This window comes from Salmo salar, chromosome ssa17 (assembly GCF_905237065.1).
Source record: "Salmo salar chromosome ssa17, Ssal_v3.1, whole genome shotgun sequence".
Taxonomy (NCBI): Eukaryota; Metazoa; Chordata; class Actinopteri; order Salmoniformes; family Salmonidae; genus Salmo; species Salmo salar.
This window is the reverse complement of record NC_059458.1, coordinates 50,951,910-51,073,805: the sequence shown is the minus strand read 5'-3', so window position 1 is coordinate 51,073,805 and position 121,896 is coordinate 50,951,910. Positions and strand designations below refer to the sequence as shown.

The window sequence follows — 121,896 nt, the reverse complement described above, 5'->3', positions numbered from 1 at the left end:
CTCCTGAAATACATACATGATAATACACAAACCACAACAGAAACTGGGGAACGTAACAGTCATACATTTGCAAATAGCTGAGATTGGATATTTCAGCGCCATGGACAGCAGCGAAATCGGAATAGCGAGATCTCTCATTCAGCACCACATGGCAGTAGACAGCGGCCATCTCATGTGAAGTTGGCACTGGGTAAATCCCACGTAATGGGAAATGAGGCCTAGGAGGCAAAAAGACTGAAGGAGAAGACTCCCACAGGAACCTTATGCTAAACTGGTCTGCCACATTAATTTCAAATGTTACATCTTTCGATCTGCAAATAAATTAAACTGACTTCTCAAACTACACTGTACAGCTTTAGTGTGTCTGTGCGTCATAGGTACAACTGTACAAAATTCCATTCTCAAATATCTGTTTGTGAGAAACAAAATGAAAAACAACTGTTCGACTATTACAATGCGCACTGTCATGCATTTTTACTATTACCAACAAGACAACGAAGTGATGGTCTTTACGCGCCATGGAGACATAACGGATACTTCCCCCACACCAAAAGTTCCCATGCTGAGCGATATTGTTTACTACACTATTATGCATATAATCCAAGTAATACGTTTATTGTCATTCATACTCTTATTTTTAACCGAGTAGCTTTGCAAAAGTGTACCTTTTCAGAGCTACAATTCAGAGCTCGGAAATATTGGAATAATGTGCTTAAGAGGACTCTGACACACCAGGCGCACAACAGGATAACACAACGACCACATTTTCAATTGACAATCATTGCTTTAAAGAGATGTGGTCAATAGATTTGTATAGGCATATATAAACAATTAATTTCACTTGTAAGCCAAGGTTGGATCAGTAGGTCTAAGCAACATGCACCTGGATACCCGCCTCATGAATCGGAATGGGCTCCAACATCCTCATGTACACATTATGACAAAATAAAGAGCTTAATCTTTCACGAAATAAAGACATAGAAGCATACCCATTTATACAGGTTCTACACATTCCATTTCTCCATAGCAATAGAATGTAAACATTCTATTTTGTGCCAAACACAGCCTACAACTCAATTCTAAGTGCAGCATATTGGACGACTCCACAGTCATTGATCATTCACGACTTTAAGTCATTCCTGTAAATCTCTAGAGCACCCGTATATCTATAACGCTGCATTTCTTCCCCATCTTACCATGGATAGGGTTTGGTGCATTCCGGAGTTCACTTATGGTCCCACAAAGGTAATCTTAAGATAAATTAATTTTAGCATACTGTAAATGCCTGTGCATAATGTGCATAACAAAGCATAATTATTTTCATTCTCTTCAAAGGAATTCTGTAGAAGCAGCCTTTATTTTCAGACTCTGCAGGCCTGCTGGGAGGAAGCATATTACAATAAACAGGTAAGATTCATCCCACAAAAACAAGCATTATTTCAAGACAGTTTAGAGAAGTTGGTCATAAAAGTTCTTAATATCACTTGCATATTGTGAGGTATGAGCAGTTGTGAAATGTTGCGAGAGGCCCTTCTGAAAGCACATGATATGGTATTTCGTGGCACGGTATCACACCTTACCTGATCTTGCAGAAGAAGCTCATGGTCCACTATCTGCTGCTCCAGAGTCAAGGCCAGATCCCGCCCCATGTCACCACGGAGCACATGAGCGACTGGCTGGTGTCTCAGGGCAAAAAATCCCTAAGGGAGAGGTGAGTACCACATCAGCACTCACCTTCACTGCCATTCCCTGCCAACACCAGCATTACTCCAGGAGGTGTGGGTAAAATAAACAACAGAAAAATCAGAACCCAGGAACGTTGAATTGCTCTGTGTTTTATTTGAAGGTTGTGGAAAGAAACCCTGGAGGAGGGGAACGACCTCGCCCGGCTGGTAAGAGAATGAGAGTTAGAGACATACTACAAGTCAGTGAGCTCTTTACTAGCCTTTCAACAACTAGTTAGTACAGCAGAATAGATCTGTTGTGAAATTACACTAATGGGACTTCCTGTTTCTTCATGTTTCCTACGGCAGGCCTGGGAAGTAAACACTTGCCTAAAAATGATAGACATAGAGCACGAGGCTGTCTGCAAGCTTCGCCGCTCCATCCACCCCACCTCGCCAGCTGACATGTGAGTTCCATGTACTGTCCTGCATATGACTTGATCCATTTATCTACACATCTGGAACTACGCAGAAACTGACTAAGACAGTGTTCTCTGTGAGCACATTGCATATCGTTTAGCTTTGTCTTCTCCTTTCTGTTGATTTCAGTGACCTTAAGGTCCACACCATCGTGGAGAGAGCTGTGAGGAGCATTCTGGGCAAGCTGTCCAATGAGCCCCAAAGCAACCTGCTCAGCCCATCCCAGGTGGTGGTGGAGGTGGTGCCCATGCTCCTCCTGGCCCTGTGGCTTCAGCCAGAGGAAGGCCATTCAGAGCACCCAATCCTAATAAGCGGGATGGCCGTGGGCATGGTGGAGAAGCTCTCCAGCATGTTAACGGCTCCTTCCCCTCACATCCCTTTCTCCCAGGCTGCTGCTTTTGAATCTGTGTGGTCAATCCGAAGGGAGAATCAGTCAGTCCTTCTCCACGGATGACCTCCAAAGCCCTTTTTATATGAGATCTGTCTGTGCCTTTGTGGCGGACGAGGTGTAGAGCTGCTTCCAGCCCCCTGCAGCCACCTTACCAGTCCCCCCTGTCCTTGCGGTGGCCGTCTCCACCACACTACCAGCTGACATCCAAGCAGGTGAGTAGCACTAATAGAGAGCACTCTGACAGATGCCTGTTGTGATGACATCTTGGTGCCTTGTAGTAGTAGAGCTCATCAGGATTGTTGTTGTCACCCCTAATCCAGAGGCAGACCCGGCTTCTTTCCACCTGGAGGTTGTGGACATCACCCTTAACACAGAGGCAGACCAGGCTTCTTCCCACCTAAAGGTTGTGGACATCACCCCTAACAGAGAGGCAGACCCGGCTTCTTCCCACCTGGAGGTTGTGGACATCACCCCTAACACAGAGGCAACACAGGCTTCTTTCCACCTGGAGGTTGTGGACATCACCCCTAACCCAGAGGCAGACCCGGCTTCTTCCCACCTGGAGGTTGTGGACATCACCCCTAATACAGAGGCAACACAGGCTTCTTCCCACCTGGAGGTTGTGGACATCATCCCTAACACAGAGGCAGACCCGGCTTCTTCCCACCTGGAGGTTGTGGACATCATCCCTAACCCAGAGGCAGACCAGGCGTCTTCCCACCTGGATTTTGTGGACATCACCCCTAACACAGACCTGGCTTCCTCCCACCTGGAGGTTGTGGACATCACCCCTAACACAGAGGCAGACCAGGCTTCTTCCCACCTGGAGGTTCAAGACATTATCCCTAACACAGAGGCAGACTCGGCTTCTTCCCACCTAAAGGTTGTGGACATCACCCCTAACACAGAGGCAGACCAGGCTTCTTCCCACCTGGAGGTTCAAGACATTATCCCTAACACAGAGGCAGATCTGGCTTCTTCCCACCTGGAGGTTGTGGACATCACCCCTAATGCAGAGGCAGAGCCCATCTCTTCCCTCCTGGAGGTTATGGATGTCACACCTGAAGAAAGGACTCTCACGATGGCCGTCTTCGCCACTCTGCCAGCTGACATCCAAGCAGGTGAGTAACACTTAGAGAGCACTCTGACAGGTGCCATTTGTCATGACATCTTAGTAGAACCTTTCAACTGGCAGTGTTTAGAACCTACGGTTTGCATTTGTTTACATTATGTCCCTCTTTTCTCCCTTTCCAGAGGATGATGCTGTGGTCATCCCGGATGTCACCCCACATGTCACCAAGGATGTGACCCTGGATGTTCCATGCAGAGCTAGGAAAGGGGCAGTCCGGCGATTTTTTTGCAGGCTTTGGAGGGCAGTGTGCTGCTGCGCCTGCCACAAGGAAGAGGAGGAACAATATTAATTATTCATCAGACCTTCAGAAATGGGATTGAACCACAGACCATTAAATTATTCGCAGTGCCCCTGTGACAACAATTTTGGACCCCTTGTGGCCCCCCTAAACGTGGAGTATGAAATAATTTTTACATAACAAATTTTTCCTATCGTTCTTTTTTTACATCCGTTCTTAGACAGTGCCACTGTCTAAGAACGGATGTAAAAAAAGAACGATAGCAAAAATTTGTTATGTAAAAATTATTTCATACATGGTCTTTTGCCTGCAATGTAGTGAAGAAAACGATATGACAACAATATCGTCTAATGTAACTGGCCCCTCTAACAGTACAACTGGCCCCAGCTTGGCCTCCCCAGTTGAAATGGTCTAGAACCGCCACTGCAAGGAAGATCACTCTGCAAGGACGGGATAGGACACATCACAACACTGCTGCTCATTCATATTCAAACACACCTCAGAGTACGCACACAAACATGGACACACGCACACATCTGCGCGCACCCCCCCCCCCACACACACAATTACCTGTACACATCAGAATCATACACTCTTCCCCCACATTTCTTGATCCCCCACCTCAAACATGTTGAGTCAATCAAAGCCCAGATGCCGGAATGGTGCTGGAATGCAGGTGCAGTAGGGCCTAGTATGTAATGGTGTGATACCATGTGATACCCCATATCCTGTGTGTTTTTTATTTTATTTATATTTTATTTAAACAGGGAGTCACATTGAGATTAAACATCTATTTTACAAGAGTGCCCTGTAAAAGTTGAAATCATATTGATTAACTATCAGAGAGAACCTTCTCTACATAGGAATTGCATACCATATTTTTTCTATACATCAAAATAATACTTTATTGCCAATCAGCAATTACTTACTTAGTCCTCTTCGTCCCGGGTGGGAGACAAGGCCCCAGTTAATGGTTGAAAATAACTTATTTCAGTGCCAATGAGTTACACTGAGTGTATAAAATATTATGAACACCAGCTCTTTCCATGACACATGTTGACCAGGTGAATCCAGGTGAAAGCTATAATCCCTTACGGATGTCACTTGTTAAATCCACTTCAATCAGTGTAGATAAAGAGAAGGAGACAGGTTTAAAAAAATATTGTAAGGCTTGAGACAATCGAGACATGGATTGTGTATGTGTGCCATTCAGAAGTTGAATGGGCAAGACTAAATATTTACGTGCCTTTCAACGGGGTATGGTAGTAGGTGCCAGGGGCACCAGTTTGTGTCAAGAACAGCAATGCTGCTGAGTTGTTTTAAGCTCAACAGTTTCCCGTGTGTATCAAGAATGGTCCACCACTCAAAAGACATACAGCCAACTTGACACAACTGTGGGAAGCATTGGAGTCAACATGGGCCAGCATCCCTGTGAATGTTGTGTGCACTCAGTACATTAATAGTATTTGTACCGTGTTCTTGCCGTATCCTGTAAAGCTGGAGCAGACTGTGGCAGGGGGAAGTGTTGGTGATGCCGTTGTCTGAACACACAAGGTCCCACTCCCCATTCAAGCGGGAGCAGTCTCTGTTACACTCTGACACCAGGCTGCCATCGTACACCAGGGGACCTGGGGGACAGAGAAAATGGCTGCAAATCATAATGATGTTTAAATAATTGTTGCTGAACTATCATTGACATAGGCACAGTGACAAAACAGCCAGGAATCCTGGCTCAGTAACAACCATACTGTATATTCCCACAAGAGGGAGCCCCGGCACAAGCCCATGTGTGTTTTGGTCTAACTCTCCCTCATATTCCACTGATCAAAACTTTTGTTTTTAAATGTAAATGACTGAACTCAATGATTGAATGAATGTATCAACCCACCAACCAACCAATCAGATGTAATAATTACACGTTGTAGGAACGTTGTAAAACTTAGTGCCAAACTGCAGAAGGAGGAGGTAGGCCATGAAGGAGGTGATACAGCTGGTTCATTGATAGTAGTTAGGTCGTTAGCTAGTTAACATTTCACACATATTGCCAGGGTCCAGTAAGTAACTACGTTAACGTTATAACTTGAGGAATGGCAAGAAGTCGTATACCAGTTAATACTATAGCGAGTTGGTTCGTTTACTAATGTTAGCTTATCCGATGTAACGTTCCTGTTAGCTAGTTGTCTGACTTCATTACCCAGCTAATTTTCACACCATAAACTCAATTATTTGATCAGCTAAGTTGGATAATGTTGCTCAACATTTCTCTGGCTAGCTAATGCGGAGAATTCGATCCAGCTAGCAAGATACTTAATAATGCTAACAATTCTTGTTCCACCACAATTGCTCCCTCACCTCAAACTTTCCAAATGCCATTGTTTTTCGGTTACAGCTCATGAAGTACGCTTCATCACCTTCTCACTCCAGTCTCCGTGGTCAGGCTGCTCACCTACCTCTTCGTTATCGTTCAGGGGACGCGCTGCTCTATCTGGCAAACTGCTTTTCCACTCTCTGCTGTCTTTCCAGAGCGTGCACGGATGCTGTAACTAGAAAGTTGGTTGTCTCTTCTCTCTTCAGTCGCATGCTGCATTCTGTTGTTATGTGAATGATTGACTGAGCCTTGGATACAGCCAGTATTGCTCCAAACACGCATCAGTCATTCGCTTCCTCCAAATACGGAGGTGGCTCTGGCTCTGGCCTTAGTCCCCATTCTAACCTGCCCACCCCCGCTGAAGGCTCAGGGCTGTAGACCACTGCTGAAGGCTCTGGGCTGAGGTGCATCGCTGGAGACCTCGGGCTGAGGTGCGTCGCCGGAGACCTCGGGCTGCGGGCCGTCGCCGGAGACCTCTGGCTGCAGGCCGTCGGCGGAGACCTCGGGCTGCGGGCCGTCTCTATCGGTTCCGGGCTGCGGGACGTCTCCGTCAGTTCCGGGCTGCGGGACGTCTCCGTCGGTTCCACACTGCGGGACATCGCCGGAAGCACTGGACGGGGAACTGTCGCGGGAAGCTCTGGACGGGGAACTGTCGCCGGAAGCTCTGGATGGGGAACTGTCACCGGAAGCTCTGGATGGGGAACTGTCGCAGGAAGCTCTGGACTGATGCGTGGAGCTGGCTTTGGAGGCGCCAGACTATTGACACGTTCCTCAGGGCTAGTGCGAGGAGCAGGAACAGGACGTACTGGCCTAGACAGGCGCACTAGAGACCTGATACGTGGGGCTGGCTTTGGGGGTGCCAGACTAGTGACACGCACCTCAGGGCTAGTGCGAGGAGCAGGAACAGGACGTACTGGACTGGGCAGGCGCACTAGAGACCTGATGCGTGGGGCTGGCTTTGGGGGCGCCAGACTAGTGACACACACAACAGGGCTAATGCGAGGAGCAGGAACAGGATACACTGGGTCTTGAAGACGCACTGGAGGTCTGGGATGCATAGCCTGCACAACCCGTCCTGGCTGAGTTGTCACTGTAGCCCTGCACGGGCGGATTGCTGGCACAGGGCGAACTGGGCTGTGCTGAGGAATGATGGCTGCCGTGCGTAGAGCAGGCGCAGGGTAGCCTGGGCCTAGGAAATGCACTGGTGGCCAGATATGCTGAGCAGGCATACTCCTTCCTGGCTGGATGCCCACTCTAGCACGGCACTTGCGGGGGGCTGGTATCGACTGCACCGGACTGTGCGTGCGGATGGGCGAGACCGTGCGCACTTCCGCATAGCACGGTGCTCTCCACGTCAAACGCTCCCCATAATAAGCACGAGGAGTTGGCTCAGGTCTATTGCCAGACTTACCCCAACTCCCCGTGTGCCCCCCCATTTTTTGGGGGGCTGCCTCCTCTCCTCCTAAAATGGAGGATATAATGCCTCATACCTCCGTCGTTCCCTCTTAGCTTCCTCCAGCTCCTCCTTCGGGCGCTGGTACTCCCCAGCCTGGCTCCAGGGTCCCTTACCATCGAGGATCTCCTCCCATGTCCATGACTCCAAGTAGCTCTCCTTCTGCTCCTTCCTCCGCTGCTTGGTCCTTCTTTGGTGGGTGGTTCTGTCACGGGCGTTGTAAGGAGTGGACCAAAATGCAGCGGGTATATTGATCATCTTCTTTACGTTAATAAAACCTGTTGGGGCTAGGGGGCAGTATTTGCACGGCCGGATAAAAAACGTACCCGATTTAAACTGGTTACTACTCTTACCCAGAAACGATAATATGCATATAATTAGTAGATTTGTATAGAAAACACTCTAAAGTTTCTAAAACTGTTTGAATGGTGTCTGTGAGTATAACAGAACTCATATGGCAGTCAAAACCCTGAGACAAATCCTAACAGGAAGTGGAAATCTGATTTGTGGAATCACTTTCAAGCCTTTGCCTATGAAACACACCGTGAGATTCATTTAGCACTTCCTAAGGCTTCCACTAGATGTCAACAGTCTTTACAAAGTGGTTTGAGTCTTCTCCTGTAAAAACTGACCGAACGAGAGGCCTGGAAAGTTTGTCATAGGGGGAGGGCCATTACTACTATGATGCGCGTGCCCGTGGGTACTCTTTCGTTCCGAAATGTTTTGTAAGACAATGCAATCGTCCGCCTTGAATATTATTGACGTTCTGATTGAAAAAGACCCTAAAGATTTATGTTATACAACGTTTGACATGTTTGAACGAACGTAAATACATTTTTTTTGCACATTCGTGACAAGTCCCGCGCGCTTCGTACATTTTGAGTAGCCTTCGGAACGTGCTAACAAGAAGGAGCTATTTGGACATAAATTATGAACTTCTTCGAACAAAACAACATTTGTTGTGGACCTGGGAATCCTGGAAGTGCCTTCTGATGAAGATAATCAAAGGTAAGGGAATATTTACAATAGTATATTTGATTTTAGATGGTTCCAAGATGGCGCTAGTCTGTATCACCTAGCCTATTTTTCTGAGCATAGTACCTCGTTTATTGCAAAGTGTGATTTCCCAGTAAAGTTATTTTGAAATCTGGCAATGCGGTTGCATTCACGAGATGTTAATATATAATTCTTTGAATGACAATATTATATTTTACCAATGTTTTCGAATATTAATTTTATAAATTGTAGCGCAGATTCACCGGCAGTTTTGGAGGCAAAATATTTTCTGAACATCACCGCCATTGTAAAATGCTGTTTTTGGATATAAATATGAACTTGATAGAACAAAAAATGCATGTATTGTCTAACATAATGTCCTAGGAGTGTCATCTGATGAAGATTGTCAAAGGTTAGTGCATAATTTTAGCTGGTTTTCTGCTTTTGGTGACGCCTGTCTTTGCATTGAAAATAGCTGTGTGTAATGTTTTGTCAATGTACTGTCCTAACATAATCTAACTTTATGCTTTTGCCGTAAAGCCTCTTTGAAATCGGACAACGTGGTTGGATTAAGGAGATGTTTATCTTTCAAATGGTGTAAAATAGTTGATTGTTTGAGAAATTGAAATTATTAGATTTTTGCTATCTTGTCAAGCAATCCCGTTACCGGGATGAGAACGGGAAGGGGTCCCATAGAGGTTAACGAGAGTCTTGTCTTTAAAATGGTGTTAAATCGTCATATGTTTGAGAAATTGAAGTTATAGCATTTTTGAGGTATTTGTATTTCGCGCCACGCGATTCCACTGGCTGTTGACTAGCCCAGGGAAGTTAAAGAGAAGACACTTAAACAAAACAAACGACGACAACAGTCCAGTAAGGTGCACAGACTATACTAGGAACAACCACCCACAAAAGTGAAAAATTAACACACTTAAATATGGCCTCCAATTAGAGACAACGACAACCAGCTACCTCTAATTGGAGGTCATTGAAAAAAAAACAACATAGAAATAGAAAACTAGAATAAACATATAAATAGAAAATATAGAACATAAATCAAAAACCCCGAAACATACAAAACAAACACCCCCTGCCACGCCCTGACCAAACTACAATAACAAATAACCCCTTTTACTGGTCAGGACGTGACAGTGAGACAAAACCGCGACTCGTCAGTGAAGAGCCCTTTTTGCCAGTCCTGTCTGTTCCAGCGACGGTGAGTTTGTGCCCATAGGCGACATTGTTGTCGGTGATGTCTGGTGAGGACCTGCCTTACAGGCATACAAGCCCTCATTCCAGCCTCTCTCAGCCTATTGCGGACAGTCTGAGCACTGATGGAGGGGTTGTGCGTACCTGGTGTAACATGGGCAGTTCTTGTTGCCATCTTGTACTTGTCCCGCAGATGTGATGTTCGGATGTACCGATCCTATACAGTTGTTGTTACACGTGGTCTGCCACTGCGAGGTCAATCAGCTGTCTGTCCTGTCTCCCTGTAGCGCTGTCTTAGGCGTCTCACAGTACGGACATTGAAATGTATTGCCCTGGCCACATCTGCAGTCCTCATGCCTCCTTGCAGCATGCCTAAGGCAAGTTCACACAGATGAACTTGCCTTAGTGTTTTTCAGAGTCAGTAGAAAGGCCTCTTTAGTGTCCTACGTTTTCATAACTGTGACCTTAATTGCCTAGAGTCTGTAAGCTGTTAATGTCTTAAGGACCGTTACACAGGTGCATGTTCATTAATTGTTTATGGTTCATTGATCAAGCATGGGAAACGGTGTTTAAACCCTTTACAATGAAGATCTGTGAAGTTATTTGGATTTTTATGAATTATCTTTGAAAGACAGGGTCCTGAAAAAAGGACATTTCTTTTTTTGCTGAGTTTATATTTTTGTACCCATCTACACACAATACCCCATTATGATGACGTCAAAACATGTTTGTAGGCATTTTTGCAAATGATCTGAAAATTAAATACAGAAATATCTAATTTACATAAGTATTCACACCCCTGAGTGAATACTTTGTAGAAGCCCCTTTGGCAGCGATTACAGCTGTGAGTCTTTCTGGCCAAGTCTCTAAGAGCTTTCCACACCTGGATTGTACAACATTTGCCCATTTATTATTTTCAAAATTCTTAACTCTTTCAAATTGATTGTTGATCATTGCTAGACAACCGTTTCCGAGTCTTGCCACTCAGGAACATTCACTGTCTTATTGGTAAGCAACTAGAGTGAAGATTTGGCTTTATGTTTTAGGTTTGTCCTTGAGTAATGTGTTTTATTGGATTTGCCTCAAACATAATAATTTGTATTCAGGACAAAAAAAGATTTGCTTTGCCACATTTTTTGCAGTATTACTTTAGTGCCTTGTTGCAACATTTTTATTCTGTACAAGCTTCCTTCTTTTCACTCTGTGTATTAGGTTAGTATTGTCGAGTAACTACAATGCTGTTGATCCATCCTAAGTTTTCTCCTACCACAGCATCCTCCTCAGTGTTGTCCTCTGGTAGGAAACTGCCCTGCTCCTGCTCCTCCTCTGGGGTGTCAGAGGAGTTCTTCGCCTGTATGTCCTCCTGTTTCTTTTTGCTGGGGCTCTTGCCCTGCTTAGCCAGAGTATTGGGGAGGAACCAAAATGGAATCCCAGCCAGGAGCATCAGGAAGCCAGATACCAGTAAGCTTAGCCACCAGGCCCCCACCCAGCGAGAGTCCTTGTGGTTGATGGAGATGCTCTCTGTGGGTAGGAGAGAGATACAGATGTGAGTGAATATGAGGGTAAACAGGGTCAGTTGATCAGCCGTTGCCTTAAAATAACTAACTGGGCTGCTGAATTCACATTCCATTATAATCTGAAATAGCAATAATATCAATATCAATGTTATCAAGTAATGCTCAAAATGTGATGAATCAGCAACATGGCTCAATTAGCTCTATAGAAATCCCTGGTAATCTTAGCTCTCTAAGGACCATCATTATCACACAGCAAATTCTCCAGTTGAATAAACACCGATTCTTACATTTAACACTGTTCCAGTGTCTATACGGGTCCACACTTTTCAGTGTTAAATTAACACTATGCTTAGTGTTAAGTCTTGTTTGTATATTTTCCAGTGTGCCTTTCGAGTAGGTACCACCCATGACTGTATTTGTTAGTGACAGAGACATGGCTGTTCATTGATTTTCAGTCTTGTGGCCATCACCAAGTGAGATCCAAAGCGAATATGTTTTCATTAAAATCTAATTCTATAAGACACTACAATAATGAGTGCACAAAACATTAAGAACACCTTCCTAATATTGAGAACTGCTGACTCCAAGGCTTCCTACAATTGTGTCAAGTTGGCTGGATGTCCTTTGGGTGGCCATTATTGATACACACGGGAAACTGTTCAGCGTGATAACCCAACAGCATTGCAGTTCTTGACACAAACTGGTGCGCCTGGTACCTACTATCATACCCTGTTCAAAGGCACTTACAACTTTTGTCTTGCCCATTCAACTTCTGAATGGCACAAATACACAATCCATGTCTCAATTGTCTTAAGGCTTAAAAGTAATTATTTAACCTGTCTCCTACCCTTCTTTTACACTGATTGAAGTGGATTTAACAAGTGCCATCAATATGGGATTCACCTGGATTCACCTGGTCAGTCTATACCATGGAAACAACAGTATGAAAATAATAATTTGTATACTCAGTGTATTTCATAAGGCCAAGTCTTACCCCAATACAGTGGCCTGAAACTCATGGTTTACAGGCCACTTCAGGTCTGCAAGTCACATTATGATGGCTTGCAAGTCATGTGTAATTCCTATTGGAATCCAGCCAGTATGAGAATATCCAACATTTGGAATTGTTATTCACTCAAAACCTGCATTCAGCAGGATTGCCAGGTTTCCGAAAACAAAAATATGACACTACCTAAAGCATCTAAACTTGAACAACCATTTCAGTAACAGGTGAAATAAGTCCAAGTAACAGATTGGATTAGTTTAGAACAATGCATGTTATTTATATTTGCATTGCATAAAGTTAATTAATCAATCAATGTACATTTAAAAAATATGGAAATTGAAACAAACAATTAAAAAAATCACACTGTAATAGAGCATGCTAGGAAATATGATAATGATGGGTGTGGTTTTGGTTCAACACTGGTTATTAACATCAACACTGGGGTTATTTTACACCACTGAGTGTTAATTCAACTCTTACCGAGTTAATTTAACTCCTGAATTAACATTAGAAATGTTATATTAGGAATCCAAGATGGCGTAGCAGTCAGACGTCTTTGTCTCTGTCTTGTCTCGTCCCATGTATGTATCTTTTTATATATTTTTCTTCGCATTCTTTTTAATATTTTTCCTAAACGTCAACTTCAAAATATTCTCCTGCAACCCGCCTCACCCAGTGTGGGGTGGATGTGTTTTTTTTCTAAAGTATTTCTATTTACCTCCGAACTGGAATACCTCAACTGAAGCTAGCTAGCTAACTAGTTACCAGCTATCAGCTATCAGTCAGCTAACCTTTAGCTCGGAAAGCTCTCGCCAGTTCGTACAACGCGTTTCAAACCATAGCGTACCGGACCTATTTTTCTCTCCATACCCCCGGATTCCTACTGCAAACTCTGAACCCTTTCATCTGGATCATGGCAGCTAGCTAACCGCAACCCGGGTTGACTACTCCTGGCTAACTTTTCCATCCTGGAGCAAGCACCAACTAGCCTGGGGCTAGCCCATGCCAGACCCATCTCCCGGCTTGGGCTCCTGGGCTACTCCTGAAGCCAACTCCTCGGCTACAATATTCGGACCCCTTCTACTGCCGGTACGGGGCACGGAACCCCGCCGATCCTTCACGACTGGAATACCGACATAATCTGACCGAGGATCCCAACAGGCCCCTCATGCGCGACGTCCCCTGAAGGCCCATTCTGCTAACCGCGGCCTGCTAGCTATCTATAGCATATTGGACTGCTAGCTGATCCATCGGCCAATTTCTTGGACCACTATACCCATTTTGCCAATTGGACTTGGACCCCTCTGCTACTTGGAACCCTACTAATTCCACGACTGGTCTATCGACGTCACCACACGAGGAGGCAAAAACATACTTTCCCCCATCGCGACGTCCCTCTAAGGCCCTTATGCTAGCTTGCTAGCCCCGGCCTGCTAACTGCTAGCTTGCTATCCCCGGCCTGCTAACTGTCTGAATTGCCGTGTCCCCAGCCAGTCCAACCACTCACTGGACCCATACAATTACTAGGCTACGCATGCCTCTCCCTAATATCAATATGCCTTGTCCATTACTGTCCTGGTTAGTGATTTCTGTCTTATTTCACTGTAGAGCCTATAGCCCTGCTCAATATGCCTTAACCAACCATGTTGTTCCACCTCCGACATATGCGATGACATCACCTGGTTTAAACGTCTCTAGAGACTATATCTCTCTCTTCATTACTCAATGCCTAGGTTTACCTCCAATGTACTCTCTTCCTACCATACCTTTGTCTATACATTATGCCTTGAATCTATGCTATTGTGCCCAGAAACCTGCTCACTTTACTCTCTGTTCCGAACGTGGTAGACGGCCAGTTCTTATAGCCTTTAGCCGTACCCTTATCCTACTTCTCCTCTGGTGATGTAGAGGTTAATCCAGGATCTGCAGTGCCTAGCTCCACTCCTACTCCCCAGGTGCTCTCATTTGTTGACTTCTGTAACCGTAAAAGCCTTGGTTTCATGCATGTTAACATTAGAAGCCTACTCCCTAAGTTTGCTTTATTCACTGCTTTAGCACATTCTGCCAACCCAGATGTCGTAGCCGTGTCTGAATCCTGGCTTAGGAAAACCACCAAAAACCCTGAAATTTCCATCCCTAACTATAACATTTTCCGCCAAGATAGAACTGCTAAAGGGGGCGGTGTTGCAATCTACTGCAGAGAGAGCCTGCAGAGTTCTATCTTACTATCCAGGGCTGTACCAAAATAATTCACCTTTCCAGAAACAAGTCTCTCACTGTTGCCGCTTGCTATAGACCACCCTCTGCCCCCAGCTGTGCCCTGGACACCATATGTGAATTGATTGCCCCCCATCTATCTTCTGAGCTCATGCTGCTAGGTGACCTAAACTGGGACATGCTTATTAACACCCTGGCCATCCTACAATCTAAGCTTGATGCCTTCAATCTCACACAAATGATCAATGAACCTACCAGGTACAACCCCAAATCCATAAACACAGGCACCCTCATATATATCATCCTAACTAACTGGCCCTCCAAATACACCTCTGCTGTTTTCAACCAAGATCTCAGCGATCACTGCCTCATTGCCTGAGTCCGTAATGGGTCTGGGGTCAAACGACTACCCCTCATCACTGCCAAACACTCCCTAAAACACTTCTGCGAACAGGCCTTTCTAATTGACCTGGCCGGGGTATCCTGGAAAGACATTGACCTCATCACATCAGTAGAGGATGCCTGGTTATTCTTTAAAAGTGCCTTCCTCACCATCTTAAATAAGCATGCTCCATTAAAAAAATGTAGAACTAGGAATAGATATTGGTTCACTCCAGACCTGTCTGCTCTTGACCAGCACAAAAACATCCTGTGGCGTTCTGCATTACATCACTTCTCTGTATACATAAATGATGTCACTCTCGCTGCTGGTGATTCTTTGATCCACCTCTACGCAGACGACACCATTCTGTATACCTCTGGCCCTTCGTTGGACACTGTGTTAACCTCTCTTGGGTAGGGGGCAATATTTTGACGTCCGGATGAAAAGCGTGCCCAAAGTAAACTGCCTGTTACTCAGGCCCAGAAGCTAGAATATGCATATAATTTGTAAATTTGGATAGAGGTTCTAAAACTCTACAGTTTCTAAAACTCTATTTACAATGGCTATCACTTTAATTATAAGGCCAAGTCCACCCAGATTGCAGTTCCTAGGGCTTCCACTAGATGTCAACAGTCTTTAGAAAGAGTTTCAGGCTGGTGTTTGGAAAAATTAGCCAGAAATTGTAGTATTTCTGGGTGGCTCCCATTTTGGCTGTAGTGTTTCCAAGCGGGTGGAAGAAAGCGAGTTCTTTGGTATTTCTCTCCGGTAAAGACAATAACGATTCTCCGTCTTAAATGTTATCATTTATTTACGTATTAGGGTACCTAAGGTTTGATTATAAACGTTGTTTGACTTGTTTGGAAAAGTTTATTAGTAACGTTTGGGATTCATTTTGTATGCATTTTAATGGAGGGAAACTGAGTGGATTATTGACTGAAGTGTGCCAGCTAAACTAAGTTTTTATGGATATAAAGAAGGACATTATCGAACAAAAGGGCCATTTGTGATGTAACTGGGACCTTTTGGAGTGCCAACAGAAGAAGATCAAAGGTAAGGCATTTTTTATATCGCTATTTCTGACTTTCGTGTCGCACCTGCCTGGTTGAAATATGTTTTTCATGTGTTTGTATGCAGGGCGCTGTCCTGAAATAATCACATGGTTTGCTTTCGCCGTAAAGTCTTTTTGAAATCTGACACCACGGCTGGATTAACAGAAGTTAAGCTTTATTTTGATGTATTACACTTGTGATTTTATGAAAGTTAAATATTTATAATACTGTAGTTTGACTTTCGCGCTCTGCAATTTCACCAGATGTTGGCCAGGTAGGACGCTACATAAGAAGTTAACTAACCTCCAGATGAGCTTCAATGCCATACAACTCTCCTTTCGTGGCCTCCAACTACTCTTAAATGCAAGTAAAACTAAATGCATGCTCTTCAACCGATCGCTGCCTGCACTGCCCGCCCGTCCAGCATCACTACTATGGACTGTTCTGACTTAGAATATGTGGACAACTACAAATACCTAGGTGTCTGGTTAGACTGTAAACTCTCCTTCCAGACATTTACATTTACATTTTAGTCATTTAGCAGACGCTCTTATCCAGAGCGACTTACAATAGTGAATGCATACATTTCATTTCATGCATTTTTTTTGTACTGGCCCCCCGTGGGAGGCCAGACTCACATTAAACATCTCAAATCCAAAATTAAATCTAGAATCGGCTTCCTATTTCACAACAAAGCATCCTTCACGCATGCTGCAAAACATACCCTCGTAAAACTGACCATCCTAAAGATCCTCGACTTCTGCGATGTCATTTACAAAATAGCCTCAAACACTCTACTCAACAAATTGGATGCAGTCTATCACAGTGACATCCGTTTTGTCACCAAAGCCACATATACTACCCACCACTGCGACCTGTGTGATCTCGTTGGCTGGCCCTCGCTTCATACTTGTCGCCAAACCCACTGGCTCCAGGTCATCTACAAGTCTCTGCTAGGTAAAGCCCCGCCTTATCTCAGCTCACTGGTCACCATAGCAGCACCCACCCGTAGCACGCGCTCCGGCAGGTATACCCCCAAAGCCAATTCTTCCTTTGGCTGCTTCTCCTTCCAGTTCTCTGCTGCCAATGACTTGAACGAACTGCAAAAATCTCTGAAGCTGGAGACTCTTACCTCCCTCACTAGCTTTAAGCACCAGCTGTCAGAGCAGCTCACAGATCACTGCACCTGTACATAGCTCATCTGTAAATAGCCCATCCAATCTTCCTCATCCCCATACTGTATTTATTTATCTTGCTCCTTTGCCCCCCAGTATTTCAACTTGCACATTCATCTTCTGCACATCCTACCATTCCAGTGTTTAATTGCTATATTGTAATTACTTTGCCACCATGGCCTATTTATTGCCTTACCTCTCTTATCCTACCATTTGCACATGCTGTATATAGATTTGTCTACTGCATTATTGATTGTGTGTTTGTTTATTCCATGTGTAACTCTGGGTTGTTGTATGTGTCGAACTGCTTTGCTTTATCTTGGCCAGGTTGCAGTTGCAAATGAGAACTTGTTCTCAACTAGCCTACCTGGTTAAATAAAGGTGAAATCAAAAATAAATAAAAATATAGAAAAATAAACAACAGCTAACCCTGCCCAATTTGCTGTGTGGATAAAAATATACTGTTCTAGATAGATAAGATAATTATTCTCTTAATGCAAACAGATTTAAATGTCTATGTTTAGAAATGACCTTCAGCACCCAACAAGTCCCAACCAATAAACCGAGATGACCAAACCGTTCTGCAAACAAACCACACAAACAACTACCCTCTGACACGATTTAGCAACATCATAGAAGTTCATCAACTTCAGATTCAACCAAAATAGATGGATTAATAACTTAGTAACTAATAAAATGAGGCAAATGCAACATGATTATTAGTAACACATATTCCGCCATAAATACATTATTGATGTGTACATATAAATACATACTAGCTCACAGAAAATAGACAATGTATGATTTGTTAATTCAAGGGTTGGTTACCTAAATCCACAGAGCCAATGTCCACATAGATCTTGGCACAGAAGGAGCCAAACATGAAGCCAAATACAGGCCCCAGGATGCCAACAGTCTGTAAACACTCTGAGACAGAGGAGACAGAGAGAGTTGATCAGATACAGTTCAAGCAGCAAGCAACAGAAAAGACAATAGATTTAACTGAAGTTAGGTAGTTTGGCCATATTCGTTTGCCATATGGTTTGCTGTAGCTGATACATCTAAATCAGCTACCGGAATTTGTAGGATGGCAGATTTTGATATGGAATGCCTGAAGAGGTTGTTTCTAACCAAGGTTTACACGATACAAGTGGTAGGTGTTGAGTGAAGTTTCCCCAAGATGCTGATCTTGGGTCAGTTTTCATTTCCCCACTAATGGTTAAGTTTAGGATTGAGGAGGGGAAGCTAATCCTAGACCTACGTCTAGGGGAAACTTCAACCGGGAGCGATGTGGTATGGAAGAGGTTGAAGAGATGCAATATGCTACAAAAAGAGGTTTACTATTCAATGTTGATATGGTACACCTGAAAAGTGTTTCACTAACCAAGGTAGGTGGCAGTGTTCTCCTTTCTGGCGTAGTCGTCCAGATAGGACACTCCTAAAGGCATGACAGGCGTCTCTCCAATCCCACGCAGCATGTTACCCAGGAATACATAGATCCACATGGACGAGCCTGCCTCCTTCTCACACGCTGTGGGAACACAAAACACGGTTTCTTAATCCTGGGGACCCAAAGGTGTGCATATTTTTGTTTTTGCCCTAGCAATAAGACACTTGATTCAACTAATCCACTCATCAATACATTGATTTAAATCAAGTGTGTTAGGGCTAGTACCAAAACAAAAAAGTACACAATTTTGGGTTCCTAGGACCAGTATTGAGAAAAAAAAAGGCTTATACAATTAGGATCAACTTTCTTGTCCTTAAGGGTAAAATGGTCTTGAATACACAGTGCTGCTTTATAAAAAATAACTTCTGGCAATTTTTTTACATTTTTTACTCCCTTTTGCTCTCCAATTTTGTGATATCCAATTGCGATCTTGTCTCATCGCTGCAACACCCCAACGGGCTCGGGAGAGGCGAAGGTTGAGTCATGCGTTCTCCGAAACATTACCTGCCAAACCACGCATCTTAATAAGACAGGACATCTATTGTAGTTCAAGACAATCCTAAAGAAACTAATTATACCCGGACAACAAGACTCTGACCCATTTCGAAAAGGTGTTGTCCTCCAGCCATGTGCTCATATCGCTTCAGTTATGGATTCATAACAGACAAAGTAACAGGTTATCGACCATCATAACAGTCAGTTCTAGGGAATAACTTGTGTACGCATCTATTGTTAATCTATTAAATAAACGTTAAATAAAAATAAAAATAAATTTATAAGTGAATGTGTGTGTCTAGTATGTATGGCTGAATAAATACAAACACTGTGTTTCAACCAAATATTTAGGTTGAAAACTGCTTTCTCATTTTACAGGTCTGACTGTTGGATGACACAGCAAAACATGTAACTCTTGTATCTGCCCCCCCCCTCCACCCCTCCTGCTTCATCACCTTTTTGCCTATTTGGCCTCCCTCCCCTTCAGTCCTTCAGGTCAGATATAGTTAAGAGTTTGTTTGCTCTTTTGTTAGTCAATCTGCCATTGGTGTTTTTTTCTAAAAGACTGAACCTGAGCTGTACAGAGAATAAACAATTAAAGAGCTGTCGGTAAATGTCTGGATCAGAGGCTGTCCATGGAATACGTTTACACAATCACTGTAATCCCATCTGCCATAGACAACAGCAGCAAATATAACAGCCAGGCTGTCATGTAAAAATCTTCCCAGCGTGAAATAGTTCACAATCGTTCTGATCTTGTTCTGATTGTGACGTCATGCTGTAAAATTCCTCAGCGTGAAAATGTTGCCAGTTCAATAATTGAACTCGTATCTCTTTATGTGGATGACTGAGCTCTTGAGGATTCCTCCCTCTCACACGTTCCCTCAAACTCGGGAAAACTATTCTGTGGGCAAGCGCATATGCTTCACACATCTGCCAATCATGTCACATCTGCTCCTGCTACGCTCTCTGGTGGTCATCCGGTGTCTCCTTGCCCTACAGTTAATTCCCTGCACTATCTCTCTCTCCCTCTCCCTCTGTTTAGTTGTGTGGTTGGAGACAGTTGTGCTGGAGTCAGAGCAGATCCCTACCAGCTGCAACTCATCCATAAATCAAGACCTCTACATATACCCATTCCTGCCACTTCCATTCTGCCAGATCATAATCTCTGCTCAGTCAGTTATCATTCTAGCCTTTTGTCTATTCTCAAGATCCTTTTGCTCTGCTGTGCTCGTTTTCCTGCCTTACACTATTTTTGTCCTCTCCTTGCAGTTAACGCTCTGTCTTTGGTTCCTGTTTCCTGTTCCACATCTCACCACCAACCACCTTGCTCTGGATATCACTCACCACCATTCCCTTGGATTCCCCTCAGGACCTGTTCCCCAGTTCTACTCAGCCAACTCCAACCTCACTCTACACTCCTGGTTTTTGCAACTCATCTGAGCTATCCCGATTCTGCACTCCCCATTTCTCTGTGTTAAATAAAACATTTTGTGCATTCATCCCGGCTTCCTCTTCTGAGTCCGCTCTTGGTTTCCCCCCTTCGCTCATCGTAACAAATCAATGGTGACAAGGAGTATTGACACTGACCAATCAGAAGCTTGTTGAGGCATGAGGTCAGCATATAAATACCCGGACTCGAGCACCAATGTGCTAAGGGTTGATGTGAGAAGATATTTTTTTGGCACTACTTTTTTGATTGACTGTGCATATAGTTGTTAGTTAGATAGCTAAATCAAGGGCAAGGGAGGGTGAGAGAGAAACATCCGCATGAACTCAGCCATCCACATAAAGAGACGCACATGCAATTATTGAACTGGGAACTATTTCACGCAGGGAAGATTTTTACATGACACAGGCGGCCTGTCAATACTTGACTTACTTAGTTGTCTTCATTCCTATGTGGAACATAAGGCTTCCACGAGAGAATGGCACTATTCCCTAGCTTCTGCCTGTCTGGCCAGTACTTCAATCAGGCTTATTTCATCTTATTGAACATTTATTTTTCTCTTTCCAGGATACATATTTTTTAAAAGAGACATCAGTTAAGTTCTCCTTGCAAGTTCTGTGTGGACCACAAAGTTCCAAATGTTTCTTTCCAAGTACATCTAATTTGACTGTTTCTCTTCATCATCTACGTCCTTACTACCCTGAAGATGAATTGAGGAATTAAAACACTGACCTTCAGTTTGGAGCAGCAAGGCTCCCGGGGCGCCTTAGTTTCAACACTCATGATGACCTCTGCAGTTGACACAGGTAAATGTAGAGTGAACCAGGAGACCTACAGGCAGACAGACGGCAAGATCTGGGGTTGACTACTGTGGTTATCAAAACCTTCCGGTAGAATCACATTTTCTTAGGTACACAAATGTCAGTGCAGCAACGCAGGTTAAGCATTACATAATCATTTTCTCCTCCTGTTGCTCTAGTCATTATACCAATTATTAATCAAATCAGTCAACATACTATGTACAACACACACTATCCAGCACAAGGAACAGTATGTTGATTAAAAAAATACAAATATACCAGTTTTTACCAGTGCAGCAGCAGAGGTCCCACGAGGAGATGGAGAGATGTGTTAGAGCAGCAGAGGATTTCACTGACAGGACTTTGGTTGAAGAGCAAACCTTTATCTTAAAGAGGCATTATAGCCCAGGTAGTTTGGATCCTGGATGTTGATTGGCTGAAACTCTAACATCCATTCTACAGTAATCAGTAACCCGCAGGCCACCACTCATGTGAACTCTTTGATCATGTCGACATGCAGGTCTTCCCCTAAAAAACATGAGTGTCCATGAGAGAGGTAGAACCCAATCATAGGAATCCTGGAGCAGAGTCCACAAGGTTCACGGAACACTATGGCACAGACGCAAAACAAATAGACATAAACACAAACATGCTCACACATTTACACACATTTACACACACACACACACACACACACACACACACACACACACACACACACACACACACACACACACACCACACACACACACACACACACACACACACACACACACACACACACACACACACACACACACACACACACACACACACACACACACACACACACACACACACACACACAACCGCTGAACTCATGGAGAGAATATCATATGAGAGACTCCGTGACACACTGTAATCCTCTCCTTGAGTCCTACTACTAAAAACAGTGTATTTTACAAGCAGGTCACGTAGAGTTAAAGTATCAATCTTCTACAGACTTGCAGTGATTAAGGTCCCTTTTCCTCCCTCATGAAACTCATGAATGCTTTTCTAAGGCAGGGTGTAACCATGCCTGTTCAAAGTCTTCCAGGTCTTTGTTGTAGAGTTTCAAACAATATCGCTCTCCCTCAACTGAGGATGGGACAGGAGGCTGTGGAACAATGGTTCTCAACCAGGGGAGCTAGAACACCTAGTGGGCCTTACAGAGATCTGACGGGTCTATGGAAAAGCATGGAAAAACATGAACTAACATGCCAACATGAATAGAAAAACATCAGCAACAAGAACATAATATTTTATGGAAGAGCACTGTTAGTTGTTTTAAGGTGAATATGTTATTGTTTATTATGAAGACAAAAGGGTTAGTGACATTGTGCCATTTAATTTCAGTGGGGTTTCCTCTTTAAAATGTTCTCAGAAAATATGGATATTATTCTTACAGGGGGTCTCCACATTTGAGGGGTGTCTCAGTAGGCCCCCCAGAGGAAAGGTTGAGAACAATCGAGGCTGTATCACCGCCTGGTACGGCAGCTGATCCGTCCATAACCGGAAGGCTCTCCAGAGGGTAGTGAGATCTGCACAACGCATCACCGGGTGCAAACTACCTGCCCTCCAGGACACCTACACCACCCGATGTCACAGGAAGGCCAAAAAGATCATCAAGGACAGCAACCACCCGAGCCAGTGCCTGCTCACCCCACTACCATCCAGAAGGCGAGGTCAGTACAGGTGCATCAAAGCTGGAACCGAGAGACTGAAAAACAGCTTCTATCTCAAGGCCATCAGTCTGTTAAACAGCCATCACTAACATTGAGTGGCTGTTGCCAACATACTGACTCAACTCAAGCCACTTTAATAATGGGAAAATTGATGTAATCAATTTATCACTTGCCACTTTATATTAGTTATATTAGATAATATTTACATAACCTACATTATTCATCTCATATGTATATACTGTACGCCATACCATCGACTGCATCTTGCCATCTTGATGTAATTAGATGTATCACTAGCCACTTTAAACAATGCCACTTTATATGTTTTCATAACCTACATTACTCATCTCATATGTATATACTGTACTCTATACCATCTACTGCATCTTGCCATCCTGATGTAATGTATCAATAGCCACCTTAAACAATGCTGCTTTATATGTTTTCATACCCTACAATACTCATCTCATATGTATATACTGTACTCCATACCATCTACTGCATCTTGCCTATGCCGTTCGGCCATCACTCATTTATATATTTTTATGTATATATTCATATTCATTCCTTTACACTTGTGTGTACAAGGTAGTTGTTGTGGAATTGGTAGATTACTTGTTAGATATTACTGCATGGTCGGAACTAGAAGCACAAGCATTTCGCTACACTTGCATTAACACCTGCTAACCATGTGTATGTGACAAATACATTTGATTTGATTTGAACCCCTGGCAGCCATAGAAACTGATCCTGATTGGTAGGTAATAGTGCACCTATACATCTCTGATAGGATTAGCAACTTTTGTTGAACTCAGCTAATCAATACTGATGTTAATGTATCAGATTATTCTTAATCAATACTGATGTTAATTCAATTCATGCAAATTCATCAATGAAAGTCAACTGATTTTGTTAAGTAAATGGTTATTGAATGTAGAAGCTTCAGTACTTTATTTTAAATAAATCAGAAAAATCAAAGTGGTTACAGTTTTTGAAATAAACATTTCAATAAAATAAGAAAATCACTTTCAAATTGGAGCTGCAGTCATTTATATTAAAAAGTGCTGGGTTGATCATTAGAAGATTTCCTATGTGAAATCTATGGAACACATACACAATCAACAATATGCTACATACAATTGTCCATTTCCTGCACTGGAACAGAGTATATGCAATATAGAAAAAGGCCTTCGACCGATGTGCACTAGGTGAAAAACCTATTACACTAAGGAAACCATTGTTCTGCACGTACCGTACAGTATACCCTCAACACACCGACCAAGACAGTATTATAAGAAGGTAGCAGAATCTAAAAAAAACATTGATTTGGCACATTGTCACCATCTTAATAACAGTTCAATATAGATTTTTTTGTTTGTGTGCATATACGTTCAGAACACAAGGCAATGTTTACTGCAATATACTGCAGTTATGGCACTCGCAGCTGGTAACATGTGCATACAGGTGTGGCATAACGGAGCCTCCAGTACAGGTCAGATTCACTGACTTCCTCTCATAACTCCTCACTCTGCAACACTCACACTTCTGTTCCAGTAGGAGAATACTGCGAGCAACAACCCATCTGAGGTTTAGAAAGAGGGAGGAGAGGAAGGAGAAGAGGACCAGACAAGACATTCAGATTGTAGTCATGTCACACACTCTTATCCAGAGAAACATACAATAAGTGCATTAATAATCTCTGACCAGTCTTACCTCGTCTCTGTCCCACACTGGCCTTGACACATGGGCAGCTGTAGTGTTGCTGTGCAGTTGTCTACAGTGATGTTCACACTAGAAACCCTGGTAGCACAAGTCTGGTTACCTGGGGTAGAGAGAACGGCAGTGTGTGAGTGGAACAAAATGCATCATCATCATCATCATCACAGTTTTTTCTCTGAACTAAAGGTTTCTATGTTGAAAACTTTAACAATTGTTTTAACAGAGGACTGACAAACAAAATACTAAAATAGTTTTTTTTTTAGAACTAACCCTTTAACACAGTTCAGAGTTACATTGTAAATAATCTTCCCTTGGAGCTATAAGCAGTAGATTCAGACTAGGAAATGTTCTATTGTTGTTGATTTTCTAGTCTCTCCTTGCAGTGGAAACATCCACAGTGAATAAGTGAACCACCTCAGTTCAACCACTAGATGTCCGACTCTCCATCTCTTCATGGTCAGTGTGACCAGATATGATAATTTACCTACAACACAGACTGGAGATAAGAGTTAGCTTACATGTGTAGCAGCAATGTTGTTCGTCCCATACTCTGTCCTCCTAGAAACAAAAAAGTTACATTGAAAAGAATGTCCTGTAGCTCCATACGTTGTGACAGCTGTTGACGTAAAAATGTCTTCATAAATACATTTGATTGATACAGAGAAAGAGCAGCAGGTACCTCTGAGCAGTTCTGATGGGGACACACCCTTCTCACTGTCTGAGTGCCCTCTCTGGTACAGCTATAGGACTCACAGGGCAGGGCAAGGTCTGTCCATCTGTCTCCCACCTAACCAAACAGGCACATAGACATCAGACAATGAAGAGCTGCCAATGTGTACAAAGGTCTTGTGTGTGTATATGTATACATTTTTTCTGGTACAGTAGCTATATAAAATTGGTGTTTCTAAACATCTGGATGCTTACTTTGTAGGTCCTTCTGTCATAGTTACATGTCTTCTCAACTGCAAAGGAAAGTGAGGTAATGTGAGCACTAGGAAGGTGAGTGTATTTAGAAACACCCTATACAAAAGACATGCATCATTATTATTCAGTATCAGATAGATCCATTATCTTACCACAGGTTTGTTTGCCACAGCAGCCGGTGACCAGGACTGAGTTCTGACTGCAGAGAGGTGGGGGGGAGGGGGGTTTAGGTTGACACTCCTCTGTCTTGGTTTGGTTGCTACACGTACACACCTGACAGTTGGATTGCCATGTCTCCCCAAGCTGTAAAACATAAGAACATTAATACTAAAAAGTACCAGTATATCAGCTCTGTAACAGAGCTGTAATCATGGAGCCATGAAAGCACATGATCTTCTCACCTGCTTGTGTTCTCCCAGTGGACCCTTGCAGTCTGGAAGACATGATGAACAGGTTTAACTTCATACACATAAAACATCAGTATAGTATGAATGGTTGGGGTCAATTCCAATCTAATTGTAATTCACTCATGAAGTGGAGAATTTATGTTGAATTTAATTCGAATGTCAACAATCTTCAAGTTCTTGAATTTATTTGCAATTAAACTGTTTGGACTGTTTGAATTGGAATTGAAAAACATAACATTTTTGGAAGTGAATTGGAATACAATATTATTATATTTCCCAGTAAATTAAATGAATGCACAAAGTATGACAAAATGACTGCAAGATTTATTTAAAATTAATTTCAACTTGTATTTCTAAATTACCAGTATAGCTAGGCTGTCTAAACAGTGACATGATCAGTCTGAAAGCCTGAAGGATTTGGAATTGTTGTGGATAATACTGAATTGGGAAATGAATTAATGTAATTTAACTTACATTGGAATTGAGAGGAATTAAAGTATCTCTGAGTTTAAAGTGACCTGGAATTAGAATTTAATTAAATGGAATTTACAGGGAGAGGGAATTTAATTAGAATTGAAATGGTGAAATTAACCCCAACCCTGATAGTATGTATTAATTGCACACCTGGAGGTCATTGCAGTGAATGTGTTCAGGCCAAATCCTGATTTGGGATGCTCATAGCACAGCATTTCCCAAACTTGGTCCTCGGGACCTCAAGGGGTGCACATTTTTTTTTATACCCTTAACACCATCAAAGCTTGATGATTAGTTGATTATTTGAATTAATTGTGTATTGCTAAGGCAAAAATCAAAATGTGCTCCCCTTGGGGTCTCGAGGACCGAGTTTGGGAAACCCTGTCTTAGCATAACTCAGATGTTCACAAGCTAAACTTCAACCTATACAAGTGGATTTCTCAAATTAGGATTTGGCCTTAGGCTCAAGAGAGAATCCCAAACTCCACTCACAGGGACACTCCGACACACAGATCTTCTTGTGCTCCTCAGCTCTGAACTGTCCTCTGAGACAGAAACATCCAGCCTTAACGTCCTCCAGTACTCTCCCTTGAACACGGACTCTGCAGAAAGAACGTGGAACGTGAACTTTTTAGACACTTTCTTATACATTAAGACACATAAAATGTCCCCTGTTAAATAATGTTAGGACACAGGGAGATGGATTCACTTACCCTCCGTGACAGTAGTCATCCAATTGACCTTGGCACTCTCTGTACACCATCCCTGTTGGGCACCCTACAGCTGAAAAAAAGAACGTTATTTAGTGAAATATTTTTTCGCTCTTCTTGTCCTTGTGTCTTAATGAATTTCCCCAGCATCAGCACACCATGATGGATGAATATTTTTTCTATATACACAAATACAACTACATTTCTTAATTTTCTTTATTCCTCAGTTGATTTTCCAAGCACCAACACACATTTCAGGAAGTTTGAGAAACAAAAAAAAAGGTAAATTACCACAGGTCCCATTGGTGAGTGTTCTCCAGTTCACACAGATGCCTGCTTTCTTACACTCCTCAACAGCCTGCTCCAGAGGAGAACAAGCCATGTCGTTCCTCCCACACGAATCAAACCTACAGTTCCTCTCAAGTTGGCTCAGATCCAACCGCCTACTGCAATCTGCAAAAACTCTGTAATGACACATACCAACAGACTGATCAACATACAGGAAAATAAACCTTCAATAGTTTTACAACACACTGCTTTTGGCACAACACAATCAGTTTGTATGTTGCATGGTTTTATCTCAATATAACGTTTTATCATAGCTGTCACAGCAACATTGAATGAAACGCAACAGATATTTGACCATTTGGGAGATCATCATGTGAAAGAAATCAAGTTGAATTGAATCATCCTACGGGTGATGGAGAAGGTCACAGAGGGGGCTGCCAGGACAGTTGGTGGTTGGAGGAGGGCCTGTATGATTGCAAGGGACGTCCCTGGGAGCAGCGCTACACTCAGGCTTCAGGGGGTCCTCATAGATCCAGTCATAGGCGGTCTTATCACAGCAGCTGTCAGCTTCAGACTCCCCACTTCTACGCACACAAGAGCTCCCACCGCACACACCTGCCAATGGCCAAAAATGTAAACGTAAGCTTGGAAACGCACACATGCATACACGCTCGCAAGCATGCACACAGTCAGGCATGCACGCACACACAGACACACTTCCTCGTCTAATACAAACCGCATTGTCCTTGGGTGTTATGCAGGAAATGCTCCATGGCCAAGGTGACAGTCACAGTGTTGGATGGTGTGAGAGAGATATGTGAGCGTATCTCAGGGATGTATACAGACACCATATAGCCGGTCGTCTCAAACCTGATACCATTCTCCTCATAGGGAGGCTCGACGCTCTTCTGGTTCAGAGTCGACTAGGACAGAGAGGAGCAGAATGGTTTGAGTGAGTGAGATCTCAGAAAGATCACTATCATGGCTATATATTCAAGAGTCAATCAATCAAATGTGCTGACTACTGGAATGAATTAACTAATAATTTAATGAATGGATGGACGGATGAATGAATCCTTAAACCAATCAATCAATCAATCAATCAATCAATCAATCAATCAATCAATCAATCAATCAAGTTGAAGACCGGCAGTACCTTCACCCTGTACTCATCCGGTACGATGCTGACAGTGGCCGTGTTGTTCTGGTACTGCAGGATGATGCCTTTGGCACAGGAGCCGTCCAACTCGGGAATACAGAAGTAGTTGTCCACGGCAACAGTCAGATGGTGACGCAGCGTTTTCTCCTTGACCAGGATGTATGTACAATTATCCAGGAAGTCAAAGGTCACACCCTGGAAGGAGATGTAGTGAGGGTCTCCATAGAGGTCACAACGACCTGGGGGACAGGGGGAATAAGAGTAGAGGGGCATAAGAGTAGAGGGGGAATAAGAGAGGAATTGACTTAAAATAAGTGCATTCCCATAAGGAAGACAAAACTACTACATAAAAAGAGCATCAGACTTTGCAGGAAGTAAAACCCTCTTCAAAAACAAGATACAAGGATAGACAAACTCTAGCACTTCACACAAAGGAACAGACAGGCAGCCAGACTCACAATCACACTTCCAGTAGTCACAGCATCCGTCTGAGACTCTGACCATCTGTCCCCTGGGGCACATGGTGGGGCGAACTGGATTCGGACAGGTGACCGAAGTCATCTCTATCTTCCCACCCTTACAAGTCTTATTGATGCAGTCTTCTGTCCACTTCTCTCCACACGCCCATATCTGGTTCCTCTTCAGGTCTCTACACTCACAAACTAGAAACAAGGTGAAGATTTGACTTAAACATAGTGGAACAATTTCTACATCTATTTGTAAGGTCAGCATTAGTGTAGATTTTAGAGATATCAACCAATATCAACAATCCAAATTGCCAAAAATATATTTAAATATGTGATAAGAGAATTATCTAATAAAGGTAAATGAATCAATAATCCATGATTAATTAGTAGTTATGTAGCATGGGTAATTAATAATGAAAGTACTGAACGTTAGTTCCATAAGGTCTAGTAGAGACCTGGAAGGGAGAGACATGTGTGTGTAGAGACCGAGAGTAGCCTACAAGGTTCTCCTAATCTCGGGGGAAAGGAACAGGCAGCGCTGGACAGTGATTAACAGTGGTGGGAAGTCAGGGGAGAGATACTGTTCACCTACTGTTTGTGTGTATGTGTGTGCGTAGGTTATCTACTTTTGGTGTGGAGGTGTGTGCATAAGCGGAGAAAGAGGATAAAATGAACTTCTTTGTTAATGTTGGGCAGAACGTTCTCTGAATAAACTGTACAGACCTTTTGCAGAAAGCTGAGTCCTTGCCTAATTATTAACCCACTGTCTTACAAACCTTGGGAATTAGTCAAGGCTTATTGATTGTTAATTATTATCATTAGGATAGAAAATTCCTATGACAATATGTTGGCCTACTTGTACGTGTTGTAGACTCTGTAGATATTGTTGTTGACATGGTTGTTGGACCCGCAGATGTTGTCGATTCAGAGGTAGTGGGAGATCGTGTAGAGAAGGTTGTTGGTTGACTTGTGTACAGGGTTGTAGCTTCAGTTGATGGTCCTTCAGATGTTGGTTTGCTTGTCGTTTCAGTAAAAGGAGTTGGTTTGGTTGTCATTTCAGTAAAAATAGTTGGTTTGGTTGTCATTTCAGTAAAAGGAGTTGGTTTGGTTGTCATTTCAGTAAAAATAGTTGGTTTGGTTGTCATTTCAGTAAAAGGAGTTGGTTTGGTTGTCATTTCAGTATAAATAGTTGGTTTGGTTGTCATTTCAGTAAAAGGAGTTGGTTTGGTTGTCATTTCAGTAAAAATAGTTGGTTCGGTTGTCATTTCAGTATGTGAAGTAGTTGGTTCGGTTGTAGATGTTGGTTCAACATATTTGGTTGTAGAATATGAGAATGTAGTTGTGGGTTGTGTAGATGTTAATTTAGTTGTAGTTTCAGTGTATGCTGTAGTTGCTTCTGCAGTAGTGGTTTGTCCGGCGGTAGTACTCAACACTAACCCAGCTGTACTAGGTTGAGTATTTCTAGGTCCTGTAACTATCGATGAGAAAAGTGTGGTTGTATATTCAGGTGTGGTTCTTGTTGTTGTGGGTTGTTTAGGTGTGGTTGTATATTCAGGTGTAGTAGTGGGTTGTTTAGGTGTGGTTGTATGTTCAGGTGTAGTAGTGGGTTGTTTAGGTGTGGTTGTATATTCAGGTGTAGTAGTGGGTTGTTTAGGTGTGGTTGTATGTTCAGGTGTAGTAGTGGGTTGTTTAGGTGTGGTTGTATATTCAGGTGTAGTAGTGGGTTGTTTAGGTGTGGTTGTATATTCAGGTGTAGTAGTGGGATGTTTAGGTGTGGTTGTATATTCAGGTGTAGTAGTGGGTTGTTTAGGTGTGGTTGTATATTCAGGTGTAGTAGTGGGTTGTTTAGGTGTGGTTGTATATTCAGGTGTAGTAGTGGGTTGTTTAGGTGTGGTTGTATATTCAGGTGTAGTAGTTGGTTGTTTAGGTGTGGTTGTATATTCAGGTGTAGTAGTGGGTTGTGTAGGTGTGGTTGTATATTCAGGTGTCATAGTCAGTATAGTTGTTGTAGGTTCAGGTGTAGTTCTCATTGTAGTTGATTGTGTAGCTGTGGTTGTAGGTGCAGATGTAGTAGTAGGTTGTGTAGGTGTGGTTGTAGATTCAGGTGTAGTAGTGGGTTGTGTAGGTGTGGTTGTATATTCAGGTGTAGTAGTGGGTTGTTTAGGTGTGGTTGTATATTCAGGTGTAGTAGTGGGTTGTTTAGGTGTGGTTGTATATTCAGGTGTAGTAGTAGGTTGTTTAGGTGTGGTTGTATATTCAGGTGTAGTAGTGGGTTGTTTAGGTGTGGTTGTATATTCAGGTGTAGTAGTGGGTTGTTTAGTTGTGGTTGTAGGTTCAGATGTAGTAGTGGGTTGTTTAGGTGTGGTTGTATATTCAGGTGTAGTAGTGGGTTTTTTAGGTGTGGTTGTAGATTCAGGTGTAGTAGTGGGTTGTTTAGGTGTGGTTGTATATTCAGGTGTAGTAGTGGGTTGTTTAGGTGTGGTTGTATGTTCAGGTGTAGTAGTGGGTTGTTTAGGTGTGGTTGTATATTCAGGTGTAGTAGTGGGTTGTTTAGGTGTGGTTGTATATTCAGGTGTAGTAGTGGGTTGTTTAGGTGTGGTTGTATATTCAGGTGTAGTAGTGGGTTGTTTAGTTGTGGTTGTATATTCAGGTGTAGTAGTGGGTTGTTTAGGTGTGGTTGTATATTCAGGTGTAGTAGTGGGTTGTTTAGGTGTGGTTGTATATTCAGGTGTAGTAGTGGGTTGTTTAGGTGTGGTTGTATATTCAGGTGTAGTAGTGGGTTGTGTAGGTGTGGTTGTAGGTTCAGATGTAGCAGTAGGTTGTTTAGGTGTGGTTGTATATTCAGGTGTCATAGTCAGTATAGTTGTAGGTTCAGGTGTAGTTCTCATTGTAGTTGATTGTGTAGTTGTGGTTGTAGGTTCAGATGTAGTAGTGGTTTGATCAGGACCTAAAGAGGCAAATCACATAAATGGATGTGTTAATACCAGATTTTTTATTTCACCTTTATTTTTTTAATTTTTATTTCACCTTTATTTAACCAGGTAGACAAGTTGAGAACAAGTTCTCATTTACAATTGCGACCTGGCCAAGATAAAGCAAAGCAGTTCGACACATACAACAACACAGAGTTACACATGGAGTAAAACAAACATACAGTCAATAATACAGTAGAAAAATAAGTCTATATACAATGTGAGCAATGAGGTCAGATAAGGGAGGTAAAGGCAAAAAAAGGCCATGGTGGCAAAGTAAATACAATATAGCAAGTAAAACACTGGAATGGTAGATTTGTAGTGGAAGAAAGTGCAAAGTAGAAATATAAATAATGGGGTGCAAAGGAGCTAAATAAATAAATAAATAAATACAGTAGGGAAAGAGGTAGTTGTTTGGGCTAAATTATAGATGGGCTATGTACAGGTGCAGTGATCTGTGAACTGCTCTGACAGCTGGTGCTTAAAACTAGTGAGGGAGATAAGTGTTTCCAGTTTCAGAGATTTTTGTAGTTCGTTCCGGGTCATTGGCAGCAGAGAACTGGAAGGAGAGACGGCCAAAGGAGGAATTGGCTTTGGGGGTGACCAGAGAGATATACCTGCTGGAGCGCGTGCTACAGGTGGGTGCTGCTATGGTGACCAGTGAGCGGAGACAAGGGGGGACTTTACCTAGCAGGGTCTTGTAGATGACCTGGAGCCAGTGGGTTTGGCGACGAGTATGAAGTGAGGGCCAGCCAACGAGAGCGTACAGGTCGCAGTGGTGGGTAGTATATGGGGCTTTGGTGACAAAACGGATGGCACTGCGATAGACTGCATCCAGTTTATTGAGTAGGGTATTGGAGGCTATTTTGTAAATGACATCGCCGAAGTCGAGGATCGGTAGGATGGTCAGTTTTACGAGGGTATGTTTGGCAGCATGAGTGAAGGATGCTTTGTTGCGAAATAGGAAGCCAATTCTAGATTTAACTTTGGATTGGAGATGTTTGATGTGAGTCTGGAAGGAGAGTTTACAGTCTAACAGACACCTAGGTATTTGTAGTTGTCCACATATTCTAAGTCAGAACCGTCCAGAGTAGTGATGCTGGACGGGCGGGCAGGTGCAGGCAGCGATCGGTTGAAGAGCATGCATTTAGTATTACTTGTATTTAAGAGCAGTTGGAGGCCACGGAAGGAGAGTTGTATGGCATTGAAGCTCGTCTGGAGAGTTGTTAACACAGTGTCCAAAGAAGGGCCAGAAGTATACAGAATGGTGTCGTCTGCGTAGAGATGGATCAGAGACTCACCAGCAGCAAGAGCGACATCATTGATGTGTACAGAGAAAAGAGATGGCCCAAGAATTGAACCCTCTGGCACCCCCATAGAGACTACCAGAGGCCCGGACAACAGGCCCTCAGATGTGACACACTGAACTCTGTCTGATAAGTAGTTGGTGAACCAGGCGAGGCAGTCATTTGAGAAACCAAGGCTGTTGAGTCTGTGGATAAGAATGCGGTGATTGACAGAGTTGAAAGCCTTGGCCAGGTCAATGAATACGGTAGCACAGTATTGTTTCTTATCGATGGCGGTTACGATATCGTTCAGGACCTTGAGCATGGCTGAGGTGCATCCATGACCAGCTCTGAAACCAGATTGCATAGCGGAGAAGGTGCGGTGGGATTCGAAATGGTCGGTAATCTGTTTGTTGACTTGGGTTTCGAAGACCTTAGAAAGGCAGGGTAGGATAGATATAGGTCTGTAGCAGTTTGGGTCAAGAGTGTCCCCCCCTTTGAAGAGGGGGATGACCGCAGCTGCTTTCCAATCTTTTGGAATCTCAGACGACACGAAAGAGAGGTTGAACAGGCTAGTAAAAGGGGTTGCAACAATTTCAGCAGATAATTTTAGAAAGAAAGGGTCCAGATTTAACCAGGTAGGCCAGTTGAGAACAAGTTCTCATTTACAACTGCAACCTGCATTCCTGATAATATAATACTTTAATATAAGTCAGTCACAATTGTGATCAAAGTCTTAACTGATTTACAAATATGTTAATGCTGTCATAACTTATATCCACTTACCACAGTTAATATGTCCCTGTTCACAAGTGCTGTAGACAGAGAACACAGTAAAAGATCAGTTACCATTCTCCTGTACGTTAAATTTATTTTCCCTTTGTCATTTCCTCACATAGGCCTACATGCACTGATATAGTGTAAATAGGTACTCACCATTTCTCAGTGGGTTTCCTGATAACTGTACCAGGTTTAACAATAGTCTCGTTGGAATAACAGGTGCAGTTGTCCAAAGTGGAGCATCTCCCTGTGTTCTCATCATAGTATGGAGCCTCTGCTGGGCATCTCGGGTAGCAGCCTGCACACAGAGACAATGGCAAAGTTAGCATTAAGGTCAACATCACTGTGAGGAGTAGATTCATCTCTCATGACAGATATAAACATATGGGTGAACTTAAACAGAATTATCTATTAGTGTACACAAGATTTGGTTCTGGGATCATAGCCTGGTGACAGGTCGGTTTGACAGCACAAACAGATCTGGGACCATGTTAGATGGATCATCCATTTCCATTAATTGAGTCAGTTCAGTTACCTTCCAGCTTGCCAGTGAAGAGGTTGTTTTTGCCACAGGTCTTGATCTGTCCACAGGGATCGTAGTGCCAGCTACTGTGGCCCTGCTCATTGTAGTAGTCGCAATATACCGCTGTATGGGTAGGTAGAGGAATAGTTAATTTAAACACTGTTTCAATAACACATACATATACAGTTGAAGTCGGAAGTTTACATACACCTTATCCAAATACATTTAAACTCAGTTTTTCACAATTCCTGACATTTAATCCTAGTAAAAATTCCCTATCTTAGGTCCTTTAGAATCACCACTTCATTTTAAGAATGTGAAATGTTAAAATAATAGTAGAGAGAAGGATTTATTTCAGCTTTTATTTCTTTCATCACATTCCCAGTGGGTCAGAAGTTTACATACACTCAGTTAGTATTTGGTAGCATTGCCTTTAAATTGTTTAACATGGGTCAAACGTTTTGGGTAGCCTTCCACAAGCTTCCCACAATAAGTTGGGTGAATTTTGGCCCATTCCTCCTGACAGAGCTGGTGTAACTGAATCAGGTTTGTAGGCCTCCTTGCTCGCACATGCTTTTTCAGTTCTGCCCACAAATTTTTTATTGGATTGAGGTCTGGGCTTTGTGATGGCCACTCCAACACTTTGACTTTGTTGTCCTTAAGCCATTTTGCCACAACTTTGGAAGTATGCTTGGGGTCATTGTCCATTTGAAAGACCCATTTGCGACCAAGCTTTAACTTCCTGACTGATGTCTCGAGATGTTGCTTTAATACATCTACATCATTTTCATTCCTCATGATGCCATCTATTTTGTGAAGTGCACCAGTCCCTCCTGAAGCAAAGCACCCCCACAACATGATGCTGCCACCACCGTACTCCACGTTTGGATGGTGTTCTTCGGCTTGCAAGCCTCCCCCTCTTTCCTCCAAACATAACGATGGTCATTATGGCCAAACAGTTCTATTTTTGTTTCATTAGACCAGAGGACATTTCTCCAAAAACTACAATCTGTGTCCCCATGTGCAGTTGCAAACCGTAGTCTGGCTTTTTTATGGCAGATTTGGAGAAGTTGCTTCTTCCTTGCTGAGCGGCCTTTCAGGTTATGTCGGTTGAAAAACGAGATTTAATGACTCCAACCTAAGTGTATGTAAACTTCTGACTTCAACTGTAAGTAGCATATAATTGAAAGACTATCCTGGGCAGGCTCATACATATTTCAGAAATAACAATAAAGTGTTAGCGTTACTTTTAAATGAAATGCTGAGGATAAAATTTGCATCAGTTGTGTTACTTACGGCACATGTCTGGCGTTCTCCAGCGGACACACACATCCTGGTCACTGCAGGCCTCAGCGTAGGCCTCCACGGCCGTACAGAAACCTAAGAACTTCCCCCCAAACTCACAGGAGCACGACTCCAACACACAGGCCTGGTAGTAGGGCTCTGGGTCCACCTGGAGAACAAAGCAGAACATCTTAACTGAATGTCTCCTTAACATGTTTGGGCTAGGGGGCAGAATTTTCACGGCCGGATAAAAAACGTACCCGAACTAAACTGGTTACTTCTCTTGCCCAGAAACGAGAATATGCATATGATTAGTAGATTTGGATAGAAAACACTCTAAAGTTTCTAAAACTGTTTGAATGGTGTCTGTGAGTATAACAGAACTCATATGTCAGGCAAAAACCTGAAAAGATTCCAAGTAGGAAGTGGCCTGTCTGCGATTTAGTAGTTCTCCTGTTGCTTGTCTATCGAAACTACAGTATCCGTGGGATTATGTTGCACTTTCTAAGGCTTCCATTGGCTCTCTAAAGCCGCCAGAAAGCGGATTGGGGCATCTCCTGTCTCTGGGCAAAGTATAGTAACTCAGTTTGTCAGTGGTCTGCCTGAGGACAAAGTGAATGGAAATGTGCGTTCACGAGACCTCGCCATTTTTTATTTTCCTCTTTGAATGAATACAGTATTGTCCGATTGGAATATTATCGCTATTTTACGAGAAAAAAAAAAAAAAAAAGATTTTAAACAGCGTTTGACATGCTTCTAAGTACGGTAATGGAACATTTAGATTTTTTTTGTCTCGAAATGTGCTCGCGCGTTACCCTTTGGATAGTGACCTGAACGCACGAACAAAACGGGGGTATTTGCACCTAACTATGGATTATTTGGAACAAAAACAACATTTGTTGTGGAAGTAGCAGTCCTGGGAGTGCATTCTGACGAAGAACAGCAAAGGTAATCCAATTTTTCTAATAGTAATTCTGAATTTAGGTTGCCTCGACCTTGGTGGGTGTCAAATTAGCTAGCCGTGATGGCTGAGCTATGTACTCAGAATATTGCAAAATGTGCTTTTGCCGAAAAGCTATTTTAAAATCTGACATAGCGATTTCATAAAGGAGTTCTGTATCTATAATTCTTAAAATAATTGTTATGTATTTTGTCAACGTTTATCATGAGTAATTTAGTAAATTCACCGGAGGTTTTGGGTAGGAATGCTAGTTCTGAACATCACATGCTAATGTAAAAAGCTGTTTTTTTATATAAATATGAACTTGATTGAACAAAACCTACATCTATTGTATAACATAATGTCCTAGGAGTGTCATCTGATGAAGATCATCAAAGGTTAGTGCTGCATTTAGCTGTGTTTTGGGTTTTTGTGACATATATGCTTGCTTGAAAAATGGCTATGTGGTTATTTGTGTCTATGTACTCTCCTAACATAATCTAATGTTTTGTTTTCGCTGTAATGCCTTTTTGAAATCGCACAATGTGGTTAGATTAACAAGAGTCTTATCTTTCAAATGGTGTAAAATAGTCGTATGTTTGAAATATTGAAATTATTGCATTTTTGAGGTATTTGTATTTTGCGCCACAAGATTCCACTGGCTGTTGAATAGAGTGGGACACTAACGTCCTACCTAGCCCATAGAAGTTAAATGTGTTACATAATAATATAATACATGAAATTTAGCAGATGCTTTTACTGGTACATAAACATTTAAAATATCTTATACGGGTGTTTGTGGGAATCAAACCCACTATCCTGGCATTGAAAGCACCATAATCTACCAACTGAGCTACAAACGACCGACATGTTTGGGGTGAACTATCCCTTTAAGCCTACCTTTAAGTGGAGGTGTGTGATGTTCGGGGTAAACTAACCTTTTAAGCGTACCTCTTTGGCAGTCCTTAATTAAAGGTGTTTAACGTTTGGGGTGAACTGTCCTTATAAGCGAACTGTACCTTCAAGTGGCAGTCCTTAAAGGTGTCTCCCCTGAGGATCATACAGCGTCTCTCGGCCCAGGCGGAGCAGTAGGAGTGGCGCTGGCACGGAAACACCTCATTGGTCACGTCAGAGCAGGGGGGTGTGGCCGTCTTCCAGCTGTTGCCAAAGGCGAGGGGGCTGGACACCACCGATGACCCGCTTATCTGAAGGTCGTTCATCTCATTGGAATCGAAGTTCCCGCAAAGTCCACACACTCGGTTCTGTGAAAGTACAGCTGATTAATTAGGTAATTAACTTAATAACAATCAAATTCATTGATGGGTTACTAACTTAGGCAAGACAGTTGTGCTAACTTAACCATAGCTTAATACTAAACAGTACTTAGTAGCTATGAAATGATATTTCAGCAGTTGAAATGATATTTCAGTAGTTGCAATGATCAACGAGCAATAGGGAAATCTTACAGGTTACATCTTTAATGTCTAGATAGAGAGGACTCACCCTCCATCGGTCGTCCAGTATGACGGTAAGTCTTGTGTGTTTGTCCCAGATGAGGGTTAGTCCTCTAGAAGGCACTGAGATCATGATGTAGAGGCCCACAGTGTGGGTGGAGTACAGAGGCTCCGCCTCCAGAGAAGCCCATCCCCCTTGGAGCCGTCTCATCACCTTCATTTCATTCAGAGTCAGAGTGACATTACCCTGAGAGAAAAGACAAACACCTCATTAATGAAGTTAATAACTCTCCATATTACAGTCCTATTACCACAGGTATTCAGTTGAAAATTACTTAATTTTCATGCAAACTTTCTGATACGTATTTACATTATTCAATACAATTAGTATCAACCTGGTGATCCCAAGTGGTGCTTAGTCCTACTTAACAAAACACATTCCAAACAAACTGAGGGGTAGTTCTATTTAATAATAATGGACATCAAAAGCATGGTGTGACAGAGGAGAGAAGTGAGCTAAGTGTATTACCAGCAGGTCTAACACGATGGTCCGGGAACAGGTCAGAGCCTCGTCACAGCACGGGACACTCTCCACTTTGACAGAAAACGACCCAGCTTCCCTACCACAGCCATCCTATGAGAGAAGGAAGAAAACAGCAGAATTGCAGAAGTTTTTTTTTAAGAAGCAGTACCATTAATTTCACAGCAGTATAGAATAGAAAACAAAACAAATATCCCTAACAAAATGAAGAACAATGCTTGACAACCCAATGAAAAGGTGATATCAGATTGCCTTCTCTGACTCACCTCCACTAATGTGTACTGACAATTCCCATCGTAGCGATACCATTTAGAGTCGAAGGTTTGATAGTGTCCGTTTCCATACACCAGGCATGTACCAGGGCATGGTTCATCTACACAGCTCCACTGGGCATGGTGGCAGGTGCTGGGAAGTGGATGGAGACAAACTTTTAGGGGACAATTCCGAACTTCCACTTCAGTATAATTTTTTGCTTAGTCATGTATTGATGTTAATAGTAAACTACGTGAAAAATCAACTTAAGTAGAGGTTAGGATTCAAATGATGGATTACATTTCAGACAGTAAGTATATAACACTATCTTTGCTTCAGCTCAGACAAACACTTCCTGATGTTTGTTAGATATAATACACTTCGTGGTGTGTTTGTTGGTTTGTTTGTCTTTAAAAATAGATACATCCCCAAGTCGTACTGTGATACATTCACTTATGCATGTATCTGTAATTAATACACACTTCAGCAGTTGCAAGGCAACAGTTGTGGCTCACTCACCATGTTCTACAGTTGGTCTTGACACTCTGTCCCGCTTTGAACACTCTGCCGCTGTACTGACAGGTGCAGTTGTCCACAGTGACACACATACCCCAATGGTCTTCCAACTGGCCCCCTGGACAGTAACAGCCACTTGTACAACTCTGAACAGCACTCTGGGAACAAAGAAGATGAGTGTCTCATTACAATTCAATGCTAATTGAATCAATGAACAGTTTTCAGTTCTACTTTTGGGCTAGCATGAAATATTAACTTTTTATAATTTTTTTAATATTAACTCTAATTCTGTGAACTTACTGTTGGTTTGCTCAGACTGGCACATGTTGTTTGAGCTGTGTCTATTGAAAATTGTGAGCAATGCACACAAACCTTCCCCTGGGTGCAACCTGAAACAGACAGTAGCATACAGTATTATATTTGAAGGCATATCAAACACAAAAATAGGGTAATATCATGTAAAAATTAGACCATCGAGAGGCTATTAAATAAAAATATATATATTTACCACAATCTTCAGAGCACAGCAATTCTCCATCCTCACATTTGCTGCAAAAGGGTATAAAAAGGTGGATGTAAGATGTTGGTGTATAGGCTGTCTGATCGTCATCAGTGATCAGGCCAACCACCGCTGTGTCGTCAGCAAACGTAATGATGGTGTTGGAATCCTGCGCGGCCACGCAGTTGTGGGTGAACAGGGAGTACAGGAGGGGACTAAGCATGTACCCCTGAGGGGCACCCATGCCGAGGGTCAGAGTGACGGATGTGTTGTTGCCTACCCTCAACACCTGGGGGTGGCCCATCAGGAAGTCCAGGATCCAGTCAGTTGCAGAGGGAGGTGTTCAGTCCCAGGGTCCTGAGCTTAGTGATGAGCTTGGAAGACACTATTGTGTAGTCAATGAACAGCATTCTTACGCAGGTGATCCTCTTTTCCAGGTGGGAGAGGGCAGTGTGGAGTGCAAGAGAGAGTTTGTCATCTGTGGATCTGTTGGGGCGGTATGCAAATTGGACTGGGTCCAGGGTGTCTGGGATGATGGTGTTGATGTGAGCCATGACCAGTCTTTCAAAGCATTTCATGTCTACAGATGTGAGTGCTACGGGGTGATAGTAATTTAGACAGGTTACATTGGCGTTCTTGGGCACAGGGACTATGGTGGTCTGCTTGAAACATGTAGAAATTACAGACTGTCAGGGAAAGGTTGAACATGTCAGTGAAGACATTTGCCAGCTGGTCAGCACATGCTGCCAACACCATGCTTCACTGTGGGGATGGTGTTCTCGGGGTGATGAGAGATGTTTGGTTAGCGCTAGACATAGTGTTTTCCTTGATGGCCGAAAAGCTAAATTTTAGTCTCATCTGACCAGAGTACCTTCTTCCATATGTTTGGGGAGTCTCCCACATGCCTTTTGGTGAACACCAAATGTGTTGCTTATATTTTTCTTTACAAATAAAGCCCAGCTCTGTGGAGTGTACGGCTTAAAGTGGTCCTATGGACAGGTCCTTCAGGGTTAACTTTGGTCTCTTTGTTGCCTCTCTGATTAATGCTCTCCTTGCCTGGTCCATGAGTTTTGGTGGGTGGCCCGCTCTTGGCAGAATTGTTGTGGTGCCATATTCTTTGCATTTTTTAATAACGGATTTAATGGTGCTCCGTGGGATGTTCAAAGTTTCAGATTTTTTTTTATAACTCATCCCTGATCTGTACTTCTCCACAACTTTGTTCATGGTATCACTTGCTTGGTGGTGCCTCTTGCTTAGTGGTGTTGCAGACTCTGGGGCCTTTCAAAACAGGTGTATATATACTGTGGCATACAGCAGATCAGCCACCAGTGGGAGACTCGTTGAGGTGGAGTATACATCACGAGGCGATAGCTCCATTTGCTGGACGTGCCAGGTCTCGACGGGCTCTCCGCCCAGGGCTAATTGGGGCTGATTGGGGAGTTGGTGAGTAATCAAGGGCTGATTGCTCACCAGCTGTAAAAGCCCCATAAAGCTGCCAGAAGGGCAGCACACAGGAGAGGACTGGAGGAAGTAAGGAGACTTCTGTGTTGTTGGAGACGGTGCCCGAGCTAAGACGAGGGAGTTTGAGTTTGTGTGCCAAACAGGATACAGCAAGACCTGGAGCCCAGAAGACGGTATCCCGGAGAGGGTCTCATGGGGGAGACCTATCCTTTTCTTTTGATTTTTATTTAATAAACACCCTTGAAACCAAGCTAATCATACTCTGTCCGTGTCTTGACCAAACCCCCTGGTCTGCCACAATACACAGAGATCATGTGACAGATCATGTGACACTTAGATTGCACACAAGTGGACTTTATTTAGAAAGGAGCAGCAGAGGGAATACATGGACTATAGTGAGAGATGGACTTGGGAGGAGATTCTGGACGGGGCAGGACCTTGGCACCAGGCTGGGGAATACTGTCGCCCAAGGGAAGAGATAGAGGAGGCCAAGGCGGAGAGGTGTCGATATGAGGCTATGTACGCGCTGGCGAGGAAGCCGGAGAGGCACCCCCAATATTTTTTTGGGGGGGGTCACACGGGTAGTTTGGCTAGGCAAAGGAAGTGCCATAAGCCAGCTACCCGTGATTATATGGAGGAGCGTATGGAGTGGAGGGCGTCGTGTTTTGCTGAGGTGAGCACAATCTCACCCATACGCACGCACAGTTTGGTGCGAGCTATTCCAGCCCCTCGCAGATGCCGTGCTAGAGTGGGCATCCAGCCTGGTAGGAGGATGCTTGCGCAGTGCGTCTGGTCGCCGGTACGCCTCCTAGGACCAGGCTACCCTACGCCCGCTCTACGCACGGTAACCATCAAGCCCCTGCACAGCCCAGTTCGCCCTGTACTAGCACCCCGCTCGTACAGGGCTGCTAGTTCCACCCAGCCAGGACGGGTTGTGCAGGAGGTGCGAGCAAGACCACCTGTGCGCCTCCATGGCCCAGTCTGTCCGGTTTCCGCCACTCTCGTGCTGACCCGGAAGTGAGTACCTCCAGTCTGGCATGACCAGTACCAGCACCACAGATCAAGCTTCCCATGAGTCAGCCTAGTCCTATTCAGCCTGTTCCCGCTCCTCGCACTAGCACTGAGGTGCGTGTCCCCAGGCTGGTACCTCCACTACCAGCCCCACGCATCAGGCTTCTACTGCGTCAGACCAGGCCAGAGTGTCCGGCAATAGTGCCTCGTCCAGAGTGTCCGGCAATAGTGCCTCGTCCAGAATGTCCGGCAATAGTGCCTCGTCCAGAGTGTCCGGCAATAGTGCCTCGTCCAGAGTGTCCGGCAATAGTGCCTCGTCCAGAGTGTCCGGCAATAGTGCCTCGTCCAGAGTGTCCGGCAATAGTGCCTCGTCCAGAGTGTCCGGCAATAGTGCCTCGTCCAGAGTGTCCGGCAATAGTGCCTCGTCCAGAGTGTCCGGCAATAGTGCCTCGTCCAGAGTGTCCGGCAACAGTGTGCAGTCCAGAGTATCCGGCAACAGTGTGCAGTCCAGAGTATCCGGCAACAGTGTGCAGTCCAGAGTATCCGGCAACAGTGTGCAGTCCAGAGTATCCGGCAACAGTGTGCAGTCTAGAGTATCCGGCAACAGTGTTGAGTCCGGAACCGAGGGAGCCTGCCTGTGACCCGGAACCGAGGGAGCCTGCCTGTGACCCGGAACCGAGGGAGCCTGCCTGTGACCCGGAACTGAGGGAGCCTGCCTGTGACCCGGAACTGAGGGAGCCTGCCTGCAACCCGGAACCGAGGAAGCCTGCCTGCGACCCGGAACCAAGGGAGTCTGTCGACAATCCGGAACTGAACAAGTGTATATTTAACTGTGAACTAAATGAGTCTGCGTACAGCGTTGACCGGAAAGAGTCTGCCTACAATCCGCAACAGTGAGTCTATCTACGACCCGGAACCCAATGAGTCTGCCTACAGTCTGTAGGGCAGTAGGCCGGAACCAGAGCCACCTCCAGGGTAGGTGGGTTGGGGGGGCAGCCACCCTCCCTTCCCTCCCTTTTTTGTTTAGGGGTATTATTTTTTGTTGTGGTATTGGGGATTTTTGTGTTTTCTTATAAGGTGCATTCCGGGGTCTGCACCTTTAGGGGGGGGGGGGTACTGTCACGTCCTGACCAGCAGAGGGAGTAGTTGTGTAGTATTTTGGTCAGGACGTGGAAGAAGAAGTCTGTATGTGTTTTCTAGTATGTCTGTTTCTGTGTTAGTCTTGTGACTCCTGATCAGGAACAGCTGGATATCGTTGTTCCTGATTGGGAGTCATATATTAGGAGTGTGTTTTTCACCTGGGGTTTGTGGGTTGTTGTTTTAGCACTGCTTTATGTTAGCCTGCTAACTGTTCCTGTCGGTCTATTGTTTCTTGTTTTTTGGTGTTCATTTTATTCTAATTAAATAGAAAGATGAGCATTCACATCCCGTCTGCGTTTTGGTCATCCATTCACCACGACAGCCGTGACAGTGACCATGCCCGGGGACTGCAGATGGAAATTTGCAGTTGAATACATCTGGTCCAACACATCTTTTCTCAACTGTACTGAGACTTATGTTTTGTTGTACATTGTCCCTGTTCAAATAAACGTAATAACAATAATACCAACAAACTGTAGCATGTTCTGTAATAGGATCTCCTGTTTTTTTGTGCAAGAGTCAAATTATTTATGCTGACACTGTCATCTGTAATGACACCTCCATAGCAGTATGTAAGAGGAACTCACCACTGTCGTCCATCAATGATAACAGGTCCTGGTGGTGTGACTCCTCCCTGATGGTGACATGGACACTGGGCCTTCGGGGTACAGGTGAGCCCCCCGGTCAGATGAGTGCCCTCCAGGCAGCCACAGCCCTCCACAGGTGCATCCTCCACCCCACACCTGGGGTCTGGCCGGGATAGGGAGAGACAGGTGCTGTTGCACACCTGCATTTCGTAGTCAAACCTCTGATTGTTCTCACACGATACCGCTGGAAATCCAAAATGACATTCATGTTAATAAACATTTACAGAAAATGGCAGAAATATTGGTCAGTGAGAAAACCAAACCAGTTTAATTGGAATGAATGGCAGTAGAGAAGAAGTTAATGCATTTCTTGCTTTTACTTTTGCAGCGAAATAAAAGTAATGTGATACAGTATATCAGAAATTGTGTAATAGAATTGTCAATCAAAAATATTGTCATATAAATACGGTTTACACAGGTTTTATACCGATTTTCTGTATAAATAGCCTATAAAATATATGGTGACAGACAATACATTTCTCAATGTTTGTTTTCTTGGAAAGCTGTGAGTGTTATTATATGATACATGTTTGCATTTCCAACTTGTCTAAGTCCTATCACAAACTAATTTCAGCCAGTGTATGACTGTGGATTGACTGCATTGTTTGTATGGAATGTAAATTAGAAACATTATTGGAATCATTCCACCTAACAAACATACTGTGCAAATAATATTCAAATATATTGTTTTACACAATATCGTATCACAGCACTGGCTGACCACTGGCTTACCAAAGTGTCTGACCTTTTATACCATCATAAGAAGGTTAATGTCCAGTGTAGTATTCCAATTGCTAACTCTATGGGTGTTACTCACTGCAGTTGGTGGCCCTTCTCCAGTCACCCACTGTGATGCCCTGGTTGGCACAGGCTTTGGCATAATTTGCCAGGGCCACACACAAACACTGCTGCAGCCCAGTTCCACAGGTACACGTTCTCTGGATACAAGCCTGCAAACATGAAGTCACAAATAATTACAAAACATTGTTACATCATCATTTCCTAGTTAAATACAAGGTAAATAGCAATTCAAATATGTATTTTTGTTTTAACTTAATCAATGTATAAAAAGTTCTCAAGATTTGTTGGTATTAGTTAATCCTTGCCTTGTGGTAATTGTCAGTAGGCACGTGATCGTAGCACTTGGCGAAAATCCCACTGGGGTCTCTCAAGGGGTGGCACTTCTCATCTGCAAATATTTCTGAGAGGTAATCGTCCACATGTTAGATTAAGAAGCACAAAAACAGAATTAGGATTTTTCCAATTCTACACTATGTCGTATTGCAAGACGCATTCACATTCCCCTCATTCTTGAAGTCATGTAGACTATGTAATGTACCCAACAAAAAATAGCTATACTATACTATATATAAGTAACACATTGTCACTACATGCATTAGTTTCATAAAGTCATTAAAACAAACTGATTCATTTCCTTCATAGAAAAACCTACTGAACACATGTAAGAACCTATTTTTTAAGTCATGAGGCCTTCAGAGGGACTTTACCGTTGTCGGTGGTGATGCAGACTTTAGGTATGTTAACAGGACAGTCCCCTACACTCCAGGACAGCGCAAACGGTTCCGCTGCATTTTCTACAATACCACTGCTTGTGGTGAAATCATCAGTGGTATCGATATTGTAGTTTCCACAAAGTCCTAGTAAAAGGAACGTTACCACTTTATTTTACAGTAGAGAAATGACCAGATGCATGACATTTGTTTGTTTACAGGATTCATTCAATGTGACTTAAATTCTGATACGACAATGATAATATATAATTACAATGATCATATATAGTGATAATACTGTACAGTGAGGGAAAAAAGTATTTGATCCCCTGCTGATTTTGTAAGTTTGCCCACTGACAAAGAAATGATCAGTCTATAATTTTAATGGTAGGTTTATTTGAACAGTGAGAGACAGAATAACAACAACAAAAATCCAGAAAAATGCACGTCAGAAATGTTATAAATTGATTTGCATTTTAATGAGGGAAATAAGTATTTGACCCCCTCTCAATCAGAAAGATTTCTGGCTCCCAGGTGTCTTTTTTTTATACAGGTAACGAGCTGAGATTAGGAGCACACTCTTAAAGGGAGTGCTCCTAATCTCAGCTTGTTACCTGTATAAAAGACACCTGTCCACAGAAGCAATCAATCAATCAGATTCCAAACTCTCCACCATGGCCAAGACCAAAGAGCTCTCCAAGGATGTTAGGGACAAGATTGTAGACCTACACAAGGCTGGAATGGGCTACAAGACCATCACCAAGCAGCTTGGTGAGAAGGTGACAACAGTTGGTGCGATTATTCGCAAATGGAAGAAACACAAAAGAACTGTCAATCTCCCTTGGCCTGGGGCTCCACGCAAGATCTCACCTCGTGGAGTTGCAATGATCATGAGAATGGTGAGGAATCAGCCCAGAACTACACAGGGAGGATCTTATCAATGATCTCAAGGCAGCGGGGACCATAGTCACCAAGAAAACAATTGATAACACACTACGCCGTGAAGGACTGAAATCCTGCAGTGCCCGCAAGGTCCCCCTGCTCAAGAAAGCACATATACATGCCCGTCTGAAGTTTGCCAATGAACATCTGAATGATTCAGAGGACAACTGGGTGAAAGTGTTGTGGTCAGATGAGACCAAAATGGAGCTCTTTGGCATCAACTCAACTCGCCATGTTTGGAGGAGGAGGAATGCAGCCTATGACCCCAAGAACACCATCCCCACCGTCAAACATGGAGGTGGAAACATTATGCTTTGGGGGTGTTTTTCTGCTAAGGGGACAGGACAACTTCACCACATTAAAGGGATGATGGACGGGGCCATGTACCGTCAAATCTTGGGTGAGAACCTCCTTCCCTCAGCCAGGGCATTGAAAATGGGTCGTGGATGGGTATTCCAGCATGACAATGACCCAAAACACACAGCCAAGTCAACAAAGGAGTGGCTCAAGAAGAAGCACATTAAGGTCCTGGAGTGGCCTAGCCAGTCTCCAGACCTTAATCCCATAGAAAATCTGTGGAGGGAGCTGAAGGTTCGAGTTGCCAAACGTCAGCCTCGAAACCTTAATGACTTGGAGAAGATCTGCAAAGAGGAGTGGGACAAAATCCCTCCTGAGATGTGTGCAAACCTGGTGGCCAACTACAAGAAACGTCTGACCTCTGTGATTGCCAACAAGGGTTTTGCCACCAAGTACTAAGTCATGTTTTGCAGAGGGGTCAAATACTTATTTCCCACATTGAAATGCAAATCATTGTATAACATTTTGTTGTTATTCTGTCTCTCACTGTAAACCTACCATTACAATTATAGACTGATCATTTCTTTGTCAGTGGGCAAATGTACAAAATCAGCAGGGGATCAAATACTTTTTTCCCTCACTGTATGATGCAAAACCATTATGATGATGAAAGCAAAGTACCTTCTGGCATCCCTACTTCACTCTGTGGTAGTGTGATATAGAGCTGGAGGTCTGGAGACATCTGTACTTGGATCTTCATGCCAGAGGATGTCAATACCTGAACATACATGGATGACTGCCAGAACACCATGGCATTGTCTGACTGATGTAGCTCTCGAATTTCCTCTTTCTCAAACTGTACACTGTTGTGAGAGAATCTGTAGGTATTCTGTAATTGACAAACAAAAAAGTGTTTTAGATGTTGTTGTTTATCATAAACAGACTTTGAATGTAAAGGGGAAGCAAAAGTTACAAGCAGACAAACAGTACCTGGTAAATCTGAAGAAACACGTTTTGGATGGAGGACGTCGTCTCAGAAAAATGTATGGATATCGTCCAATTAAAACCCTGTTTTATTTCATTCATAAAGAATAAGGGAAGTTAGTACTTTAGGTGAAAGTACTGTATGAGTACAACTCAAAATGACCATAGTGCTGTGAGATGATAATCTATTGATTTACCTTAGAGGCCATGTATGTGCATTTACCGGGAAGGGCATACTGTTTCCCATCGAACGTGGTCACAAACTGCCCTTCAATCACACACCTACTAGGGCAGCTGTTCTGAGAGCATATCCACTTGCCATTGTTGCACACACTGTAGAGAAATAAATGAGTATCATGTTACGGTATATCTGATCGGGACAAAATCAATAATTGAACAAATTCAATGAGAAGTCTGACTAGTTCACAAATGACATCCTTTTAACACAGAGTGCCTTCGGAAAGTACTCAGACACCTTGACTTTTTCCACATTTTCTTAGGTTACAGACTTACTCTAAAACGTATTAATTTGTTTTTTTTCCTTCATCTATCTACACACAATACCCCATAAAAGCAAAAACAGTTTAGAAATGTTTGCTAATTTATATATATAAAAATTTTTTAATCACATTTACATAAGTATCCAGACCCTTTACTCAGTACTTTGTTGAAGCACCTTTGGCAGCAATTACATCCTTGAGTCATCTAGGGTATGATGTTACATGCTTGGCACACCTGTATTTGGAGAGTTTCTCCCATTCTTCTCTGCAGATCCTCTCAATCTCTGTCAGGTTGGATGGGCAGAGTCACTGCACAGCTATTTTCAAGTCTCTCCAGAGATGTTCGAACAGGTTCAAGTCCGGGCTCTGGCAGGCCACTCAAGGACATTCAGAGACTTGTCCTGAAGCCACTCTTGCTTTATCTTGGCTGTGTGCTTAGGATTGTTGTCCTGTTGGAAGGTGAACCTTCGCCCCAGTCTGAGGTCCTGAGTGCTCTGGAGCAGGTTTTCATTAAGGATCTCTCTGTACTTTGCTCAGTTCATCTTTCCCTCGATCCTGACTAGTCTCCCAGTCTCTGCCGCTGAAAAACAAACACACAGCATGATTCTGCCACCACCATGCTTCACCGTAGGGATGGTCCCAGGTTTCTTCCAGATGTGACATTTGGCATTCTTGGTTTCATCAGACCATAAAATCTTGTTTCTCATGGTCTGAGAGTCTTTAGGTGCCTTTTGGCAAACTCCATGCGGGCTGTCATGTGCCTTTTACTGAGGAGTGGCTTCCATCTGGCTACTACCATAAAGGCCTGATTGATGAAGTGCTGCAGAGATGGTTGTCCTTCTGGAAGGTTCTCCCATATCCATAGAGGAACTCTTGAGCTCTGTCAGTGACCATTAGATTCTTGGTCACCTCCCTGACCAAGGCCCTTCTCTCCCGATTGCTCAGTTTGGCCAGCTCTAGGAAGAGTGTTGGTGGTTCCAAACTTCTTTCATTTAAGAATTATGGAGGCCACTGTGTTCTAGGGGACCTTCAATGCTGCATATATGTTTTGGTACCCTTCCCCAGAGCTGTGCCTTGACACAATCCTGTCTCGGCGCTCTATGGACAATTCCTTCGACCTCATGGCTTGGTTTTTGCTCTGACATGCACTGTCAACTGTGGGACCATATATACACAGTGTGCCTTTCCAAATGATGTCCAATCAATTGAATTCACCCCAGGTGGACTCCAATCAAGTTTTAGAAACATCTCAAGGATGATTAATCAAAACAGGATGCACCTGAGCTCAATTTCAAGTCTCATAGCAAAGGGTTTGAATACTTTGAATAATTCTTTTTTATTTTATACATTTGCAAACATTTCTAAAAACCTGTTTTCACTTTGTCATTTTGGTCTATTATGTGTAGATTGTTGAATATTTGTATTTATTTAATTAATTTTAGAATAAGGCTGTAACGTAACAAAATGTGCAAAAAGTCAAGGGGTCTGAATACTTTCCGAAGGCACTGCATACTCTAGTACAATACTTTTGACGAAAACCACATAGTGCTCTGGTCCAAAATAGACTCCTGAGTTCTGATTCTCTCACCAGGTCTGGCATTTTGTTCTGCGTTCTTCCCTAGGTGCATAGTTCCTCTCGGCGTACACACATGGGCAGGCTGACACACTTACACAGTCATGGCCCTCCGCTCGATCGTTCAATACCTCACCTGAAACATAGCCATTTAATACCCTCATCAACCTTATGTGATTGTAACACTAAAGATAATGTTTAAAATTGTCTCCTGGCAGATTGCGTAATATGTGATGGTAATCTTAAAAGCAGTGCAGATCTGCTTGCTAAGACATTGTCTGCTCAGTTACAATTAATATTTTAAAGAAACCTTTTACACTTTAGACTACACTTGAAACTGTGTTTCTCCGGATGACAGTGTAAGGCCTACCTTGGGGGCAGACACAGGTGCTGGTGATGTCCTGATCATTGGTTCTAGGTGCTGGGTTGGAACAGGTGGGAACAAACGCATCACCCTGCTCCTCAAAGTGTAGTTCTCCTGGGCAACTGAACTCAGCTGTTTCACAACAAACAGACACACACATCTTTAAGAATTTGTTAAAGACATTATAGACAAAATTACTTTAACAAGATTAATAGTCATTATAATGTGTTATAGCTGTTCATAACATATTTATAACCTAACAGCTTTTTTCTGAACTGATTTACTTACGGCAGTGTGTCAAGGTCCTCCAAGCGTAGCTGGTCTGACACCGATGGGCAATTTCTTTGTAGAACGCACATCCTACATAATGCTCTTTTTCATATCCGTAAATATTCTCTTTACAAAGAGTTATGTATTTGCTTGTGTTAGCCTGCAGACATTCAATGTAGTTGGAGAAGAACTTCTGACAGACCTATTAAATAATACATAATACATACAGTACATCATACTGTAAAACACTAGTGCAGACTTCAAAACAGTATAACCTATGTTACAGCAACATGGCATTATCTATATAGAAATATTAACATCAAGAAAACATTTTAACATCAAGAAAATTGTAGGGTTCTATGTCTTAGATCCATTCATTACCATTCACCAGAAGTCTAGTGTTATTTACCAAGCCATAACCTTGAGGCCAAGCACGCAATACCAGAGACCCCAAGTAGTGATACTAGTATTTTACCACCAGATTCAAACGGTGGTCCACGTCCAAAATAGCACCCTATTACTTATATAGTGATCCAAAAGAAGTGAGGTGTCATTTGGGACGTAGAACATAATTCAGGAAATGTACCGTGCTCTTAGTGCGGAGGGAGTCCATGGTCTGGCACCCGTCCTCTGAAAGAACACTCTCTGCAATCAATCGCTGACGGTCATCTAATTTTGCAGGAAAATATAGAGTAGGTAGTACACTGAAGTGTAGTTAAAGTGCAGTTTACAGCAATAAGTGTAGTTAGCGCACAGCTAACAGCAAGAAGTGCAGTTAGCGCCCAGACAATTGATATTCAAGAGGCTGTTCACTGTATTTTTCTCCATACTGCATTTTGCAGATTACTTAGACAATCCATATGTACAATACAATGTGAATATATATATATATATATATATATATATATATATATATATATATATATATATATATATATATATATATATAGTGTACCAGTACACAGTACCAGTCAAAAGTTTGGCCATACCTACTGTAAGGGTTTTTCTTTATTTTTACTATTTTCTACATTGTAGAATAATAGTGAAGACATCAAAACCATGAAATAACACATATGGAATCATGTAGTAACCAAAAAAGTGTTAAACAAATAAAAACATATTTTAGATTTTAGATTCTTTACAATCACCCGACCTCAACCCAACTGAGATGGTTTGGGATGAGTTGGACCGCAGAGTGAAGGAAAAACAGCCAACAAGTGATCAGCATATGTGGGAACTCCTTCAAAACTGTTGGAAAAGCATCCCAGGTGAAGCTGGTTGAGAGTGTGCAAAGCTGTCATCAAGGCAAAGGGTGGCTACTTTGAAGAATCTCAAATATAAAATATATTTTGAATTGTTTAACACTTTTTTTTACTACATGTTTCCATATGTGTTATTTCATCATATTGATGTCTTCACTATTATTCTACAATTTAGAAAATAGTCAAAATAAAGAAAAACCCTTGAATGAGTAGGTGTTTTGACTGTTACTGTATATATTTAGAAGAGGTACAAAAAATATGTTTCTAAGTTAATCGACCTGGTATATCTGGTCGTCCACAGAGTCCAGTCATTCCAAGGACTAGCTCCTGCTCCAGTTTCACCTGTTAGAGGACAGACCAGGGACCAGTCAATCAGTTATGTATTAATAGGTCATCTCGGCACCAGGAACCTTATCAAATTTGTTAAGGATAGCATGAGAGATTAAATAATAGGTAACAACAATGTATTTGAAGCTGTTCATGGATCAGTCACCCAGAGAGAGTCGATGCCCACGCCCACACTGCTCCAGATGACAGACAGAGGTAGAACAGTGCTCCTCAGCTTGGTGTTGATACCGTACTGGAACACATGTTGATAGGTGTGATCGTAGGGAAGGGACACCCTGTGACAAACACGTCATAGTCAATCGTCATCAATCATCATCATCCTCTTCCTCAATGCCAAGTAGGTTAATGATCATTTTAGACTGTATATTTTGTTGGTGTGAAGAAAAGGGCAGGAAAGTCTAGCTAATATTTGGTGAAATATCTCATTAATAACTTGGTCATGCTAGAGCTCTCAGATTAATGATGTATGTAACTGCATTACGCAAGAGACTATAGTAAGATCACCTTGGTGTATTTGAAGGTAACCAGATTCATCCATTCATTATTTTCGCTTAGAGCTAGCAGTTTATGTAAGATAATTACAGTTACAAGTAATCACAGACGTCAAAAAACTGTGAAGGACAGACATTTCACTATTCAATGTAATCACTTGCTTTGAAGTAATAGTGTAATTGGCAGTATCACAGACGACGATTAAGAACATTGAATTAAAAATCCCATTCAATACAGGATACATACATCCACTGAACATGTTTTAAATCCAGCTTTACAGTTAACTTTATCTGGATCTTGAAGACCCACTCCTGAACTGTGTTATGCATGATTTTATATGAAAAGTGACTATTTCAGGAACTTTGCAACTACCCCTTTATGTGTTATCTGTTTTTTTTATGAGTAAATAATTAGACATAATTTAGCCATTTATTAAAATAGCATAAAATAGAGTAAATAAAAACAAACATTCTCTGCTCGACGAAGATGGTTCCATTGTACAGAATCCGGGTCTGGATCTTGTTGACGTTGATCTCGATATATTCCAGCAGGCCGTTTTCACCTCGACGCATGGTGATGTCACAGTCCACCCGGTTGTGAGTAAAACGTGTCAGCGTGAACGGACAGGTGGAGCGGATGTAGAATACCGTTCCGTTGAACATCTGGACGACTCCACTGCCGAAGGTCTTACACACATCTGGAAACAAACAGAGAAGAGTCAAAAGTCTGCTGCAGTAATAAATGTACATAGAAAAACTGAATTTAAAGGGAAACTCCGTCACTTTTCATCCTTTTTAATTGTCTTGAACATTTAAGTTGAGTAGAGTTCAGTAGATTTAATGTTATGTATCCATTAGTGTCACGATTTCTGCCGAAGTCGATGCCCCTTCTTGCTCGGGTGGTGCTCGGCGGTCGACGTCACCGGTCTTCTAGCCATCATTGATCAGTTTTTCATTTTCCATTGGTTTTGTCTTGTCTTCCTGCACACCTGTTTCCAATCCCATTAATTACATGTTGTGCGTTTAACCCTCTGTTTCCCCTCATGTCCTTGTCGGTGATTGTTTGTGATGTTATGTTACGTGTGTTTTTTGTATCGGTGTGCGACGGTGTCATGTCCTGACCAGTATAAGGGGTTATTTGTTATTGTAGTTTGGTCAGGACGTGGCAAGGGGTATTTGTTTAGAGTGTTTCGGGGTTTGTTGGGCTATGTGTTTATGTAGAGGGGTGTTTGTTTAGAGTGTTCCGGGGTTTTTGGTTATGTTCTATGTTAGTATATTTCTATGTTCTGGTCTAGTCTTTCTAGTTCTATGTTTAGGGTTATTGGTTTGACCTTCAATTGGAGGCAGCTGTTCCTCGTTGCCTCTGATTGAAGGTCCTATATAGAGGGGTGTTTTTGTAATGGGTTTTGTGGAAAGTTGTTTTTGCACTGCTGTGTGTGTAGCCTGCATTACTGTTCGTTCGGTCGTTTTCTTGTTTTGTAAGTGTTCTAATAAAAGTTAAAATGAGCACTCAACCTGCTGCGCCTTGGTCCATTACATATGATGACCGTTACAGACGGGTTATGTTTACCCATGTTATTTTGTACTTTGGTTTTGGAGTTTGTTTTGTCATTAAATACTCCAGTTTAACCAATTTGGTTTCTCCTGCGCCTGATTTCCTTGCCACCTGCATACACGATTATGACAATTAGATAGAATTGAATTTCCAAAGCCATTGTTAAATAATCTTGGCTAGCCAAGCAATGTGTTGCTTGCTACAGTGGTTCTTTCTTTAAAAGTTTTGAGCTTATGCCGCGACCGTTTGTGGTAGATAGTGGCAGATTATGGTAAATTGCGTCATTCTGGCAACAATGGCTGACACTTTAATAACGTGCAATAGAATTCTCTTTCACCCCGCAAGCTGTGCCACAGTACGTAACTTTTAAAGGAAGAACCACTGTATCTAGCTAACCTAGCTAGCTTTAGTGAGGGTTGGGTGTCTCTGATAGAATTGCCTAGCTAGCTAGCTAGATTATTTCTAGCAAAAAAAATTATCAAAATGTTCCCTCCTGCAGTGGATTGTTCTGGTCTGGCACCTCAGCTGCCTATGGACAGACCCCAGTCAATGTAAGTAGTCTTTTTTATAATTTATCTAGCTAGTTCCGAGTGAAATTAAAATATGTTCATGACAATTAACCCCTTATTTATTCTTAATCTTGTGTGGAATTGTTTCTCTGACTATGTCTCTTCATTCTCCACAGGGTAACTGTTAACTTGCGACTCGGAAATGAACACTGGAGGTGAAGGAATCTGCATTGTAAGTATACATTTTACGTTAAAATACGTAATTTTCAAATACAGATGTTAAGTGCACAGTGTCACGTCCTGACCATGGAAAGCTTTTATTTTCTGTATAGTAGGTCAGGGTGTGACAGGTTTTTTTTTGTTGTTGTTATTTTCTATGTGGGGTTCTAGTTTTGTTTTTCTATGTTTGGGTGATTGGTATGATTGCCAATTAGAGGCAGCTGGTAATCATTGTCTGTAATTGGGGATCATTAGTAGCTTGTTTTTCACTTGGGGGTTATGGGACATTGTTTATGTATAGTTGCATTGTTAGTCACGGTTTGTTTATTCTTTATTTGTTTTGTATTTTCTAAAGTTTCACTTTCTAATAAATTATGTGGAACGCTACTCACTCTGCGCCTTGGTCCGATCATTCTAACGAATGTGACAGAATATCCCATCCGACCAGGACCAAGCAGCGTGACCAGGTGAAGGAGTCCTGGACTTCAGAGGAAAGCCAGGAGTGGAGGACATCCTGGATGTGGGACAAAATCATGGCAGGAGACAGAAGCTTGCCATGGAAGCAGGCGGAGGCAGCGAAGGAACATCAACGACGACTCCGGGATTCGCAACCACGACAAAAGCCCGAGAGACAGCCCCAAAAAGTTTTTTTGGGGGGGCACATGGAGTGGTCGGCGAGGCCAAGGGGCCAGTCGGAGAGCGAAGAGGAATATTGGGGGGAGTCAGAGTCCGTTGAGGAGATATTGGATAAATTGGAGGAGAGTGAACGGAAGGGAGATTTAGAGACTTTCGAGGAATTGTTGGATAAATTGGAGGAGAGTGAAGAGAGAGAGAGCTGTTGGTCTGGCGAAGTATGCACGGCATTCGCCCTGAGGAGCATGTTAGATGTCCAATGCCACCTTTGTCAGCTCCCTGTACTCGTCCTAAGAAGTGTGTTAAAGTTCCGGTACAATTGAGGCCGGCTATACACACCAGGTCTCCAATGCGCCTTCACAGCCCAGTACGTCCTGTGTCGCCTCCTCGTACTCTCCCTGAAGTTCGTGTCCCCAGTCCGGTGCATCCTGTGCCTGTTCCTCGCACTCTCCCTGAAGTGCGTGTCACCAGTCCGGTGCTACCTGTACCGGTCCCAGGCATCAGGCCTCCAGTGCGCCTTCACAGCCCAGTTCGTCCTGTGCCAGCTCCTCGCACTTGTCCTGAAGTGCGTGTCAACAGTCCGGTGCCACCTGTAGCGGTCCCACACTTCAGGTCTCCAGTGCGCCTTCCCAGTCCAGTACGTCCTGTGACTGCTCCTCACACTTGCCCTGAAGTGCGTGTCACCAGTCCAGTGCCACCTGTCCCGGCTCCACGCACTAGGCCTCCAGTGCGACTGCCCAGTCCAGTATGTCCTGTGCCTGCTCCTCTCACTCGCCCTGAAGTGCGTGTCACCAGTCCAGTGCCACCTGTCCCGGCTCCACGCACTAGGCCTCCAGTGCGCCTGCCCAGTCCAGTACATCCTGTGCCTGCTCCTTGCACTCGCCCTGAAGTGCGTGTCAACAGTCCGGTGCCACCTGTAGCGGTCCCACACTTCAGGTCTCCAGTGCGCCTTCACAGCCCAGTTCGTCCTGTGCCAGCTCCTCGCACTTGTCCTGAAGTGCGTGTCAACAGTCCGGTGCCACCTGTAGCGGTCCCACACTTCAGGTCTCCAGTGCGCCTTCCCAGTCCAGTACGTCCTGTGACTGCTCCTCACACTTGCCCTGAAGTGCATGTCACCAGTCCAGTGCCACCTGTCCCGGCTCCACGCACTAGGCCTCCAGTGCGACTGCCCAGTCCAGTATGTCCTGTGCCTGCTCCTCTCACTCGCCCTGAAGTGCGTGTCACCAGTCCAGTGCCACCTGTCCCGGCTCCACGCACTAGGCCTCCAGTGCGCCTGCCCAGTCCAGTACATCCTGTGCCTGCTCCTTGCACTCGCCCTGAAGTGCGTGTCACCAGTCTGGTGCCACCTGCGCCGGTCCCACGCACCAGGCCTCCAGCGACAGTCTGCAGTCCAGAGCCTCCAGCGACGGTCGGCAGTCCAGAGCCTCCAGCGACGATTCAACAATGAAACAAGTTATTTGGGCCAATAAAATATGATTTTTGAAAGCACTCCTTGTGTCACGACTTCCACCGAAGTCGGCTCCTCTCCTTGTTCGGGCGGCGTTCGGCGATCGACGTCACCGGCTTTCTAGCTATCGCCGCTCCACTTCTCATATTCCATTGGTTTTGTCTTGTTCCATTATACACCTGGTTTTCATTCCATAATTACTGCATGTATTTAGTCCTCTGTTACCCTCCATTGTCTTTGTGTGTAATTGTTTGTTAGTTTTACATTTGCTATGTTCCGTGTTTTTGGCATGTTATTGTTTTTATGTGCTGTCATTTTTAGAACGGAATTAAAGTGTGCCTGTTCACTACACTCTGCTCTCCTACACCTGACTTCGCCTCCCGTACACACCCTTGACACCTTGTCCATCATGCTATTGTGATTTTGTGCTGAACTTTGTAGTTTTATGAATTGTATTTTAATGTAGCCTAGCTACTGTATGTAAGTTAAAAAGCTACATTTTCCATTAATTTAATTACATGGCAACATATATTTATTAAATATTTTTTGGAATATATTTTACTAGCTACCACAACATGCTGTCAAAATGTATTTCCACACCACGTATTTAAATATATAAATATACATGCAGAAAAATATAAAAATTGCCAATTTTGCAATATGTCAATATATTTATGTACATTTAAATATATGTAAATATAAAGCTTAAACATATATTTAGATATCTATAATTTACATATGTATAATTAAATACATTTACATACAGATTGTAAAAAAATATGTCTATATATTTTTTTTCAGTATGAGCAATCTAAAGTTTGAAAAACAGTGATTTTCAAGCACTATGAGATTCATGAGGACGTGGGGAGCAAGAAAATACCATGCAGGTTTTGAAACTCACCGTTTTTCTTACTTGTAATTCTACCCTGTGAAGCATTTTTTAGGACCTTTCTTCTTACAGTATCCTTTTAACCACAGATCATAGAAACTTACCGTTTCACATATGTAGACTGGTTTGGTGCTGGAGTTAATGAATATGAGGTTGAAAAGTGTCGGAGTTGCCCTTTATGGGCCGGTTTCCCAGACACGGATTAAGTCTGGTCGAGGACTAAAAATCATTCTCAATGGAGATTCTCCAATGAAAGAGCTTTTTAGTCCAGGACTAGGCTTAATCTGTGTCTGGGAAACTGGCCTTCTATGTATATGTAATTTAGAGGAAGGTACTTTACTTACTTTGATGGGTATCAGAGGTTGAAACAGAACCAACTGGGCCTAGAACTGGAAATAACAAAATATTAATATGCCAGCCCATCCATACGCAAAATGGAGTACAATTCTGTACAGTAATAACTCATTTTACCATATATACATTTGCAGTGGGGACAATCAGTTAATCCGGATAAAAATGCATAAAAAAATGATCACAGTCAAGTTTCAAAGAAGACCTACTGTACCTGAGACAAGAGAAAGTAAGACAGCTACCAGAGTCCACCATGGAGGAACCATGCTCCCAAGCTCACCAGTCTTAACGAGAGACAGAGAGAGAGACAGTGTGACAGAACCACAGGACAATTCACTGACTGCCCATATCTCTGGTCTTTTATACCCTTCTCTGACCCACCTGCATTGAAAAGACCAGGAAATTAACCAAAGATTAAACATTCAACTCATTCCCCCACCGAGTCCCTATAGAGTTAATAGCCATCCCTTTCCAGTTAAAACTTTTCCTGCATATCACCTTACAGTGGGTGTATTTTCATTTCTTTGGACATTTTAAACTAATGACATCCAATCCTTTATCAGGGCCATGTTCATTAAGCTAACATTGTTGAACTTTCATGAATACAGCTGATACAATTCCTTATTCTACATGCCAGAGAGAGGTATTTGTTCTACATGCTGTATTTCTATCTGAACGTCACACAACATTGTGTTCTCCAGCTGAATGTATGGAGCGATTTCAGTGCCAATAGAAATTGTATTTGAATTCCATAATTTTGAATTTCTATTATGGTATTGAAATTGAATTAATATTTTATATTATAACTTTAGTGCCTTGTTGCAAACAGGATGCATGTTTTGGAATATTTTTTATTCTTGCTACGCACGTTGTTGTAAGGATGGTCGGACCAAGATGCAGCGTGGGGTAGGTTAATCATATTTATCAACTTCTCTAGGGTAGGGGCAGGATTTTGACGTCCGGATGAAAGGCGTGCCCAAATTAAACTGCCTGCTACTCCGACTCAGAAGGTAGGATATGCATATTATTAGTAGATTTGGATAGAAGACACTCTGAAGTTTCTAAAACTGTTTGAATGATGTCTGTGAGTATAACAGAACTCATATGGCAGGCAAAACCCTGAGAAAAATCAAACCAGGAAGTGGGAAATCTGAGGCTTTAGTTTTTTCAAGTGATTGCCTATCTAGCACACATTTTGCACTTCCTAAGGCTTCCACTAGATGTCAACAGTCGTTAGAAAGTTGTTTGAGGCTTCTATGGTGAACAGAGAGCGAACAAAGGAAGTTTGAAGTTGTTGACTTAGGAAAGCACATGAGTTCATTGGCGCACGTTCACGTGAGAGGTAGCTGTGTTCCATTACATTTTTCAAGACATTGGACTCGTCCGGTTGGAATATTATTGAAGTTTTATGTTAAAAAGGCCCTGAAGATTGATGCTATACATCATTTGACATGTTTCTACGAACATAAATATAACTTTTTTTTACTTTCGTCGTGAAATTTTCGGCGCGCTTCCTACATTTGGAGTAGCTTACTGAACGCGCAAACAACAAGGAGGTATTTGGACATAAATTATGGACTTTATCGAACAAAACAACATTTATTGTGGACCTAGGATTCCTGGGTGTGCATTCTGATGAAGATCATCAAAGGTAAGTGAATATTTATAATGCTATTTATGATTTAAATGACTCCAAAATGGCGGGTAACTTTATTGCCTGCTGTTGTTTTCTGAGCGCCGTACTCAGATTATTGCAAAGTGTGCTTTCCCCGTGAAGCTTTTTTGAAATCTGTCACAGCGGTTGCATTAAGGAGATGCTTATCTATAATTCTTTGAATAACAGTTTAATATTTTATCAACATTTATGATGAGTATTTCAATAAATTGATGTGCTCATTCCCCGGAGGTTTCTGAAGGAAAAACATTTCTGAACATTACGGGCCAATGTAAAATGTTTTTTTTGGATATAAACATGAACTTTATCGAGCAAAACATACATGTATTGTGTAACATGAAGTCCTATGAGTGCCTTCTGATGAAGATCATCAAAGGTTAGTGCTTAATGTTAGCTGTATTTCTGGTTTTTGTGACTCCTCTTCTTGCTTGGAAAATGGCTGTGTGGCTTTTCTTGTTTAGGTGGTGTCCTAACATAATCTAATGTTTTGCTTTCGTCGTAAAGCCTTTTTGAAATCAGACAATGTGGTTTGATTAACGAGAGTCTTATCTATAAACTGGTGTATAATACTTGTATGTGTGAGAAATTTGAATTCTGAGATTTTGGTTGTTTTGAATTTGCCACCCTGCTATTTCACTGGCTGTTGAATAGTGTGTCCCGCAGGTGGGACGGTCATGTCCCACATACCCAAGAGAGGTTAATGATAACCAGCAACAAAACAACAAAGAGAAACCAATGAAACGTACAGCCTTGTAGGGCTCAACAGCAAAAATACAAATACAAGATCCGCCGGGGACTCCGGGCCGTGGATCATCACTGGAGGCTTCGGGCCATGGACCATCACTGGAGACTCCGGGCCATGGATCATCACTGGAGGCGTCGGGCCACGGATCATCACTGGAGGCTTCGGGCCACGGATCATCACTGGAGGCTCTGGACCGCCGACCGTCGCTGGAGACTCCGGACTGGGAACCCTCGCTGTAGGCTCCGGACTGCAGACAGTCGCTGGAGGCTCTGGACTGCAGACTGTCGCTGGAGGCTCTGGACTGCAGACTGTTACTGGAGGCTCCAGCCTGGGATTCCTCGCTGGAGGCTCTGGACTAGGAACCCTTGCTGAAGGCTCTGGACTAGGAACCCTCGCAGGAGGCTCTGGACTGCCGACTGTCGCTGGAGGCTCTGGACTGCAGACTGTCGCTGGAGGCTCCGGTCTGGGATCCCTCGCTGGAGGCTCTGGACCGCAGAACGTCGCTGGAGCCTTTGGACCGCCGACCGTCGCTGGAGGCTCTGGACCCCAGACCATCGCTGGAGGCTCTGGACCGCAGAACGTCGCTGGAGGCTTTGGACCGCCGACCGTCGCTGGAGGCTCTGGACCCCAGACCATCGCTGGAGGCTCTGGACCACTGACCGTCGCTGGAGGCTCTGGACTGCAGACGTCGCTGGAGGTCTGGTGCGTGGAGTGGGCATAGGACTTACCGGGCTGGGGAGACGCACAGGCGGCCTGGTGCGTGGAGCTGGCACAGGACATACCGGGCTGGGGAGACGCACAGGAGGCCTGGTGCGTGGAGTTGGCACAGGACGTACCGGGCTGGGGAGATGCACAGGAGGCCTGGTGCGTGGAGCTGGCACAGGATGTACCGGGTTGGGGAGACGCACAGGAGGCCTGGTGCGTGGAGCTGGCACAGGACGTACCGGGCTGTGGAGGTGCACTGGAGGTCTGGAGCGTGGAGCTGGCACAACGTGTCCTGGACAGATAACATGCTCCTCAAAGTGAGTGCGGAGAGCTGGCACAGGACGTGCAGGGCTGGGGAGGCATACTGGCGACTTGGTGCGTGGGGCCGGCACAGTCTTCGCCAGACGGCTAGCACGCTCCCCGGGACGAGTACGGAGAGCTGACTCAGGTGGCATTAAACTGAGGACACACTCCTAAGGGCGAATGTCGTGCCTCATGCACCAACACAACAGCTCTCTCATAACGCTCTCCTCCAATTTCCCCATCAACTCCTTAACTGTCTCTGATTCACTCCCTTCACTCCCCTCCAAGGTTCACCTTCCTCTCCCAGACTGGCTCTGGTTCACACCTTGGCTCCTCCGACCACCCCGTGTGGACTGGCTCTGGTTCACACCTCGGTACGGCCGACCACACCGTGTGCCCCCCCCCCCCAATTTTATTTGGAGGCTGCCTCTCGGGCTTCCTATGTCGTGGCCGCGAGCCCCGATGTCGTCGCCTTTCCTCCTTCGCTGCTTCCATGGCAGGCTTTTGTCTCCTGCCATTATTTTGTCCCAAGTCCAGGATGTCCTCCACTCCTGGCTTTCCTCCCAGGCCCAGGATCCCTGCTCCTCCTGGGCACGCTGCTTGGTCCGTGGGTGGTGGGATCTTCTGTAACGCACGTCGTTGTAAGGATGGTCGGACCAAGATGCAGTGTCGGGTAGGTTAATCATATTTATTAATGATAACCAGCAACAAAACAAGAACGAGAAACCAACAAAATGTACAGCCTTGTAGGGCTCAACAGCAACAATACAAAACCAAGATCCCACAAACAACAGGTGGGAAAAGGCTGCCTAAATATGATCCCCAATCAGAGACAACGATAGACAGCTGTCTCTGATTGGGAACCATACCAGGCCAACATAGAAATACAAAAAACTAGAGTACCCACCCTAGTCACACCCTGACCTAACCAAAATAGAGAATTAAAAGACTCTCTAAGGTCAGGGCGTGACAATTCTGTACAGGCTCCCATTTTTACAAGGTTAGTATTGTGGAGTAACTACAATATGGATTATCCATCCTAAGTTTTCTCCTATCACAACCATTAAACTCTATAACTGTTTTAAAGTGAACAAGTTGAGGAATGCTATGATTCCAACTGATGGTTCCATGTCATATACCCTTATAAAAGATTATATCATGAAGGAGAGGCAATGCATGATCGAATTTCATCAAGTAGAAAGGTAAGAGGTAGAAAGGATGCTGTTGTCTCTTTCGGATGACAAGTCACCTGGTACAGATAATCTTGACGCCAAATTGCTTAGAGTTACAGCTAACCAAATATCTACCCCAATCTCTCATATGTTTAATAAGTGCTTGATGTATGGGGTGTGCCTAGAAGTCTGGATAGAGTCAAAGGTTATTCCACTACATAAGGATAGAAATCCTGCATTCACTGGTCCTAATAGTCGTCCTATAAGCTTGCTGCCTGTATTAAGTAAATTATTGGAAAAAATTGAATCTGTACAAATAAAGGATTATGTCTCATGCAATGGTCTGATAACTGGTTTCCAGCATGCATACAAAGAAGGGCATTCTAAGAGTACGGCCTTAGCACAAATGACAGATGATTGGTTAAAGAGTATGGATAACAGGAAGTTAGTTGGTGCAGTGTTGCTAGATTTAAGCGCTGCTTTTGATGTAATTTATCATGAACGGTTACTAGGTAAACTCAAATGTTATGGTTTTAAGTCTGCAGCTCTATCCTGGATGGAAAGCGATCTATCCAGGAGAAAGCAAAAAGTGTTCTTTAATGGTAGCTTTTCAAACAGTAAAGATATACACTATGGTGGTCCTCAAGGAAGTTGCCTAGGCCCACTTCTCTACTCTATCTTTACTAATGATTTACCTTCAGTAATGAACAAAGCAAGAGTGGTCATGTATGCTGATGACTCTATAATGTATAGCGCAGCATCAGAATGTAATGAGCTAACAGATGAACTGAGCAGTGAACTAAGAATGGTGTCTGAGTGGGTTGATATGAACAAATTGGTGTTGAACATTTCTAAAACTAAATGCATTCTATTTGGTTCAAGATATATGCTTGCTGATGACCCCCAATTGAATTTGTCGATGAATAGTACACATGTAGAGTAAGTGAAAAAAACAAAACTACAAGGCATCATGTTGTATGCAGCTTTATCATGGTCAGAACACATAGATAATATTGTTATTAAGATGGGCAAGGGAATTGCTGTTACAAGAAAATGTTCAGAGTATGTAACATCTAGCACATTGAATCAGGTGATTCAATCCCTGGACCTATCACACTTAGAGAACTGTCCGGTTATATGGTCATCTGCAACAAAGAAAGATATAAAAAATATCCAAATGTGTCACACGTGTTGAAGAGATGAGACCAAGGCGCAGCGGTACCGGAATACTCATACTTTAATTTATTATTTAAAGTGAGTAACGGGAAAAACAAGAAACAGAACGACAGCTAACAGATTTGCAGGCTAGACAAACAGCAGTGCAAATACAACTACCCACAAAACCCCAAACCAAACACACACCTATATATAGGACTCTCAATCAGAGGCAACTAGAAACACCTGCCTCCAATTGAGAGTCCAACACCCAAACCTAAACATAGAAAAACTAAACTAGACAGAACGTAGAAATACATATAACACAAACCCTCTGCCACATCCTGACCAAAACTAATACAATTACTCCCTCTGCTGGTCAGGACGTGACAGTACCCCCCCCCCCCCAAAGGTGCAGACCCCGAATGCACCTAAAAGAAAAGACAAAAACCCCCAAACAACAAAAATATCCCTCTAAACTAAAGGGAGGGAAGGGAGGGTGGCTACCGTCAACGACGGCACTGTGCTACACCCCCCCTCCCCAACCCACCTATATCGGAGGCGGCTCAGGTGCGGGACGTGGACCCCGCTCCAACCTCGGCGTCGCCCCTGGCCGCATCAGAGGACCGGTGGGCGACCCTGACTGCGCCCGGCTGGCGGGCGATCCTGGCTGCGCCCGGCTGGCGGGCGGCTCTGGCGGCTCCTGACTGGCGGGCGGCTCTGGCGACTCCTGACTGGCGGGCGGCTCTGACGGCTCCTGACTGGCGGGCGGCTCTGACGGCTCCTGACTGGCGGGCGGCTCTGGCAGCTCCTGACTGGCGGGCGGCTCTGGCAGCTCCTGACTGGCGGGCGGCTCTGGCGGCTCCTGACTGGCGGGCGGCTCTGGCAGCTCCTGACTGGCGGGCGGCTCTGACGGCTCCTGACTGACGGGCGGCTCTGGCGGCACCAGACTGGCGAGGCTGGGCTGACGCACTAGATGCCTGATGCGTGGGGCTGGTACAGGATGTGCCAGTAGGGGCACACGCACCTTAGGGCTAGTGCGGGGAGCGGGAACAGGCCGAGTCAGACTGGGCTGACGCACCTCAAGGCTCGTGCGTGTAGCAGGAAACACTGGACCGTAGAGGCGCACTGGCGGTCTTGAGCGCAGGACTGGCATCACCCCTACTGGCTGAATGCCCACTTTCCCCTGGCACATGCGGGGCGCTGGTACTGCGCGTACTGGCCTGAAAATGTTCGGCTTCGCCACCGTACCCATCACCCCAAAGCACGGGACCTGTCCAGTTCGTCTCTGCCTAAAAAGGGTACGGGGAGCTGGCCTGGTGCTCCATCCTCGCCCCGCCAAACTGCCCTTGTGCCCCCCAAAAACATTTATTGGGGCTGCCTCTCGGGCTCCTTTACCAGCCGTGTTCCCCGGTCCTCGCCAGATATCCTCCGCTGCTTGGTCCTGGTATGGTGGGTAGTTCTGTCACACGTGTCGAAGAGATGAGACCAAGGCGCAGCAGGTACCGGAATACTCATACTTTAATTTATTATTTAAAGTGAGTAACGGGAAAAACAAGAAACAGAACGACAGCTAACAGATTTGCAGGCTAGACAAACAGCAGTGCAAATACAACTACCCACAAAAACCCAAACCAAACACACACCTATATATAGGACTCTCAATCAGAGGCAACTAGAAACACCTGCCTCCAATTGAGAGTCCAACACCCAAACCTAAACATAGAAAAACTAAACTAGACAGAACGTAGAAATACATACAAAACACAAACCCTCTGCCACGTCCTGACCAAAACTAATACAATTACTCCCTCTGCTGGTCAGGACGTGACAAAATGGCTCAAAACAGGGCAGCCAGATTAGCTCTTCATTGCTCTAACCGTATGAATATTATCCAAATGCATCAGAATCTCTCATCAAATTACTATCTAGTCGTCTGATTATCTTTAGGTAACGTTATATATTTTTTTTAAAACACAGTATTTTTCAGTCCATGTGTCACGTCCTGACCATAGTAAGAGGTTCTTTTCTAATGTAAATGTAGAGTAGGCCAGGGCGTGACAGGGGGTGTTTTGTGTTTTCTATGTTTTGTATTTCTATGTTTATGTTCTAGGTTTCTATTTCTATGTTGTTTTTTTTGGGGTTGATCTCCAATTGGAGGCAGCTGGTCCTCGTGGTCTCTGATTGGAGATCATATTTAAGTAGGGGTTTTTCTTCCTGGTTTTTGTGGGTTATTATATTTTGAGTCGTGTTTGTTTCTCTCTGCGTCAAGGTTTGTTGTTTTGCCAAGTCAGTTATTTATGTATTGCAAAGTTTCACGGATTTAATAAAATGTGGAACTACAACCACGCTGCACTTTGGTCCGCTCCTTTCGACAGCCGTGACACCATGACATATCTTTTCAGTCACCCTAGTCATAGACTGTTCTCTCAGCTACCACATGGCAAGCGGTACTGGAACACCAAGTCTGGAGCCTCTTGGACCTAGACTTGGTGTTCCAATACCGCTTGCCATGTGGTAGCTGAGAGAACAGTCTATGACTAGGGTAGCTGGAGACTTTGACAATTTCTAGGGCCTTCCTCTGACACTACCTAGATATAGAGGTCCTGGATGGCAGGAAGCTTGGCCTGGTGATGTACTGGGCCGTTCGCACTACACTCTGTAGTGCCTTGCGGTCGGAGGCCGAGCAGTTGCCATACCAGGCTGTGATGCAACCCGTCAGGATGCTCTCGATGGTGCAGCTGTAAAACCTTTTGAGGATCTGAGGACCCAAGACAAATCTTTTCAGTCTCCTGCGGGGGAATAGGTTTTGTTGTGCCCTCTTCACGACTGTCTTGGTGTGCTTGGACCATGTTAGTTTGTTGGTGATGTGGATGCCAAGGACCGGGGGTGTGCTGAGAATGGGGGTGTGCTCGGTCCTCCTTTTCCTGTAGAGCACAATCATCTCCTTTGTCTTGATCACGTTGAGGGAGAGGTTGTTGTCCTTGCACCACACGGTCAGGTCTCTAACCTCCTCCCTAAAGGCTGTCTCATCGTTGTCGGTGATCAGACCTACCAATGTTGTGTCATCAGCAAACTTAATGATGGTGCTGGAGTCATGCCTGGCCGTGCAGTCATGAGTGAACAGGGAGTACAGGAGGGGGCTGAGCACGCACCCCTGAGGGGCCCCCGTGTTGAGGATCAGCGTGGCGGATGTGTTGTTACCTACCCTTACCACCTGGGGGCGGCCCGTCGGGAAGTCCAGGATCCAGTTGCAGAGGGAGGTGTTTAGTCCCAGAGTCCTTAGCTTAGTGATAAGCTTTTGAGGGCACTATGGTGTTTAATGCTGAGCTGTAGTCAATGAACAGCATTCTCACATAGATGTTCCTTTTGTCCAGGTGTGATGGCAGTTTGGAGTGCAATAGGGATTGCATCAGCTGTGGATCTCTTGGTGCGGTATGCAAATTGGAGTGGGTCTAGGGTTTCTGGGATAATGGTGTTGATGTGAGCCATGACCAGCCTTTCAAAATATTTCATGGCTACAGACGTGAGTGCTACGAGTCAGTAGTCATTTAGGCAGGTTAACTTAGTGTTCTTGGGCACAGGGACTATGATGGTCTGCTTGAAATATGTTGGTACTACAGACTCACAGGGAGAGTTCGAAAATGTCAGTGAAGACACTTGCCAGTTGGTCAGCGCATGCTCGGAGTACTTGTCCTGGTAATCCGTCTGGCCCTGTGGCCTTGTGAATGTTGACCTATTACTCACATCGGCTGCAGAGAGCGTGATCACACAGTTGTTCGGAACAGCTGATGCTCTCATGCATGTTTCAGTGTTACTTGCCACGAAGCGAGCATAGAAGTTATTTATCTCGTCTGGTAGGCTCGTGTCACTGGGCAGCTTTCGGCTGTGCTTCCCTTTGTAGTCTGTAATAGTTTGCAAGCCCTGCCACATCCGATGAGCGTCGGAGACAGTGCAGTACTGTATTGATGCTTTGCCTGTTTGATGGTTCGTCAGAGGGCATAGCGGGATTTCTTATAAGCTTCCCGCTCCTTGAAAGCGGCAGCTCTACTCTTAGGTCAGTGTGAATGTTGCCTGTAGTCCATTTGTGGTTGAATCTGTGTTTGAAAGGGACCTTACAGATCATTTTATATGTGGGGTACAGAGATGAGGTAGTCGTTTAAAAATCATTAAAAAAATTGCGTACAGAATGAGTCCATGCAACTTATTATGTGACTTGTTGAGCACATTTTTATTCCTGAACTTATTCAGGCTTGCAATAACAAAGGGGTCGAATACTTATTGACTAATGTCAGCTTTTAATTTTTTATTAATTTGTAAAAAAAAAAAAAAAAAACATTAACATAATTCCACTTGACATTATGGACAGAAACAAAAATAAAAATTGTATCAATTTTCAATTCAGGCTGTAACACAACAAAGTGTGGAAAAAGTCCAGGGGTGTGAATACTTTCTGAAGGCAACTTCACAGATGCATTCAGATTCAGTTTTCTAAATTCAGATTCAAAACCAGAGACAACATTGTGGTACTTTGCCAGCCAGGAAAGGTAGAGGAGAACAGAAAGAATCAAACGCTCTCTGTGGTCAACAGAAGCTTCTGGTGGTTTCTGTAGCCAATGTGGCATGTTGAATATATTTTTTCCTATAAATGTGGCTCTAGCATTAGAACTGTTTTGGCTATGATGATCACAGGCAGCGCAGGACACGTTAGAAGGGAGTGTCACAATAAACGCAATTTGTCATTGCCTTTCTAAGGATATTTTTTCCAATCCCTATTTAATCTTGCTCTTGTGACTGACTGGGTTCAAACCAGGTCTCCAGCATGTCACAAAACTGTTTTAGCTTACTTAGCCAAAGCCCATAGGGGTGAGTTCAGGAAGGTAACACAAGTCTTCAAGTCTCCAGCAAGGTTACTCATCAAAGAGCGTGGTTCATCAAACCACCTCATTTACATTTCACCCCCTTTGACCTCATACTCAGAGATTACGGCACCAACATAACTGACTGGGTTTGACATCAGGCCTTCTGCACAACAACACTTTCTATGGCAAAGAGAAGCAGAAGGATCTGTGCACCCCATTTAATGAGAGTGCAACAGGGGTGGCTTAGTGATCCATGCATGGGATGAGTAACCTTGCCTAAGACCTGAAGACGTGTTAGTTTGACTGAGGAGGTTCTAAGCCAGGTCTCCTGTGCACCAGACAATGTCTCAGGCAAGTCACTCATCACTTAAATGATTAAATATGAAACCTTTAAACCTCTCACTAAATACTGTAAGTTATACCAAAATGGTTCTCCAGTAGATTATTAAGAAAGGCTCATCCTTTGTTCTAACATGGCCTTTGTGTCTTTATACAGATAACAACTTCTCATTTCCGACTAATTGAAAATTAGACAAGCCATACAAAGCTGGTTACAATTTCAGTTTTATCCTCCAGAAAAGATATAACATATATTACAACAAATGTTATGGTTAAACTCAAATATACTGATTCATAAAAAAAGCAACCTTCATGGAAAAAATGATAAATGTTTTAATTATATTTATTAATGATATTATGAATAGAAACAGAGGAGTTATGTCACATATGCAGCTATCGAAAATATGTGGGAATATCTGCTCAATGCAAATTTACAACCAACTGATTGCAGAATTACCACAAAAATGGAGGAGGCAAGTGGAAAAGGGAGAAGGTAGGGAACTTGTTTGCCTGACATATATTAAAGATACAAATTGGCTGAAAGGAATTGGACAAAATGTTGACAGCTGCACCATACCGGTTGCAAAATAGATGGGAATAGATTTTCGATGTACTGATTCCATGGCACATGGTTTATGAACAGGTAGAAAAAACAGCACTTAGACAGCACTTAGAGTTTTTCTATTTAAATTATTATATCAAATTCTTGCCACCAACAGAATGCTATATATATATGGGGCATAAAATAATCTCAGCTCTGTAGATTTTTCTGCGAAGAGACAGAATCAAAAGATCACTTATTCTGGTATTGCGCCTATGTAACTTGTTTCTGGTCACAGGTTCAGGAATGGTTAAAAAATCACAACATGCACTTAAAATTAACCTTACAAATAGCAGTGTTGGGCGATTCGTAAAGCCATAGTCAGTCAATAAATAATATAATAATACTCATAGGAAAGGTTTTCATCATTAGCTCACAATCTGTGGATACTATACGATTATAAAGATGAAAAAATTATGTAAAACATCACAGCACAATGATAATAGCAGAAAAGATGTATAAAAAACTAAAAATATATTTGTCCTCCGAAGAGGGTAACATGGATGGGATGGGTTAATAATCAAATGTAAAAATTTAAATCTTACTCATCACGCGAGCGTGGTCACCGGACCACCTGTGTTACACTTCACCCCCCTTTGACCTCCTCTTTGAAGAGACCGCTGCAAGCAGGACCAAAGACTCAGCTTTATCTCAGCAGGCTAACAAAGTCTTAACCCAGTCAATCACATATTACCCTTATAATGAGTACCCTTGCCGGAGACTTGAACATGTCTAAAATTGTTTGGGGAACACATTCAATCAACAACCAACACCACATGTCCTTTCATCTTTCCTTTATCATTCAAGTATTGAATTTCAAGCACAGATTCAATAACAAAGACTAGGGTTCCTCATAAATAAGGGTTATTGGTAGATGGGTTTCAATAATAAATCAGACATTGAATATCTCTTTAAGCATGGTCAAGTTAATAATGATGTATTAAACCACCCAGACACATCAAAGATACAGTTGTACTTCTGAACTGAATTGCAGGACAGGAACGAAAATGCTTAGGGATGTTACCATGAAGCCATTGCTGATTTTACAGCTACAGAGTTCAATGGCTGTGATGGGATAAAACTGACGATGGATAAACAACATTGTACAATAATTACCCAAATGACAGCAGAGTGAAAATAAGAATACAAAAATACAGACAAAAACATTCCAAACATTGCAACAAGGCAATAAAGCTGTTTGGTTGGAGGTGGCACAACCAATTACTGAGTGTAAGGGGGCCATTACCTTTTCACACAGGGGAATTGGGTGAGCATAACTTTGTAAATTAAATAAATAAAAAAAGTATAATTGTTGTGTTATTTGTAAACTCAGGTCCCCTTTATCTAATATTAGGTTTTAGTTGAAGATAAGATAACATTCAGTAACAAAAATGAGAAAATCAGAAAGAGGGCAAATACTTTTTCACGGCACTATAGGTCATAGACCTGGTTGAGAAATTCTTCAGAAAAAAGACTATTGTAATAACATGGGCGGTGTCCATAACGGCTGAAATGTGATCTTATTCTCATGACCAGGAAGGAGGAAGAAATTGTGTCTGTTTTGTATACACATAAGGAAGCAAAAATTGTCTTTACTGAAAGTAGTGCACTATCTAAGGAATAGAGTGCCATTTCAGACGCAGCCAGTGGGCTTCAATGCTTCAAGGTGCAATTGGGGGGGGGGGGGGGGATTCTGGCAGTTGTAGATACAGTACAGTAGGTGTCCTGGAGGGCAGGCAGTGCGCACCCAATGTTGCCGTTCCAGGCTGTGATGAGCAAATGAGGCATTTAAAAGCTATATTCCTTAAGAATTAATAGCTACATACAGTGTCTTTTTTTGTCAACAATCTACACAAAATAATGTCAAAGTAGAATATTTATTTTTTAAAGATTAATACAAAATTCAGCAGTAAAATATAGTTGTATAAGTATTCAGCCCCTTGTTTAGGCAAGCCTAAATTAGTTCAGGAGTAAAATTACATACAACATCTGTAAGGTCTCTCAGTCAGGTGTTTAATTTCAAGCACGGATTCAATTACAAAAACCTCATAAATAAGGGTGAAAATAAATAAGGAAAAAATATTTAAGTGCCTTTGAACGAGGTATGGCAGTAGGTGCCAGGCACACCGGTTTGTGTCAAGAACTGAAACGTTGCTGGGGTTCACGCTCAACAGTTTCCGACGTGTATCAAGAATGTTTCACCACCCAAAGGACATCCAGCCAACTTGACAAAACTATGGGAAGCACTGGAGTCAACATGGGGGGGTGAAACTCAATATTAAGAAGGTGTTCCCAATGTTTGGTATACTCTGTGTATACAGTGTCAATGTTTAAACTCTGATATTTCATAATCAATGACCCAAAGCACCCACAGTGTACCTAATGTACTTCTGCACGGACGTCATTGTTCCATTTTCCTCACCACTTCCCTGTTCACAAACAAAAGGAGAAAACCTTTAGCCTACATCTTACCTCATACATTGGGGGGATTGAAGGATTCTTAATCACATTGTCCTCTCCTCTTCCCTTTTGCCGAACAAAGGGAGAAATCTATTACATCTTACGGTACAAATGAGACTAGGTGGGACATTTTACGCCTACTTGGACTTAACAGTTAGTAAGTGAAGAAATGACTTTTGAATCTTTGGAATGTGCAGATATTGTATTCAACTTTCATTTAAAATGACAGATTAGATTATAGTTTACACAATATCCTTTTATCACAAAATCACATTGTTTGGTCAAATAATGGGACTTTATTAGCCCACTGTATTCAAAGCATTAATAGTTAATCGGTCAATGAAAGATTAAATAATTGAAAGACTGTGATGGAAATATTTAATCATTCCATTATAGAGGATAGTAACATCAATAAGGATCTGTTGAGATATTATACACAGCAGGATGCTTTTCTGCTTTTCTCTAGAGGATGAGACACTGTATAGGAACATCATGGGGCTGTAGTTACCTGATCCATTTGTGGTGGGGGCTCCCTGCAATGGATAAAAACAACAAACATGGTTAGCAGATGTTAATGCGAGTGTAGCAAAGTGCTTGTGCTTCTAGTTCTGACCATGCAGTAATATCTAACAAGTAATCTAACCTAACAATTTCACAACAACTACCTTATACACACAAGTGTAAAGGAATGAATAAGAATATGTACATAAAAATATATGAATGAGCGACGGCCGAACGGCATAGGCAAGATGGTATAGAGATGGTATAGATGGTATAGAGTGCAGTATATACATATGAGATGAGTAATGTAGGGTATGTAAACATCATAAAAAGTGGCATTGTTTAAAGTGGCTAGTGATACATTTATTACATACATTTTTCCATTATTAAAGTGGCTAGAGATGAGTCAGTATGTTGGCAGCAGCCACTCAATGTTAGTGATGGCTGTTTAACAGTCTGATGGCCTTGAGATAGAAGCTGTTTCGGTCTCTCGGTCCCAGCTTTGATGCACCTGTACTGACCTCGCCTTCTAGATGATAGCGGGGTGAACAGGCAGTGGCTCGGGTGGTTTTTGTCCTTGATGATCTTTTTGGCCTTCCTGTGACATTGGGTGGTGTAGGTGTCCTGGAGGGCAGGTAGTTTGCCCCCGGTGATGCGTTGTGCAGACCTCACTACCCTCTGGAGAGCCTTACAGTTGTGGGTGGAGCAGTTGCCGTACCAAGCGGTGATACAGCCTGACAGGATGCTCTTGAATGTGCATCTGCAAAAGTTTGTGAGTGGTTTTGGTGACAAGCCGAATTTCTTCAGCCTCCTGAGGCTGCTGCGCCTTCTTCACCACACTGTCTGTGTGGGTGGACCATTTCAGTTTGTCCGTGATGTGTACGCCGAGGAACTTAACATTTTCCACCTTCTCCACTACTGTCCCGTCTATGTGGATAGGGGGCTGCTCCCTCTGCTGCTTCCTGAAGTCCACGATCATATCCTTTGTTTTGTTGACATTGAGTGTGAAGTTATTTTCCTGACACCACACTCCCAGGGCCCTCACCTCCTCCCTGTAGGCTGTCTCGTCATTGTTGGTAATCAAGCCTACCACTGTAGTGTCGTCTGCAAACATGATGATTGAGTTGGAGGCGTGCATGGCCACGCAGTCATGGGTGAACAGGGAGTACAGGAGAGGGCTGAGAACGCACCCTTGTGGGGCCCCAGTGTTGAGCATCAGCGGGGTGGAGATGTTGTTACCTACCCTCACCACCTGGGGGCGGCCTGCCAGGAAGTCCTGGACCCAGTTGCACAGGGCGGGGTCAAGACCCATGGTCTCGAGCTTAATTACGAGTTTGGAGGGTACTATGGTGTTAAATGCTGAGCTGTAGTCGATGAACAGCATTCTTACATAGGTATTCCTCTTGTCCAGATGGGGTAGGGCAGTGTGCAGTGTGATTGCGATTGCGTCGTCTGTGAACCTATTGGGGCGGTAAGAAAATTGGAGTGGTTCTAGGGTGTCAGGTAAGGTGGAGGTGATATGGTCCTTGACTAGTCTCTCAAAGCACTTCATTATGACGGAAGTGAGTGCTATGGGGCGATAGTCATTTAGCTCAGATACCTTAGCATTCTTGGGAACAGGAACAATGGTGGCCCTCTTGAAGCATGTGGGAACAGCTGACTGGGATAAGGATTGATTGAATATGTCCATAAACACATCAGCCAGCTGGTCTGCGCATGCTCTGAGAACCCAGCTGGGGGTGCCGTCTGGGCCGGCAGCCTTGCAAGGGTTAACACGTTTAAATGTTTTACTCACGTTGGCTGCAGTGTAGGAGATCCCACAGGTTTTGGTAGCGGGCCGTGTCAGTGGCACTGTATTGTCCTCAAAGCAAGCAAAGAAGTTGTTTAGTTTGTCTGGGAGCAAGACATCGTGGTCCGCGACGAGGCTGGTTTTCCTTTTGTAGTCTGTGATTGACTGTAGACCCTGCCACATACCTCTCATGTCTGAGCCGTTGAATTGCGACTCTACTTTGTCTCTATACTGACGTTTAGCTTGTTTGATTGCCTTAAGGAGGGAATAGCTACACTGTTTGTATTCGGTCATGTTTCCAGTCAGCTTGCCCTGATTAAAAGCAGTGGTTCACGCTTTCAGTTTTGCGCGAATGCTGCCATCAATCCACGGTTTCTGGTTGGGGAATGTTTTAACCTGTCTGGGCTAGGGGGCAGTATTTTCACGGCCGGATGAAAAAAGTACCCAATTTCAACAGGTTACTACTCTGGCCCAGAAACTAGAATATGCATATTATTAGTAGATTTGGATAGAAAACACTCTGAAGTTTTTAAAACTGTTTGAATGGTGTCTGTGAGTATAACAGAACTCATATGGCAGGCAAAAACCCGAGAAAAATCCAAGCAGGAAGTGGAAAGTCTGAGAACTGTAGTTCTTTTTTTGATTCTCTATCGAAGCTCCAGTGTCTGTGGGGTGACGTTGCACTTCCTAAGGCTTCCATTGGCTGTCAACAGCCTTCAGAAAGTGGTTTGAGCATTTTCCTGTCACTGGGCAGATAATAGGAGCTCAGTTACTGAGTCGTCTGCCTGGCAACAAAGGGATTGGATATGTGCAGTCATGCGAGCGCGCCGTTTCTTCTTTTTCTTCTTTAATGAATATGCTATTGTCCAGTTGGAATATTATCGCAATTTTATGTTAAAAATACCATAAAGATTGATTTTAAACAGCGTTTGACATGCTTCTAAGTACGGTAATGGAACATTTTGACTTTTCGTCTCTGGTTCCGCGCTCGCGCGTTATGCCTTTGGATAAGTGATCTGTACGCACGAACAAGGTATTTGTACATAAATATGGATTATTTGGAACAAAAACAACATTTCTTGTGGAAGTAGCAGTCCTGGGAGTGCATTCTGACGAAGATCAGCAAAGGTAAGAGAATATTTCTAATACTAATTCTGAGTTTAGGTTGACCCGAACTTGGTGGGTGTCTGTATAGCTCTCTGTGATGGCTGAGCTATGTACTCAGAATATTGAAAAATGTCCTTTCTCCGTAAAGCTATTTTAAAATCTGACAAAGTGGTTGCATCCAGGAGTAGTCTATCTATAATTCTTTATCCTCTCTAGGGAAGACGAAATCGTCCCACAAATTCAACAGCCAGTGACAAATCAGAGCGCCAAATTTAAAACCACAAAATGTCATAATTCAAAGTTCTCAAACATAGGACTATTTTACACCATTTTATAGATACACTTCTCCTGAATCGAACCACGTTGTCCGATTTCCAAAAGGCTTTACAGCGAAAGCAAAACATTAGATTATGTTAGGAGAGTACATAGACACAAATAATCACACAGCCATTTTCCAAGCAAGCATATATGTCACATAAACCCAAACCACAGCTAAATGAAGCACTAACCTTTGAACCTTTGAGAAGTCCTGGGAGTGCATTCTGATGAAGAACAGCAAAGGTAATCCAATTTTTCTAATAGTAATTCTGAGTTTAGTGAGCCCCAAACTTGGTGGGTGTCAAAATAGCTAGCCGTGATGGCCGAGCTATGTACTCAGAATATTGCAAAATGTGCTTTTGCCGAAAAGCTATTTTAAAATCGGACATAGCGATTGCATAAAGGAGTTCTGTATCTATAATTCTTAAAATAATTGTTATGTATTATGTCAACGTTTATGGTGAGTAATTTAGTAAATTCACCGGAAGTTTGCAATGGATATGCTAGTTCTAAACGTCACATGCTAATGTAAAAAGCTGTTTTTTTATATAAATATGAACTTGATTGAACAAAACATGCATGTATTGTATAACATAATGTCCTAGGAGTGTCATCTGATGAAGATCATCAAAGGTTAGTGCTGCATTTAGCTGTGGTTTGGGTTTATGTGACATTATATGCTAGCTTGAAAAATGGGTGTCTGATTATTTCTGGCTGGGTACTCTGCTGACATAATCTAATGTTTTGCTTTCGTTGTAAAGCCTTTTTGAAATCGGACAGTGTGGTTAGATTAACGAGAGTCTTGTCTTTAAAATGGTGTAAAATAGTCATATGTTTGAGAAATTGAAGTAATAGCATTTCTAAGGTATTTGAATATCTCGCCACGGGATTCCACTGGCTGTTGACTAGGTGGGACGATTTCCCACATATCCTAGAGAGGTTAAACTGAAAGAGCACTCTGTACTGTTATTAGATAGTACAGTAGCTAACCTGATTACTCACCACCACTTGTCAACGAGTATCTAGCTCATATTGTACATGACTGTCATGCAACACTTTTCCCACACAACTTATACTCTTAGCAGTAACAGTGCATTTAAAATACTCTGCTATGCATTAGTTATACACATGCTAGACATTATAAATCATGCTGATACACATGTATCCATCTATGCTCAACTACTTTCCTGACAGTCTTTACAACTCTTTCAATTTAGCCTGTTTTATGTTTTAAAATGTGATGCATGGCAAATGATTTGATCACTTTTGGGAGAATAAAGTACTACAAACTTGACTTGTCTGTCTCTGTCCAGGTTCGATGAACCTGCCTGCGGTGGCAGTTGGGGTCATCGTGGGAGGCTTGGTGATGAAGCGGTTCAAGCTGAGCGTTCTGGGAGCAGCCCGACTCTCCATCATCTCCTCCTTCCTCTCCTTCTGCCTCCTGCTCATCCAGTACTTCCTACAGTGTGACAACTCAGAGGTGGCTGGCCTCACCATGACCTATCAAGGGTAAGTACTGATTTCGTCCCACATACCCTAGAGAGGTTAAAATCAATTTTTATGCTACTTTTCTCGTAAAATAGCGATAATATTCCAACCGGGCAACGTTGTATTCATTCAAAGGCTGAAAGAAAAAAAATTGAGAAGTCTCGTGAACGCGCATCTCAGTCTCACTGTCCCCAGGCGGACCACTTACAAACAGAGCTGTTGTACTTTGCCCAGAGACAGCAGACACTCCATTCCACTTTCTGGCGGCTTTAGAGAGCCAATGGAAGCCTTAGAAAATGTCACGTTACAGCACAGATGCTGTATTTTCGATAGAGATGCAACAGAAGGACAACAAGTCTCTGATGTCTCTCTGGAAGGCAACCCTTGCTCGGATTTCATCTACCTTGTTGTCAAGGGACTGGACATTGGCGAGTAGTATGCTCGTTAGCGGTGAGCGATGTGCCCGTCTACGGAGCCTGACCAGAAGACCGCTCCATCTGCCCCTTCTGCGGCGCCGTTGTTTTGGGTCGCTGGCTGGGATCCGATCCATTGTCCTGGGTGGTGGACCAAACAGAGGAAAGTCGTTGTAAGGGTGTGTAACCGGTGGCAGGGAAGTCAGACGCGGGAGAGCAGAACTTGGTAATAGCCGGAGCAGTATAACTTCTCTAGGGTAGGGGGCAGTATTTTCACATCCGGATGAAAGGCGTGCCCAAATTAAACTGCCTGCTACTCAGACTCAGAAGGTAGGATATGCATATTATTAGTAGATTAGATTGAAAACACTCTGACGTTTCTAAAACTGTTTGAATGATGTCTGTGAGTATAACACAACTCATATGGCAGGCAAAACCCTGAGAAAAATCCAACCAGGAAGTGGGAAATCTGAGGCTTTAGTTTTTTCAAGTGAATGCCTATCTAACACACAGTAACTTAGGGTTCATTTTGCACTTCCTAGGGCTTCCAATAGATGTCAACAGTCTTTAGAAAGTTGTTTGAGGCTTCTATGGTGATCAGAGAGCGAACAAAGGAAGTTGGAAGTTGTTGACTCAGGAAAGGCGCACGTTCATTGGCGCGCGTTCACGTGAGAGGTAGCTGTGTTCCATTACATTTTTCAAGACATTGGAATCGTTCGGTTGGAATATTATTGAAGTTTTATGTTAAAAAGGCCCTAAAGATTGATGCTATACATCGTTTGACATGTTTCTACGAACGTAAATAGAACTTCTTTTGACTTTCGTCTTGAAAATTTCAGCGCGTTTCCTACATTTGGAGTAGCTTACTGAACGGGAGGTATTTGGACATAGATTATGGACTTTATCGAACAAAACAACAATTATTGTTGACATTGTATTGTGTAACATGAAGTCCTATGTGTGCCATCTGATGAAGATCATCAAAGGTTAGTGCTTAATTTTAGCTGTATTTCTGGTTTTTGTGACGCCTCTTCTTGCTTGGAAAATGACTGTGTGGCTTTTCTTGTTTAGGTGGTGTCCTAACATAATCTAATGTTTTGCTTTCACCGTAAAGCCTTTTTGAAATCGGACAATGTGGTTGGATTAACGAGAGTCTTATCTATAAAATGGTGTATAATACTTGTATGTGTGAGAAATTTGAATTATGAGATTTTGGTTGTTTTGAATTTGCCGCCCAGCTATTTCACTGGCTGTTGAATAGTGTGTCCCGCAGGAGGGACGGTCACGTCCCACATACCCAAGAGTGGTTAATCGAAAACTAACGGCATAAAAATAACAAGATATGGGAAATGCGGTACCCTAGGAAGGAGACGGATCCCTAAACTAAGGGCGAACGATCTGTCAATAAAATTCACAGCCGCGCCTGAATCGACAAGCGCCTTATGCTGTGAATGCAGGGAAAACTCAGGGAAAGAAATATACAAAAACATGTGTGCAACAGAGGGCTCTGGGTGAGAAGGGTGCCGGCTCATCTGGAATGATGCCAGAGTGTCCTGCCTGCTGCCTCGATCCCCAGAGGAACCAACCCGGCACCGACCAGCAGTGTGACCTCTGCGGCCACAGATGGTGCACGAGCCGGAACCTCCTCCAGTCTCCCTATGCACAGCACCTCCCAGCTCCATGGGTCCTGGAGCGGCGGTGCTCGGGGATGGAACCGATAGAACCCGATCTGGACGTCCGCGGGTGGCCAGCAGGTTATCCAGCCAAATGGACAGGTCCACCAGCTGGTCGAAAGTAAGGGTGGTGTCCCTGCAGGTCAACTCCAGTCGGACGTCCTCGCGCAAACTGCAGCGATAGTGGTCAATCAGGGCCCTATCGTTCCATCCCTCGCCGGCGGCCAGGGTCCGAAAATCCATGGCGAACTCCTGGGCGCTCCTTGTCCCCTGCCTCAGATGGAAGAGACATTCAATCCTCGAAATGGTCCAGCGCCGCATCTCCTTCTCCCCACATGGCGTTGGCCCACTCCAAGGCTTTCCAGAGAGGCATGAGACGAGGGCGGACACCTTCTCATGACCTGAAGAAGCTGGGTGGATGGTTGCCTGGTAGTGGTCGAGCTGTAACAGGAAACCCTGGCAGCGTGCAGCCGTCCCGTCATACTCACGGGGAAGGTTGAGACGAATCCCACTGGGACCGGGTGAAGGGGGGGCGAGTAGTGGAGTCCCTGGTTGTGCTGGTGGAGGCGCTGGAGGAACTCCCTGTCTCTCCCAGCGGTCCATAGTTTTGGACAACGCGGTCCATGGCGGCGCCGAGATGGTGGAGCATCGCCGCATGCTCCCGGACGTGCTCCTCTACCCCTATTCCAGGGGTACCTGCTCCTGCTGACTCCATATAGTTGGTGTGGGATTCTGTAAGGGGTGCATAACCGGTGGCAGGGAATCCAGACGCAGGAGAGCAGAACTTGGTAATAGCCAGAGCAATTTAATCGCAAAACCAATGGCATAAAAATAACAAGATATGGGTACAAAAACCCATTGCGCACCAATCAACACGTGCACAAGCACTTACAAAAAACAATCCCACACAAAGACATGGGGGGAACAGAGGGTTAAATACACAACAAGTGACTGAGGGAATTGAAACCAGGTGTGAGGAAAAACAAGACAAAACACATGGAAAATGAAAAGTGGAACGATGATGGCTAGAAGACCAGCAACGCCGACCGCCGAGCGCAGCCCGAACAAGGAGAGGTCATGACAGTGGTATTCCTGGTCTTAATGTTGGTGAGTTGACGTTGCTCTTATATCCAATAGTTCCTCCCGACTATGTAATAAAACCTAAGATTTCCTGGGGTAACAATGTAAGAAATAATACATAAAAAAACGAAATACTACATAGTTTCCTAGGAACGCGAAACGAGGCGGCCATCTCTGTCGGCGCCCGAAGTATCTACATTGTACAATAATAGTCTAGACATCAAAACTATGAAATAACACATACAGAACCATGTAGTAACCAAAAAAAGTATATATTTATATTTGATATATTTATAAAATATATTTTATCTTTGAGATTCTTCAAATAGCCACGCTTTGCCTTGATGACAGCTTTGCACACTCTTGGCATTCTCTCAAAGCTTTTCATGAGGTAGTCACCAAGAATGCATTTCAATTAACAGGTGTGCCTTCTTAAAAGTTAATTTGTGGAATTTCTTTCCTTAAAGCATTTGAGCATATCAGTTGTGTTGTGACAAGGTATACAGAAGATAGCCCTATTTGGTAAAAGACCTAGTCCATACTATGGCAACAACAGCTCCAATAAGCTAAGCGAAACGGCAGTCCATCATTACTTTAAGACATGAAGATCAGTCAATACGGAACATTTCAAGAGCTTTGATAGTTTGTTGAAGTGCAGTCGCAAAAACCATCAAGCTCTATGATGAAACTGGCTCTCATGAGGACTGCCAGAGGACAGGAAGACCCAGAGTTACCGCTGCTGCAGAGAATAAGTTCATTAGAGTTACCAGCCTCAGAAATTGCAGCCCAAATAAATGCTTCACAGAGTTCAAATAACAGACACATCTCAACATCAACTGTTCAGAGGAGACTGTGAATTTGGCCTTCATGGTTGAATTGCTGTAAAGAAACCACTACTAAAGGATACCAATAATAAGAAGAGACTTGCTTTTGCCAAGAAACACAAGCAATGGACATTAGACCGGTGGAAATTTGTCCTTTGGTCTGGAGTCTAAATTGGAGATTTTTGGTTCCAACCGCCGTGTCTTTGTGAGACGTGGTGTGGGTGAACGGATGATATCCGCATGTGTATTTCCCAGTGTAAAGCATGGAGGAGGAGGAGGTGTTATGGTGGAGGAGGAGGTGTTATGGTGGGAGGGTGCTTTGCTGGTTGTTGATTTATTTAGAATTCAAGGCACACTTAACCAGCATGGCTACCACAGCATTCTGTAGTGATACGCCATCCCATCTGGTTTGCGCTTAGTGGGACTATCATTTGTTTTTCAACAGAACAATGACCCAACACACCTCCAGCGAATGGTTAGTGAGGGAGGCCCTGCTCTCTCGCTTCCCCAGTTGTTTAGTTAATTTTCTTTCCAATCTCCTTTGCATTAGCGTAGCCTCTCCTGTAGCCTGTCAACTATGTGTCTGTCTATCCCTGTTCTCTCCTCTCTGCACAGGCCACACAAACGCTTCACTCTAACCTGGTGGTCCCAGCGCGCACGACCCACGTGGAGTTCCAGGTCTCAGGCAGCCTCTGGAACTGCCGGTCTGCGGCCAAAAAGGCAGAGTTCATCTCAGCCTATGCTACCCTCCAGTCCCTCGACTTCTTGGCGCTGACGGAAACATGGATTACCACAAAAAAAACTGCTACTCCTACTGCTCTCTCCTCGTCTGACCACGTGTTCTCGCATACCCCGAGAGCATCTGGTCAGCGGGGTGGTGGCACAGGAATCCTCATCTCTCCCAAGTGGACATTCTCCCTTTCTCCCCTGACCCATCTGTCTATCTCCTCCTTTGAATTCCATGCTGTCACACTCACTAGCCCATTCAAGCTTAACATCCTTATCATTTATCGCCCTCCAGGTTCCCTTGGAGAGTTCATCAATGAGCTTGACGCCTTGATAAGTTCCTTTCCCGAGGATGGCTCACCCCTCACAATTCTGGGTGACTTTAACCTCCCTACGTCTACCTTTGACTCATTGCTCTCTGCCTCCTTCTTTCCACTCCTCTCCTCTTTTGACCTCACCCTCTCACTGTCCCCCCCTACTCACAAGGCAGGCAATACGCTTGACCTCATCTTTACTAGATGCTGTTCTTCTACTAATCTCACTGCAACTCCCCTCCAAGTCTCCGACCACTACCTTGTATCTTTTTCCCTCTCGCTGTCCTCCAACACTACTCACTCTGCCCCTACTCAGATGGTATTGCGCCGTCGCAACCTTCGCTCTCTCTCCTGCTACTCTCTCCTCTTCCATCCTATCATCTTTTCCCTCTGCTCAATCCTTCTCCAACCAATCTCCTGATTCTGCCTCCTCAACCCTCCTCTCCTCCCTTTTTGCATCCTTTGACTCTCTATGTCCCCTATCCTCCCGGCCGGCTCGGTCCTCCCCTCCTGCTCCGTGGCTTGACGACTCATTGCGAGCTCACAGAACAGGGCTCCGGGCAGCCGAGCAGAAATGGAGGAAAACTAGCCTCCCTGCGGACCTGGCATCTTTTCACTCCCTCCTCTCCACATTTTCTTCCTCTGTTTCTGCTGCTAAAGCCACTTTCTACCACTCTAAATTCCAAGCATCTGTCTCTAACCCTAGGAAGCTCTTTAACACCTTCTCCTTCCTCCTGAATCCTCCCCCCCTCCTCCCTCTCTGCGGACGACTTTGTCAACCATTTTGAAAAGAAGGTTGACGATATCCGATCCTCGTTTGTTAAGGCAAATGACACCGCTGGTCCTGCTCACATTGCCCTACCCTATGCTTTGACCTCTTTCTCCCCTCTCTCTCCAGATGAAATCTTGCGACTTGTGACGGCCGGCCGCCCAACATCCTGCCCGCTTGACCCTATCCCCTCCTCTCTTCTCCAGACCATTTCCGGAGACCTTCTCCCTTACCTCACCTCGCTCATCAACTCATCCTTGACCGCTGGCTATGTCCCTTCCGTCTTCAAGAGAGCAAGAGTTGCACCCCTTCTCAAAAAACCTACACTCGATCCATCCGATGTCAACAACTACAGACCAGTATTCCTTCTTTCTTTCCTCTCCAAAACTCTTGAGCTTGCCGTCCTTGGTCAGCTCTCTTGCTATCTCTCTCAGAATGACCTTCTTGATCCAAATCAGTCAGGTTTCAAGACTGGTCATTCAACTGAGACTGCTCTTCTCTGTGTTACGGAGGCTCTCCGCACTGCTAAAGCTAACTCTCTCTCCTCTGCTCTCATCTTTCTAGACCTATCTGCTGCCTTTGATACTGTGAACCATCAGATCCTCTTCTCCACCCTCTCTGAGTTGGGCATCTCCGGCGCGGCTCACTCTTGGATTGCATCCTACCTGACAGGTCACTCCTACCAGGTGGCATGGAGAGAATCCGTCTCCGCACCACGTGCTCTCACCACTGGTTTCCACCAGGGCTCAGTTCTAGGCCCTCTCATATTCTCGCTATACACCAAGTCACTTGGCTCTGTCATATCCTCACATGGTCTCTCCTATCATTGCTACGCAGACGACACACAATTAATCTTCTCCTTTCCCCCTTCTGATAACCAGGTGGCGAATCGCATCTCTGCATGTCTGGCAGACATATCAGTGTGGATGACGGATCACCACCTCAAGCTGAACCTCGGCAAGACAGAGCTGCTCTTCCTCCCGGGGAAGGACTGCCCGTTCCATGATCTCGCCATCACGGTTGACAACTCCATTGTGTCCTCCTCCCAGAGTGCTAAGAGCCTTGGCGTGACCCTGGACAACACCCTGTCGTTCTCCGCTAACATCAAGGCGGTGACCCGATCCTGTAGGTTCATGCTCTACAACATTCGCAGAGTACGACCCTGCCTCACACAGGAAGCGGCGCAGGTCCTAATCCAGGCACTTGTCATCTCCCGTCTGGATTACTGCAACTCGCTGTTGGCGGGGCTCCCTGCCTGTGCCATCAAACCCCTATAACTCATCTAGAACGCCGCAGCCCGTCTGGTGTTCAACCTTCCAAAGTTCTCTCACATCACCCCGCTCCTCTGCACACTCCACTGGCTTCCAGTGGAAGCTCGCATCTGCTACAAGACCATGGTGCTTGCCTACGGAGCTGTGAGGGGAACGGCACCTCCGTACCTTCAGGCTCTGATCAGTCCCTACACCCAAAGAAGGGCACTGCGTTCATCCATCTCTAGCCTGCTCGCCTCCCTACCTCTGCGGAAGCACAGTTCCCGCTCAGCCCAGTCAAAACTGTTCGCTGCTCTGGCATCCCAATGGTGGAACAAGCTCCCTCACGACGCCAGGACAGCGGAGTCAATCACAGCCTTCCGGAGACACCTGAAACCCCACCTCTTTAAGGACTACCTGGGATAGGATCAAGTAATCCTTCTAACCCCCCCCCCCCCAAAAAATAGATATAGATGTACTATTGTAAAGTGGTTGTTCCACTGGATATCATAAGGTGAATGCACCAATTTGTAAGTCGCTCTGGATAAGAGCGTCTGCTAAATGACGTAAATGTAATGTAAATGTAAGGGCTATTTGACCAAGAAGGAGAGTGATAGAGTGCTGCACCAGATGACTTGGCCTCCACAATCACCCGATTGTGGAGGCATAACTCTGGATCTTCCTTTCCCACTAAGCGTAACTCTGGGTCTTCCTTTTCTGTTGCGGTCCTCATGAGAGCCAGTTTCATCATAGCGCTTGAGAGAATACCAAGAGTGTGCATAGCTGTCATCAAGGCAAATGGTGGCTACTATATTTCGATTTGTTTAACACTTTTTTGATTATTACATGATTCCATATGTGTTATTTCATAGTGTTGATGTCTTCACTATTATTCTACAATGTAGAAAATAGTAAAAAGAAAGAAAAACCCTGGAATGAGTAGGTGTGTCCAAACTTTTGACTGGTACTGCACATTTGCACATAAATGTGACTTTTTCGAATCATAGTTGCAAACCTCATGTAGCCTAGCTACATGTAGGTTAGCCTCATGTAGCCTAGCCTCATGTAACCTAGCCTCATGTAGCCTAGCCACATGTCTGGGAATTATTTAGAATTCAAGGCACACTTAACCAGCATGGCTTCCACAGCATTCTGCAGTGATACGCCATCCCATTTGGTTTGCACTTAGTGGGACTATCATTTGTTTTTCAACAGGACAATGACCAAGCACACCTCCAGGCTGTGTAAGGTCTATTTTACCAAGAAGGAGAGTGATAGAGTGCTGCATCAGATGACCTGGCCTCCATAATCCCCTGACCTCAACCAAATTGAGATTGTTTGGAATGAGTCGGCCCATAGACTTAAAGAAAAGCAGCCAACAAGTGCTCAGCATATGTGGGAACTCCTTCGCGACTGTTGGAAAAGCATTCCAGGTGAAGCTGGTTGAGAGAATGCCAAGAGTGTGCAAAGCTGTCATCAAGGCAAAGGGTGGCTATTTGAAGAATTGGTTACTACATGATTCCATATGTGTTATTTCATAGTTTTGATGTCTTCACTAATATTCAACAATGTAAAAAATAGTAAAAATAAAGAAAAACCCTTGAATGAGTAGGTGTATTCAAACTTTTGACTGGTACTCTATATATAGACAATTTTTACTTTGCCCTGCCTACAGGACAAGATTCATCCAATATACGCCAACCTGACAGCTTAAGGGAGAGAACCACCTGCTGAAAGTGCAAATCCCCCCCCCCCCTTCAGTAGTGTATATGACAAGACATGTGTGTGTACAAGTAGCCAATCATAAAAGACCTACTGCGTGCACTAGAGACACATACTGTATGCTGTGTTTGTAAATTCAATCTGGAGTACCAGAGTGCGCTCTGAGTGCTCTCTGGGCTTTCGTAAATTCAAAGCTTTGTCAGATTGTCCATTTGTAAATTTAGAGCGTTTTGCTCTCGGATCATTCAGAGAGCACATTGGATGCTCTGGCCAAGGAGTAGGGTTGATCCAAGTGCTCTGGCCTCACAACGGCAGTCAAGCACCCAAGCTAGCTAGCTAACTTGCTAGCTACTTCCAGATACAAATGAGAGACATCCCGATGGGGTTTGTGGTGATTGTACGGAGATTGTGCCAGCCGGTTAAATGGTGTCCCTTGACAAGGTAAGAACAAGATGTCAGGAGAAATGCAGTATTATCATAAGGAGACTCATACTTGGAATACGGAGGAGAAATGGAGGGAAAAAGAGAGGCAGAGGAGGTCTAAGAGAGAGAGGGAGGAAGACGGTGAGCTTGAGTCGGTTAAAAATGGTGGAAAAAAGGGAGATAGTTTGTTAAAGAAGAACAGTAGAAAGTGTAAGCAGAGTGAGCTGAAGACAGGAGGAGAAATGGACATGAATGAGGGAGAAGTATCGGAGGTGGTAGGTGTGGTGAAGTTCTCTGAGCCTGAGGCTTGCAACGAGGGTCTGGATAAAGATGAGTCTGTGACAGTAGGAGTGAAGTTTTTGAAAAAAGTGGACCCTTGCCTTTTGGCTGATCCGTTTGTGGTTTCAGGGTGGGTGAAAACAGAGTTGGGTACTGTGGAATCGGTGAGGGTAACCAGAAGTGGTCTTATAATAATTGTTTGTGTTTGTGCTGGTTAGAGGGAGAAGGCGCTTGGAGTTAAACGAATAGGGGCAAGAGATGTGAATTCTTTCGCTCTCAAGAAAACGGTGCCACTGAAAGGAGTGATTACTGGGGTTGATGTAAATGTAAAAGTTGACCAACTGAAGGGGAAGATTCCTGGTGTTCGTGATGCTCGTTGTTTGTTGCGACGCAGACAGGGTTGCCAGAGTGGTGAAACAGAAGAGTCATTGTGTGTTCTTTTGAGTTTTGATGTTGAGTCTTTGCCCGACAAAGTGATGTTAGGATATATAAGGTATCCTGTAGCTTTTGTGCCGAATACATTACGTTGTTACAGGTGTCAAGCTTATGGGCATGTGGCAGCAGTGTGTAGGAGGGAGGTTCCTAGGTGTGCAAAGTGTGCAGAAGGGCATGAGACAAAGGAATGTGTAGTATTTGGGAAAGTAGCGGTATGTGTTAATTGTAGGGGTGCCCATGGGGCTGGGATCAGAAATGTCCCGTGTGAGAGAGGCAGGTTGAGGTTTCCAGAGTTAGAGTAGTGCAGAAGTTGTCATAAGCTGAGGCAATGAAGAAAGTAGAGAAAGATGGGTCAATGGGGAGGGATCCTGAGAGTAGTGGTGAGAGTAGTAGATCTGCACCAGTACAGAGGGATAAGCCAACAAGTGATATACACTACCGTTCAAAAGTTTGTGGTCACTTAGAAATGTCCTTGTTTTTTAAAGAAAAGCACATTTTTTGTCCATTAAAATAACAACAAATTGATCAGAAATGCAGTGTAGACATTGTTAATGTTGTAAATGACCATTGTAGCTGGAAACGGCAGATTTTTTTATGGAATGTCTACATAGGCGTACAGAGGCCGATTATCAGCAACCATCATGCCTGTGTTCCAATGGCACGTTGTGTTAGCTAATCCAAGTTGATAATTTTAAAAAGCTAATTGATCATTAGAAAACCCTTTTGCAATTATGTGAGCAAGGCCGAAAACTGTCTTTCTGATTGAAGAAGCAATAAAACTGGCCTTCTTTAGACTAGTTGAGTATCTGGAGCATCAGCATTTGTGGGTTCGATTACATGCTCAAAATGGCAAGAGTTTCTTCTGAAACTCATCAGTCTATTCTTGTTCTGAGAAATAAAGTCTATTCCATGCGAGAAATTGCCAAGAAACTGAAGATCTCGTACAACGCTGTGTACTACTCCCTTCACAGAACAGCACAAACTGGCCTAACCAGAATAGAAATAGGAGTGGGAGGCCCCGGTGCACAACTGAGCAAGAGGAAAATTACATTAGAGTGTCATGTTTGAGAAACAGATGCCTCACAAGTCCTCAACTGGCAGCTTCATTAAATAGTACCCGCACACACCAGTCTCAACGTCAACAGTGAAGAGGCGACTCCAGGATGCTGGCCTTCTAGGCAGAGTTGCAAAGAAAAAGCCATATCTCAGACTGGCCAATAAAAATAAGATTAAGATGGGCAAAAGAACACAGACACTGGACAGAGGAACTCTGCCTAGAAGGCCAGCATCCCGGAGTCGCCTCTTCATTGTTGATGTTTGAAGGAAGTCTGAAGGAAGAATGCTTTGAATTGATTTCACTCAGTCATTGGGTGCATTTTTTTGTCACAATCCCTTCTAACAAGTCCTTGTGAGTACCAGGGAGGGAAACAAAAAGCACATACATTTGAAGTCGGAAGTTTACATACACTTAGGTTGGAGTCATTAAACCCCGTTTTTCAACCACTCCACAAATTTCTTGTTAACAAACTATTGTTTTGGCAAGTCGGTTAGGATATCTACTTTGTGCATGACACAAGTAATTTTTCCAACAATTGTTTACAGACAGATTATTTAACTTATAATTCACTCTATCACAATTCCAGTGGGTCAGAAGTTTACATACACTAAGTTCACTGTGCCTTTAAACAGCTTGGAAAATTAGAGAAAATGATGTCATGGCTTTAGAAGCTTCTGATAGGCTAATTGACATAATTTGAGTCAATTGGAGGTGTACCTGTGGATGTATTTCAAGACCTACCTTCAAACTCAGTGCCTCTTTGCTTGACATAATGGGAAAATCAAAACAAATCAGTGTACGAGACGATCAAACCAGCAATGTATCATTGGTAAATTGTGACGGACTGACTGATCTACAACTAATAATGAGTCGTTATTTATGATGCAAGGTGATTTGTAAATCAGTCAGTCACCTGCAGTCATTTTGATTCTCTGGACTAACTCTCCTCCTTGCCTTACCTTCTTCGGCTCAAAAAAATTAAAAGAGAGAGAGAGAGAATCCCTCATCAGTACCACTGCGATGACACTTCTGTAGCCTGTGACCACGGGTACAGACCAACTTCTTTCAACTTGAATGATCAATAATTAACGGTATTTGGACCACATTTGCTCGACTGAGGACAACAAACAACTCTTACTCAACCTGTTGGGGCTAGGGGGCAGTATTTTCACGGCCGGATAAAAAACGTACCTGATTTAAACTGGTTACTACTCTTGCCCAGAAACGAGAATATGCATATAATTAGTAGATTTGGATAGAAAACACTCTAAAGTTTCTAAAACTGTTTGAATGGTGTCTGTGAGTATAACAGAACTCATATGACAGGCCAAAACCTGAGAAGATTCCATGCAGGAAGTGCCCTGTCTGACAATTTGTTGTCCTTCTGTTGCATCTCTATCAACATTACAGCATCTATGCTGTAACGTGACACTTTCTAAGGCTTCCATTGGCTCTCTAAAGCCACCAGAAAGTGGAATGGGGTGTCTGCTGTCTCTGGGCAAAGTACAGCAGTCGAGTTTGTAAGTGGTCAGCCTGGGGACATGCGCTTCCACGAGACTTCTCCATTTTTTTCTTTCAGTCTTTGAATGAATACAACGTTGCCCGGTTGGAATATTATCGCTATTTTACGAGAAAAGTAGCATAAAAATTGATTTTAAACAGCGTTTGACATGCTTCTAAGTACGGTAATGGAATATTTTGAATTTTTTTGTCACGAAATGCGCTTGCGCGTTACCCTTCGGATAGTGACCTGAACGCACGAACAAAACGGAGGTATTTGGACTTAACTATGGATTATTTGGAACCAAAACAACATTTGTTGTTGAAGTAGAAGTCCTGGGAGTGCATTCTGACAAAGAACAGCAAAGGTAATCCAATTTTTCTAATAATAATTCTGAGTTTAGGTGACCCCGAAGTTGGCGGATGTCAAAATAGCTAGCCGTGATGGCCGAGCTATGTACTCAGAATATTGCAAAATGTGCTTTCGCCGAAAAGCTATTTTAAAATTGGACATAGCGATTGCATAAAGGAGTTCTGTATCTATAATTCTTAAAATAATTGTTATGTATTTTGTCAACGTTTATCATGAGTAATTTAGTAAATTCACCGGAAGTTTTCGATGGGTATGCTAGTTCTGAACATCACATGCTAATGTAAAAAGCTGTTTTTTGATATAAATATGAACTTGATTGAACAAAACATGCATGTATTGTATAACATAATGTCCTAGGAGTGTCATCTGATGAAGATCAAAGGTTAGTGCTGCATTTAGCTGTGGTTTGGGTTTATGTGACATATATGCTTGCTTGGAAAATGGCTGTGTGATTATTTGTGTCTATGTACTCTCCTAACATAATCTAATGTTTTGCTTTCGCTGTAAAGCCTTTTGGAAATCGGACAACGTGGTTCGATTCAGGAGAAGTGTATCTATAAAATGGTGTAAAATAGTCCTATGTTTAAGAACTTTGAATTATGACATTTTGTGGTTTTAAATTTGGCGCTCTGATTTTTCACTGGATGTTGAATAGTGTGGGACGATTTCGTCCCACCTCCCCTAGAGAGGTTAAAAAGGCCTTAAAGATTGATGCTATACAACGTTTGACATGTTTTTACGAACGTCAATATAACTTTTTTTTACTTTTCGTCTTGAAATTTTCGGCGCTGTCACGATTGTCGTCTGGAATGGAGGACCAAAATGCAGCTGGAATGTGAATGCTCATCTTGTTTTATTTTAACTTAAAGTGAACACCAAAATAATAAACAATGAAGAACTCACGAACTCACGAACAAACAATCTCCCACAAACACTAAACCAAACAATTACCCATATATAGGACTCTCAATCAGAGGCAACGAGAAAGCACCTGCCTCCAATTGAGAGTCCAACCCCCCATTAACCTACACATAGAAATATACCAACCCAGAAAGAACATAGAAGTACAAAACATAGAACATAAACCAAAACCCGGAAATAATAAATCAAACGCCCAACTAAATAAACCACCACCTCGAACCACATAAAACAAATACCCTCTGCCACATCCTGACCAAACTACAATAACAAATAACCCTTATACTGGTCAGGACGTGACAGTACCCCCCCCTAAAGGTGCAGACCCCGGATGCACCTCATAAATAAAAAATTAATAAAAAAAACAACAACAAAAAATCCCCCTAAACTAAAGGGAGTGCCGTCACCAACGGCACTTGTGCTACACCCCCCCTCCCCAACCCACCTATACAGGTGGTGGTTCAGGCTCCGGCCTATTGTCCTCCAGAATGCAGACAGACTTAATCAGTTTCGGGCCATAGGCAGACTCCCCTCGTTCCGGATCGTAGGCCGACTTCTTCCATTCCACACTGTAGGCAGACTCATTTGAAACACAGTTACTTATATTTAGTTCTGGATCATCAATAGACTTACTCAGTTCCAGGTCGCTGATAGACTCCCTCGGTTCCGGGTCGCAGGCAGACTCCCTCGGTTCCGGGTCGCAGGCAGACTCCCTCGGTTCCGGGTCGCAGGCAGTCTCCCTCGGTTCCGGGTCGCAGGCAGTCTCCCTCGGTTCCGGACTAGACACTGCTGCCGGATACTCTGGACTGCACACTGGTGCCGAATACTCTGGACTGCACACTGGTGCCGGATACTCTGGACTGCACACTGGTGCCGGATACTCTGGACTGCACACTGGTGCCGGATACTCTGGACTGCACACTGGTGCCGGATAATCTGGACTGCACACTATTGCCGGATACTCTGGACTGCATACTGTTGCCGGATACTCTGGACTGCACACTATTGCCGAACTCTTGAGGCTGGGCTGACGCACTGGAAGCCTGATGCGTGGTACTGGTACTGGATGTGCCAGTCTGGGGACACGCACCTCAGGGCTAGTGCGGGGAGCGGGAACAGGCCGAGTCGGACTGGGTTGACGCACTGGAAGCCTGATGCGTGGTGCTGGTACTGGAGGTATCAGCCTGGGGACACGCACCTCAGGGCTAGTGCGGGGAGCGGGAACAGGCCGAGTCGGACTGGGCTGACGCACTGGAAGCCTGATGCGTGGTGCTGGTACTGAAGGTATCAGCCTGGGAACACGCACCTCAGGGCTAGTGCGGGGAGCAGGAACAGGACATACCGGACTGGGCTGACGCGCTGGAAGCCAGGTGCGTGGTGCTGGTACTGGACGTGCCAGACTAGGGGTTCGCACTTCAGGGCTAGTGCGGGGAGCAGGAACAGGACGAGTTGGACTGGGCTGACAAACTGGAGGCCTGGTGCGTGGTGCTGGTACTATCCTCACCAGACAGCTAGCACGCACTTCAGGACTGGTAATAAACGCTAACTCAGGTGATATCATTAGGACACGCTCTGTAGGGCGAATGTCATGCCTAATACACCAACACAGTAGCTCTCTCATCGTTTTCTCCTCCAATTTTCCCATCAATTCCTTTATAGTCTCTGTTTCTCTCACCTCCAATCTGTCCGTGTGCCCCCCCAAAAATTTTTATTGGGGCTGCCTCTCCGGTTTCCTCGCCAGTCGTGTACCCCGGTAGCGTTCCCGGTCCTCACCGAATTCCCCTTGCTCCTTACTCCGCTGCTTGGTCCATTTGTGGTGGGAGATTCTGTCACGATTGTCGTCTGGAATGGAGGACCAAAACGCAGCAGGAATGTGAATGCTCATCTTGATTTATTTTAACTTAAAGTGAACACCAAAATAATAAACAACGAAGAACTCACGAACAACAAAACAGTCTTGTAAGGCTCACACAGACAAAACAAGAAACAATCTCCCACAAACACTAAACCAAACAATTACCCATATATAGGACTCTCAATCAGAGGCAACGAGAAAGCACCTGCCTCCAATTGAGAGTCCAACCCCCCATTAACCTACACATAGAAATATACCAACCCAGAAAGAACATAGAAGTACAAAACATAGAACATAAACCAAAACCCGGAAATAATAAATCAAACGCCCTACTAAATAAACCACCACCCCAAACCACATAAAACAAATACCCTCTGCCACGTCCTGACCAAACTACAATAACAAATAACCCTTATACTGGTCAGGACGTGACAGGCGCGCTTCCTACATTTGGAGTAGCTTACTGAACGCGCAAACAACAAGGAGGTATTTGGACATAAATTATGGACTTTATCGAACAAAACAACATTTATTGTGGACCTGGGATTCCTGGAAGTGCCTTCTGATGAAGATCAAAGGTAAGTGAATATTTATGATGCTATTTATGATTTTAGATGACTCCAAAATGGCGGGTATCTGTATTGCCTGATGTATTTTTCTGAGCGCCGTACTCAGATTATTGCAAAGTGTGCTTTCCCCGTGAAGCTTTTTTTAAATCTGTCACAGCGGTTGCATTAAGGAGATGTTTATCTATAATTCTTTGAATAACAGTTTCATATTTTATCAACGTTTATGATGAGTTTTTTTGTAAATTGTTGTGCTGATTCACCGGCAGTTTTGGAGGCAAAAATATTTTCTGAACATCACACACCAATGTAAAATGTTTTTTTTTGTATATAAATATGAACTTTATCAAACAAAACATACATGTATTGTGTAACATTGAGTCCTAGGAGTGTCATCTGATGAAGATCGTCAAAGGTTAGTGCTTCATTTTAGCTGTATTTCTGGTTTTTGTGACCCCTCTCCTGCTTGGAAAATGGCTGTGTTGTTTTTCTTGTGTTGGCACTGTCCTAACATAATCTAACTTTATGCTTTCGCCGTAAAGCCTTTTTGAAATCGGACAATGTGGTTGGATTGAGGAGAAGTGTATCTTTAAAATGGTGTAAAATAGTTGTATGTTTGAGAAATTTGAATTATGACATGTTGTTGTTTTGAATTTGCCGCCCTGATATATCACTGGCTGTGTCCCGCAGCTGGAACGCTAGCGTCCCACGTAGCCCATAGAAGTTAATAGACAATGGAAACCTGGACAACTGAAGAGCGGTGACATGGCCTTGACAGCAGCATTAGTGAACTTAGGTAACATGACAGCAGACCCACTTACAACCAAGCAGTATTCCAAAAATAGGGTAAGAAGACAAGTCTCTACTAAACCTAATTTGAAAGACAATAGGATTAGCATCCCCATTCCACCCCCAAATAATAACTGAGGCAGAAGTTCAGAGATCCCTCTCAATCAGGAGAATCAGACCTCCACCAGAAATAGCACTCTGTGGATGGGCCCATCATCCGACATTGGGAGAAGCCATCTGGGACTCGGAAGGATGCAACCTGACAATAACTAAAGGAGAGGACACTTGGCTGATCACCATGGACAAGTGTGGCCAAGAGGAAGGTGAAGAATATATAGTAGAAATGGTGAGAACTAAATGGACTGAAGGGAATAGTGTAACTATCATCTGAATTGGCCCACGCTGGCACCAGACCAGGAAAGGACTGTGACAACAGGAAAGACAACAACAGTAACAGCTGCTTTGAACACTACAGCAGTTAATACCCGGATGCCGTTCACTGCCATTACAAAGAAACCAGAAACATCAGAGTCAGGTGGGTTCTTCCAAGACATATGGAACCTCCTGACCAATCCCAATAGTCTACCTCAAGAAAAGGACATTGTGACTCCAACAGATATTTTAACCCCAGAACTGTACAAGGACAAATCTTTGAAGGAAGTAGCAACAAATGAATGGTATGAATGGGCTCAATATACAGAATTAAAATTAAAACTGACAAATTGTGTAACGGCCGTCATATGAAGTGGACCAAGGCGCAGCGGGTTGAGTGCTCATTATAACTTTATTTGAGACACAGAACAAAACGAACGTACGACAAACAGTCTTGCAGGCCACGGCCATGCACGCACGCACGCACGCACGCACGCACGCACGCACGCACGCACGCACGCACACACGCACACACGCACACACACACACACACACACACACACACACACACACACACACACACACACACACACACACACACACACACACACACACAGCTATGCAAAAACAACTTCCCACACTTCCCATTACAAACACACCCCTATACATAGGACCTTCAATCAGAGGCAACGAGGAACAGCTGCCTCCAACTGAAGGCCAATCCCAATTAACTAAACATAGAACTAAACACCCTAGATCTAACAGAAATACACTAACCTAGAACATAACCTATAAACCCCAGAACACTCTAAACAAACACCCCTCTACATAACACATAACCCAACAAACACATAAAACAAACACCCCCTGCCACGTCCTGACCAAACTACAATAACAAATAACCCCTTTACTGGTCAGGACGTAACAAATTGCTTATTATATGCGCCCTCTCCGCTGAAAGAATTAGTGGTGGTACCTAATCCTTATGATTACAGGGATTGTGCTGAATTTAATAAAAACTGTTGTTATTTGAGTAGATCAGAAAGGCCTTATTGTCCAGCTGAATGTTTGTCATATTTGGGTAATCCATATTATCAAAGATATTACAACCAAACTGGCTTGGGAAAATGGTGTCAAGAATTGGATGTATGGGTGGAAGCACAAAAGGTAGAGGCCCCATATAGGTATCGAATAGATTATACACAACCATATGAATGTTTTAACAACACAGAAGGACAGAATGAGATGGGGAAGTTTAAAGGCAGATGTGAGACTACATGTCACTTAACTAAGGACACCAATTGGAATGCAGACACTCCAGGAAGGGCTACTTATCAAGTAGCTGGGACCTGGGGGAGAAAGTAATTACTCACAATAATTGTCAAAATCAAACTCTAGTAGTACCATTAATTGCACCGTATGAAGAACTGACTGTGGTAGTAGCAGATTTCTTTTGGATATGTGGAGGGCAAAGATTATGGGCAACATTACCAAAAGGATGGATAGGCCTTTGTGCAAGGGTTAGGTTAATTCAACAGATAACTGCCATCGAATGGATTCCTAGTGATACTAAGCAACAAACTCCAAACCATAGAGTAAGGAGGGAATATAAGTCTGATCCCAAAGCCTATTTAGATGCAATAGGACAACCTAGAGGAGTTCCTAACGAGTAGAAAGCCAGAGATGAGATTAAATCAGGATTTGAATCAACATTTCTGTGGATAACACCTAATAAAAACTTAGACTGGATAAATTATATTTACTATAATCAACAGAGATTCATTAATTATACTGACTCTGCATTGACAGCTTTAGGAGAACAGGTAGAGGCGACAGTAAAATGACATGGCAGAATAGACAAGCTTTAAATTGCCTCTTAGCTGAGAGGGGTGGAGACTGTGTAATGTTTGGAGATGAATGTTGTAACTTCATTCCCAATAACACTGCACCAGATGGATCTTTCTCAATAGCTATGACCAAACTGAAAGGGTTAAGACAGGAAGTTAAGGACAATGCGGGATTTGATACCCATGCTGGGACTGGCTAGACTTAACTTTGGGAAAGTGGGGTGCTATTTTTGCTAGAATGGCTATCACAATAGGAGGGGTCTAGTGGCAATGGGAATTATTTTTTGCTGTGTCCTACCTTTGTTGAAATCTCTTTTGGTTCAAACTACAGGAAAACAGATGGCGATACATAGTGACCACCCACAGGTGGTAGTAAACCCTGTGCCTGATTCTCCTGGACATTACACTAATATATATGGTAAAGCATGCAATGCTCTTGGAGTACCACTTGACTGTCCTTTTGGGAACCCGAACTGTCTATATGGGGTTACTCCAGGAGGAGGGTATGCTTGTCATGATTGTCTTGAGGAAGGTTTTCCTGTTTCTGCAAAGGCGCCCAACTCTAATGATTCATGTACACAAACCTTGTCATAAACGTATATGATGCAAGTGGTGTACTAAGGATATGAGAGATGGACAATATCATATATTCTGTGCTATGTGTCAAAGGTGGGACTATCCTATATGTAAGGATGAGGAATGTGCTTAAATGTTATATAGATACTGCCAACATATATATATATACACCCATGTACTCAATAATTATGGAGTGTTATCATGTATTTCTTGTAATCTTTTGTCAACGGATAAATGAAGTTAGGCCTTCTAAATTCTGTTCGCTTCAAACATGTTAGGTAACATAGGGTATTCCGGTTACAGGTGTCTACGGACCATGTCCATAATCCTTTAACAGGTTTTTCATTTATGATATCACTGTTGTTAGAGAGGTGTCTGCAAGGGAGGATCTTGTTTAGGTGTCTTATTTAGAATGACGTTATAAGGGTTTATTAAGATGACTTTATTATTCGCACTGCTTTTATTTTTTCTTGTTTTTTCTTGTTTGTATTGTTTTCTTATTTTCTTATATTCTACACAACTGACAACTCAGGCAAGGCTAAGTAAAACATGCACATGTTTTCACACTGTATACTTTAAGGATAATTGGCTTGAGAATGGATCTTTTACCCCTTTCTAGGTAATTATGATTGGAGATGTTTGGTCCTGACTCACCAGTGTGTATGAGAAAGTGGAGCTCAGATTGTTAAGATGGATGGGAAGTTGATTACCTCCATAGAGCTTCAGAAGGTGCTCCCCTTCTCATCTATACTGGAAAATGTAATTGTGTGGAACTCTTTGAGTTCCAAAGGGGGGTTATGTAGGTGAAAATTCATGACTATGGTTGATTTTCCAGTATCCAGACTGTTCTCCCATAAGTGTTGAGAGAGAAAACATAGGGTTAATTAATAGACATGTGTAAGCAGAATAAAGGCTTAGCTCAGGAGAATGTACAGACTGGGTCAGCATGGAGTTAATCACTAGACATGCAAAAACAAGAATGTAAGCAGAAAATGTATGCCTGTGCTGTTATAGGCCTGAGGGAAGTCATTGCCTGGTCTTCTGACTAGTGTTAAGGCATGTGATTGTATTGTATATGTATGTCTGTGCCATTACAGGCTTGGGGAGAACCATTGTGTAGTCCCATGAGTATCATGGGACAGACACATGCATTTGTGTCAAGAATTGAGACAGAAAGATAATGGTGGCAAGAGGCCAAGGGGTGATAATCATCTACATAGAGGGGAGTGACCATGTGTGTTATCTGAAAGTGGAAACCTGTAAAACCTGATATCTGTGGCAAGAGAGATTGGTTGTTCCATGCAATTGCTCGGCTCGGTTACTTTGTAATAAAATCTAATTGAATTTACAAGTTCCGGTATCTATGAAATATTTTTGATTCAATATTCCACAACACTTGTTGTCAGGGTTACTGATATCTGACTGCAGTGCCTAGGCCAATGGTATTTTTGGAGGTAGTAGGCTTTACAAGATTTCACACTGTGTGGCATTCAATGAGAATTCGATGTACCAAAGGTATTTATAGCAACTTCTGGGTGACTCATAGTCTTGATGTTGCCTTTGATTGGAATTGAAGATTGGCGTGTCATGCTTAGTAGATTATGTTCATAATATGGTGTTACTTTGGGCAGGAAAACGCTTGGAAGTCATCACTGTTAAGCCTTGTCTAAATTCTTGGCTTCATTGAGCACAACAAGTGGAGGAATGGACGAAGGGTGCTATGCTTTATGTGTTTTTGCTGTTTGAGTGTACTAGTCACAGTGATTAGCCAATCTTTGTTTTGGACACCAATTAATAGACCCAGAGAGTAAGCCTGTGTAAATATGAATCAGCCTTTTATCTTTCAAAAACTGCTCTCTCTCACACACACACGCGTACACAAACATTAAAGGTCGACCAATTATGATTTTTCAACGCCGATACCGATACCGATTATTGGAGGACCCAAAAAGTCGATACCGATTAATCGGCCAATTTATTTTTTTGTTTTTTTGTTGTAATAATGACAATTACAACAATACTGAATGAACACTTATTTTAACTTAATATAATACATCAATAAAATCAATTTAGCCTCAAATAAATAATGAAACATGTTCAATTTGGTTTAAATAATGCAAAACAAAGTGTTGGAGAAGAAAGTAAAAGTGCAATATGTGCCATGTAAGAAAGCTAATGTTTAAGTGCCTTGCTCAGAACATGGGAACATATGAAAGCTGGTGGTTCCTTTTAACATGAGTCTTCAATATTCCCAGGTAAGAAGTTTTAGGTTGTAGTTATTATAGGAATTATAGGACTATTTCTCTCTATACGATTTGTATTTCATATACCTTTGACTATTGGATGTTCTTATAAGCACTTTAGTATTGCCAGTGTAACAGTATAGCTTCCGTCCCTCTCCTCGCTCCTACCTGGGCTCAAACCAGGAACACATCGACAACAGCCACCCTCGAAGCAGCGTTACCCATGCAGAAGAAGGGAAACAACTACTCCAAGTCTCAGAGCGAGTGACGTTTGAAACGCTATTAGCGTGCACCCGGCTAACTAGCAAGCCATTTCACATCGGTTACACCAGCCTAATCTTGGGAGTTGATAGGCTTGAAGGGGTGGGTATAATTTGTGGAACGTTCCAACAGGAATCTGTTCCAAAAAACGTAAAGTGAAAGGTTGCCAACCAACAACGCATACAAAGTAGCAACGCATACAAACCTAGCTAACTAGCTGCCGAATAGGCATCAACTCACCACGCAGCTTATTCTTGATGTTTGTCCATAGGCAACCAGAATGAGGACAGACATTTTTCGGAATAAACGTGATGAGTGAAAAACGCAATGAAATAGACCACTCCCTATCCGGTATCTTATTCTGCCGCTATACAACTTTGTATGCGTTGTTTTTTGGAAACCTTGTTATTTACGAAGTTTTTGGAATAGATTCCTGTTGGAACGTTCCACAAATTATACCCACCTAGGTTGAAGTCATAAACAGCGCAATGCTTGAAGCACAGCGAAGGGCTGTTTGAATGAATGCTTACGAGCCTGCTGCTGCCTACCACCGCTCAGTCAGACTGCTCTATCAAATCATAGACTTAATTATAATATAATAAACACACAGAAATACGAGCCTTAGGTCATTAATATGGTCGAATCCGGAAACTATCATCTCGAAAACAAACGTTTTTTTTCTTTCAGTGACATACGGAACCGTTCTGTATTTTATCTAACGGGTGGCTAAGTCTAAATATTCTTTTTTTCGCAAATGCGCTTGTTAAATCAACACCCATTTGTCGAAGTAGGCTGTGATTCAATGAAAATTAACAGGCACCACATCGATTATATGCAACACAGGACACGTTAGATAAACTAGTAATATCATCAACCATGTGTAGTTAACTAGTGATTATGTTAAGATTGATAGTTTTTTATAAGTCTAATGCTAGCTAGCAACTTACCTTTGCTTCTTGCTGCCCTCGCGTAGTACAGGTAGTGAGCCTGTTAATCCTTGTGGAGTGCAATGTAAGGCAGGTGGTTAGAGCGTTGGACTGGTAACCGAAGGTTGCAAAAACGAATCCCCCTGAACAAGGCAGTTAACCCCCGTTTCTAGGCCGTCATTGTAAATAAGAATGTGTTCTTAATCTGACTTGCCTACTTAAATAAAGGTGTAAAAAAAAAATAATAATAATAATTAAAAAAATCGGCAAATCGGTGGCCAAAAATACTGATTACCGATTGTTATGAAAAACTTGAAATCGGCCCTAATTAATCGGCCATTCCGATTAATCGGTCGACCTCTAACACACACACACACACACACACACACACACACACACACACACACACACACACACACACACACACACACACACACACACACACACACACACACACACACACACACAGTAGACTCTCACTCTCTTCTTGCTCAATATTACCACTCAGACACATTAATCTTTCAAAGCAAATTGAATTGTTAGTATTTTCCAAAGATTGAAAGAAGCAGTTTATCCGGCCATCGAAATAGTTAATTGATCGGGTCACACGGGTTACATTTGCCTCTTCATCTCTAGGCATTGGGTTTATGTCTGCTCATGCATTACTCATTTTGATGCCAAACCCACCGCTGGTGTGTGTGGCTAAAGAGCTCTATTTTCATCTCATGCAACAAATGTAAATGCCTGGAGTTTGCCAAACAGCACTGTCACTTGGATTGGAACCGGTGCCTTGGTCAGATGACATGAAAATAGAGCTCTTTGGCCACACACACCAGTGGTGGTTTCGGCGTTGAATTGAGAATGCATGAGCATAAGGCTGCATACCTATTGTAAAAAATAGTGGTGGACCCATATGTCACGCCCTGACCTGAGAGAGAGGGTTTTGTTTCTCTATGTGGTTAGGTCAGAGTGTGGGGTGGGCATTCTATGTGCTGTATTTCTTTGTGTTGGGCCGAGTATGGTTCCTAACCAGAGGCAGCTGTCTATCGTTGTCTCTGATTAGGAACCATACTTAGGCAGCCTTTTTTCCACCTGTGTTTGTGGGACCTTGTTTTGTATTGCTGTGAGTAGCCTGCAAAACTTTTCGTTCGTTGTGTTGTTTCTTGTTTTGGTTTTTGCTGGTTCACCGTTAAATAAAATATTTTAACCCAACACACGCTGCGCCTAGGTCTACCTTTAACGACAGACGTTACACCATAAAAATAAGTTTAATAATTTAAGCATATTGCATATTGATGTGTTAGTTAGAAGCTGAGAATAAAATGGATCTTCCTCTATAGAAATAGGTCCTACCTCTCGCTAAATAGAAGAAAGCAGATTATTCAGTCAACGTTCCTATCGGTCCTAGACTATGGCCACATCATCTATATGAACACAGCTGCCACTTCATTAAAGCCGTTAGATGCGGTTCATCATAGAGCATTGCACTTTATTACGGCAACAATTTTAGTACTCATCACTGCATTCTCTACCAGAAAGTTGGTTGGCCCTCTTTGATGTCACATAGGTTACATTGCACAATACATTACTATGTTTTCATTTATAAAGCCCTTTTACAAAAATTCTCACTGTACCTAACAGCATTACTAAAATTTAGACATAATGTTACCACACCCCATCTCAGGGATGGCTAACTCTGGAAACTCCTTTGGTCTCTACTGAGTTAGGTAAATCAGCTTTTAGTTGTCTTGCACCTTATTTGTGGAACAATCTTCAAAATGTTCTTAAATGTGATGTTTTGATGCCTCTAGGTAAATTCAGAAAGCTGATTGAGGACCTTGTTACTGATGAATGTGATGTTGTGGTGCCTCTAGGTGAATTCAGAAAGCTGATTGAGGACCTTGTTACTGATGAATGTGATGTTCTGGTGCCTCTAGGTGAATTCAGAAAGCTGATTGAGGACCTTATTACTGATGAATGTGATGTTCTGGTGCCTCTAGGTGAATTCAGAAAGCTGATTGAGGACCTTATTACTGATGAATGTGATGTTCTGGTGCCTCTAGGTGAATTCAGAAAGCTGATTGAGGACCTTATTACTGATGAATGTGATGTTCTGGTGCCTCTAGGTGAATTCAGAAAGCTGATTGAGGACCTTATTACTGATGAATGTGATGTTCTGGTGCCTCTAGGTGAATTCAGAAAGCTGATTGAGGACCTTATTACTGATGAATGTGATGTTCTGGTGCCTCTAGGTGAATTCAGAAAGATGATTGAGGACCTTATTACTGATGAATGTGATGTTCTGGTACCTCTAGGTGAATTCAGAAAGCTGATTGAGGACCTTATTACTGATGAATGTGATGTTCTGGTGCCTCTAGGTGAATTCAGAAAGCTGATTGAGGACCTTATTACTGATGAATGTGATGTTCTGGTGCCTCTAGGTGAATTCAGAAAGCTGATTGAGGACCTTATTACTGATGAATGTGTTTGTATATTATTACCGCGTTTTCTTTCTTCTTGCATTTTGTATTGATATTTGATGTGTGTATTTTCTGTAATGTATGTAATTCAGGCCTCATCTGTAAAAGAGACCTTGGTCTCAGTATGACTCCTTGATAAAATAAAGGTTAAATAAAATACTGATCCTGAAAATCTATGACCCCTACTGCAGTACCATGCACTTTTTGTATTATAGAGAGTGCTGCTAGTCCTCCATTGAAACCCACATTGTGACTTCCACATGGTGACTACTTGCTATAAATAGAAAGCCTTTGACACATGATGCTAGTTCGTTCAGGATAGTGTGTGCCGCTGTCCTTGGTCCTGAAAGGAGAGGTCATTATAATGGATGGCTGTGACTGTGGCCGTGGCTGAGAGAGTCTTGGTGCTGGTGGACTCCACATGTGTCTGAGAACTGAGTAGAGGCCTGGGGAGACCAGAGGAACTGACCAAAGACTGTCGCTGATAACAAGAGAAGGAGGGAGTGATGGGGGAAAGGAAAGGAGGGCTCTCCCACTCTCTCAGGAACCCACCAAGCAAACCAGGAACATTCCTTGAACATTAGCTAAGATTTACAGGAAGTTCTAGTTATTCTGGGCATACACTACACAACTTCTAAAATCTTAACAACTTGGATGTGCTCACATTTCCAGATTTCCTTGTCCCAAATCTTTCATTCCGTCCATCCTCAACCACAGGACGGTGGTGCTCACATTACACGGTGATTCACTAATTGATCTTGCTCTGCATTTTTCAGTTGTTGTAGGAAAATAATGTCAGTAGGCAAACGGTGAGCTGCTTTATTACTATGCACGTTATTATGTGCAGAAACATAAAAAACAGACGGAGACGCAGAATATTGACTTTAAATAAAATAATATGAAACTATCTTCTTGGTTTCTGTCACGGTAGGACTCAGAGGTAAAATTGAAAAGACAGTTGTGTTCTGTCCACAGCTCCACCAATCTGTCTTCCATCACCTCGGTCCACATGGTGCATGTTGTTGTTGCTGTCCACTTCACCGTTATTGTTTTGGTCTCACATGCTGAGTGCTCATTGGCTTTTGGCAGTAGTCCCTGCCCAATCGTGTCATAGCACTTCTCATACTGCAAGGTGCACAACCAACATTTCTGCCGTCAGAAAATTATCGGGACATCCAACAGGGGTCTGGAAAACTCAACAGCCATCATCCGTGCGTCCCTCATCCGCTCAAACTAGGTGTGTCCCGACGTACTGATCCTATACCAAGTTCATAGGATTTCACCCCGATAATGAACATTTGTCTAGGATGGCAAAAATGTGCCGCATTTGTGCCCAAATTGTGTAGTGTATGTCCTGCATTAGGGTTTTATCTAACATTAGGATAACATCCCAAAAACATTCACTCTCTCTCTAGCTGTCTGTCTCTCTCTTTCTGCCTATCTCTCTCTCTCACCTTTATTTTAATCCACATTAAAAACTTTCCAACATAATAAACGCTCCAATACTCTTAATTCCATTCACAACCAAGTGTTTGGTTCAGTTATTTGTTCTGCTCTCTGCATGTGTATGATGAAAATAAAATGACTAACATGTAAAATGTGATATGTTGTCACATCCTGACCAGTATAAGGGGTTATTTGTTATTGTAGTTTGGTCAGGGCGTGGCAGGGGTGTGTTTGTTTTGTGTTGTGGGGGTTTTTGGGGTATTGTCCTATGTTTTGTATTTCTATGGTTTTTCTATGTTGTGTATTTCTTTGTTGGCCTGGTATGGCTGTCAATCAGGAACAGCTGTACATCGTTGTTGCTGATTGGGAGTCATACTTAGGTAGCCCTTTTTTCACTTGTCTTTTGTGGGAAGTTGTTTTTGCATAGCTGTGTTTAGCCTGCAATACTGTGCGTTCGTTTTCTTGTTAAGTGTTCAATAAAAGTTAATGAGCACTCAACTCGCTGCCCCTTGGTCGAATCCTTACGACGCCCGTTACATATGTCGAGGATCAGCCTTTGACAGAAGAACAAACAGAGTTGAACACTTTATCAATGTTGAAGCATGCTCAGCTCTAGTTATTTACTTGGCGGTGTTACCCACTGGAGCGACTGAGTATGCATGCTTTTGCTCCAGCCCTGCATTAACACACCTGACTGAAATAGTAAACTAATCAAGGACCTCACTCTGAGTCTGGACCATGATCAGCTGAATCAGGTGTGTTAGGCTACTGCAGGGCTGGAGCAAAAAATCTGCACACCTAGTAACTCTACAAGTGTAGTTGGCAACTCTATCAACCACACCTCTAGGGTTGGTCACCCCAGGTGTGTACCGTATGAATGACAACCATAGGTCCACTAGAACCCTAGGGCCCCTAGGGCCCCTTTAACAGTCGGGCCTATCCCTCCAGCTCTCACTCCTTGGTAAAAAAAGAATGAATTGCCAATGAAATGTCTCTCATCTCCCAGATATTGATTAACCCCAGCCGGTGTCGTATAAAGTCGAGATTCCCATAGCAGCAGGTAGCTACGTCGTCTGCCGGGCAACTGGAGGAGAGACAGGAAGCAGTGCACTCTGAGTGCTATTAATAGTCCCTTATCGGTGTGGCGCAGAGCAGAGCGGTGATGTCACGGCCCTTGTCTGATGAATCCGGGCAAACACATGTTTGTTCCAGCAGTCAGTGTAAATATGTAGTCATTTTGGCATGGTCTGTGGCTGCAGCAGCTGACAACAACACTGACTTACATGCTGTATAGGCTACAGTATCTCTGATGTAGTGGATGCACTTGAGATATATGTTTAAGATCTGGTTTCAGAGAGGACTGATGTTGTGGTTGATGTTGTTCAGTCTGTCAGACATGACTGATGTTGTGCACAATGATGAGGGCTCTTTAGTGCCCTAATGGCTAGTGTGTGATTGGTGCAGCAGCTCTGTGGTTGAGTGTTTTGATTGGTTAGGTTCTCTAGATGAGAGATGTGGCTGAGGACACTCAGATTCCACTTGATTGTGGAGAGGATATGTTGTTTCATGCCTAACTCAGACCCTATACCATTGTTATTGAATTAGGTAAACCAGTGAACTGAACTGATCATAAAAGCTGAATTTGCACTTATGCGGTCAAGGTTTATGGATGCAGATCTAGTATGAGCTTCCCCTCCCCCAATGCTAAACTGATCCGAGATTAGCGTCTAGGGGCATCTTCACCCTACACTGTCCGGTTCTACACTCCTTATCGTGTCTTCCCTATTCCTCTGCCCCATCCCACATGAGTAGGTATTGCGTCCATGACGGTGCCAGTGTACATAGCGGAGACGTCTCCCCCCCACCTGAGAGGCCAGCTGGTGACAGTAAACACACTGTTCATCACGGGAGGCCAGTTCACTGCCAGCATCATAGATGGGCCCTTCAGCTACCTACGCCACAATGGATGGAGGTGAGACAATTGCTCTACATGCCTCATCTTTGAATATCTCAACGATTTTACATGGAGCATCATTTATCCACATTTTCTTTTTTTCTTTCTTTTATGGGGTAGATCAGCTTTAATAGTGCACATAGATTGTAGATTCCATCAATATAATTGTCTGCATCATTTCCAATCCCCCATATATTTTTGGGAAAATATATATACACTGCATATATACTGTACAGTACCAGTCAAAAGTTTGAACACACCAACTCATTACAGGGTTTTTCTTATTTTTACTATTTTCTACATTGTAGAATAACAGTGAAGACATCAAAACTATGAAATAACATATATGGAATCATGTAATAACCAAAAAAGTGTTAAACAAATCAAAATACACTGCTTAAAAAAATAAAGGGAACACTTAAACAACACATCCTAGATCTGAATGAAAGAAATAATCTTATTAAATACTTTTTTCTTTACATAGTTGAATGTGCTGACAACAAAATCACACAAAAATAATCAATGGAAATCCAATTTATCAACCCATGGAGGTCTGGATTTGGAGTCACACTCAAAATTAAAGTGGAAAACCACACTACAGGCTGATCCAACTTTGATGTAATGTCCTTAAAACAAGTCAAAATGAGGCTCAGTAGTGTGTGTGGCCCCCACGTGCCTGTATAACCTCCCTACAACGCCTGGGCATGCTCCTGATGAGGTGGTGGATGATCTCCTGAGGGATCTCCTCCCAGACCTGGACTAAAGCATCCGCCAACTCCTGGACAGTCTGTGGTGCAACGTGGCGTTGGTGGATGGAGCGAGACATGATGTCCCAGATGTGCTCAATTGGATTCAGGTCTGGGGAACAGGCGGGCCAGTCCATAGCATCAATGCCTTCCTCTTGCAGGAACTGCTGACACACTCCAGCCACATGAGGTCTAGCATTGTCTTACATTAGGAGGAACCCAGGGCCAACCGCACCAGCATATGGTCTCACAAGGCGTCTGAGGATCTCATATCGGTACCTAATGGCAGTCAGGCTACCTCTGGCGAGCACATGGAGGGCTGTGCGGCCCCCCAAAGAAATGCCACCCCACACCGTAACTGACCCACCGCCAAACCGGTCATGCTGGAGGATGTTGTAGGCAGCAGAACGTTCTCCACGGCGTCTCCAGACTCTGTCACGTCTGTCACGTGCTGGACTGGGAGACTGGGAGTCTGTGGCTAGGAGCTGGGAATCTAGAGATAGAGGGTAATATCTGGGCCCATTATGTGGTTCGTCTGGAAAAAAATGTAATCACTCATTGAGATTCATGGTTCCCAGACTAACACATGCCCCAATGCAAATGGTAGAGAGAGAGCTCTGCCAGGGTGGGGATACAGCCCCTAACAACTAACTCCTGAATTTCTAAAAATGGCTCTGTAAATGTGATACAAATGGCATGGGATTGAGAGAGAGAGGAGAACATTGTTGCTTTTTTCAGCATCATGGATAGCATGGATATTACTTCTCACACAATGTTCTCTTGTGACTTAGCAATAATGAACATTGTGATGTAAGTGTGCTGAGATCATTGAAGAGCTAATAACCTGTGTCTATTAGGAGCCATTTGAATACCGAGAGGTTTGTGCGTAGGTTGTTCTTGGTTGGCTATTATTATGGCTCATTGGGTTTTTTGTACTGTTAAGGATGTACTATTCATTAAGTAAGTACTTTAATTGGAAAAGTGGATAGGTGAATCAATGCAAAAATCTTTTCCAATCCACCTGCAAACCTGAGCTATGGGATATGACTAATACAAATGTACAGGGTTGTGTTCCTGTGCTTCAGAGACCTCAGACTTCACAGACCTCAAATAACAGAGGGGAAGAGAGCTTATAAGAGGGCCAGTATCAGACTGGTGGAGAGTGAGAGTATAGCTCGGTCTTCGTTCACATCTCAACACAAAAGGTCAGTCCTCAATCTTCACTCATTATGCTTTCATCTGCGTTGACAGAAATCATCTGTAATAGCAGTCCTCTAGCCTTTCATAGCCTTCCATTCTCCTCTAATGCTTCCTTTACATCATTACATGACTTCATTGACATCTTTGTTAAATGTAATGGCCCTCTCTGTACAATACCAGCTCATCTAATATTATAAAGTAGGTAATAGTTGATGTCTGTGAAAATGTTGCATCCACGGGTCAAATATATTTACGGGTAAAATCATTGAAAACATATTCAGCAAGATAAACTAATTCAGTTTGTTTCTAAATTGTTTCCCTTGGGCTTGAAAATAAAACAGAATAAATGAGAGTGGAAGAAAAGGAATATTAATTCAAAACTCGATTAGCTGAACTGACGCCTCATAGTAAATTCAAATGACAGAAAAATAAGACTATACGGGTGAAGCAGAGTCCTTTTAGGCTATATAGGGTACCATTTTGGATGTATCCCATCTTCAGGCATTAATGACTAAAGGAATCTATTTCAACGTCTACATTTCATAAAAGTCCAAATTATCCTAGGTGCTTTTTGCATTCCCTCATTTCTTATTATGCAAATCTAAATATAATGTATATTCCTATCATTTTCCCATAAACGAAGTTCCAACAGATACATGATTTAATCAGATCTAAGGCGCCAACCAACAGATTCCATAAAATGTTAAAACGGTAAAACGGTAAAACTTTGCAAAACAAACAATATACTACAAACAAAACACAAACCGTGACAAAAGAGGTGCAACATGCACTAACTCAAAAATAATCTCCCACAAACACAGGTGGGAAAAATAACGACTAAAATATGATCCCCAATTAGAGACAACAATGACCAGCTGCCTCTAATTGGGGATCATACAAAAATCCCAACAAAGAAAAAGGAAACTAGAACCAAAACAACATAGAACTAAATAAACTAGATAAGCCCCCCCAGTAACGCCCTGACTTACTCTACCATAGAAAATAAGAGCTCTCTATGGTCAGGACGTGACAGTACCCCCCCCCCCAAAGGTGCGGACTCCGGCCGCAAAGCCTGAAACCAAAAGGGAGGGTTGGGGGGGTGTCTAGTGTTGGTGGCGGCTCCGGTGCAGGGCGAAGAACCTTCTCATCCCGCGGATCCTCCCGCATTGGAGGCGGTACTGGTGCGGGACGAAGAACCCTCTCATCCTGTGAACCCGCCAGCATCGGTGGAGGCTGTAGACTGCCGACCGTCTCTGGAGGCTCCGGACCGTCGCTGGAGACTCTGAACCGTCCCAGGAGGCTCCGGGTTGCGGGCCGTCCCAGGAAGCTCCAGGCTGCGGGCCGTCCCAGGAGGCTCCAGGCTGCGGGCCATCTCAGGAGGCACCAGACTGGTGAAACGCACTTCAGGGCGAGTGCGAGGAGCAGGCACAGGACGTACTGGACTGAGGACATGCACTTCAGGGAGAGTGCGAGGAGGAGGCACAGGACGTACCTGACTGAGGACACGCACTCCAGGGAGAGTGCGAGGAGGCACAGGACGTACTGGGCTGTGGAGGCGCACTGGAGACCTGGTGCGTAGAACCGGTGCAGGATATACTGGACCGTGGAGGCGCACTGGAGGTCTGGAGCGTAGAGCTGGCACAACCCGTCCTGGCTGAACGCTCACTTTAGCCCGGCAAATGCGGGGCGCTGGCACAGGACGAACTGGGCTGTGAATGCGCACTGGCGACACAGTGCATAGAGCTGGCGCAGGTTATCCTGGACCGAGGAGGCGTACAAGAGACCAGGAGCGCTGAGCCTGCACAACCCGTCCTGGCTGAATGCTCACTTTAGCTTGGCAAATGCGGGGCACAGGCACAGTGAACACCAGGCTATAAATGCACACTGGAGATACAGTGCGCATCACCGCATAACACGGTGCCTGACTGGTCACACGCTCCCCACAGTAAGTACGCCCGCTCTGCAGCGCTCTCAACGCCAACACCTCTCTCCGGGAATCTTTCGTCGAGTTCCTCACTCGACTCCCTGACTGGCTCTGGTTCACCCCTCAGCTCCGCCGACCACTCCGTGTGCCCCCCCCAAAAAAAATTGGGGAGCTGCCTCTCGGGCTTCCGTTGTTGCCGTGCTAATTCCTCGTAGCGTCGCCGTTCCTCTTTTGCTGCCTCTATCTCCTCCCTTGGACGCCGATATTCCACAATCTGCGTCCAGTGCACCTTGCCATCCAGGATCTCCTCCCATGTCCACTCCTGGCCACGCTGCTTGGTCCTCTGGTGGTGGGAGATTCTGTCACTTTCGTCGTAGAAAGGAGACCAAAGTGCAGCGTGGGTATCGTTCCACATCTTTTATTTTAATGTGAAACTTTGCAAAACAAACAATAAACTACAAACAAAACACAAACCGTGATGAAAGAGGTGCAACATGCACTAACACAAAAATAATCTTCCACAAACACAGGTGGGAAAAACAACTACTTAAATATGATCCCCAATTAGAGACAACGATGACCAGCAGCCTCTAATTGGGGATCATACAAAAATCCCAACAAAGAAAAAGGAAACTAGAACCAAAACATTAAACTAGATAAACCCCCCCAGTCACGCCCTGACCTACTCTACCATAGAAAATAAGAGCTCTCTATGGTCAGGATGTGACAATAGTAGCATACCTTGTACTCATTTTGAATGACATACTGCATCATTCAATTACCTGAAAACACAGCAGCCATTGACATCAAAATGGAAATTATGAATAAAATGGGGAGATTGTGCGGTGGGGAAATTGCCGTGGATGGTAAGCACAGGATAAATCATTTTCTTCATGGCTGAAAAATCTGGTTTAAATTGGCAAAAAAAAGGTCTGTGACAATAATTTGGGAGGCAGTAAACTACCTCAGAGCCTGTCAAGAAACCTGTTGAAGATTAGTTAATTATATAGTTGAAAGACAAAGCCTTTGACAGCTGTAACATCTATACAGTATCGTAGTACAGAACATCGCTCTCTCCCACTCAGTTTCCAATCTGGGTGTTGAAACTTGATTCCCCTCTTACCTGTGACAGCTACATCAAACAACTGTGTAAAGCATCATTCTATCACCTCAGGAACATTGCCAAACTCCAATCTACCCTTACTCAGTCTGATGCAGAAAATTTCATCCATGCCTTATCTCCTCAATGCTGTACTACTGCAACGCACTCTTCATCGGCATCCCTGGCAGGAGTCTCCAGAAGCTCCAATACATCCAGAACAGGGCTGCCAGGATCCTGATGAGAGTGCAGAAACACCATCACATTGGGCTCCCGAGTGGCGCAGTGGTCTAAGGCACTGGACCTCAGTGCAAGAGGCCTCACTACAGTCCCTAGCTCAAATCCAGGCTGTATCACATTGGGCTGTGATTGGGAGTCCCATAGGGCGGTGCACGATTGGCCCAGCGTCGTCCGGGTTTGGCCAGGGTAGGCCGTCATTGTAAATAAGAATTTGTTCTTAACTGACTTGGCTAGTTAAATAAAGGTTACATTTAAAATAATCACATCACCCCCATCCTGGCATCTCTGCACTGACTTCCCGTCTCATTCCAGATCGAATTGAAAACCCTCCTGCTGACTTTCCAGTGTATGGAAAGTCATGGAAATGCCCGTTCTTATCTCAAAGAACTGCTCTCCCTCCGTAACCCCACTTGCACCTTCAGGTCAAGCAATAGCCTGCTCCTCCATGCTCCGCTCCTTGGGGAATTGGGCTTTCAGCTCGACCGCCCCCAGCCTCTGGAATGCCCTCCCAGGGGGTTATTTAAAAATATGTGGGGGGTTATTTTATGCACTTTGAGATAATTCTGTATAATGAAAAGCACTTTCCAAATGTAATAAATTATTAGCATTATATGCAGTGCATACACTCTTAGAAAAACAAGGTGATATCTAGAATATAAAATGTTTATTTGGCTGTCCCCATAGGAGAAACCTTTGAAGAACCCTTTTTGGTTCCATGTGTCACGCACTGATCTGTTTCACCTGTTCCTGTGACTGTCTCCACCCCCTCCAGGTGTCGCTTATTTTCCCCAGTGTATTTATCCCTGTCAGTTCGTCTTGTATGTTAGTCAAGTCAACCAGTGTGTTTTTCCCGTACTCCTTTTGCTATTCTCTTTTTGATAGTCTTCCCGGTTTTGACCCCTGCCTGACTCTGGACTACTTTCCTGCCTGCCTGATCATCCTGCCTGCTCTGACCTTGATTCTGCCTGCCATTCAGTACTTTTTGGACTCCGAACTGGTTTTGACCCTTTTGCCTGTCCACGGCCATTCTCTTGCCTTACTCTATTGGATTAATAAATATTATAAGACTCCAACCATCTGCATCTGGGTCTCGACTTGTGTCATGATACCATGTAGAACCCTTTACACAGAGGGTTCTACATGGAACTTGCCTAGTTAAATAAAACATGACATAAACCCAAAAGAGTTCTACCTGGAAGCAAAAAGGGTTCTCCTATACCCTTTTGGGATCCTTTTTTCTAAAAGTGCAGGCTACATTTAGTACATCAATCCACATGTCAATTACTCCTGTTTCACTGGTTGTCAAAACATGTAAGCTCATTATTTCTTAACTTCTCTCCCTAGCTGGAAGAGAATCTGTGTTCTCAGTTGTCTATCACTCTCCCTCTCTTTCGTCTTCCCCCTATTTCTATTTCTCTCAGTCTTTAGACCCCCCCCCCCCGCCCTCTCCCCCTCTAAGAACACAGTAATCAGAGTCCATTGACTAGTGTGTTGTGTTGTTAGTATCAGTCCTGTGGTTGGTATCATCAGGAGCTCTAACAGCTCCTCTGCCTCTCCCTCTCTCAATCAACCTATAGCCTTGATCACACAGCCGCTGCACATCAAAACAGCACACACAAATGGAGACACACACAGAGAGAGAGAGAGACACACATGTGGATACACGCACGCTAACCACGCTTTTACTCACTAACCCATAGACCCATCAATCTTTCAAAATATATTGAATCCTCTCCTGTCTGTAACTCAGTAATATAAAAGACCAACAATCCAGGGTCAGTGAGTAGCTCAGAGGCTGCCGTTCTGAAATCAAATCCTATTTTATTGGTCACATTCCTGTGTTTAGCAGAGGTTATATCCTGCCTGTTTGGCCCTGTCCGGGGGTATCATCGGATGGGGCCACAGTGTCTTCTGATCCCTCCTGTCTCAGCCTCCAGTATTTATGCTGCAGTAGTTTATGTGTCGGGGGGCTAGGGTCAGTCTGTTACATCTGGAGTATTTCTCTTGTCTTATCCGGTGTCCTGTGTGAATTTAAATATGCTCTCTCTAATTCTCTCTTTCTCTCTTTCTTTCTTTCTCTTGGAGGACCTGAGCCCTAGGACCATGCCTCAGGACTACCTGGCATGATGACTCCTTTCTGTCCCCAGTCCACCTGGCCGTGCTGCTGCTCCAGTTTCAACTGTTCTGCCTGCGCTATGGAACCCTGACCTGTTCACCGGACGTGCTTGTTGCACCCTCGACAACTACTATGATTATTATTATTTGACCATGCTGGTCATTTATGAACATTTTAACATCTTGACCATGTTCTCTTATAATATCCACCCGGCACAGCCAGAAGAGGACTGGCCACCCCACATAGCCTGGTTCCTCTCTAGGTTTCTTCCTAGGTTTTTGGCCTTTCTAGGGAGTTTTTACTAGGGAGTTTTTCCTAGCCACCGTGCTTCTTTCACATGCATTGCTTGCTGTTTGGGGTTTTAGGCTGGGTTTCTGAACAGCACTTTGAGATATCAGCTGATGTACGAAGGGCTATATAAATAAATTTGATTTGATTTGATGTTATTGCGGGTGTTGTGGAATGCTTGTGTTTCTAGCTCCAACAGTGCAGTAATATATAACAATTTCACAATACACGCACATCTAAAGAAAAGGAATGGAATTAAGAATATATAAATATTTGGACGAGAAATGTCTGAGCGGCATAGACTAAGATACAGTAGAACATAGAATACAGTACATAGATATGAGTTGAGTAATGCATAGACTAAGATACAGTAGAACATAATAGAATACAGTACATAGACATGAGATGAGTAATGCAAAAATATGTAAACATTATTAAAGTGACTAGTGTTCCATTATTGAAGTGGACAGTGATTTCAAGTCTATGTATATAGGGCAGCAGCCTCTAATGTGCTAGTGATGGCTATCTAACACGGAACCCAAACCGGCTGTGCGCCATCGTGCGCTATCGTGCATACATTTATTTTGTCCCCCTACACCAAACGCGATCACGACATGCAGGTTAAAATATCAACACAAACTCTGAACCAATGACGTTAATTTAGGGACAGGTCGAAAAGCATTAAACATGTATGGCAATTTAGCTAGTTAGCTTGCACTTGCTAGCTAATTTGTCCATTTAGCTAGCTTGCTGTTGCTAGCTAATTTGTACTGGGATACAAACATTGAGTTGTTATTTTACCTGAAATACACAAGGTCCTCTACTCCGACAATTAATCCACACATAAAATGGCCAACCGAATCGTTTCTAGTCATCTCTCCTCCTTCCAGGCTTTTTCATCTTTGAACTTATATGGTGATTGGCATCTACACTTTTACCACGACAACCAGCAAAACATTTCGTCTTTCAATCACCCACATGGATATAACCAATGAGGAGATGGCACGTGGGTACCTGCTTCTATAAACCAATGAGATGGGAGAGGCAGGACTTTCAGCGTGATCTGCGTCAGAAACAGAAAGGAGTTCTATTTTAGCCCTTGGCATCGCAGACGCTCATTGGCGCACGCGAGCAGTGTGGGTGCAATAATTGAATAACATGGATTTCAAAATTTATTTTGCGACGCTTGCGCACGCGACGTGTCTGGTCTGGTCAGCATGTAACAGTCTGATGGCCTTGAGATAGAAGTTGTTTTTCAGTCTCTCGGTCCCAGATTTGATGCAGCTGTACTGACCTCGCCTTCTGGATGTTAGCGGGGTGAACAGGCAGTGGCTCAGTGATTGTTATCTTTGAGGATCTTTTTGGTCTTCCTGTGAAATCGGGTGCTGTAGGTGTCCTGGAGGGCAGGTAGTTTGCCCCCGGTGATGCGTTGGGCAGACCGCACCACCCTCTGGAGAACCCTACGGTGGCGGTCGGTGCAGTTACCGTACCAGGCGGTGATACAGCCCGACAGGATGCTCTCAATTGCGCATCTGTAAAAGTTTGTGATGGTTTTAGGTGCCAAACCAAAAATGTTCAGCTTCCTGAATTAGACACACTGTCTGTGTGGGTGGACCATTTCAGTTTGTCAGTGATGTGTACGCCGAGGAACTTGAAGCGTTCCACCTCTCCACTGTGTTCCTGTCGATGTGGATAGGGGGTTCCCTCTGCTGTTTCTTGAAGTCCACGATCAGCTCCTTTGTTTTGTTGACGTTGAATGAGAGGTTATTTTCCTGGCACCACACTCCCAGGGTCCTCACCTCCTCCCTGTAGACTGTCTCGTCATTGTTGATAATCAGGCCTACTACTGTTGTGTCGTCTGTAAACTTGATGATTGAGTTGGAGATGTGTGTGGCCATGCAGTCATGGTTGAACAGGGAGTACAGTAGGGGCTGAGCACGCACCCTTGTGGGGCCCCAGTGTTGAGGATTAGCGAAGTGGAGGTGTTGTTTCATATCTTCACCACCTGGAGGAGGCCCGTCAGGAAGTCCATGACCCAGTTGCACAGAGCGGGGTTCAGACCCAGCGCCTTAAGCTTAATGATGAGCTTGGAGGGTACTATGGTGTGGAATGCTGAGCTATAGTCAATGAACACCATTCTTACATAGGTATTCCTCTTGTCCAGATGGGATAGGGCAGTGTGCAGGGCGATTGCATCGTCTGTCAATCTATTGGGGTGGTAAGCAAATTGAAGTGGGTCTAGGGTGTCAGGTAAGGTAGAGGTGATATGATATGATCCTTGGCTAGTCTCTCAAAGCACTTCATGATGACAGAAGTGAGTGCTGCGGGGCGATAGTCATTTAGTTCAGTTACCTTTGCTTTCTTGGCTACAGGAACGATGGTGAACCTCTTGAAGCATGTGGGGACAGCATACTGGGATAGGGAGAGATTGAATATGTCCATAAACACTCCAGCCAGCTGGTCTGCACATGCTCTGAGGACATGGCTAGCTAGGCATGCCGTCTGGGCCGGCAGCCTTGCGAGGGTTAACACGCTTAAATGTCTTACTCACGTTGGCCAGGGAGAAGGAGAGCCCACAGTCCTTTGTAGCGGGCCACGTCGGAGGCACTGTGTTATCCTCAAATTGGGTGAATAAGGTGTTTAGCTTGTCCGGAAGCAAGACGCCGGTGTCCGCCACGTGGCTGGTTTTCTCTTTGTAGTCTATGATTGTCTGTAGACCCTGCTACATACATCTCGTGTCTGAGCTGTTGAATTGCACCTCCACTTTGTCTCTATATTGATGTTTTGTCTGTTTGATTGCCTTACGGAAGGAATAACTGCACTGTTTGTATTCAGCCATATTCCCAGTCACCTTGCCATGATTAAATGCGGTTGTTAGCGGTTTCAGTTTTGTGCAAATGCTGCCAGCAATCCATGGTTTGTGGATAGGGTAGGTTTAAATAGTCACAGTGGGAACAACATCTCCTATACACTTCCTGTTAAAACTCAGTCACTGTATCAGTGTATTCGTCAATGTTATTCTCGGAGGCTACCCGGAACATATCCCAGTCCACGTGATCAAAACAATCTTGAAGGGTGGATTCCGACTGGTCAGACCAGCATTGCGTAGTCCTTAGCACGGGTACTTCCTGTTTGAGTTTCTGCCTATAGGAAGGGAGGAGCAAAATGGAGTCATGATCACATTTGACGAAGGGAGGGAGGGGGAGGTCCTTTTAGGCATCCCGGAAGTTGGAGTAACAGTAGCCATCGTGGTATGGGCTTGAGGGGGAATAAACATGGCTGTGACTATAACAGAAGAGAATTCTCTTTGGAGGTAATATGGTCGGCATTTGATTGTGAGGTATTCTAGGTCGGGTGGACAAAAGGACTTAAGTTCCTGTATGTTATCACAGTCACTCCATGAGTAGTTAATCATGAAACATGCACCCCCGCCCTTCTTCCCGGAGAGTTATTTATTCATGTCTGCGCAATGAACTGAGAACCCAACTAGCTGTACAGACTCAGACTGTACATCCCGAGAGAGCCATGTTTCCGTGAAACAGAGTATGTTACAATCCCTGATGTCTCTCTGGAAGGAAATCCTCGCCCTGAGCTCATCAACTTTATTATCCAGAGACTGAACATTAGCGAGTAATACACTCGGAAGCAGTGGGTGGTGTGCGCGCCTCCTGAGTTGGACTAGAAGTCCACTCTGAATACCTCTTCTCCGCCGGCAGTGTTTTGGATCAACTTCTGGAATCAGTTCAGTTGTCCTGGGGGGTACGAACAAAGGATCCGATTTGGGAAAGTCGTATTCCTGGTCATAATGCTGGTGAGTTACCGCCGCTCTGATATCCAAAAGTTCTTCCCGGATGTTTGTAATAACACCAAAACATTTCTGGGCTAATAACACAAAAAACTAAAATACTACAAAGTTGCCTATGAGCTAGAAGCACGGCTGCCCTACAGTCACACAGAGCTCAATATCACAAAGGAAACAGCTTTGAGAAGCACAGTGCCTCTTCTGTTACTTTAATTACCTGTGTGTCTGACTTGCTGTGTGTGAAGGTCCTTCACCCTATTAGGCTACCAAGGTGTCTAACTAACACTGAGATGAAACACTCTTTTAAAGAGGAAAACATTATCATGTTGACTGGCAATAGGCTTGCTCCCAGCCGTATACGCCAGGTAAAAGAGGTTAATCTATGTAGATATAATCAGTTCAGTAGACCTGAATAAAAACATGGGGTGAGTTTTCTGGAAGCTTCGTATAGGATTAAGATAAAATAATTTTAGGAAAGATTATCTTGGATGAAAGATTATCTTAGTAGTAATAAGATCACAGGAAATTCATACATGACTGGCATTTCTATCATATTCTACACCAGAGATGATAGCCCAATGCTTTAATATGATAGACTATAACAAAGTGAAACAGATCAGAGAGCAGTGACTGATACAGCAAGTGTTGTTAGTTGTGTTGTTGTTGATGTTGTGTTGCTCTGTCACCCTGTGTCTCTGTAATATATTGTCCTTTCATCCAGAGAGAATTGACTGCTACAGATATGATTATGTTGTTGTTGTTGTTGTTGTTGTTGTTGATGTTGTGTTGCTCTGTCACCCTGTGTCTGTAATATATTGTCCTTTCATCCAGAGAGAATTGACTGCTACAGATATGATTATGTTGTTGTTGTTGTTATTGATGTTGTGTTGCTCTGTCACCCTGTGTCTGTAATATATTGTCCTTTCATCCAGAGAGAATTGACTGCTACAGATATGACTATGTTGTTGTTGTTGTTATTGATGTTGTGTTGCTCTGTCACCCTGTGTCTCTGTAATATATTGTCCTTTCATCCAGAGAGAATTGACTGCTACAGATATGATTATGTTGTTGTTGTTGTTATTGATGTTGTGTTGCTCTGTCACCCTGTGTCTCTGTAATATATTGTCCTTTCATCCAGAGAGAATTGACTGCTACAGATATGATTATGTTGTTGTTGTTGTTATTGATGTTGTGTTGCTCTGTCACCCTGTGTCTCTGTAATATATTGTCCTTTCATCCAGAGAGAATTGACTGCTACAGATATGATTATGTTGTTGTTGTTGTTGATGTTGTGTTGCTCTGTCACCCTGTGTCTGTAATATATTGTCCTTTCATCCAGAGAGAATTGACTGCTACAGATATGATTATGTTGTTGTTGTTGTTATTGATGTTGTGTTGCTCTGTCACCCTGTGTCTCTGTAATATATTGTCCTTTCATCCAGAGAGAATTGACTGCTACAGATATGATTATGTTGTTGTTGTTGTTGTTGTTGTTATTGATGTTGTGTTGCTCTGTCACCCTGTGTCTCTGTAATATATTGTCCTTTCATCCAGAGAGAATTGACTGCTACAGATATGATTATGTTGTTAGTTGTGTTGTTGTTGATGTTGTGTTGCTCTGTCACCCTGTGTCTGTAATATATTGTCCTTTCATCCAGAGAGAATTGACTGCTACAGATATGATTATGTTGTTGTTGTTGTTGTTGGTATTGATGTTGTGTTGCTCTGTCACCCTGTGTCTGTAATATATTGTCCTTTCATCCAGAGAGAATTGACTGCTACAGATATGATTATGTTGTTGTTGTTGTTGTTGTTATTGATGTTGTGTTGCTCTGTCACCCTGTGTCTCTGTAATATATTGTCCTTTCATCCAGAGAGAATTGACTGCTACAGATATGATTATGGTGTGTTGTTGTTGTTGTTATTGATGTTGTGTTGCTCTGTCACCCTGTGTCTCTGTAATATATTGTCCTTTCATCCAGAGAGAATTGACTGCTACAGATATGATTATGTTGTTGTTGTTGTTGTTGATGTTGTGTTGCTCTGTCACCCTGTGTCTCTGTAATATATTGTCCTTTCATCCAGAGAGAATTGACTGCTACAGATATGACTATGTTGTTGTTGTTGTTGTTGTTATTGATGTTGTGTTGCTCTGTCACCCTGTGTCTCTGTAATATATTGTCCTTTCATCCAGAGAGAATTGACTGCTACAGATATGACTATGTTGTGATGTTGTTGTTATTGCCATTGTGTTGCCCTGCCACTTTGTATGTGTCATTGTGATTATTATTGCTCTTTATTCTTGGCTGTGTTTGGGTGGTTAGAGTGACACACACTATCATCACATCAGAGGTGATGGAGACAGGGAGCGAAAGAGGGAGAAAGGGATGAGGTTACCATGGAAACAGAGATGTCAGGGAGTAGGGGGCAAAGGAAGCCCTTGTTTTCCCAGGTGTGAGCCTATCCCCCCAACAATGATCAGAGTTACAATTTATTGCCAGGGGGGTATTTTTTTCTTGGATTGTGGCCCCACTGACCACACTCTAGCACTCTGATTGGCTAAGGCTCCCCATTATGGACCAATCCCAGCGTGAGGTACTCAATTACAGGTTAGTGTTTTCTGCAGGACTGTCAGGAAGGGTTAATTGCAGAACAAAGGAATGATGCCTGTTTACCTCTCCTCTCCTTTATTTTCCCTCTCTTTTCTTTTCAGGAGTTGGCTTGGTGTCATTGGACTAATAAGAGTTATTACATGTGCTGAAGGCTGGACTGACCTTACTGTATACAATGCCATTGACCTGATAATGCAGTACAAAACTCTCATTCATCTAACCATTGGTTGTCCATGTAGGCTACTTTCAATACATGTTTATATCAGCTATTCATGTCAACAAGTGGATATATGCAGTTTATCATGTATGGTGGTTTCATTGAGTTTGAGTCAGTGCTTAGGTCTATGACCATGCCTTGACGCATATATTTCCATACACTCACACATATACATTCACTTTAGCACTGGCCTTCAATGGAGACACAGTGACTACCATAAATAAGCTTCTTTCAGAAAATGTTCATAGAAAAACAGTCTTCAATGTCCTTGGTCTATTCTGAGTCGCCTGGCTCTGACAGACTGACTTTTAGTGCTGTTTTGTGATTCTCAGAAGAGGTCAATGTTCTCAGAAGAGGCTAACTCAGAAGAGTGTAACACCGAGATTATATAACAGCTGATAAAGATTTCTCTCTGAGCACGAGAGAGCGCGAGAGAGCGAGAGCGAGGGCACATGGGCCACTCCTCTCCCGGTGTGTGTGTATGCAAGTTTGTTTGTGTGTGCGTGTTCGTTGATGCATTCATTCATTTATGTGTGTCTTTCTCCTGAGCCTCCTGCTCCCCTCTCACCTCCTCCGCAGTCTTTCTC

General features: G+C 43.6%; 2 protein-coding genes across 4 annotated transcripts; both read right to left on the bottom strand.

Annotated features, from left to right (window-relative positions):
• Window positions 1-289: 289 nt before the first annotated feature.
• Window positions 290-22,050, bottom strand: LOC106576020 (solute carrier organic anion transporter family member 1C1). 3 transcript variants are annotated; one of them, XR_001321881.2, is made up of 8 exons: window positions 21,762-22,050; window positions 21,405-21,503; window positions 19,109-19,231; window positions 18,662-18,808; window positions 18,106-18,204; window positions 11,199-11,452; window positions 5,378-5,533; window positions 290-3,925 (listed from the first exon to the last, which is right to left on the bottom strand). XR_001321881.2 is itself a non-coding variant. In XM_014152816.2 (7 exons), exons 3-7 carry the CDS (start codon window positions 19,164-19,166, stop codon window positions 5,474-5,476), a joined length of 618 nt encoding a protein of 205 aa, XP_014008291.1. In that variant the 5' UTR covers window positions 19,167-19,231; window positions 21,405-21,503; window positions 21,762-22,050; the 3' UTR covers window positions 4,577-5,473. The 3 variants fall into 3 exon arrangements, 1 of the variants encoding a protein (XP_014008291.1); XR_001321882.2 differs by lacking the exon at window positions 19,109-19,231; XM_014152816.2 differs by lacking the exon at window positions 290-3,925 and having other exon boundaries at window positions 4,577-5,533.
• A 2,167-nt stretch (window positions 22,051-24,217) lies between these two features.
• Window positions 24,218-59,189, bottom strand: LOC106593893 (mucin-2-like). The gene is made up of 43 exons (XM_045698639.1): window positions 58,989-59,189; window positions 58,768-58,812; window positions 53,641-53,869; window positions 52,826-52,955; window positions 52,611-52,674; window positions 51,657-51,739; window positions 51,089-51,272; window positions 50,807-50,932; window positions 50,452-50,572; window positions 48,561-48,696; window positions 48,370-48,447; window positions 48,061-48,268; window positions 46,138-46,287; window positions 45,736-45,830; window positions 45,447-45,579; window positions 44,570-44,813; window positions 40,380-40,420; window positions 40,172-40,260; window positions 39,875-40,029; window positions 39,370-39,508; window positions 39,092-39,196; window positions 38,612-38,809; window positions 38,128-38,370; window positions 36,181-36,337; window positions 34,897-35,007; window positions 34,518-34,659; window positions 34,368-34,396; window positions 31,972-32,270; window positions 30,180-31,698; window positions 29,315-29,518; window positions 28,854-29,095; window positions 28,434-28,620; window positions 28,105-28,312; window positions 27,701-27,873; window positions 27,413-27,482; window positions 27,192-27,301; window positions 26,220-26,251; window positions 25,971-26,121; window positions 25,819-25,856; window positions 25,574-25,681; window positions 25,413-25,452; window positions 24,889-24,997; window positions 24,218-24,757 (listed from the first exon to the last, which is right to left on the bottom strand). The coding sequence occupies exons 1-43, from the start codon at window positions 59,038-59,040 to the stop codon at window positions 24,586-24,588; spliced, it is 7,149 nt and encodes a 2,382-aa protein (XP_045554595.1). The 5' UTR covers window positions 59,041-59,189; the 3' UTR covers window positions 24,218-24,585.
• Between the last annotated feature and the right edge of the window lie 62,707 nt (window positions 59,190-121,896).

Excerpts from the sequence above, each read along its gene's own strand:
- LOC106576020 (XM_014152816.2), bottom strand. The coding sequence starts at position 19,166 with ATGAGACAAGATCGCAATTGGATATCACAAAATTGGAGAGCAAAAGGG. Across the intron at positions 18,205-18,661 it reads GAACACTGCCACCTACCTTG|AGTGTTTACAGACTGTTGGC; the intron begins GTTAGTGAAACA and ends CCTCTGTCTCAG. Across the intron at positions 11,453-18,105 it reads CATTGGCTCTGTGGATTTAG|AGAGCATCTCCATCAACCAC; the intron begins GTAACCAACCCT and ends TCCTACCCACAG.
- LOC106593893 (XM_045698639.1), bottom strand. The coding sequence starts at position 59,040 with ATGGTTCCTCCATGGTGGACTCTGGTAGCTGTCTTACTTTCTCTTGTC. Across the intron at positions 58,813-58,988 it reads CTTACTTTCTCTTGTCTCAG|TTCTAGGCCCAGTTGGTTCT; the intron begins GTACAGTAGGTC and ends TGTTATTTCCAG. Across the intron at positions 48,269-48,369 it reads TGTTTCTTCAGATTTACCAG|AATACCTACAGATTCTCTCA; the intron begins GTACTGTTTGTC and ends TGTCAATTACAG.